Below are 144,179 nucleotides of genomic sequence, written 5' to 3'. Positions count from 1 at the left end.
ACATCAAGGCTAGGGGTCCGAGGGGCCAGAGAAGGCCAGAACAGAGTCTTAGATGACAAGGCTAGGATCAAGGCCAGAATCAAGGAAGCAAGGTCAGTAGTAGCAGAGGTCAAGTTCCAAAGGTCAGTCCGAGAGTAGTCAGTCAAGGCAGAGATCAGGTTCCAGCCAGCAGACAGACCTCAGGCAGAGGTCAATGCAGGCGGTGGTCAGATGCGGTCAGTGGTCAGGCAGAGGTCAATGCAGGTGGCAGTCAGATGAGGCAGTGAACAGGCCAGAGGTCAATGCAGGTGGTGGTCAGGTCCCAGAAAGAAGACATATGTGGTCAGCGACCGAACAAGCCGAAGGGCAACTAACCCAAGGAAGGGAGAAGTTGCTAAGGCGACCCCTGAGTGCCAGGAGTCACCTTATATACTGATCTGGGGCTGACGTCATGTAGGAGAGCCGGCAGTCCTTTCGCACCATGGGCCCTTTAAGAGGAGGGCAGGAGCACGCACACGCACACGCGCCTAAGCCCCTGCCCCAGGAGAATTGACGGTGGCGTCAATTGCCACAAAGGAAAGGCCTGCAGAGGAAGAGCCAGCCGGAGGCGCCTGGAGGCCCTCCGAAACGCCTCCCCCGTCCTGCCCAGAGCAGGGCTAGCTCCGGGATGGTGCGGGGGGAGAGGTAAGGCGGGCCAGTCACAGGTCCTGCGACCGGCCGTCGCAACAGCACTTTCATAAGCTCTTTACACAGCTGCAAGTACAGATATCTGGTGAACCCAGGAATCTGGAACTCCCCTACCAGATTAGTAAAGGATTTAAAGTTGTCATCTTCCTTGAGTTGACCAAGACATCTCAAACCAGCGTTGTCCCTTCACTCCATATCGGGGGAGAATGTACACTGAGATAATTGAGGGTTTTGCATTAATGGTGTCATATATGTTCTAGCCTTATCCAGGGATGGAATATGTTGTTTTACCATCTTCCTCACCCTCAAAGTGTGATCCGTAATTGGATGTTCTCCAAGAATGGGCCTGAGTGTATTAGAGGAGAAGGGCATGTGCATCAAGGATGTTAGGCCGCAACCCCTTGCCCCTTCCCTTTCTAACATAGACCAAGGTTGCCCAGATCCATGCTCAGCCAAGTACACAAATGGACCAAGCGGCATGCCCAAAAATACCATTGAAATTCTGGGAGTCCTAAATCCCCCACATCGCTATGCTTTACTAATGCTTTATATTTCAATCTTGGGAGTCTACCTCTGCAAAGAAAACTGGTCACTTCCCCTTTGAGAAATCGAAAGACTGTTGGCATAACACAAAGGAGATGCAGAAAACCATATATATTAACCTAGGAAGTATAGCCATTTTTATTACTTGGACTCTACCAATCAGAGATATAGGAAGAGAGGTCCAGCCTCCCAAATCTGTTTTTATTTTTGAGAGCAACAGAGCATAATTATCCAGGTTCAAGTTTGAGAAATTCCTGAAAATCCAAATGCCATATATTTAAAGCCATTCTGAGCTTTGTGAAACTGCTCCACTCTCCTGGGATTTCCCCTTGCACAATCCACCTTCATAAACTCAGACTTTAAATAGTTAATTTGTAGCTTGATAGGGAACCATAATAATCTACAGGGAGGGAGCTAGATAAATGAAATATAGAAGGGCATCATCTGCATCCCCCTGCCAATGCTGAAGGGGTCCGATGACACCTCCCCAGAAAAACTCATGCCATAGGGACCACCCGGACCAGTGTATATAACATCCATATCTAGGCTGTAAAAATGTCAGGGAAATTAAAATATTTTAGAATCGTAAATAAATATGGCCACAAAACACGGTCAAATGCTTTGTCTGCGTCCATGGATAGTTGGCCCCTGCAATTTTCTTTTTTGTAGCCAGGTGTATAATATTGAAGAGGCATCTTTTGTTATGTGTTGATATTCGCCCCTTTGTAAAGCAGGTTTGGTCTGAATTAATTATAGTTGGCAGAATGTCTTCCAGCTGGAAGACATTGGAGGACCTTGGCCAAAGACTTCACATTGGTATTTATTAATGAAATCAAGAACACTTCAGGGGATCCTTAGATATTTTGTAGATTACAACGATGAGAGCCTCTGTCAAATTACCCACATTAGCCTCAGGGGTTCTAATGTGATTAAACAATTCACTTAAGTGTGGGACCAATAGATCTACAAACATTTATAGAACTCAGTGGGGAAGCCGTCCGGGCACTTCCCTTCAGGCATGGCCTTCATGGTACTGGTCAACTCATCTCTAGTGATAGATCCTGCCAGGGCTTCTGCATTTTCTAAAGAAAGATGAGGCAATCCCAGAGGCTCCAAAAAGAAATAACATCTATCTCTGCAGATACGAGTTGCGCCTTATAAAAACTGGAAAAATGGGATGCAGACAGCTTATTTATATCCACGGGCATGTGTTTAATATTTCCTGATACTGTAAATTACTGAGCTGTCCTGCCTCTTCTGGATCACTTTAGCTAGTAAAGAGCCTGGCTTCCCCCATGTTCATTGTATTTTTGTTTTGAAAAGTTTAACGATTTTTCAACATTTGTGATCTGCAGCTGTTGCAGTTCATCCCTCACTAGGGTCAACTTCTTCAACGTTTTTGTGGAACTCGATTTATGTATGTGTTCCAATGATGTGATATGAGTTTCCAACTCTTTTTGCCTTGCTTTTTTCTGGCGATTAAGGAAACTAACCTGTGATATTATATCGCTTCTGATCATAGCTTTAAAAGCTTCCGTCTTAAAGAGGGATTGTACTCCAGGGTGGGTAGTGGGGATCAAAGTCCAGGATAGCCTCTCATACTTTATCCCTAAACATCTGCCCATCCAACAAAAAAGTATTTAGTCTCCAGCATCTGAAAGACTCAGACATCTGGTAGAGATTAAAAGGCATAGATATTGCATGATGATCTGATATTGTGCAAGAGAGAATGTCTGTGTCTAAAACTGTATCTCCCAAGGGGCTATTGTATAGAAAATAGTTTAGCCGACTATAGGTCTGATATCTAGGGGAGAAAAAAGTATGATCTCTATAGTTTGAATTTTTTTCCCTCTAAATATCCACTAGATTGTACAGCTATGTACAGGTTATTGAAGCCTCGCTTTGAGTCATGACAGGGACCTGCCTTTCAAGATCTGTCCACTTGGGGATCCACACACACATTACCGTCTCCCCATACACACAACCTGATAGTTTATTATAGAATTCAGATTGTCCGCTGTTAGGACCATACACCGCTACAAACGTTACTCCCTGTCTGAAAAGGCTGCCCTCTAAAATAACATAACGGCCTTCTGGTTCACAACTGGAGTGGTGCACCTGTAAGGGGAGGTTTTTCTGATTTAAAATACACATTCCCCTTCTATGATGCTGCATATACCTGGCCCACAAAGGACTTCTTAAGTTTCTTGGTTTCCCTGGCCACAAGATGCATTTTTTGCAAGAACACTATTGATGCCTTTTAGTTATTAAGGAATTGTAGGATTCTAGACCTTTTCACTGGTGAGAAAATTCCCCGAAATTCAAGGACATTATATTGTCAGTGATCATCACTGACCACTGTGAGAAAGCATATAAAATATAATATTGTATTAGAACCAAACCATATGCTGGATATAATCAGTACAGAATATAACAGAAGCAAATGGATATCATCAACTAACAGCATCTATTGCCTGTCTTAAACTTTAACTTCACCTAGAGAATCGCCACTGCCATTAGCAATGGTAACATGGAATAGACTTAGTTTTTGGGTACTTGCCAGGTTCTTGTGGCCTGGATTGGCCACTGTTGGAAGCAGGATGCTGGGCTTGATGGACCCTTGGTCTGACCCAGTATGGCATGTTCTTAACAACATTCTCCCCTCCCAACCTCTCTTTCCATCCATTCCCTCGTACACAACTTATGAGCTTTTTAATTCACAACCTCTCCAGATAATCACTCCCTCCCTCCCTCCCTCAAACACTCCCAAACCCCTCCTTGCAGCAACCATACCAACCCTCCCCTCTCCTTCATCAGAAAGAAATTTAAGCTCTAGTTAAGCCTATTCAGAATTCCCAGTTCCAATCGAACTAAGGGGGTCATTTTCTCTCAGTATCGCATGCGAAAAGGGACTTTTCGCACGCGATAGCTTGATAGGGGCGGAGTTGGGGCGGAGTCAGGACCGAAAGAGGAGGAGTCAAGGCAGCATCGGGGAGGACATGACGGTAACTTCGCTGGCGGCGATAAGGTAAGACCCGTTATCGCCGCCAGTAGCACGCCCAATAGCGCCACCTTTCACGCTGCTTTTGGGTGCGAAAGCCGACGATAACACCATGGTGGTGCGATCACTGCCGGCTTTCGCAGACCCGCCCGCTTCACCCCCCGCCCCCCGTTACTGCGGGATTCACAAACCTGTGCGATATTAGAAAATCGAGGCCTAAGTTAGCAGTGATATTGCTTAAACCATGGAGCCGCTTCCATAGGCAGAAACTGATGGTGGTCTATCACCAGGGACCATGAAGATGCTTGGATGTTTCCCATCCCAGACCAGAGCAAATAAAATGTTCACTGTTGGCACAGTTTGAAAATCACAACTCTGCACAGACACAAGGCAGAGATCTGGAGAACACCTGTGTATCTCTCCATGTGGCCTGCATGTAGTTAATGCCATCATGCTGTAATTAAGTTTACCCACAGAGAGGAGTGCTAATTTCCCATCTCGTTTCGCATGGATAATAGAGCCAGCCATGCAGGAAGCACCCAATATAGTGTAAATATCAAAATCACAGAACATATAGAAAGACATGGTTTAATGGAACAAAGTCAGCATGGCTTTACCCATGGCAAGTCTTGCCTCTAAAATCTGCTTCACTTTTTTGAAGGAGTTAATAAACATGTAGATAAAGGTGAACCGGTAAATGTAGTATATTTGGATTTTCAGAAGGCGTTTGACAAAGTTCCTCAAGAGAGGCTTCTAGGAAAAGTAAAACGTCATGGGATAGGTGGCTATGTCCTTTCGTGGATCGCAAACTGGCTAAAAGACAGGAAACAGAGAGTAAGATTAAATGGACAATTTTCTCAGTGGAGGGGAGTGGGCAGTGGAGTGCCTCAGGGATCTGTATTGGGACCTGTACTTTTCAATATATTTATAAATGATCTGGAAAGAAATACGACAAGTGAGGTAATCAAATTTGCAGATGATACAAATTTGCAGATGATACAAACTTGCAGATGATACAAAATTGTTCAGAGTAGTTAAATCACAAGCAGGCCCGACAGTCAGCTATGGGCATTTTAGTGTAACTATTTTCTGGCCCTGCGACATTGATTTTGTGCAAGCATTTTTTTGCGGCATCTACCATCTCCAATATAGTGACTTTAGAGCCAACAGTTACTTTTAATTTTGCAGGGTAGAGCAATGCATAGGAAGACATTTTTACCTCGTGGAACTCCGCTCTCCATTTCTGCACAACCTGCAAAAAGTCATGAAAGATGAAGATCCTTTTCGAGTTATACGTGAGGTCCTTCTTCAGCTGTGCCTTTGCCAGAATTTAGGCTTCGTCAACATAATTATGAAATTGAACCATCACTGCTCAAGGCCTTCCCACGGGTGTGGGAGGGGATGCCAGTGCCCGATGAGCCCTTTCAATCTTTATTAGGCCTCTTCGTTTCAAGTTCCAGGGTCTCCGGTAGCCATTTTGAAAAACCACCATGGGGTTCTTTCCCCTCCACCAACTCAGGTAGACCGACTATCCTGATGTTTTTGCTTTGGCTTCTTTTCTCCAAATCGTCAAGTTTTTCAGTTAGTGTGGAATATTTTTTCTCCAACAGGTCCACTTTAGCACAAGTTTGAGAGAGGGACATCTCTACCTCCTCCATTCTGCCCAGTGCTTCAGTTATTTGTGCTGTGTTGTCTTGGATGGAGGATACTAGCATGGCTGCTTTCTCCACCATCACCACACCAATTTTGGGTTTATGTCTGCTGAAAGGCGGAGGGTAGTGGTTGTTGGTGATTCACTTCCGAGGGCACAGAGGCATCCATCTGCCAACCAGACATAGGAAGTGTACTGTCTGCCGGGTGCCAAACTCCAAGACATTACAGAGAGATTGCTGAGAATCTTCAAGCCTACTGACCATTATCTGGTGCTGCTCATCCATGTTGGAATGAATGATACTGTGAAGTACCACACAGATGTATCAAAAGTGACTTCATGGCTCTTGGAGGCTGCATAAGTGGTGTCGACGTGAGCATTTTGCCTTCCTGGATCATGAGATGATATTTCAAGGATTGCTGAGCAGAGATGGGATCCACTTGTTGAAGAAGGGGTGCAGCGTCTTTCAACACAGAATGGCAAACCTACTGAGGAGGGCTTTAAACTAGAATCATTGGGGATGGGTGAACAAATCCCTAAGGTAAGTAAAACATTAAATACTCATATAGACATGGGAAATGGGAGAAAATAGACAATATTTGGAAAGCTATGTATACTAATATTCATAGAAGTCCCAGATCTAGAGGCAGTCATGGAAGAAGCTGATTGAGATATAGAAGCTGTCACACAGACCTGAAACATGGAAAACCATTACTGGGATATAGTTATACCTGGCTACAATCTATTCAGGAAGGACTGGATAGGAAGGAAGGAAGGAAGGAGGTATGGCATTATATATAAAGAACAGTATTAAAGCAACAGCAGTGCTGGGCTTACAAGGTAAGGAGGAGGCACTGTGGGTTAATCTGAAAAAAGGGAGTGGAACACCTATTTATATTAATGTAATATACAATCCTCCATCACAGACAGAGGAGATGGATAGCGAATTAATGGAGGATATTCACAGGATTGCTGTGAAAGGAGAGGTGCTGCTGCTAGGGGATTTTAATCTTCCAGATGTTGATTGGAACATCCCAACTGCAGTATCTTCTAGAAGCAGGGAGATCCTGTATTCTCTGCAAGAAGAACTGTTCTGTCAACTGGTAATGAAACCCATATTTATTTATTTATTTTAAAACATTTCTATACCGTCTTTCACAACAGGAATTGACCATATGGGACAGGTGATACTGGACCTGGTTCTTACAAACAGGGACAGTACCTCTGATGTTGTAGTGGATTATCATCTGGGAACCAGTGACCACCGGATGCTGTGCTCCAATATTAGGATGCAAAAGATGACGGTTTATTCTAAGGTGAGGGTCCTAGAGTTCAGGAAAATCAATTTTCTCAAAATGGCGGAGTACCTCAAGGAGTCGTTAGCTGAATGGAAAAATCAAGGGAGAGTAGAAGGGCGGTGAGTAAAACTAAAAAGAGATATCATAAGGGCAACTAATATTTTTGTTAGGAAAGTAAATAAAGGGAAGAGGATAAAGAGGCCGTTATGGTTTTCTAAAGAAGTATCTGAAAAGGTAAGGGAGAAAAGGTTAGCATTCATAAACTATAAGAAAGTAGAAAAGGTGATAGATATATGGAGGGTTAGTCATCCGTCGGCTAGGAGTTATTCATTTTTCTCAAGTCCCCATAATTCCTATTCCAGAATCAATTACTTATTAGTGGATAAAACTATAGCTTCCTTTTCTGTAGATTCCAAGATAGGTTCAGTAATACGGTCTGACCATGCTCCTGTGTGGTGGGACATGATGAACAATAAACATCAGGTATGACGTAGATTCTGGAGACTCAATGATAGTTTATTGACAAGTAAGCAAAATGAACATCAGATATGCTCTTTTATTGTAAAATATATGCAGAATAATGTCAATGATGAGGTGACCCCGGGAGTCTTCTGGAATTGTCTTAAAGTGGTGGTTAGAGGCAGGACGACTGGATTGGCATCCTATTTGATAAGAGAGAGACAAAGGAAGTGATTATTTTTGATGCATAAATTGAAGGATTATGAATTAGAGCATAAACAGACACTGAATAGAAAATTTATGGGGAAAATTGATGACTTAAGACACCAAATTTCTATGCTAAATGTGGAAAAATTAGCACATCGATTGGACTTAGCCAAACAATGTTATTATGAACATGGTAACCATGCGGGAAGGTTGTTAGCCCACAGATTGAAAGCAAAAATTTCTCAATCTCAGATAGTTCAGACTAAAGATAGAGATGGGGCTCTACTGATGGATAGCGAGGCCATTAGACATAGGTTCAATTGTTTTTATGAGGATCTATATACTAATGAAGTACTGGCTTCTGAGGAGGACACAGATAATTATTTGAAGGATATCCCACTGCCATGCTTAAGTACAAATGTGGAAGAGAGTTTGGGCAAACCTATTACCACAATTGAGGTGTTATGGGCTATTAAGGATTTGAAATGGGGTAAGACCCCAGGTCTTGATGGATATATTCCATTAGTTTATAAGAAATATAAAGATCTGTTGCTAGTACCCCTAGTAAATATGTTTAATTACCTTAGGAAGGGGGGGGGACACACTTTTGCCACATATGAATGTAGCGGGCATAACCATCCTGCCAAAAGCTGGGAAGGATCATACATTGTGTGGTTATTTTCAGCCTATTTCTCTCATTAACACAGACTTGAAATTATTGGCAAAAATTATAGCACAAAAGCTGCAGACATTTATTCTGATTACTATCCACCCTGATCAGGCAGGTTTCATGCCTAGGTGCATGGCAGCAGATAATACGAGAAGGGTTATTGATCTTACACATCTGGCACAGAGTTCTGATATTCCTTCTGTGCTATTTGCCATAGACACAGAGGAAGCATTTGACAAGGTTCACTGTCCTTTTGTGCTTGAGAGAAAGTGAACCCTTGAATCACGGCACAACCTCAGAGCAAGGCTGCAAGGTAGTCATCATGAGATACGAGCATATCCAGTCATGGGCTGGACTTGGAATGTAGCTTGGACTTGGAACATAGCTTGGACTTGGAATGTAGGCACACTCAGACCTCCGCTGAACCTGTATGCACAGAGTGAGACCTAACAACGCAATGCTGATCTCTAGGGTAGCCCTCCAGTCACTCGATAGCCCTTTCTGACTTGTCACTTGGAACAGTGAATGCGTCAGTACAGACGAAGGCTGAAGACAAGATATGGCATGACAAGGAACATGGACAAAGACACTGAAGGCTTGGCACTTGAATGAAGGCTTGGCACTTGGACAAAGGCTCTGGAGACAAGGAGCATGGATGAAGACACTGAAGGCTTGGCACTTAGAATAAAGGCTCTGGAGATGAGGGACATGGACAAAGGCTCTGGTTCAGGTAAGAGTTCAGTTTCCACAGGCACTGCACCTCAGTGTGCCCTACACAGTCCACGTGGGCTGGTCGCGGAACACGCTGTCCCGCTGCACGCCCTACACAAGCTGCCACAGGTTGGTTGCAGACCTGACCACTCAGGACAAGACAGGCTCAGGACTGAGACTCGGATGAGGACAGGAGCCGGGACATGGCTTGGAACGAGGAACATGGAGATCTGCTAGCTGGACAAGCTTCACAAGCCCTGGAACTAGGAACATGACTAGGAACTTGGAACTCTAAAAACAAGGATGGACTCCAGGGACTTGATCCAGCGAAGACAGACTTGGAGACAGGTCTTGGTTCAGGAAGCGCCCTACACAGCCCCCATGGGCTGTCACAGACCACAACGCTGGCACGCCTGCAGGAAGGACAAGAGAAGATCTAGAAGGCAGACCTTGGAATGAAGATAGGAAATTCAGGAACTTGACTGAAGATTTAGAAGACTAGGCAAGGACTCCAAAGACTTGGTCGCGGTACTGACAAGAGAACAGGAACATGGAACAGGCAACATGAAGGCGCGCCGATGAAGAACAAGGAAACTAGGAACAAGAAGAACAGGAACATCCAACGAAGAACATGAAGACCATCAGAGCAGAGGCGTGACCACAGAAGACCTTGAAGGACCGAGAAGCATGGACTACCATGAAAGTCCATTGAGAAGGCCCTGAGGAGGAAGGACGAGAGAGGATCTAGAAGGCAGATATTGGAATGAAGACATGGACATCAAGAACTTGATTGAAGACTTGGACGAGGCACTGACGAAAGAACAGGAACATGGAATGTAGAACATGGAGGAGCTCCCACGAAGAACAAGGGGACCAGGAACAAGAAGAACATGAAGAACATCACAGCAGAGCAGTGACCATGGAAGACCTTGCAGGATGGAGAAGCATGGACCACCATGAAAGTCCCTTACAAGGCCCCGAGGAACTGGCAGAGAGCCCTTTTATAGGGCTGCTACACTGACGAGGCAGAACGTCATCAAAGATGGCTGCGGGGCTTTTCCCGCCACAGGCCCTTTAAATTAACAGTAGAGGCATGAGCGCCTAGAGGACGCAGGTGTCAGGTGCAGGAGTTGGTTGGCAGCATTCAGGCTGTGAAGATAGCGTCAGCGGCCCCAGCCGCAGAAAAAGATATTGGCAGCAGCTCCCAGGAGATACAATGTCAGTGGCCTGAGCCGCGATGAGCTGGAGGTGTCGGCATCGGCAGCACTCGGGAAGCGAAGAAGCAGTTGACAGCAGCATCAGTGCCACATGTGAGCAGTGGCACAGCAGTGTTGGGGCTCCAGGCTGCAACGAAGATGAAGAGGGTGCAACTCCCTGCCACACAGCAGCAGGAGTCAGTGGCACTTGGACCGCAGCTTCACCAGCAGCAATGGGGATGTGAAGTGGAGCCACTCACAGGCCTGTCCCACGAGAGAGTGCAACACCTTACTTATTTAAATTAATGGAAAAAGTGGGTGTGGAAGGCTTTTTCTTGGATGGGTACGAGAATTATATAGAAACCGGCAGCGTGTATAAAGATAAATGAGAGGGATATTCTGAAAACTTTTCAGTTAAGAGGGGACGAGACAGGGCTACCCTTTATCACCGTTGTTTGCTTTGAGTATTGAATCTTTTGCTGTTAAAATTAGACTACTTTCCGTATAATAGGGATACTGGCTGGACAGGATCAATTTAAGATCTCTTTATATGCTGATGATATCTTGTTTACATTATCCCATCCTGAGCAGTCACTGGCTTTAGTGTCCACTGAAATGGAGCTTTTTGGACGAGTATCTGTTTTAAAGTTAATAAAGAAAAATCTGAAACGTTAAGGTTATATTTGACATATTCTCAGACTTGCTCTCTGAAAACCAAGTTCCCTTTCAGACTGGGCAAATCACTTTACCCTCTGTTGCCTCTGGTACTAAATTAGATTGTAAGCCCTGTGGGGATAGGGAAATATCTATAGTACTTGAATGTAATCCACTTTGATGTGAACTTTGAAGTGCCGAAAAGTGGAATATAAAAATATAAATAAATAAATGAACGTGTGTGATATTTAGAAGTTTATGTGGGCCCTGTTTATGGTGATCTGTTTCAGCTGAATTATGAGCCTTTACTTAATTCTTTATTTCAAGAACTGGATAAGTAGGATACATTTATGCTATTCTGGATGGGGAGAATGGCTGCAGTAAAGATGACTCTTCTTCCAAAATTGTTACCTGTTTCAAACATTATCATGTGTCATCTTGGTAGGAATCTAAAAAAAAATTACAGAAGCATGTTTTTGCTTTTATTTGGAAACGAAGACCCCCATGCACTGCAAAACATGTCTTATATATGTTTAAAATGGAGTGGGGGAGGGGGTGTTCCTATCATAGCTAAATATTATGTTGCTTCACAATTAAAGCTGTGGTGGAATGTCATAATCAAATTCGGGGTAAACAGTGGGTGAGAACTGAAGAATATATGTCAGGGGTGCCAATATTATTGGCACTTTTCTGGGGTGCCAGACAAAAGAATTTACTAGTGGGTAATATGTCCTCATGCACAAATTGTACACTACAACTTTGGGTAAAATGGAAAGGGTATTGGTTGGAGATAGATTTTTTTTCATTCTACTTCTTTCACTGCTACTGCAGAGCTGGTCCTTGCAGTGCTGAAGCCGCCTTCGCGCACCTGCTTCTGCCTTGGCCATCTTTGCGGCAGGAGTGCTGCTGACGCCTCCAGTTCCTCGTTGCCCAGGTGCCGCCAACGCCTCCAGCCCTCTTATGCAGCTAGGAGCTGCCGACATTATCTTCACGACCTGAATGCCATCGACCATCTCATGCACCTGATGCCGCATCCTCTAAGCTGTCTTTATGTTTAACGATTTTATTGCATTTTCCAGGATAACGCAGATATCATTACAGCATGTTGAACACAGTGGTCCTTATGCATTCAATAACATCTAAGGGTACATCTAAGGGTACATAACATCTAAGGGTACATCTAAGGGTACATCTAAGGGTACATCTAAGGGTACATAACATCATACCATTGAACTGAAACCCGCATTCCTTTTCCTCCCCCCACCCCTTATCCGATTAGAAACACACTATGACGTGAACATTAGAGTCGTCAAGACCAATCTATGGGCCAACCAATAAAATTGAGTCCTTCAGTCATTCAAAATCAAGCTGCGTGCTTTATGGGGCAAAGCTTGAATATAGGGATCCCAAGTCTGCAGAAACTTGCGTCGTTGGCGTGGAGAGATTCTCCATTTGCATCAGGTGATGCAGATGATTCCGCCAGGTCCAAAAGGAAGGTGCCACAGATTCCGTCCAATGACGTCCTGCCTCATCAGTCCAGCAGCTGTATAAAAGGGCTCTCTGCCAGTTCATTGGGGCCTTTGTAAGGGACTCTCATGGTAGTCCACGCTTCTCTGTCCTGCAAGGTCTTCCGTGATCTTGCCTCTGCTGTGATGGTCTTCATTTCTTCGTTGGATGTTCCTAGTCTTCATGTTCTTCTTATTCCTGGTCTCCTTGTTCTTCATGGGAGCTCCTCCATGTTCTGCATTCCATGTTCCTGGTCTTTCATCAGTGCTTCGTCCAAGTCTTCAATCAAGTTCCTGATGTCCATGTCTTCAATCCAAGGTCTGCTTTCTAGCTCCTCTCTTGACCTTCCTCCAGGCGTGTCAGTGTCGTCGTCCATGATCAGCCCATGGGGGGCTGTGTAGGGTGCTTCCTGGCACACGGCCTGTCTCCAAGTCTGTCTTTACTGGATCAAGTCCTCAGAGTCCACCCTGGATCAAGTCCTCAGAGTCCACCCTGCCTCATCAGTCCAGCAGCTGTATAAAAGGGCTCTCTGCCAGTTCCTTGGGGCCTTTGTAAGGGACTCTCATGGTAGTCCACGCTTCTCTGTCCTGCAAGGTTTTCCGTGATCTTGCCTCTGCTGTGATGGTCTTCATTTCTTCGTTGGATGTTCCTAGTCTTCATGTTCTTCTTATTCCTGGTCTTCTTGTTCTTCATGGGAGCTCCTCCATGTTCTGCATTCCATGTTCTTGGTCTTTCATCAGTGCTTCGTCCAAGTCTTCAATCAAGTTCCTGATGTCCATGTCTTCAATCCAAGGTCTGCTTTCTAGATCCTCTCTCGACCTTCCTCCAGGCGTGTCAGTATCGTCGTCCATGATCAGCCCATGGGGGGCTGTGTAGGGTGCTTCCTGGCACATGGCCTGTCTCCAAGTCTGTCTTTACTGGATCAAGTCCTCAGAGTCCATCCTTGTTTTAAAGTTCCCAGTTTCAAGTCAAGTTCCAAGTCATGTTTCGAGTTCCTAGTCATGTTCCTAGTTCCAGGGCTCGTGGAGCTTGTCCAGTCAGCATATCTTCATGTTTCCTTGTTCCAAGCCATGTTCCGCGTTCCAAGGGATGTCCTGGCTCTTGTCCTCATCCGAGTCTCAGTTCTCAACCTGTCTTGCTCCCGGTATGGTCCACGACCAACCTGTGGCAGGTTGTATAGGGCACGCAGCAGGATAGTGTGGTCCGCGACCATCCCATGGCGGGCTGTGTAGGGCACTCTGATGTGCAGTGCCCATGGAAGCTGAGCTCTAACCTGAACTTGAGCCTTTGTCCATGTTCCTGGTCTCCAGATCCTTTGTCCATGTTCCTTGTTTCCTGGGCCTTCATCCATGTTCTTTGGATTCAAATCTTCTCCAAGTTCCTAATCGTTGTTCAAATGCCAAGCCTTCAGTATCTTCGTCCACATTCCTTGTCATGCCATATCCTGTCCTCAGTCTTCAACTGTCCTGATGCACTCGCTGTTCCAAGCTGCAGGACCAAAAGGGCTATCGAGTGGCCAGAGGGCTACCCTAGAAACCAGGTTCAGTGGAGGTCTGAGTGTGCCTCGTTCCAAGTCTAAGTTTCGTTCCAAGTCCAAGCTATGTTCCAAGTCCCACTCGTGCCTGGATACGCTCGCCTCCCACGTTGTGTATCTTGGAGCTCCACTCTGAGGTCGTGCTGTGATCCAAGGGCTCACTCTCTCTCGAGCAAACAACCAAACCCCATGCTCACAACACACGATAGGCTGCCATAATAGGTTTGTCTGGGGCAGAACGGAATGCCTGCTTCCAGAGTCAAACCACACAGGAAAGCAAATGAAACATCAGATCAGTTACAGGCTTTGATGGGCTCCTAGTTCTGACCTTTTCTGCTGAAGATGACTTGTCCTTCCATTCTCACCCTAAAGCCAACTTTCAACCTATAAAACTGAAACAAACTAGCACTGCAGTGGTGGTGTCATCACCTGTGCATGGATTTTCATGCAATTGAAACATAGTGTAACTAGAGGTTAAAATATGAAAATAAGGGGCTAAAGATTTTTTTTTTTTTTTTTTTTTACTGACCCGAGTCCTGGGGATGAAAGAAAGCATTGCTGGGATGTGGCACGCTTTTTCCATTTCTCTCACTGAGTATGTTACTGCATGGGGAAGATGTGCAGGCAGCTGCCAGAGCTCTTTCCCTCCTTCCTGCCCTGGGAGGGAGGAGCAGAGCTACTGAGATTTTACTTTCATTTTTGCAAAAGCAGCCCCCACCATTTTGAGAGAGGAGCAGCACCTGCAGAGAGATGGGGGCCACAGCTCAGAGAAGGAGCTCAGAGCAGCTCCTCTTTCACAGAGTCCAAGTGCCATTTTTACTGAGGGAAGGTATACGCACATTTAAGATTGAATGGGGTATGTGTGTGTGTGTGTGTGTGTGTGTGTGCAAATCTTACAGTGGTTAAATGCAAATTTGAAGAAGTTTGCCCAGGTAAGAGACAGGACAGGATCAGATAAACATAAATTTTAGCCAAGGTCACGGAATATTTTCTTGGCATTTGTTAGAAAAGGTGTGAAAGGCTAAAGAATTCTGGAAGAGTGAGAGGTATCACTTTTGCAAAAAAATTAGTCTCTTACCTATGAGCTACAGTGGTATCTTAGCCCATAATCATCATTTGGAAATAAAATACCTTTTAACTTCCTGGAAGGAATATTGTTCTGGGATATTGTCATTATCTCCCGTAAAATCCCAGATAAAATAAATGTGCTGTCTTAAAAGGCAAGGGAAGAATTCACTTTTTCTTTAAATAAGCACTCCTAATCTTAAAGCTGAGTTATCCCTAATAATTATAAAAATTAAGTACACCTGAAATTTTAAATTCAGGAAAGGAGGATTTATGTGAAAGCGTTTTGTTTTTTTTTATACCACAGCAGTGAACAAAAACCGAAAACACAGAGGGGTAGATTTTATAATTTTGCGCGAGCGCGAACAAAAGTACGCTGGATTTTATAAGATACGCGTGCTGCCTGTTCCCTCTGAGGCCGCTCCGAAATCGGAGCGGCCTCAGAGGGAACTTTCCTTCTGCCTCCCCTCACCTTCCCCTCCCTTCCCCTACCTAACCCACCCCCCGGCCCTATCTAAACCCCCCCCCTACCTTTGTTGGCAGATTTACGCCTGTGGAAAGCAAGCGTAAATCTGTGCGTGCCAGCGGGCTGCTGGCGCGCCATCACCCGACCCGGGGGCTGGTCCGGAGGCCTCAACCATGCCCCCAGGCCGGCGCCACACCCCCGGGCCCACCCCCGAAACGCCGTGTCACTCGCGGCACGCCCCCCCCAACACGCCCCCGACACGCCCCTCCATGCAAGCCCCGGGACTTAAGCGCATCCCGGGGCTTGCGCGCGCCACCGAGCCTATGCAAAATAGGCTCGGCGCGCGCAAGGGGGGTTTGGGGTAGGTTTTCGGGGGGGAGGTACGCGCATACCCCTTTGAAATTCTACCCCAGAGAGGGAGAAAATAGCGATCTTTGTCTTTTATACATCTTCGGTATAAAAAGGATCAAAGGTATTCTAGATTAAATACTTGTATGTCTACAGAAGGAAAAAGTGCAGGATAATTTACAGTGGCAGGACATAAAGGTCTCCTCACCATCCAAAGCTACACTTGTATATACTGTATAGGTTACAAATTTAAGACTTTACTAACAACCTTGAACTAAGACAGTTTAAACATACAGAGTGAAAGGAAATTTTCTATGTGTTTGAGTCAGCATTTCCAATAAGTGCAAAAACCTCCCTCTTTGTCTTAATAGAAATAGGGATACTTAATTATCATTTATTTTTTGAAGTCATAGCTAGTGTTAAGAGACACCAAGGCGGCAAGACAACACTTAGTATACACTTTAATTTCCCTGACCGGAAGACTTTATCATGTTAGCGTAATCAGGAATCCTGTTTTTCATTTATTTAAAGTACAGCATAGGGGAAGATCAGCACATTTTGATAAGAGTTCCTAAGATAGCACCTACCAGTGCCTCTCAGCTAATCAAGCAACGAACACAAACAACGCCCCCTATCATCAAACCCCAGACTTGGTGAGAGGACGAAGAACCAGCACACCTTAACACTAACGCGTCACACTTAAGTTACTCAAATAAGGATATAGATAAGTGTACGCTGACAACTCGGCCACCAGAAAGTCTAGCTAGACCAGCAGCCGTTTATATCTTCAAAGAGTTTAAAGAAAAAGAAAAGATATTCACAAACAGAAAAGGCAATAGTGAACATCACAAACAGAGAGTGAAAGAGAAAGAAAGAAGGAGATTAAAGAAACAAAATCAGTTAGAGACAGAAAAAAGTAAAAGGAGACAACAGGAGAAAGAGAGACACAAATAGTGACTAACTTATACTGTTGTGTTCCGCGGCCGGCCATGACTGCGGTCCCCTACCTTGCCCGCAGCAGCGACCCGCCACGGCAGATTCTGAAGAAACCCCTGAGCCTGTGCCCGTTGCCCCGGCGCGGGTCCCCAGGATGGCCGCCGGGTGGGGAGCCATCCCTGCTCCTCCCTCGCGGCATCCGACATTCTTTCCTCCGCAGAGGAAATCCAAGATGGCCGCCACCATCTTTCATCGCGAGGCTGCGCCTCCTCTCTAGATTGAAAGGGGCCAGGCCCCTTTAACTACTTACAGCTGTTTTCAATGAGCCCGAGTAGAGGAAGTATAAAGGGAGGCTTCCTCTGCTCATTCTTTGACTTGGCAACGTCTCTTGTAGCGCTGTTTAAGTCTGCTTGCTTCGGTGAGTCTTCTTGAGCTTTGGATCCTTGTTCCTGGTTCCTGTCTCGTCTTGGTGTTCCTGGTTCCTGACTTCGGATTGGCTAGCAGTGATTCCTGGTGTGTGACTTCGGACTGGCAAGCGGCGATCCCTTGGCGTGTGACCTCAGACTGGTAAGTGACGACCCTCTGGCACTTGACTTGGACTTCTTCTGGACCACCATCTCCAAGGGCCCACCTAAGACCCAGCAGCCCGGGTCCCTACGGGCTCCTCCCGGGGGGACCGCGGGCTTCCAGGGGTGAAGCTCCAGTTAGCCCTTGCTCCGAACTCTCGACTCCTTGACCTCTCATACGTCCACCTAAGTCCCAGCGGCCCAGGCCCCTACGGGCTCCTCCTGGGGGGACCGTGGGCTTCCAGTGGCGAAGACACAGTTCCTCTCCTTGACGTCACGACTCTTCGTCTGCCTCCACAGTCGCCTCAGTCTCCAGTGCTGAGGGTCAGCTGGTCACGTCTTCTGTTCTGCCTCGCCACCCGATGGGAGAACCTACGGATCCACTTCCTAAGGTATACCATCCTCCCGTCGGTCCAAGGGTTCACAAGCCTGAGCATAACATATACTTACCGGAGAAATATTTTAGTAATTTTTTCAAAGTATCATTCATCAGCTGGTTCCAGTAACAACATCTGAAAAAGAGTTTACACAAAGAATCAGCTTCTTTAAACAACTATTGATTTAAAGCTCCATCTTTAATAATCTATTCTTAAAGGAGAGGACTTATCTGATAGTTTTCTTGGTTTATATTCAGAACCGGCTCTATTAGTTCCTGGAGCTAAGAAAAATAAGAAAAGAGTTCTTATTAGTTATCATTTATATGAACATCTATTATCCTGTTTTGTTGTTAAAATATCCTGGTGGATACAACACTGATAATTCCTACTTGAAAATAAAATGCATCAGTTTTTAAGTAACTTGAATGCTCTAAAGGTTTTCATCTGTTTACATTTAAATTTTGCTTTTGTAATTTGGGTTCTGCCTTCCCCCTCTACCCCTGAAGGAAGGGCTGGGTGGGTTTTGGACCCATTTTTCCATTCTGAGGGAGACCCAGCTGGAAGGAGAATTCCCTTTCTGCCCTCCCCTTCTTGGTTCCTTCATTGGGTGACTCCTCTAATAAAACATCTGAAATCCCATTTCCATTGTCGCAGCTCAGCCTCTGTAGCAGGAGAGGATGGGGGGAAGTCACTACATTACACCGAAAGGACAGGGGGCTTAGAATACAATGATTCCATGACCAGGATGGGACAATCTGTCCCCTTCAGTACAAGGGGAGGAGGATCATTTTTTCAAAATTATATTAAGGTTAAAAAAAAAAAATATGAAGAATGGGTATCAAAATGGTAGCCGGTAAGCACAAGAGGGCCGACGTAGTATCATGCGCTCATGCTAGCGCACAGCTTAACCAGCGACTGAGCGTGCGTTTTGGAGGCGCTGGGTTAACACCCGATGCAGTAAGGAGATTAGCGCATCCAAAACATACATCCAAATTCATATGTAGCTAACAGCACTCATCATATGTAAATGCCATGTAGATGAGGCTGTTGGCTACTACCCTCAATGCAAAAAATCGCCAAGCGCCCAACACACACTTTTTAACACGGAAAATCTAATGCCAGCCCCGGAGCTGGCATTAGGTCTTGCCAGACGTCAAGGGCTCACTGAAAAAACAAAAAAAAATCCTTCTTTCTGTTGTTCCTCGTTGTCGCAATACTAAGTAGGAGGAACCATAGAAAGCAGCAAATTGAGAAAAAAAAAAAAAAGTCTTGATGGCGGCCAGCTTAGGAAAACGGATGCTCGGTTTACCAGCCTCCGCTTTCCTAACCTGTGGCTGTGCGCACGGCCACGACTCCTGGGTGCCTGATGCCAAGGACGCGCTAGGGACGCACAGTTGATCCCTAGCGCATCCTTTATAGCACGGCACCTCGTTATCATACTGCACCAGGTACCCAGGAGATGTGGCGATGCACACGTTAAAAAAAAACAACAAAAAACACAGAGCGCCCGGTTTGGACGCATGTTTTTGCTCGCAGCTTACTGCATAGGCCCCCAAGATGGGCAGGTTGAGGGGCTCTCTGTGTTGCCCAAGCCAGTCTGGCTCATGAGGGCTGAAAGCGATGCTGCAGGAAGCAAAGGAGATTCCCCAATCAATACAACCTCAAAATTCATTTTGTGGAAGACGGGAGCCCAATGGTAGGCTTTCCTCAATCAACTTGGCTTCTGTTAAACCAATTAGCTTTATTTTTTTTAAAAAACGAATCCATTTTAAAAAGGCAGTTGCCAAGATGCACATATACCGTACTTGTTCATTTTTTTTTACACGCCAACAGAAATAAGGATAGGGGCAAACCCGGGAGGTGGGTGATTTGTCATGCCCCCCTTCCTGTGCTCATGACTGCGCTTCTCAGGGGGACATGCAGGAAAATGTTTAACTGGATTAGAAGGATGGAAAAATTTGGTAAAGATAATGTCATTTGTGAACCTGGGCAACAAGCAAATTCTAACTATACGGTACGCTTTCTATAACTAGTAATTATTCAGAAAGAAATACAAAATTAGATGTTCCTGAACATAGCATGGGTAGCAGAATAACCTCTGGCATTACCCCAACTGGTGAGGGATATGTACAACTTTCTTGTGGCTTCGCTGTTGCCAGCTCATTCTTTCATGACTCAAAATGAATGCGCTGCCCTGTGTTCCACTCTGATCTGTCCTTAATACCTACATCATTTCAAGCAATAAACAATTTCCTAGGCTCATTGCTTACAACAGAAGCAGATGGTCAAGAGCACCTCCTGAAATTGAATATTGTAATGAATTTAGGATGGAATGGAAAGAACACGTGATTCTGCTCCGGCAATGAAACTCTCGCAACAGAATGCAATCTTTCCAAACAGGCGGCTTAAAGTTAAGAGATCACGAGGTTCTGGGATTTTATGAACAAGGCAAGTCTCTATTTCCATTGATTAGGATTAAAAAAAAAGTATCTACCAAACACAAGTTAAGGTCACCCCTCACACCCATAAATACTGCTGCCATGTGATTCGCAGATTTAACATGTAGTGAGCGGGATCGCAGAAGCACTATTCCAAGAATAAGACTTCACCATAGGTGTTACTAACATGCAGGCCGATTCAGTAAAGTTCGCGGGAGAGTGGGCGAGCGCCCGCTCTCCCGGCGCGCGTACAGGCCACTCTCCTGTGCGCGCGATTCACTAAAACAAAATATTAAAATTAGGGCTCGCGGTAAAAAGAGGCACTAGGGACACTAGCGCCTCTTTTTTGACAGGAGCGGCGGCTGTCAGCGAGTTTGACAGCTGACGCTCAATTTTGCCGACGTCGGTTCTCAAACCCGCTGACAGCCACGGGTTCGGAAACCGGACGCCGGCAAAATTGAGCGTCCGGTTTTCAAGCTGCGGGCCGATTTTAAATTTTTATTTTTTTAATTATTTTTTACTTTGGGACCTCCAACTTAATATCGGAGGCAGAAATTAACGCCTACCTCTGGGTAGGCGCTAATTTCTGAAAGCAAAATGTGCGGCTTGGCTGCACATTTTACTTTCTGTATCGCGCGGGAATGACTAATAGGGCCATCAACGTGCATTTGCATGTTGCGGGTGTTATTAGTTTCGGGGGGGGGGGGTTAGACGTGCTTTCGACGCGTTTTCAATATGCTATTACCCCTTACTGAATAAGGGGTAAAGCTAGCACGTCGAAAACGCGCGTCCAAACACGGGTTAACAGTGCGCTCCGGCGGAGCACACTGTACTGTATCGGCCTGATGGTTCTTTAGCACAGCTCAGGTAAGCCCTTGGGGGAAGGTGCATTAACAGTGGGCAGGGCTCACAAAGCACATGTTCTAGTTAGGTTTGATCTTTGTTGGGGAAAAACACCTTCAAACTGAAACACCCCCCCCCCCCCCCCAAACCAAAAAAAACAATATAGGGCAAGATATTTATGTTGTAGGACAAGTGAAGGTGACTCTCCCAAGGTCACACACAGAGCGTCACTGTTAAAAAGATCTGGACACCCTCTTCTGGCACCTAGATCAATGCTCTCACCATGCCTCCCTCCCCTCAAGGCAATCTAAACTCAAATGAAACATGGGGTGAGGCAGCCCTCTGGGAGGATCAGCTCCTTAGCTTGAGACTTCAGTGCTAATTGTCTTGATGTGAGTGCCTTCAATAAATCAAGCATTCCAATCTTGCCCTCTTCAGCCTAACCAATGTCTGTCAATATGCTTCCTATTAATTAATTGCTAAATTACAAGGGAATGCCAGTGCAAGGGTATAGTCCATGAACATTAGGACAAAATTAGCTCACCATTACTGTCATGAATACCAAAGAGATGAGTAACGAGAAGTCTCTTATGTTTCACAGATAGTATTAAGCAAGGCTGAAAAATGTTTCTGAAAACTTGGGTTCTAGTCAAAATCTTTAGGAGCAGGGTAAAATGTGGTTTTTTTTGCTTTTATTCTTTGTCTACATCTTTTGCTTGTTTTTATATTTTCTTTTCTTGTTTTGCCTATTTTTTGTTTAACCTTTTGTCTTCCTTCTGTTTCTCTCTCTTTCCCTTCCTTTCAGCCTCCTCAGCTCTTTCCCTAGCCTGGGCCGGCCACAGCAGACCTCCATCCTTAAAAAGATATTTGTTGAGCCCTGCTATACTAAGGACATTACAAGAGCAGATCACCGATTACGCTGCGGCCCCTGGTGAAGGACGTTGTCCGAAACTCGGCCATGTTGGGAACATTAAGCAGCGAAGTACAGTTTTTGGACTAAAAAGCTTTTTCATTACGACGCAATCAAATACGGCGAGATGTGGACGCAGCAGCATTTTGCAATTTAAATGTTGGCGGTAGTACAAGTTTTTTCTATGATACAAATAAAACAAGAAAAAGATTTTTATTGGTGGCACTAATTACACATATTCACAGGGCGCTTGGTGGTATGTTTATGATTATAAAAGTGATACTGTTTCGGTAACCGGGATGGTACCTTAAAATAGTATATATATAAAACTACGACCGTCCTCTCAAATTTATTATAAAAATATTGAGTAGATTGCTCCCACCATTTATTCAATAGAGGGAGTAGGTTTTTTGTTTATGGTGTAGTTATTAACCTACGGAGTGGCAAGTTTTCATGTTTTAAGTATGTTATATGGCCTATGCGTAGTCAGGTGCCAATAAGACTGACCCACTTCAGGAAAGGAGAGGAGAAAGCAGTGAGTCAAAAAATATCACAGTGTGCTATGGCCTGAGCCAGCCATACAGCTGTTTGCATCTGTCTGCACGCTGCTCTCTGTGCTCTTTCCTGCATGGTTAATTCTGAAATCCTTTGTGTTTCCAAGCACCATCAACACAGCGTAAACACCGCAGGTAGGGACCAAGAGAAGAGAGCTACCAGCACCCTGTGCAGGGGCATGCAGTTGCTTAGAACAATACGAAAAACATCAACAACATTTGATCCCAACGAAAACGACACAAAAAAAAAACAACCCACAATTGTTTCGTTAGCGGGGAACCCTCCCCCACAAAGAAAATGGTGGTAAACAAAACGCAGACCCAAATGGAAGTGCTTCTCCTGCACGGCCCTTTTCCTGGACCTGTCACAGCTGCGTGCACAGTTTAACTGGTGTCCCGGAGCACTGCAGTACATTCAAGAGCAAATCTCATCAAATTCCGGATGCGCTGCGTAGAAGCGGATTTCAGACCTGTTTCCCGGGGACCAGCTTAACAAATATTTATTAACAGCAATGTCCTGAAAAACTGGGCACGGAATGAGGATGCCTGCTGGCAGGGCTGCCTTTCATCCCCTATCCTTGGACTAAGAGTCACGCACTGGAACATCTGGCTGGGAACACTCTCCATCTTCGTTTTCTTCTCTGTGAGCCACCAACAGCAGTAGCGCACCTGGTGCGGAACGCAGCTGCTCCGACATCCGCGAGCCCCTCCAGAGGAAGAAACGCACAACGGGGAACCCGAAAGCGCTCTGGAGACACAAAACCCTTTCTCAAACTCGGCTTTCTGCTAGAAAGGTGATATATTATTAAGAGACAGCGTTATGGAAGGATCTGAAAAGTAATTCCGGGCAATTATTTTATATTAAAATGCATCTGAGATGGGATCCGAGGTAAAACACATGTGATGTATTTGGAGTAAGCCCTTGCTTGGCACGCAGGATACGAAGGATGTGCTAATGAGTCTAGGTAAAGCTGTGAACATGTTGACAGACACCACTGTCTAATTTATTCCACTGGGTAATACAAATCCTGGCACCATTGCACATGTCATCACAGTCACTTTTAACGATTATAACTCTGCTAATCCATTTATAATTCATTTTGAAGAATGCTTTTTTTTTTTTTTTTTTACTTTAACTTGCATTCTGCATTTCATTTTCTGAAAAGGGCTACAGACACGGTGGCAAACTCGGTTGATCCCCTGTGAGTCAATAATAATCCAGTGTGCACAGGGCCAGGCAAGGCCCAAGGCTGTCCATGACTGCATCTAACTCGTCAAGAGTTCCTTGATAATTCTGCAAAATGTCTGTATCTTGTTCTAGGAAACCCAACAAAATTGTTGGGTTGAGGCAATGCCTTTGTAATATAAGTGAATGTTCATAGTTAGTAACACAGTTTTTATTGTTTGTAACTTTACACATACACTTTAAGAACATAAGAGCATAAGAATTGCCATGCTGGGTCCACTGAGCCCGGCATCCTGTCTCCAACGGTGGCCAATCCACATGTGCCGGCAGATCCCAAAGAGTAGACCATTTCATATTGTTGATTTCCAGGGATTGTGATGAGATCATTGCTTTCTAAATATGTACACCCTGGAGGAGAGGAGGAGCAGGGGTGATATGATACAGACCTTCAGATACCTGAAAGGTTTTAATGATCCATGGTCTTCAACAAACCTTTTCCATTGGAAACAATTCAGTAGAACCAGGGGTCATGATTTGAAACTCCAGGGAGGAAGACTTAGAACCAATGTCAGGAAATATTTCTTCACTGAGAGGGTGGTGGATGCCTGGAACGCCCTTCCGGAGGAAGTGGTGAAGACTAAAACTGTGAAGGATTTCAAAGGGACATGGGATAAATACTGTGGATCCCTAAAAGGCTAAAGGATGGGAATAAATAAAAAAGTTAAACCGGCACAGAACGGCAGTTACTACCTTTAAGAGAAACAAGGGGGTAACCTTCACGGAGCAGCAGTTACTATCTTGGGAAGCTTGCAGGGCAGACTAGATGGACCATTTTGGTCTTTTTCTGCCGTCATTACTATGTTACTATCAGGCCGATACAGTAAAGTTCACGGGAGAGCGGGTGAGCGCCCGCTCTCCCGGCGCGCGCACAGGATTCAGTAAACCAAAATATTTAAATTAGGGCCCGCGATAAAAAGAGGCGCTAGGGAGACTAGCGCCTCCCTAGCGCCTCTTTTTGGACAGGAGCGGCGGATGTCAGCGAGTTTGACAGCCAACGCTCAATTTTGCCGGCATCGGTTCTCGAGCCCGCTGACAGCCACGGGTTCGCAAACCGGATGCCAGCAAAATTGAGCGTCCGGTTTTCAACCCGCAAGCCGTGGGCTGATTTTAAATTATTTTTTTTTTTTAACTTTTGGGACCTCCGACTTAATATCGCCATGATATTAAGTCGGAGGGTGCACAGAAAATCAGTTTTTACTGCTTTTCTGTACACTTTCCCAGTGCTGGCAGAAATTAACGCCTACCTTTGGGTAGGCGCTAATTTCTTAAAGTAAAATGTGTGGCTTGGCTGCACATTTTACTTAATGTATCGCGCGGGAATGACTAATAGGGCCATCAACATGCATTTGCATGTTGTGGGCGCTATTAGTCTCGGAGGGGGGGGGGGGGGTTGGATGCACGTTTTCGACACGCTATTACCCCTTACTGAATAAGGGGTAAAGCTAGCATGTTGAAAACGCGCGTCCAAATGCCGATTAATAGTGCACTCAACCGGAGCGCACTGTACTGTATAGGCCTGTATGTTACTATGATAAGTGGTCGCTTTCCCATATCCACCTGCCTAATAATGGTTTAAGGACTTTTCCTCCAGGAATTTGTACAAACTCTTTTTAAACCCAGCTCTGCTAGATGCCTTTACCACATCCTCCGGCATCAAATTCCACAGCTTGATTGTGTATTGACTGAAAAAATACTTTCTCCAATTAGTTTTAAATCTTCGACTTGCTAATTTCATGGAGTGTCCCCTAGTCTTACTACAATTTGGAAGAGCAAATGACCATCCCTTATTTACCTGTTGCATAGCACTCATGAGTTTTCAAACCTCTATCATATTCCCTCTCAGTTGTCTGTTCGCCAAGCTGAAGAGCCCTTATACAGATATCTGCTCTGCTCAGTTAGCATATTGTTCTTTTATCTGAAAAATGTAAGTGAACTAACTGTTCTTTCGATTAATGAACTTTGTTCTATTTAAGGTTATATGGTGTTGACCATGTATACAGCATAGTAAAAGGTAAGTATATATATACCAGTCACCATAGCAATACAGTAAATGATTAATGCAGGCCACAGCTGTATCATAGGTCTTATAATTTAAGTCCAATAATTCAGCAGCAGCACTACTGCTGTTTGATTCTTGAATCAGAGTCCTGCTGCTCTGTGGGCCCTCAGGGGCTGGGGATGCCTCCAGGTGATGGACTCCCAGCTGTCATCAGGCAGGAGTGACTCCTAGTGGCCAGGCTAGGGTGCATGCAGGCCCAGGTTCCAGAGGAGGCAGCAGCCTGTGATCCCTTCCCATGAATTGTTGTTGTGATTACTGGACCAGATAAGACAGTGAAAAGGTTAAAAATGAGGAGCTGTGAATGAAGGCTCCTAGCACTGTATGTAACCCCAATAGAGGCTGAATCCAATCAAACTGTAAAGCCCAATAACAGCAGGAGGGCATAGCCAGGGCAAAAAAAAAAAAATCACCTACATTGTAACCTTGTAATCCACACACAAAGAAAAAACGAAGAGTATTCATATCCAAAAATACAAAAGATTACCAAATACAAAGTTAAGCTTAGGCAGCCCCAACATATTTGCCCAATTTAATAAACTTGATTAAAGAAGAGCCCAAAATTTACTGCAGAATAATCTTTTCTAAATTCCTTGCAGGGACAAAAAAAAAATTTGTAAAAGATGAAAAGTATTGACTAACGTTGCTCTTTTCTAAACCCTAAGCCAATTTCGTAAAGACAAAGCAGGAGTTTTCAGTATCAAAAATGGAAGAAGTAAACTGATTTTTTTTTTCTTTTCTTGCTCCTGTTAGCAGGCAAAGTAAGATTTTATCTATTTTTACTAATGTTTCCCCATGTGGCAAGCACTCTCTCCTGATCTGGGGTGACAGAGAGCATATATTGTCCTGCAGAAGAAAAACTCAAGAGCTGAAATAACAGAGCACTCGCAGACTGCTACAAAATTAAAACCAAGACAACAAGAAAACCCAGTTCTGGCAAAGATCACAGGGAAAATAAAACACACACAGTTTCTTTCTCACTGATAACACAAACCTGCTGAATTCTGTGATATGCGTGTGGCCAGAAATAGCAAACTGCTCATGGTCAGAAATATCACAATGTACGGGTTGCTGGTAAAATGAAGAGTTATTAGGTCCTTACTAGTGTGATGATATTACAATTTTAAGCATTACGTACCAGTCAGACTGGCTCACTCCATGACGGGCCTCCTAAGAATCAGCAACTTTGGAAGGCAGCTCAGGTTAATCCTGGGCCGCCAAATATAATATGGGCCCTGGGTAAGCTGGGAACGTGATTCTCCCCCCCCCCCCCCCCCTTTTTCTTTTGTTTGTCAATTTAGATTTAAAAAAAACATCTCCCCCTTCCTGCAGCTCCTCATGCCTGCTCGCTAGGACAAATGATCACTATCGAACCCGCTTGGCTGCGCCACACAAGGACCCCTTTCCAAATCCGGCTCCTGTTTATGTTTGGACATCCCCCACGCTCTTCTTCCCGGCCTGTAGAACTTCTCCTGCCCTTCACTCTATCGTTTGTTTGGGTTTTTTTTATTGTTGATTGCATTTTGTTGTTTCTTTCGGTCTTCCTCGTATTTTGTCACAGCGAGTGGGGTACCTGAGCAGGAATGTAAACTTTGATTTGGTGTTTCTTGGGGTTGTATTGTGCGGTAGGGTCTGGGCAGGGTCCTGTGGTCAAGGGGCCTACAGGTCCAGTGACCTAGGGGTAGTGTTAATTTTCTGGGCTGTGGCGGATGACCTACCAGGAGTTTTTTCTGCAGATTATATATAATGAGTATGTGGTTTGGCTCAGGTACCTGACTGTATTAAAGCCATGGCCTTTGACCTCCCAAACTTGCGTTTATATAGAGTTATTTATGTGTGTGAGAGATGGGGTGTGGGGGTGAGAGGTGACTCCTGGGGGTCTTCATATTATGTTTCATTAGTGGAATTCTGGAACCAATCCACCTGGCCAGCTCCAGAACTGCACCTAATTCGGTCCTATGAACAGCGACTTTCAGCAAGTCCCTGCCGCCGAACGTCGGCACTGGTAAAACAAGCAAAATCCCAAAATGCAAATGGAAAGGGAAGTTAAAAAGAATGGGAATGTCGCACGGCATCGCGGAAGAGTCTGGACTCAGCGGGCAGTTCTCCGCCATTCACGATGAAAAATGAGCACATTCCTCAAAGTTGAACAGATGTGCCAGGGCGCTCAGCGGGTGTGATCGGTGGGGGAGTTACTGCGTTTTTTTTACCACCCCCTGGCCCCTTCCACAGGCCCAAGCTTCCAAAAAAAAAAAAAGGTTCCTTAAGCAGCCAAACTGCAAAAATCATCCATTAAGACATCAAGCTGTAGGATGACCAATACAAATGAACTTTAAACTCCTGAAGGTGCCATTTCCAACTAAATGTTTACCCTATAGTTAAATCCCGGCCAGTAGCTAAGAACTTTGAATTTTAACCTGTCAGTGCAGTGCTGGTTTATAGCCCAATAGTGCTTCCATATAAGAGAAATAAGATACGCGAATTAACAGAGGAGTGGCAATGAGAGAGGAACTCCTCCTGTACTAATGTGCTCCTGATGGCAAGGAAAGGAAGAAAAAAAAACGAGAGAGAGAGAGAGAGAGAGAAGGGGCATATTTTAACATCTTGTAGAGTATTTGTAAACATCGTTAATCATGGATTAACAGATGGTAATGCTAATTGCACCTGTGGAAGTAACAAGACCTCAAGGTTGATTACATTTACAAACTGTGATTACCACTTTGGGATGGCTGGGGGATTGCACACACTACACCCCGAGGTGCCATCGCTTCAGGCAGGGCGGGTGGTGAGATGGTTCAACAATGCCTTCCATCAGCACCTCTGTATAAAGCTGTCATGTGACAGAGTCAGAAAGAGTCCAAACACTGAAATCTACATTTTACCACCAATAAAACCATAAAATAACTGAGATACCAGGCCACCAGAAACTCTTAGTGAGGATGCCATAGCATCTACTATTATTATTAATTGTTTGACCATTACCAGATGCACACAGCTCTGTACAGAGACACACAGTGGAGAGTCTTTACTCCTTATTTATTTAAAATCTTTATAGCCCACCCTTCCTACATTCAGGGTGGACAGACGAGATGCACAACAAAAATCAAGGAAGAGTCTTTGAGTTAGGGCAGCAAAGGAATAACTGAGAAGATTTGCATGCTCCCTTCTGTTACTGAAACCAGACTCGGAAGTTGAGCAAACAAATAGTAGTGCCAGCATGAATTAAAACGCATCCTCTGCAGCTCTCCCAGATGATGTGCTTGACTGGAGGTGATTTCTAGGGACGCCCCAGATAGTGCTCAATGTCACCATTAAAGGGAGCTCTTGTTTGACACCAGGCACGATTAATGGGTTGACGATGCCGCTCTGTTATGTTTCACAGACTGGCGTGGTATCACAGATTTTAAAATGAAAGAAAAATCAGTGTAAATGATCCATGTTATGGCAGTATTAAGAAGCTCCAGGTCTTGTTTCACCATACCTACAGGAGCTGAATGTAATCTGCTTTGAAGTGCTGAAAAGTAAAATATAAATAAAGAACATAAGATTCACTTAGGGGTGAATTTTAAAAGGGTTGCTGGCGTAAAAAGGCCCATATACATGCATAAATAATGCGCGTGCGCGAGCCAAAATGAAGGAGGCAGAGTCGGGGCAGGTCATGGGCGTTCCGGGACGGGGCCAATTTTAAACCCGCAGCGCACGTGGAGGTGTTACCAGTGCCAATTTACCTCTGCTCTTTATCAGGGTGAGAGGGTCTGGGAGTGCAGGCTGAAGAACCAGAGGGGGTCTGGATGATCTACAGCTACACTGGGCAAAATGGTGGACTCAGTGATCAAATTGGTTGTTTCCTTCACACGCGCATGTTTTAAAATACGCTCACTTTTGCATGTAAAACCCGACAAGTACAATGGACAGATAACGCTATTAATGTTTCCTCGCGTGACCACTTAAAATTAGAAGCAAACATATGCGCGGTAGGTGTATTTTAAATGATACGTGTGCATTTGCGTGCCCGTTTTTACAATTCTAGCGCGTGTATGCTCATGTTCACATAAGTGCGTATGTGGGTGCATGCATGCTCATTTTAAAGTTACCATCACCTATGACTTGGGTTCTTATCATGATCTCTGACTGTGATCTGATAGGTCTGGCCCCAGGTGAAATCGCAGATTACAAATGATTCTTGCAACTGAAGCTTGTGACCATTCGAACCATCTCCAGCTGTACCAGACAACAAAGCACTCCAATTCTCATCCTGTCCTTGTGCTACTGTGCCAGTTTGCCGTCCCATCTCCTAAGCAGAGGCCCTTAAACATAACTTGGCTTGTTTTTTTGCAAAGTAAAGAACCATCACATTCATTTCTTGCAGGGCCTGGGACTCCCGGGCTTGATAATCAGACCCCATATTAATCTATGTTTCATTTAGTTTAAATAATGCTCATGTATATCATAACAAGTGAACTGCATGGGGATATTATTTCTACAATAAAATAACAACTGGAGAGAGTGTGGGATGTGCCTTTCCCCTCCATCTTCAAGATGTCAACAGTAAACCAGCTCAACCCAACAAAGAAGAGCTTATATTAACTTTGGTTAGTTAACGTTTAACCAGATGCATGCCATTTCGATTGGAATATATAACATACCCAGTGTTACCAGGCTGGGAAGTTATTCCAGGCATGCGGAGGTCCAGTCCAGCAGCAGACACCTCTTGCTATAACGCTCCAGCAGTAGCAGCTGGGGCGTGAACACAGGCTCGGTTCAAGAAGTCCCCGACTCTTTACTGCTGAGTGCACATCATACAGGATAAGCCACAAGTGGCACACATGGGCTCTGCTCTCTGTTTTACTGAAGCGGTCAGAGGCTGTGCTAACAACATGGAAAGCAACTCCATCCCAGAAATTATAGGTAACTTTGCCTAGTACTGGTGGAGGGCTATGAAAGTCTGAACACCACAACATGGTCATATTTCATTAAGCACAACCGTTTCTGAGCATTCTGCGGTTCGGCGCACACACAAGCAGACAAGGCTTTTAAAAAACTATTCAAGAATCTAATGTCAAGTGAGAGAAAGCCGAAAACGTGTGCATAAGAAGGCACAGCAGAAGAGGCCTCCAGAGTCAATACCGCCATTATCTCTGGGCAATTCTTAAAGTAATCCAATGAAAGGCAGCACAGCTGCAAAGGATCCCAGCTTCACTAGGACCAGCGACGCTACCTGAGCAATGCACTGTACTGTAAGCCAGTCACATGGGGGAGAGGGAGGAATAATTCTCAAATGTTTTGCATACTTTCTAGCTGTGGGCTTTGCACCAATTTCTAAAAGAAAAGTCCGGGTGTAGCACATGTGTGCAGTCATTTGAACCCACTCTTTCTGCTGGAAAAGAATGCAGAATGTGTCTACAGTTCCTCCCCCTACCAAAACACGGCCCAGGGAACAACGTGCAAACTTTTATGCACATTATGAGGATGACTTTCAAAACTGCTCACGTGCGCCCATTTACACGTGTACGTATACGGCTGCACATATATGCTAGTGTATTTTATAACCTGCATGGAAATGATACGTGCAGGCTATAAAAAATGAGTACATATGCGCTCAAATGCTCATGTATGTAAAAACCACGAGTTGCACAAGTTTGGACTTCTCCGGCTAAGTAGCTGCACATAGCTGGATAAGTCCAAAAAGCGCTACTTAGAGAAGTAGCGCTTTTCAGACTTATCCGGCTAGGTAGGCCTGCTGCTACTTAGCTAGATAAGTGCTGCTACTTATTCGGATAAGTTCAAATCTGTCTGTCCAAGTAGCGGGAGAGTCACTACTTAGCTGAAAAAGTTGGAATTTAGCCGGATAAGCATGCACAAATCATAAACACGTGTTTTTGTACTTCCAGTTTGAAAAGGATACACGTGTAGAGATTAATCATGTTAATTTGACATTTTTATCCCCCATAAGTTGGCTTTTACACACACACATTTTATACCACGTGCGTGGCAACGAAATATCCAGTTTTACCAATTGGTTTACCAGTTCACCCAGTCCATCTGCAACGCATGAAGACCCTCCTGGCTCTGCAGCCTGAAGTCCCCTGATTGCACCCAGACTCCCTTCCCAGACATTTTTTTTCACTTTAACGAAGTTTACGATCGCTTACATCAGATACTGAGAAGGAAAAGACGTACGTGCGTCGCTTTGGCAGGTTTTAAAATAGAAACTTATGCACGTAAATGCTGGCCCCGCAAGTTACTCGTGGACTCCCGATTTACATGTGTAAGCTGCAGTTTTGAAAATTTCATGTAGTCGCGTGTGTATTAATTTTTACACATATGTTGTTTGAAAATTCACCTGTAAGGGAGAACAATTTTTCAGACAGCTGATTAACATGGAGAAACTTCCTCTTATCTAATTAAGCTGGAGTAGCAGCCTAGTGATTAGGGCATCGGGCTACAAACACAGGGAAACCAGGATTCAAATGCCACTGCTGCTCCTTGTGAGCTTGGGCAAGTCACTTCACCCTCCATCGCCTCAGGTACAGACAGATTTGTGAGCCCCCTGGGGAATAGGGAAATACCTCCAGTACCTGAATGTGATCTGCTTGGAAGTGCTGAAAAGCGGAATATAAATAAATATCCAAATTAATTTTAAATCAGAATTCCTGCTGTGGACGATGACGTCATCACAATCAGCTCCATCTTATGGAATCCTAGTGTGATGTCATCATTGCAAGGCTTAGGGACACCACGGCAGAACAGCTGCAATCGGTGAAGGAAAAGTCAGGGGTCTGAGGTTTTAAGCAGAGGCTCACTTTGCCCATCCCTGGCACACCTTTTGGTTTTTGGCAACCAACACTCTTGGGTTTGAAGCGACAAGCCGATTTAGTAAGCAACTGTCAGAAACCCTTTCCTTCCTGAGGGAAGTCTCTTCTGTGACAATCCCCCAGCATCACTCTGGTGGCTGGCAGGAACCACTCCTGTAGCCATCTTCCTCCCCAAGGATCCCTATCAGAACTGGGCAAGAAAGGCAAACTGGTCTCCATTCTAGTATGCAATGCTATCACAGCCTGAGCCCCAGGGCCAGCATGTGCGAGACTCTTTGGAACAAGATCTATCCTTTCCCCATAGTCTTCTACTAGACTGAGCCTTGTGCAAATGCCCCGTACTCCAGCAGCCAGGAAAAAAAGACAAATGCTTTTCTTTGATTCTCTTGCTGTTATCCAGGATGTTTTTTGGGTTTTTTTTAAACAAAATTTCATGTTTGATTTACAAGTGTCTAAACACGGGACATGGGCACCCCCTAATGGATAGTGAAAGGTTACAGCTCCTTTTATTTCCCTTCACAAAATGGAAACCCGTCCTGGAAGGGGACTTGCGCTGCTTGGGAAATTGCTTACCAGCTGCTATGAAAATGTTGATTTATTCCAGGGACAAGAAAGCTAAAAAAAAAACCCCTCTGTTACCACGAATCCCCTGATACAGTGACCACCACCCTTTCTTTCCTGGTTGGAGATCTGAGGAGGGTTTTTTCCTACCTCCCTTATAATGAAGCAAGGTCTGCATTCGGATGGAGTTTAGCCTGGCTCTTGGGGGCTGGTCAGATGTTTCTGCTGCTTTTAAGGCTGCAGGGTTTAAGTCTCGAGCCATAGACTCACGTTTCCAAGATCTACAAGGAGCTCAGAAAAGATGAAGAGCCCACTCCATCAACCAACCAAAGGGGCAAAACCAGTAGCTGCTCGCACCCTGCGAGGGAATCCAGTTTTTATGGATCTGTGTCCATTACATTCTGGGGTTGCTCTCCCTTTGGGAGAGAACATTTACTTCGGCAAGATGTTGAAAAATACAATTTTCCCTATCTAGAGCCACCAACCTCACACTGGTAAGCTGACTTGCCCTGGAGGTGGGGGGGCCCCCGACAGCTGCTGCACACAGATGTTCATCCAATCCTGGCCTATACTCAGAACATAGTACCACCGATTCTCCGACCGTGTTTCCAGTACACAGGATGAAGCATACATCTCATATCTGCACAAAACCAATGCTAGTCAGTGGAAACAAAACAAAACAGTTGTATCATAAAAGTTCTTTCTGCATTAAATGAGAGGGCTTCATCCTGAGGAGGGAGCTTCACGTTGTATTGGCAACGCTAGATTTGACACTTGTGATTGCCCAGATGTTTTTCTTTGTGACTGTAAAATTAGTTTTTTGGGTTGTTTTTTTTACTACTAGCAGTGTCTGGTTCACCAGTCTAAGCAGCTAAGAAAGATTTCTGTAAGAAGGACCCTTTTCCATGTGAGCACCAGGCCATCTTTCTCTGCTCATTTTTGACCCATGGCTTTCGCTGACCTACCCCTGCTTCTGAAAAAAATAGCCAATTATAGCAACAGCATCCCACAGGATTCAATCCATTTCTCAGGCAAAAAAAATGCAAATACACTCAGCCTCACAACCTGATTTTAAAAAGTCTGTGCTGCTACCATCTGGGCGACATGGGCTAACTAGATCCCCAGTTTGGCCCCTGCACTGGGAGAAAGCTTACCCTGCATTGTACTCACAGTGACACCTATTGGTTCACCAAAGTCATGCATATGTGTCTCTTATAACCTCAAGGCACTGCTGTAGCACTTGGCCTGTAGAAAAAGCAGAGAATGTAAGAAGTAGCACATAGTGGTCCTCTGCTGGGAAAGTGAGAACTTGCAGTCTGAAGATAAATAGAAAACAAAATGCGAAATCATCAGATACTAAAATGTTTCTGTTCTCTCACAAGAAGAGTTGCTATTTATTGGCTGACTTAAAGCAATAGGAGTGGCAGGTACAGAGAAGGGTGACCAAAATGATAAGGGGAATGGAACAGCTCCCCTATGAGGAAAGACTAAAGAGGTTAGGACTTTTCAGCTTGGAGAAGAGACGACTGAGGGGGGATATGATAGAGGTGTTTAAAATCATGAGAGGTCTAGAACGGGTAGATGTGAATCGGTTATTTACTCTTTCGGATAATAGAAAGACTAGGGGGCACTCCATGAAGTTAGCATGGGGCACATTTAAAACTAATCGGAGAAAGTTCTTTTTCACTCAACGCACAATTAAACTCTGGAATTTGTTGCCAGAAGATGTGGTTAATGCAGTTAGTATAGCTGTGTTTAAAAAAGGATTGGATAAGTTCTTGGACGAGAAGTCCATTACCTGCTATTAATTAAGTTGACTTAGATAATAACCACCGCTATTACTAGCAACGGTAACATGGGAATAGACTTTTTTTGGGTACTTGCCAGGTTCTTATGGCCTGGATTGGCCACTGTTGGAAACAGGATGCTGGGCTTGATGGACCCTTGGTCTGACCCAGTATGGCATGTTCTTATGTTCTTAGGCCTGGGCCCGTCGGCAGGACATACCAGCTAGTTGATGCAATCAAGTTCCTGGGGAGGGAGGAAAGATACCGTCTGCTCTTGTGGTGACCCCTGCCAGCATGAGAGTCTCACCTGATGCTTCTTTCCAGGCCTCAGGCAGCAAGGATGCTTCTGTGGTCCATGCAGTCATCTGGAAAACGGCAAGTTGCATTTTGGAGTGAGAAAAAAAACTGGAGATACCATTAAAAAAAAAAAACCAACCCTCTGCCGTTATTGACTGATCTGCACCTGGAGTCTCTGCTACCTTACATTCAGGAAAAAAAGCTTACGGCATGGCTTTTTCAGCCAGGCCTTCTCCTAAGACCCACATCTTCTGCCCAATTTCCTGAACCCCCGACGAGGGACTGTGCTATGCACAACTGCATCTTGAAGCTATTCGCAAATGGGCTTTTTCCTTTGCTGGATCGCAGTGCTGCATTAATTGCAAATTCTGCTTTGACTGTAGGCTGTTCTAATGTCTCCATCCATTTAAAATTATCGTAATCTGCCTTTTCCCAAAGTTAGTCTCAGGTGGAATATCAAACGTTCATAAATAAAGAACTCACACATACACAGGGCACAACAAAAGGACTTTAATTAGCTCAAAGGTAAGTCTCTCTTAATTAGTGACTCAGAATGATTTAGCTGCTCATTTGAAAAAAAAAGTAGGTTAAACTGTTTGAAGCTTTTCCTAAAGGGACTTGGGACATCAAATAAGTAATTAAAGGTCCCTGGAGGGTGGAGTGATGATGTCATCCTGAGCGGTCGCTTCCAAGTCTTGCTCCCTAGGGAACAGCGACAAAAACAGAATTAAATGCTTTAAATTTGTAGTTTTGCCACAACAAAACTAATCTTAATGGACAACTGGGCGGTTAAACTGTCAGATGAGATGTTGGGCCGCTCCAGGAGGATGGGGGCAGATAAAACAATCAGTGCTGAAGGAGAAAAAATGGTGCAGGAAGCTGGGCCTGCTACTGAAGGTATGTCTGAGGCCACGCTGCGAGAGCTTTCACGAGTTGTAACAGAAGCCCTCGCTGATCAACTATAAAAAAAAATTCAGTCTTCGGTCGATGAATTAAAAGACAAAGTTGAGGCGTATGGCACTGCATTCACAGCTACACAAACTAAAGTGTCAGAGCAAGAGGATAGATTGGCAGTACTCGAAACCAGCCCAGCTGAACTGAGAGATAAAAACAAGATCCTCGAAGAAAAATCAGATGACCTTGAAAATAGGAGCGGCCGGAACAATTCGAAGAATTTGGGGGTTCCAGAATCAGTGTGCAGCGACACTCTGCTTACATTCTGTGAAAAAGTGGCCCCCTGAAACACTTAATTTGAGCTTGACGGAGAGAGCTATTCTTGTGGAGCGGGCGCATAGAATCTGAGCAGGAGGGCCAGACCAAGCTCAGCCTAGACCAGCGGTTCTCAACCGATGTGTCGCGACACCCTAGTGTGTCGCCAAGCACCGGCTGCTGTGTCGCGTGTTCCCGGTCTCTCCTGCTGCTCTTTCTTCCCTGCTGCCGTTGCCGCTGGGCTATCAGCACGTTCAAGCCCAGCGGGAACGGCAGCGGCGCTAAAAGAAGCTGTGGCACTTGTGGCTGGGCCTTTTCTTCTTCCCGCGCCCCCCCCCCCCGTGACCCGGAACAGGAAGTGATACGCGGTGCGCGGGAAGGAGAAAGAGCCGGCCTGTGCCGCGTGATAAAGTAGCAGCGGCAGCAGCAGCATCATCGCCCCCGGGCAATCGAAGCAGCCGGTAATCAAGAAAGGAGAGAGCAGCAGGAGCCTCCCGCAGCCGATGGAATTCTACTTTCTTGGCTTGCGGGGGCTGGAGGAGGAGGCTGCTGCAGCTACCATTTGTGCTGGGGGAGGGGCGGGGAAGAGGAAGTGAGAGAGAGAAAGAAGCAGCCAGCCTGCGTGTGATTGAGAGCATGTGTGTGAGTGAGAGAAACTGGTCAGAGAGCTGATGTGTGTGTATATGTGAGAGACAATGAAAGTGACTGCTCAAGGAGATGACTGATGTGTATGTGAGAGTGTGAGACAGTCAGGGAGGTGACTGATGTGTGTGTGTGTGTGAGAGAGAAAAAGCATTGAAGTGAGAAATCTGGGTATGTGAGAAAGCATGGACGTAAGAAGCCTGCTGTTGGGGGAGGGGGTGTGTGTGTGAAAAAAAGCATGGGAGTGAGAAGCCTGATTATGTGAGAGAGAGCATGGGAGTGGGAAGCCCGTGTGTGTGCATACATGAGAGCGAGAGACTGGTTGGTAAGGTGACGGGGTGTGTGAGAGAAAGAGACTGGTGTGTGTGAATATGAGAGAAAGAATGTGATTCAGGGAATGAGAAGCCTGTGCAGTGGAGAGCGAGCATGGAAATGAGACTGGTGTGTGTGTGTATGTATGTATGTATGTGTGTGTAACAGAGAGAAAGTGATTATGGGAATGAGAAGCCTGTGCATGTGAAGAGAGTGAGCATGGGAGTGAGAAACCTGGGTGTGTGTGAGACACAGCATGTGAGGGAGAAGCCTGTATATGTAAGACAGAACATGGAAGTGGGAAGCCTGTGTGTGTATGCATGAGAGAGATCAGGTGACTGGTGTGTGTGTGAGAAAGAAAGTGATTATGGGAATGAGAAACCTGTGCATGTGAAGAGAGTGAGCATGGGAGTGAGAAACCTGGGTGTGTGTGAGACACAGCATGTGAGGGAGAAGCCTGTATATGTAAGACAGAACATGGAAGTGGGAAGCCTGTGTGTGTATGCATGAGAGAGATCAGGTGACTGGTGTGTGTGTGTGTGTGAGAAAGAAAGTGATTATGGGAATGAGAAACCTGTGCATGTGACGAGAGTGAGCATGGGAGTGAGAAACCTGGGTGTGTGTGAGACACAGCATGGGAGTGAGAAGCCTGTATATCTGAAAGAACATGGGAGTGGGAAGCCTCTGTGTGTGTATGCATGAGAGAGATCAGGTGACTGGTGTGTGTGTGTGTGTGTGTGTGAGAGAGGGAAAGAAAGTGATTATGGGAATGAGAAGCCTGTGCATGTGGAGAGAACAAGCATGGGAGTGAGAGACTGGTGAGTGTGTGTGAGACAGAGAAAATGATTATGAGAGTGAGAAGCCCGTATATGTAAGTAGAACACGGGAGTGGGAAGCCTGTGTGTGTGTATGGCATGAGAGAAACTGTTCAGGAAGGTGACTGGTGTGTGTGTCAAAGACTGGGAGATGATTAGTGTGTGAGAGACAGAAACTGGTCATGGGGGCATGACTGGTATGGTGTGTGTGTGTGTGAGAGACATGGGCATTAAGGAAGAGGACCAGGAGTATAGAGTTTAGCCTCTACTGCTGCTTCTGCTGTGTGTTACGGCCTGCATGGAAGAGGAGTAGGAGAGCTGCTGGAGGGGGTAAGTAAAGGTGGCTTTTTAAGTTTATTTTTCTTGATTGACTGCCATTTTAATTATTTAATATTATGTGATGTGTCTGCTTTTTTTGAAATATTTTATTGGTGTTTGGAGAATTTTTTAATAGTTTTTATGAGTTTTTAATTGTTGGATGTTATTCTGTTCATAGCTGTTTAGAAACATTTATTCTGCTTATAAGTATAGTTTTACAATTATTTCTGTGTGGGGATCTATAGCTGCTTGCTAGTTCTGTTTTCCTAATAAGAGGTGTATTGGTTTTTAGGGCCTGATTTAATATTTATAGTGTTGTCTTTTCATAGATAGGGTTGCTCCTATTTGAGTGTATTCCATAATACAGGTGTAAATGTGTGCGGATTAGTTTATGTGCATTACTACAGATCCTGGGAGTATGTTAGGTCGGTTCTGTGTCTGTTACCGAGATGAGATATTTTACTAGCATGTAAGAGTTTTATCAGTCTTATTTGTTTTATTTTCTCAAGAGGACATGCATTGGTGGTAAACTGCTGTCTTTTCATAAGTAGGGCTATTGAGCCTGGAAGTAGAAGGAGTTTGAGTTGCTGTTACTGAGATGACACCAGAACCAGAATATCTTTTTTGTAGGGTGAGTTGTATGGGGAATGTCATAATTCTGCTTTACATCCATTATTGTGGGTCAGGGGGGTTCCCGTGGATGCAAACTGTACTTTTACATCTAGCCGCGTGACGATCATGGGTCAGTGTGTCACGCATGTGAGAACCATCTGTCAGGTGTGTCCCGACAGAAAAAAGGTTGAGAACCACTGGCCTAGACAAATCATCGTTAAACTTAACTTCACAGATAAAGTTAAGATATTGGCAGCAGACTGCAAAACGAGAGAGCTGCACCATGAGAACCCCAAGCTTCTTTTCCCTGCAAGAAAAAAGAGTTTACACCTTACTACACCACACTTTTCCATAAAGGAATTCAATTTTCTTTGCAATTCCCGGCCCATCTGAAGGTCGATCATAAAGGGAAGGCCCGTTTGTCTGCTAGTGGGCTAGAGGCCAAGGTTTATATAATCGATCAGCTGGGCTGAGGCGCACCGATCTTACCAAACCACCCTATTGCGCTCCTGATTTAGAAGTTGGAGAGAGTTAAAAGTTAAAAGGTATAAACAGAAATAGAAATGGAGTTATTACATGAAGTTGAAATTGGCGTTCTGTTATCACTGGCCCTCATCGTTTGTTTCGGGACTTTTTCTTTTTTAAGCTCCAATTGGATACGAAAATAGATGTGGTGCAAAAACAGGGTGCTCATGAGCTGAAATTCTGCCCAACTGTGTCCATATCGAGGCTATGATTATTCAGAAGTACCCAGCGGGTTGAGATGATTCTAAAAAGGCAGTAAGATTCAAAGGAGGGAATTGAATTCCACCAGGGGCACCAGAGGCTGGAAAAGATGAAGAAAGAAAAGTTATTTTACTAATAGAAGGAAATTCTTCAAGTGCAATACCCAAAACTTGAAAAAAATATTTCCTTCAAGGTAATCATAGGAAGTTCACCCAAAATCTTAGGAAAATTCAAAATCCTAAGGTTGTCAATGAGACAAATTCTCCAACAATTCAAGCCTATGAGATAACACTCCACTGTCTTGAATGCACGGGGATTGAACCCCCTGGATTTTAGCAATATCCTGCTGAACTGCAATAAGCCGTTGTGAATGCTCATTAATAGTCTTTTCATGCTGGTCCACCAAAGGATCTAATTTGGAGACCACAGAATCCACTTTAAGAACAGAGAAGGACAAAATATTTGAAAAGTTCTCCATTAATTCCCAAAGAGATTCAAGTGTGATAACCGCTGGTTTTCTGAGGCTTCTGAAAAGGTTCCCACAGAGTTGGGACCGCTGATGGAGAGGCAACATCAAAATTTCAAGTCCCCAACCCTCTTATTGCTACAACACCTTCAGAGGAAGAAGGAAAAGAAGTGGGACCAACCACAGCCGAGTCATCAGACACCACTGAAGCTGGAATAGAAGACGCTGTAACCTCATCAGCTCCCACCCACGCAAACGCCGGCACCAATGAATCTGTCGGCATCTCTGCAGCTGCAGCAGAAGAGACGTGTCGTTCAGACGGTGGAGGAATCAGTTCTTGGGGCCGAGGGAAACCTCGTCTCCAGGAAGCACCAACGCTCCATCGCCAGCAACTTCAACAGAGAACTCACCCCTGAGCAATACAGAATTCCTAGAAGACGCAAAGGATAGAATAGTCTATTGACCAGGTAACGAGGGTTCGGTGTGAAAAACCCTAGTTTTCTCCTTCCTTTTTGGAGCCATAGCAAATATAGGAGAACAAATAATGAAAGCAACAGAGCACAGCAAAGTAGCGGCTAGTGACTCATGGCCATATCGTTTCCCCTCATTTCTACTTTTATCTAGAACAATAAGCATGCAAGGACTGGTCTTGACACCTTGATAAATGAAAAAGGGAAGGGGGGATTGGATGTTCCAGACTTGTTTATATATAATGTGGCGTGTCTACTGCGATATGTTCAGGATTGGGCTGCTTGGTTTCATAGGAATCTTAACTTTGTTACGCTACCCTAGAGATTTAGTCTGTCGTCTACATCCTGCTGCCTTTTGCATCAAAACATTTGGGAAAGCATGGAGGTGGTGAAGAGAGAGGTCAAATAAAGCTTGCAATGTCTCCCTGTTTTTATCATTTGTGGGCAATAAGAATTTCCCCATGGGTCTTTGAGAACTCAGTGTTTCACTCCTGGGAAAGGAAGGGCTTATTTTGTCTTAGGCAACTTGTTGACTTGGAGGCGAACTCTCTACACATTTCAGCAGCTGCAAGAACAATGGGGTATACCTAAATCACATTTTATGCTTACTTGCAAATTAGACATTATAGCACTCAGCTATGAGGAGGTATCGCCAGCAATATCGCCTTCACTGATGATGAAGAAACTTCCTTTGAAACTGTGCCTAAATTCAATGCAATTCAAATTTGGATTATGTCTCTTAAAAAACAAATTATGGCCCCCTTACTTAAATAAGCTTGTGAATCAGTGGAGCGGGGACCTAGGTGTTCTATTAAAGGAAGCGGATCTGATACAAGTGTTTACTGCTGTTTATTGTTTACTGCTGTTTATTGTTTTCTCTCTTGTTTTCTCTATCCTTCCTACTGCCTTTTGGTTTACCCCCGCCCAGTTACATTCTCCTTGTTGAAATGTATTTTCCAAGCTTTCAGTTATTATGTGAACCGGTATGATGTCCCCACTAATACCGGTATATAAAAGTTTCTAAATAAATAAATAAATAGTTTGACACTTCCAGCGACCCTGAGAGAAATTCAGTTTAAATTGTTACACCAAATTTATGTCACTGGGAATAAAGGTGCGCGGATGCAGTTGTGGTGTTCTGATAAATGTTTAAAATATAGTTATCTTACAGACACATTAAGAACATGCCATACTGGGTCAGACCAAGGGTCCATCAAGCCTAGCATCCTGTTTCCAACAGTGGCCAATCCAGGCCATAAGAACCTGGCAAGTACCCAAAACCTAAGTCTATTCCATGTTACCATTGCTAATGGCAGTGGCTTCTCCTCTAAGAACTTTCCAATCCTTTTTTTAAACACCGCTATACTAACTGCACTAACCACATCCTCTGGCAACAAATTCCAGAGTTTAATTGTGCGTTGAGTAAAAAAAGAACTTTCTCCGATTAGTTTTAAATGTGCCCCATGCTAACTTCATGGAGTGCCCCCTAGTCTATTATTCAAAAGAGTAAATAACCGATTCACATCTACCCGTTCTAGACCTCTCATGATTTTAAACATCTCTATCATATCCCCCCTCAGTCGTCTCTTCTCACGGAATACTATAAATTGCGAGCTTTTCGGGGACAAATGTGGAATACTAGAAAAAAATATTGGGAAGTGATCCCTTGGGATGGAAAACATTTTTATTTACATGTGTTTGATCGTAATATTTCCCTGCCGAAAGGTGGAAAACACTCTATAGCTGTCTCCATTATATTGGCAAAAAAAAGGGGATCTTGACTTACTGGCACAATGATGAGATTCCTTCTTTTAGAGTGTGTGAAGAAGCTATGATACTTCATGCTGCTATGGCATTGTTAAGACGGAGAGTTGCTGGGCCATCAGTCACTGTTATATCTAAGGGGTTATTTTGTTTTATGGGAAACAATATCTAAGCTGGTTTAGGCTTGGATATTTAGTGGCAAAAACTCAGAGCCAACTAGGTCTTTTATATATAGTCAGATCTGGTGTGTATGTGATCTGTATGAAGCATGCAGTTATGAGGGGGTGGGTCTGTTTCTGAGGGGGGAATAAACACTAAAATAGAGTGAGAAATATTTCTGCATTGTGTAAGCAATGGTGTTTTACTACATATTTGTAATAATACTATTCAGAGATTACATTGATCCTTGTTTGTTTTGCTTGTTCTCACTCAAAAATTATATTAAAAAAAATAAGTAATTAAAGGCTCCCAATGGTGGCCCGAGGAACACTAGACAGAAAAACCCCTTGGTGATTAGCATATGAATATCTTCTGAATTCAATGTGCAGAGAACACACCTTCAAACCAGACCAGTTCCCAGTTCATCCCTAGTATCAGAGACACATGCACCATGGGATGAAAGTGGAGTATTTTATATGCTTTAAGCTGCTCCCCCATGTGCCCCTGGTAGCTGCCATGTTTAGAACAAAGGAACAGATGATTCCACATGGCATGGCATCTTATTGGGCCATGCATTGTGCCCACATATGATGCCATCTGTGACAGCACAGCCAAGATGGAGAGTGCGCGCCCTAACCTATTCCCCAACATGCAGATTTCATGCAGCCTTTGATGCATTTCTTTCTTATGTGTAATTTCTCTCATCCTCCCACAGGACTTGCCCGAGGGCGTGAAGACCGGCATGAGAGAGGTGACCAAGTGCCATTGCATGACAGCCTGAAAGGCAAGCTGAGAGAGCAGGGAGGCAGCACAGAGTTATTTGAAAAGAAAAAAAAATGACAGACAACTGAATTTAAGTGACAGAGCAGTACGAAGATGAGACAAGATCAGCAGGCCTCATAGAGGTGTCAGACTAGAAGGACTAACAGAACTGCTCAAGCCCAACTTAATAAATTACACCACCATGCTCAGCGCAGGTAGAAAATAATATTTAATCTTCCCTGGTGGGGTGGAGAGATAAAATCAATTACAGTTTCAGGGCTGGTCCCACAGCCTTCTCAGAACCTAACATTTCTTCATTTTGTTACCCAGAAATCACAGTCCTATATACACAGCGGTCTACGCACTATAAAACACTGTACACCGAAACACTCGCATAAACCTTAATGTAAAGAGATGTCCAGGTCCTCTTTCTCGTGGTGATCCGCACTCATCCTAGCAAGGATCAAATCCTCCCCATCCCTTCTTCCGATGCCCCAGTGGCCAAGTGCTGATTCCCTCAGCTGAGCAGTGCAGCATAGCTCTTCCATCCAGATACAGCCAAACATTTAACATCTGCTTTCTCTCAACTTGAATTGGTCCACCAGAGGTGTGCTAGAAACAGTGTCTTCCTCCTTCGTACAAAAGGCACCAATCAGTCCAGACTGCCATCACTTAAGCCCAATGTACTGCACGTCCTGAAGTTCACCCCGAGAACCAGGCCTCACTGCTTGACTCTCTGGCTGCAGATCTGATGCAGAAGTATCCCTGCATACAGTTCAAAGGAAATCTGGTTACAGAAACCTCCGCTTTGCGTTTTTATTTGGACGACCGTATGATTACTGCAAAGGATATGTATCAAATATTTGTGAACCCTTCACCTTTCCCCCCGCACAGGGGGCAATACTTTATTAATGCTATCACTATCAGGATTGGAAGCATATGTGCTACCTCCATATTAATAAGCACTCTGCAAACAGAGCAACAAATCTACCTCAGGTCAGACTGATTTCTGGCAATGTGCCAAGTAGCCTGCCTGGAGAGAGGGGATGAATGATACGACCGCCAGAAAGCCCTCAAGTCCCACCTTTCTGTGAGTTCGCTATTCTGTATATGTTTAAAAAAAAATCTTTACCTGCGGCCACGGAAACGTTCAAGGACTCCATCCCCATCTGCATCTCTCTTCCTGACGGGACAGTCAGCAGCGAGCGACACAAGCTTCTTATCTCAGGGGAGAGGCCACGGCCCTCATTTCCTGCCAATCATTTAAATAAGCACGTGTGAAAGCCACCAGCACAAGCAGAGGCTAAGCTTAAGACTCGCCCACAGTAATAGACTGAACCGTGCCAACTCTTCTTGCAGCTCCAATGGGGCTTCAGCATTTGCAAGACATGCAGGTTTGAGAGTCTGTAAGAAGCCACCCACCATACGCACAAGGTGACTCCTACCGGAATGGCTGCACCTTGGGATCTTGTTGCAGTGCAAAGTACAGTCCTCCAGCGGATTCTGCTGCATTTCAGAAGCCCTTGGCGTTAAATTTATGGCAGTGAAGGAAGGTTTCCCATGCTGTGAAATCAGTCCTTGGCCTGTCCTACACATCCCCAACACTAGATGGCAGTAAGACACTGTATGAAATGAGGTCACAGCACCAGAAGTGAGAGGGGAAGTCACCCAGAGCACAAAGCCACAGGGAGAGGGCACCAAAATAAAAAGATTGAAATGAATGCCCTGGCAGCCAGGAAGACTGTAGCTCACTTCCTACCATCTAGGTTGGGGAGCAAGAAGGAAATAGGACTGGGAATAAGAGTGGAAGGGGTGGAGGGAGATGGGATGAAAGTACTCTCGTCTGTCCTAGGCAATCGCTTAGTAATGGCTCTGGGTCAAGCATCATCTAACTGATTTGCAAGTCTAGGACAGTGGCACTAATGCAGAGATACAGACATTCATATGCCAAGCCTCTGGCAACATGAATCCCACACAACGACTACTGGGTCTCAGTGAATGGCATGTTTATTTGCTGAGTGTCTCCCAAATGTCACACAGAAAACGCACCCCTTCCTCACCCAATCTCAAGAAAACCATTAGATAATTCAGCATACCCAGAACTAACAGTGTAGGCTCCTCCCACAGAAATTCTGAGCAGCTGATAACAGGAACCTCGTCATCCCGTGTGTAAGATTTCCCAGTAGTTCCTATGACCTGCCAGTCCTGATTTATTTTAGCCTGAAAAAGGAAAGAAAGAGAAAAGGAAGAAAAGCTTACATCTATGCATACAGACAAGAGTTTAGCCTGAAGGCAGCCTGACAGTGCTGTGCTCTGCCGTGTGAAAGGACTCGGGTTCTATTCCCAGACTTAGCTTCTGGCAACTGTATTTAAAGATGTTATAATCACCCCCTGCAAGCTTTGCTTAAAACTTGTCATAAAGACATGCCTAGTGTACAGAGATATACAGAGAGGCCAATTAAACAAGAATGGCTCATCATGTTCCTTCTCTTTTTTTGCATGAGCTTCTTTCCAAGTTTTTGCACAATACCAGGGAATGCAAAACCTTGTGCAAAAGTTGGACAATGCTGCCCTCAGATGGCCAAACTCTGGAAAGTGGCTTGCAAATCAGTACTAGTTAAAAGCTCTTGGGGCACGGGTAGAATATGCAGCTAATAAACATTATTTTACTAATATGTTCCCTGGTTAGCTAAGATAAGAACAATCAGAATAGGCAGCCCTACAATTGTCTGCTCTACAGGCTCAGTTTAAACTAATTCTAAGTAAATGAAAGAATTTAAGGACCCTTATGATAAATTTTGCTCACTAGAGAGGAAAACCCCCAATGCATCTCATGGCTGCACTTACTTAAAAGCTCCAGCTGGGCTCCTACCTTCAAGAATTCCTGGAGACTGGATGTGCTGTAAACCTCCAGAACTTCCATAACTCCAGCACTAGCCTTGCTGACTACAGGAGTGAGGGGGCAGCTGTGAAGACACAACAGAAAAATTACAAACACAGAAGGAAGTACACTCCATGTCAAAGCACAATAAAACTAGGTGGCACCTGAGGAACGGAGCAGACAGTAGGTTTCACATAAGCAAAAGGTCACAGGAGATGGTGGAGGCCCAAAGTGTAATCAGGTTAAAAAAGGGATTAAACAAACATATGGAGAGTGAGTGGGTCAGAGGATACTAAACACAGTCAGGAATGTTACCCTGGGTTCAATGCAGTCCTGAACCATGATTGCCAAAAAAAAGGGCGGGTGTGTCGGGGGTGGACTTTACAGATGCCCTGCATATTACACACTTCTACCACCACCCACTTTACCTCTGTCAGAAACAGGATGCTAGGCAAGCAGAACTATGGTCCAACAAAATCTTGGCAATTCTTTATATTCATAAATTCTTATAAACATAAGAATTGACAAGAGTAATAACTCTTACATTCTTATCAGAGTTAAAAAAAAATGAATTATCTGCAGATTCATCACATCTTGAACATCCCATCACTTTGCTCTTCTGTGACCAAAGGAGAAATCAAACAATCCCATACCTGTTCTTTTGGCTAGTGATCACTTTATCTACTCCCAGAAAGTGAGCAGAACGGAGGACTGCTCCCATGTTCATGGGATCATAAAGGCCATCTAACACCAGCCACAGGCATTGCTGGTTTGGGCGCGTCTCATTCACAGCTTCAGAATCTGGAGTTACATCAAAGCTCACATAATGCAAAGGGCTGGCTTCCAAGCACATCCCCTGGTGGACACGACCCTCACAGAGGGAATCCAGCATTTGTTTGGAAACAAGCTGCACTGGTATGTTACAGGCTTCAGCTCTCTGACAAGCAGCTTCCACTTCTGGCCTCTGCCGGCTGCGAGTGGATTTCAGAAACAACTTCAGAAAAGTTCTTCTTGACTGCATGAGGGCCATGTAACAGGGAGCAATGCCAAACAAAATCTCAGAGTTTTTGCTCTTTTTGTCTGATCCCATTCCCTCCTTGCAACTGTTGTTCCTTCTCTTAACAAAATCATCATCCCTCAGGTACCTAAATTCTGAAATGTTTGCTCTGGGAGGTGGGCCCTGGTCCTTCCGAACATCCTTCATCAGCCTTTGGGCATTATTCTTAAGATAAAGTCCTGGAGCATTGCTGTTTTTTTTGGAGTGATATGACTGAGATGTTTTCGCATTGGTGGGACTATGCTCCCTCTTCAGATTCTGTCCATCCTCTGAAGTCTGAAATTGAGTGCTGTCGGTAGCCCTGGCATCTTTCTTAATCCATTTATCATCCAGTGACCTGGACTGAGATAGACAGTTTTCCTTAAAATGGAAGCTAACTGAGTGAAAAGAACATTTATCATTAAACGCAAGAAACGATCTAGTGGTCTTCCAGATAAAATATGGCCAATTCCATATAGTCTTCACTGTGCAGATCATCATGTCTTTGCCTTCTTTTCTCCACTTTTACTTCCCTATCAAAACGAATGTAAAATAAATTACTTGTAGTACTACATACCAATGACTGTGCATGTAATGGCTACTGCTAGATCAGAAAGAATTATTATATACTTACTTACCTCCTAGTCTGTTAAGCAACCCCCACATTGAGAATAACCAAAGCAAAATGCTGGAGATTTAGCAAACATTCCAACACAAACCTCAAACAACTAAAGAGGCTCTAAAGGCCAAGTCCTGCCCTTCATCAAAAGGCTTACCCTTCCCTACACCGTTCTTTGCGGCTTTAAGCTATGCCCTAAACGTATCCCTGCTGCTATTTCTATGCCTAACACTTCATTTGTGCCTTTGCACGGTGCAATCCAGAGGAGAAGCTTCACATAATTTTCCAAGAAGCATTTTCAAGCCTTCCCTTTCTCCCCTCACCCTCTGGAAGGTTTAACTATTGCGCAGGGTTGGGTCGCCGTCCCACAAGTACTAAATGCTCCACAGCGAGGAGAGGATACCACCCACGTGAGAGACACTACTTCCGCCACCCTCAACGAGATGGGAGATACTACTTCCGCTTTGTCAGGCAACCTCAACATGGGGGAAACTACTTCCGACTCGTCACGTGGGGAGCTACTGCTTCCGCCTTCCTGCTCCCGCGGCGCCACCTGCTGGTAGCACGGCCTCAGAGGCTGAGTTGGTGTTTGCGTTCTCCCTGCTCGGAGGGCGCCTGCTACTCATGCCGCATGCGTTGAGCTCGGGGTAGGGGTTTCAGTCTAGTGAGGCTGATGAGAAGCGGGTTTTACTTTACAGTCTGGAGTCAGCTATGAGTGCCTTAGCATGTTCTGTAGTTATGTATTATTTTCACTGGACTCTTTCTGACATCCTGCTGTACAATTTAAAGCAGTGGAGCGAATGCAGAAGGAAATAAAATCTTGTTTAAACGGAGTAGGATAGTGTTATGTGTGTAGCAAGGGGACCCCAGTTGTACGGAATGTTCACATTCTGTGCTAGACACATTCATGGTTCTTCATCCTGCCTTGTATTCTTTTCTGACTGTGCAGCTCCCACCTAGGTGCTTCTGATGTTCAGGCGCTACCTAATATTCTACTGGAAGACAAGGGTTTTATTTTAATCCGGGTAGGACATACATAGTAACATTCAGTCTGCCTAGCAAATTGCTCATGGTAGTAGTTGCCGTTCCTGCTCCCATGCCTTCTGTTCAGGGTAGTGGCTGCCAATCTGTGTAGCTACCCCATGCCCTCCATTTAGGGTAGTAGCTGTAGCTCCGTGCAGGTTACCCCCATGCTTTCTGTTAAGGGTAATAACTGCCAATCTGTGCAGATTACCCTCATGTACCCACCTTTCTTCATTTATAATATCTAGCAGTTAGAGATTCGCAATGACTATCCCATGCCCTTTTCAATTCATACCAGGGAATATTTTATAATCTATAATCATTTCTGTTTTGAAGGTATGCAAAAAAAAAAAAAAATCTTACACAGGAGTAAATCTTCAAGGCAGGTGGAAGCAAATATTCACCCCAGAATTGGACCAGAAATTCGTTTTACAGCGTAAGGTAAATGGCCTAACAGGTCGATACAGTAAAGTTCACGGGAGAGCAGGCGAGCACCCTCTCTTCCTGCGCGAGCAATACAGTAAAACAAAATTTTAAAATTAGGGCCGGCGCTAAAAAGAGGCGCTAGGGACACTAGCGCATCCCTAGCACCTCTTTTTGGACAGGAGTGGCAGCTGTCAGCAGGTTTGACAGCCAACGCTCAATTTTGCCGGCGTCGGTTCTCAAACCCGCTGACAGCCATGGGTTTGGAAACCGGACGCCGGCAAAATTGATCATCCGGTTTTCAACCCGCGAGCCACCAGCCGATTTTAAATTTTTTTTTTTGACTATTTTTAACTTTTGGGACCTCCGACTTAATATCGCCATGCTTTTCTGTGCACTTCCCTGGTGCCGGCAGAAATTAACGCATACCTTTGGGTAGGCGCTAATTTCTTAAAGTAAAATGTGCGGCTTGGCTGCACATTTTACTTACTGAATCGCGCGGGAATAACTAATAGGGCCATCAACGTGCATTTGCATGTTGTGGGCGCTATTAGTCTCGGGGGGGGGGGGGGGGGGGGGGGTTGGACACGCATTTTTGACCCGCTATTACCCCTTACTGAATAAGGGGTAAAGCTAGCGCGTCGAAAACGCGCATCCAAATGCGGCCCGTAACATAGCTGCAGATTTTCAGCTGTTTGCACAGCTCAGGAATTTGGCAGAATTGTGGTACCCTGCTGACTGCTTATGAGGGCATGCATAACCAGCTATTGGCCAAAATTTTCTGAAGTCTGGCACACCATCACGGTTAATGAATGCACCTTTTCTGTTTTCTTTTCTCACTGCCACTGGGAGGAGTGTAATATTGATTGATTATGAATCCTTGCCCAGCCTTGGTGTCTCTTCAGTCCAGTGCACACTTTGAAGTGATGGTGTCAGGGTGCTGGATTTACGACAGTAGCGACCTTACTATAATAGTTTACTTTCAAGAGGGCTGCAGGCACTGATGATAAATGGGAGAAATCTATTCCTTAAGGAAAGGGAGAACATTTAGGAAAAGTGATAGGAAGAATGTGAGGGAAACAAGAAAGGAGTGTCATCTCTTTCCCCCTACACGTGAGCCCCTTTCTCTCATCCCTGCTGCCCGAGTGGTGTGAATTCTGCCCATGTAGTCTCTCGGAGGAAGGACAACGCTCCTCTCTCACCCATTCTTGGACCTTTCAGATAGATCCCCCACACATCTCCTCCAAAACTGGCACTTAGCGGCCCTTCATTTGAATGTTTGCACTGCTGCTGCCTTTACCCGCGATTCCTCCTCCAGAATGGAAATGAAGCAGCACTAAGCATATGCCAATTCTGCCAGTTTAGCAACTTCCCACATCTGCCAGAAATCTCTGCCAGCCGTCCATCACCCTGGAAGTAATTGGACTAAATACATTTGTGACTTGGTTTCAAGGTCAGGTCAGTGCAGAATTCTGAAGCTGGGCAGTGGGCAGGTCTGAACACGAGAAATGAAACATTCCCCGCCCTGCAATGCCTACGGTAAATGGAAGCAAACCCTAAACCCCTCTTGTCAGCGTTACGATACCCCCCTCCAGCCTTGGTTTCTTTTTTCTGTTTATTATTTATTTATTTATTTAAAGTTTTTCTATACCGGCATTCGCGATGGGTATCGCATCATGTCGGTTTACAATTAACAAGTGAGGAGGTAACAAGAGGTCATAAATAACAATAAATAACAAATTATAAAGGTAGTAGTAATAGTAAACAATATACAAGTGAAAGTTAAGGGTTGCAGTTACAATAAAACAAGGGAGTAATATAACTTGGAACAGAGAAAAGAAGCAGGAGTTTTAAACTAAATACATATGATACATATATGCCTATCAATGCATTTGAGGTAATAACGAATTGCCCTAATGCTGTGGAGTTAATTGCTATATTAAGGTAAAGTCAGAGTGAATGGTCAAAGACTGATTAAGGTTCAGTTTAGGTCAGGAAATGCTTTCATAAAAAGCCACGTTTTGAGTCTTTTCCTGAAAGTGAATTATTAGAATGCATTCTACTTTTTGTTGTAAGGCAAATTTGTTAGCTGAACTGTAGTCTAACCTTTAAATTTGGTGTCTGTGAGGTCTCCCTTGCAATGAGGAGGAGAAGTCCATTAACGGCTATTAGTCAAGTTTACTTAGGGAATAGCCACTGCTATTAATTGCATCAGTAGCATGGGATCTTCTTAGTGTTTGGGTAATTGCCAGGTTCTTGTGACTTGGATTGGCCTCTGTTGGAAACAGGATGCTGGGCTTGATGGACCCTTGGTCTGACCCAGCATGGCAATTTCTTATGTTCTTAATGAGGAGGACTACCCTCATTTCCATGTGGCAGACACAATGTGGCCTCCACCACATTTTCCTCCATTCCACATTTATGTTCAATATGTTTATTAAAGTTTTAACAATGCAACAACAGAGTAAACATACAATAATATTAAGCGGAGAACTTGAGCATTATGGAACAAATGGAATACAGATTACAACCACCCATTCCTCCCACCCACCAGTCTGGAAAGACTAAGACACGCAATAATATCTAGAGCACAGATCTACTGAGTCTGTACAATACAATGGTGACTAACTCGCAAAGTAGAACTACCTTATCCATGTCCACAGAGATCTTCTTATCCCTGCTGGAAAACTTGTTGCAATTCAGGAGAATGTACTTGCTTGCTGAAAACCTGGAGACAGAAAGTCTCTGATATGAAAGTTTTTACGGGAACTCATTTTGGCAGAGAGAAATTCAAAAGTAAACAGTTTCACAAATAGGTTAAACCAGAGTGAGTGTTGAGGTTTAGCAGAACCAACCCATGAGGATAAAATAACTTTTCCTCCCACCAAGCCAGCCTTCATGAGAAAGGCACAACACCCCACATCATCAGTTGGAAGAGGAGGCTGAATAAGGCCAAAGAGCCACAAATGAGAGTTATGTGGAACATCTATTTTCAGGATAGAAACATAGAAATGACCTTTATTAAGATTTGTAGCAGTCCTGGAAGTAAATGGATTACAAAACAAAAGATGGGAAACCTAATCTTCAAGCAATACAAAAAAAGGAAAAAAAACAAACCCAAAAACCCCACTCTGGCCTAGAAATAGCCAAGTCTGTGCTCAGTTTAAAGTCTGTAATCTTATTTCAGCCAAAACCTGTTCTTAATGAATCATAGCAAACTGAATCTTAACAATGAAAGGACCCCCCCCCCCCCTTAGGGAATAGCCACTGCTATTAATTGCATCAGTAGCATGGGTTCTTCTTAGTGTTTGGGTAATTGCCAGGTTCTTGTGGCCTGGTTTGGCCTCTGTTGGAAACAGGATGCTGGGCTTGATGGACCCTTGGTCTGCCCCAGCATGGCAATTTCTTATGTTCTTATTTTTCCAGTCAACTAAAGGTTTCATTTTATACAGGACTCGGTAACTTAAATACAGAAAAGCTTTCAACCAGGGGTGGCCAACTCCGGACCTCAAGAGCCACAAAACAGGCCACCTTTTCAGGATATCCACAATGAACATGCATGAGATAGATCTGCATACAATCGTATCAGTGCATGCAAATCTATCTCATGCATATTCATTGTAGATATCCTACAAAAAACAGGCCTGTATGTGGCTGTCGAGGACCGGACTTGGCCACCCTTGCCAATCGACCCACAGCACTGGCTGTGTTCAGATGCTCAGTTGTGAGCACAGCGCTGTTGGATAGCATGTGTGCTTATGGAGGGAGGCAATGACATTAAAGAGTGGTTTTTTCCTGACTCAGTGCAACGTACTTCTCCTGGTCGCCCTCCGAATCATACGTCGCAGCATCTGACTTCAGCGACCTGCTTTCTGCCAGCAGAACCAGGCTTGGACTGGTCAACGGGCACCCCAGGCCTGTGCCAGGGGCAGCAAACATCTGGGGCAGCAAGGCTGGCTGAAGAATTGCTGCTGCCTTCCAGCCATGCCTTTCTTTATCCAGCTGCAGGGAACAGGAGGGGAGGGGTAAAAGGAGAATCATTTTGGGAAGGATAGACAGGGACGGAGGGGGGGGGGGGGGATCCACCCTATAAACTAAATACATTCTACAGACAAGCAAGTTTGGAAATGTTCATCAATACACGTCAGACTTTTCTAATTCCTGCTGCAGGAAACTGGGACTGCGCCTTAGATTTCCTGCTCCCTTTTTTCTAACCTTACGAGGGGGTGGGTGGGGAGAGTTGCAGGAGCACCAATGGTGCCTAGGAGAAAGCATAAATCAGTCACTGAGGAGAACAGCAAACACTTAATACTAGCCTTGACAAATACTGAAGAAAGAACTTGTTAGGGACATTACATTGATGTTGTGTTTTCGTTGGCTGGGTCTATGGTTCCGTCCTTCCATTTGACCGAAGTCAACGAGGGTCGGGCGCATTCTGGATTGTCTCATGCAAGTTTGACCTCTACTGGTCATAGGGTGGTACTGAAAGGGTCAGCTTCTACTGGGAAGTTTGGTTTGCTCCATCAGGAGAAAATAACTAGAGAAAGAAAATAAAATGATAAAGAAGAATCGACAGGATTTAAAAAAAACAAAACAAAGAAACATAAAGAACTACGTGTTTTTGGATGGCTGTGTCAAAACACTTCTTATAATCTCTCTGCCACCAATTGCATGAGCTCATCATAAGAATCTTGTCCAGGACCACTTGGAAAATGCAAGAATGAGGGTCTCCTCTGTCTCAGGATTTTAGCACAGCTGAAGAGTTAGGATTTTCTGTGGTTCTGATGACTTCAGAAGAACAAATCATGTACTATTTAATCCCAAAAAAAAAGGTGCAGAACGTAAAAGAAATAAAGAAATCCTAACCTGGAATATAAATAAATGATGGAAAACACATTGAATGGCCAGAGCATGGTTGAAAACAATGCTAGATAAAATGAGAGAATCCGAGTTTGATGCCCAGGCCAGATCTTCCATTCCCTGGGGTAGATATGGATGTTGAGGAGGAGGAGGCAGCGGCATTCCCAACCCACAGACAGGAGGGAGTCTTGGCGATTGCTTAGTGGTGACACTTGACAGCTGGATTCAGGATGCATCTGGTACCAGACTGTGAGCCCTGGCCAGGGGGTGGCTCTGCGTTTCATAACACAGGAGGGGAAAAAACAAAAAAAACAGAGGTAGTTGCAAATGAAGACTCACGGTGCCATAGGCCAGGTAGACCGGTTCTGACTGAACTGGAAGCTATGCCAAAATCTCTTCATAAATAAAAGCCTATGGCCCTTTATTGAGGTGCATAGTTCATACCCAAACATGGTCACAGGCAGAAGTGAGGAGTTTAGCAGTTACCCGAATAACCACAGCAGGTACAGCAAAGCGCAGTGAGGCTTGAAGCTTTCATTCAGTTCCTCTCTGGAGCATTCAGTACACAACTTTCAGCAAGTCTCTTAACCTCCTCCTGACCAAACAGACTGCTGACTTGTTGGAGAAGAGGTAACATAACCATGTGCTTGTACACTGTGGTATGCACCCATGGTATTAGACAATCCACCTGAGCAAGTAGTAGGTACGGCTTGACACACTCAGCACATAGAGGACAGAGCAGATGCTGCCATGCATTGCAAGGTCAAACAGTAACAAAGATCAAGAATGATGGTATTTGAAGAAGGGGGACCCATGTGGTCTCCAGAGCTCATACACTACATCATCTTTTTCATTGATTTTCTATATAGTTTAGTTTATTAGCATTTCTATACCATCACATCAGCAAGGCCTTCACAACGGTTTACAAATTATCACAAGCAAGAAAGTACGTTATTTTGTTAAAAATAGTAACAGCTAAAAACTAAATAAAAGCAGAAAAATTATATAAGTTATATAAATTAGCTGCTAGACTAAAAGGTATAGCGGAGTAAAAACGTTAAGCCTAAAACAAAGTATCATGTTAAGTAAAAGTATAAATATCACTGGGCAACAAATTTTCACAAAAGTCATGTTACAGAAATGAAATTAGTCAATTCTTATAAATTTCCATGTGCTAAACATGAATGTGACTGTGAAAATGCAAAATTGGCTCTAGTTTTTTTGTAATATGCAATAATAATTACATCTTGAATTGTATGCCAATAGTAGGAGACCTACGGTTAATACCGTTTGAAAAATGAAGTCATAGACTACGTCTTAGATTTCTTTGCTTGTCTCTTGTACACCTGTTCGGGAGCATCTCTGCAGAGTGTCCAGCAGTAGTCAGTCAGCATGAATATTTCAAATGCTCACCCTTTCTGACTGGGCTTCATATAGTACACTGCTGACATCAGCTTACTCAGCAGCAGCATGGCAGCAGAACTGCATTGCATCAGAAAATGATGTATTAAACTCTGGCTGATGTGTGCATGATGGTATTATGCAATATTACATCATTCTAGGCTTATTTACAGTCCTACTGGATAAATTTACATGACTAAACATAGAAAGTGAACTATATTAAATATCTTCAAAACGAGAGCCAATAAAAACTTTTCATGGTCATATTCGTGTTCAGCACATCAAGATACCACAGAGTAGGACCTTTTTAGGTCAGTAACCCTTTCATTGTTGCCCAGTGTAATATTGAAAACCTTTGAATTCAATTAATAATCCTAAAATAAGATAAAAAGGTAAAAGAACAAGATTAGGGAAAGGTATCCCAATGTTTTAGACTCCAATTTTTCTTTCTAAGACTGGTACATCAGACTAGAAGTCCAATTTCACTAGTAGAGTATTAGGCGCAAGGCACCTGGTTTTTGCTTTTCTTTCAGCCTAACCAAGTTATCCCCCTACAATACTCAGTACATAGCTCCCACCTGGTTCAATAAATGACTTTTTGGCTAGTCCTGGCCTTTTAAAAAAATGTTTATCCCCCTGTATTCCAACATCAAGTGTTGTCCTGTTTTAAAGAGATTAGTGGGGATTACCAGCACTGAACATATTGTGGAAGCCAAGACAACAGAATGGTCCAAAGCCTCATGTAGTACAGTAAGAGCTATGAGAGAGATGCTCTGATTCAGATCATGGCAGGCTGCTGCGCTGCATGCATAGTCCCTTTTGATCAAACCTGGATTTCACATTTTCTTTTACATCTCAAGTAATGTTGGCAGTATGGACAAGTCACTTGCATGGATGCTGCATGTAAGCAGAGATGACTGACCCAGAGGGACTTACAGGTGTTTGGTGCCTTGCTGGGAAAGCCTGGCCATTAATAAGAAGAAAATGCCTTGCTCTAAAGGTGCATTACTTCTACATGTATTATAAAATCTCTCACAAGGCTTTTAAGCCCCTCCCAAGGACCTTATAATCTTTTGTATTCTTCTCTCAGAAACGTTCCTCCACCTTTTATGCTTCCAGACCCAATTGGGAGCTGCCCCATCCCCATGTCAATTGCTGCATCACTTCTTCAGCATAGTCCTTCGCCCGTCATAGGAGAAGTTAGAGAGGCAAAGGCACCCTGAAAACATGAGATATGTTTTAGGCCTTGTAAATCTCTTCAGCCACAAAGGGAGGGACAGCCCTCTCGTCCAGGCCTACCTGTCAGTGCCCCCATTGCACGGGTCTGCCAACAAACTCCATATCTTGTGGATCCAGTTTTACAAGTCCGATGATGGAAGGGAGCTAAGAACCAGGATTGGGCCAGCTTGTCCCTATGGCAAACTCTATGGTGCCTTCATCTCTAGTCTCCAACCTTGCTTTTCAATCACAAAGGCCACTGTACTAATCTGCAGCGAGTGAGGTGGGAATGGCCCGCTAACTAAGAATTTTTTTTTTTTTTATAGCAGGTCATTTGCATAGCATGAAAATTGCATTTTGGGGCAATTTTTTGTAGTAAATATTATACAAAATCATAAGTACATAAGAATTGCCATAGTGGGTCAGACCAAAATGTCCATTACGATCCTGTTTCCAACAATGACCAATCCAGGCCACAAGTAACTGGCAAGATCGCAAGGGGTATATAGATTCCATGCTGTTAGCACAGGGATAAGCAGGAGATTCTGTAACTCCACCTTAATAATAGTTTATGGATTTTTCTTCCAGGAACTTGTCCACACCTTTTTTAAACCCAGCTACACTAACAGCTTTCACCACATCCTCTGGCACTGAATTCCAGAGTTTAATTATGCGTTAAGTAAAAAAATATTTTCTATTATTTGTCTTAAATGTATTACCTAGTAACTTCATTGTGTGTCCCCTCATCTTTATACTTTCTGAAAGGATAAACAACTCTAGTCATTATTTTATAAACCTCTATCATAGCTCCTCGCAGCAGTCTCTTCTTCAAGCTGAATTGTCCTAACCTCTTTAGCCTTTCTTCATAGGGAAATTGTTCCATTCTCTTTATCATTTTAGTTGCCCTTCTCTGTATCTTTTCAAATTCCTCTATATCTTTTTTTGAAATGCGGTAACCAGAACTGCACACAGTACTGAAGATGCAAAGGCAGACTAAAAATAAAAAGCAAACTTACCTAGGTTTCATGCAAAAGCATGGGCCTGCACATGCTGAGCCACAAACATCGAGAATGAGCTGATTTGTATAATCTTTCAGCTCACAATCTATTTTATATAAATTGTACCTGCATTAGCAACTCAAAATATTGCACATTACATGCACCAATAACATGTGTAATCGCATTAAATCAGCATTTTTCACACATCACCACATTTGCAAATGTAAACATATCAGCCTCATAGCAAGGTACGGTTTCCACTATACCCCAACCTAAGCCGAAGATGTAGAAATATGACCCAACCCATGGCCAAAACCTGGGGCACCTGCACATTGCTGCCACTGGCTCGGTCTCCAAATGCTCCTCACTAATCCTAGAATGTCATCATAGCACCAGCATTGGAAAGTATAATATCAAATACAGACAGCTTTTAACTGAACAAATCTTAGTGTAACTTAACACTGGTTCCCTGTAATTGAATCCATTTCATTCTGACTTGCTAACAGCAGCATGAACTGCCTCTGGCACAGAAATTTGCATTTAGTGCTATTTCTATCACCAGAGCTCAAAGAAGCATTTCAGGTTATCCAGCAAAGTTCATTTCACTCCTTTTCCTTAAATAAGAACTGCAAACTATGGGCCTCATCTACTAAGTAATGATAAGCCATTATCACATGAAACTCACATAGTGTGGCAAAATTGCACAATATTTTCACCTACAAATCACCCCCTATTGAAATGAATTGCTTTGCATGCATAAATTATTCTAATACATGTACAGCAGCTAACGCATAGGTAATCCTATGCAAATAAAGTAAACATGGCTTCCTGAAGCTGCATTATTTCCTAAAAAGTTATCTATGATTCAGGAGTTGTAGCTAACTTTTCCCTGGAGGCAGTGGAATGCTAACATGGATCCTGATGCCTCCAGCCTGTTTCTGAAAGGGCCTTGAGGCCCAGAAAACCCCTTCCCAATGTGCAAATTCCCCCCCTCCCTGCGGGGTCTCAGCAGACCCCCCATCCATTCCCCTTCCCACCACGTGTAGAGTCAGCTCAATTGTGAAAAAAAAAAACAAAGGTAAGAATTATGCATCAACGCCTTGCCCTCTACCTAAACATCTTTAAAAATGGCGCAGGCCATCCAGTGCTCCTACCATGTGACAGGGGTCGGCCAATGGCATGGATACCCTATCACATGGTAAGGGCAAAGGCCATTGGCGCCATTTTATTAGTGGCAGCCGACGGCCCGAGAGCGGGAGATTGCACCCGGGACCCCCACTGGACCACCAGGTACCTGTAAAATGTTTTTGGGGGGCTCGGGAGGGTGGGGGAATCTAAGGGATTAGTTTTAAAAGGTCGGGTGGCCCGCGATCGGGCCAGATGAAAAAAAAAAACCACGATGTGAATCGGAACCGGAATCAGAACTGATTCCGGTTCCGATTCACATCTCTACTTTTTAATAACTGCTGAGAAAAGAAAAATAAAGTAGTCAGCAACTAATTCTATCACAAAGGCAGGACGGTAAGTAATGGAGTCGCTGTTGAAAGAGAGAATAGTGAAATATCTACAGTCTGAACAATTGCTGGACCACAGGCAGCATGGATTCACCAGGGGAAGGTCCTGTCAGACAAATCTGATTGACTTTTTTGACTGGGTAACCAAGGAATTGGATCAAGGAAGAGAACTCGATGTCATCTACTTGGATTTCAGCAAAGCTTTTGATACAGTCCCGTACAGGAGGCTGGTGAATAAAATAAGAAGCTTAGGAGTGAGTGCCGAGGTGGTGGCCTGGATTGCAAACTGGTTGAAGGACAGAAGACAATGTATTATGGTAAATGGAACTTACTCTGAAGAGAGAGCGGTGTTAAGCGGAGTGCCGCAAGGATCGATGTTGGGACCGCTCCTGTTCAATATCTTTGTGAGCGACATTGCGGACGGGATAGAAGGTAAGGTTTGTCTTTTTGCGGACGACACTAAGATCTGCAACAGAGTGGACACGCCAGAAGGAGTGGAGAGAATGAAACGGGATTTAAGGAAGCTGGAAGAGTGGTCGAAGATATGGCAGCTGAGATTCAATGCCAAGAAGTGCAGAGTCATGCTTATGGGGAGTGGAAATCCGAATGAACTGTATTCGATGGGGGGGGGGGGGGGGGGGGGGGGGAGAAGGCTGATGTGCACAGAACAGGAGAGAGACCTTGGGGTGATAGTGTCTAATGATCTGAAGTCGGCGAAACAATGTGACAAGGCGATAGCTAAAGCCAGAAGAATGCTGGGCTGCATAGAGAGAGGAATATCGAGTAAGAAAAGGGAAGTGATTATCCCCTTGTACAGGTCCTTGGTGAGGCCTCACCTGGAGTACTGTGTTCAGTTCTGGAGACCGTATCTCCAAAGAGACAGAGACAAGATGGAGGCGGTCCAGAGAAGGGCGACCAGAAGGTGGAGGGTCTTCATTGAATGACTTATGAGGAGAGATTGAAGAATCTAAATATGTATACCCTGGAGGAAAGGAGAAGCAGAGGTGATATGATACAGACTTCAGGTTTTAATGATCCAAAGACAACGATAAACCTTTTCCGTTGGAAAAAAATCAGCAGAACCAGGGGTTACGATTTGAAACTCCAGGGAAGAAGACTCAGAACCAATGTCAGGAAGTATTTCTTCACGGAGAGGGTGGTGGATGCCTGGAATGCCCTTCCGGAGGAAGTGGTGAAGACCAGAACTGTGAAGGACTTCAAAGGGGCGTGGGATAAACATTGTGGATCCATAAAGTCTAGAGGACGTGAATGAAGAGTAGGTGGCTCGTGGGAATGACGGCTACTGCCTGGATATAATACCCTTATTCAATAAACATACTCACGGTTAATGCGACTCCAATGCTCTAAGCTTCAACGGCAAGAGGAAATGTAGAAAGATTTGCATTCACAAAAAGCAGGGAGTAACTTGCTTGTTACGGCAGTTACTACCCCAAACCAAATAAGCCTGATACTTCACTTTCAATACATATCCAGCATAGCTCTCTGCTTCAACGGCAAGGGAGAAAGTCCGATACTTCACACATATCCAGCATAGCTCTCTGCTTCAACAGCAGGGGGAATGAAGAAAAGTGGATCTATATACAGACAACAACCAACAAGGACTGAATTACATAGTCTGGGTAAACAAAAAAGCATGGGTGTAGCTTGCTTATTGCGGCAGTTACTACCCCTAATTAAGCTAGATATTCACTTAGATGTAGTTCCAACACTGCTCTCTACATTAATGGTGGGGGTGGAAGGGAAATAGAACCAAAAGGTTACTAAGAGCCAAGACTAACAGAAGTATGAGAAAAAAAAATAAAGTGCAAACCTTACTGGGCAGACTGGATGGGCCATTTGGTCTTCTTCTGCCATCATTTCTATGAATAATATGGGGCAACAGCTGGACTGAATAAGGCTGTCCTCAAGAAAACAGAAAGAGCCAGTTGGCAACCCCACATTTTATTGACTTATTATTTGGATTTATGGTGTGTGTCCCTGAGGGATTGATTTTACTTTACTCTCCCTCTCTCTTGGGCTTCGGCAGCGGTAAACAAACTCTTGCTTCACAGCTCCAGGGCCCTGCAACAGGACCAGGACACGAGGTTTTTCCTACACACATTCTTGGGGAATCAACCACAAAATCTCACTATGATCTAATCGGGATTTTGTAATATATATTTTGGCTCACTGTTCCCTTGTAAATTCTTTAATTGACCATGCTGTGCTCTAAAACTTCTTTGGGCAGGAATCACCTGAATGATCTCATTCAGCAGAATCACGATATACAAGTAGCTAGGGATGTGCATTCATTTTTAACGAATAAGGAATCCAAATCGAAAATGGCCATTTTGTTTTGTTTAATCTAAACTATACCACCATGATTTTAATCCCATTCATTTCAGAAAAAAAGCACATGCTGTTTTCCACAATAAATTACAAAGAAACCAAAGCCCCTGAAATGAAATTCAGTTGAAAAAAAAATGGGCAGAAATTAATGTAATGAACCAAACCAAAAATTTTGGCCACACACTTTCCTAATAAATAATGAATGTTAATGCCCCGAAAACAAAAAAAAAAAAAAAAAAAAAAAGAGATAGAAGAGAAAATCCTGTAACGTTTATTGTATATAAATCACACAGTGCTGAGTCTTTGAAGCCCTGGATTTATTTTAAAAGGAAGTAGTATGAGAGTTTTCCAACCCTCACAGGCCTCAAATTCACATTCTACAACTTTTTTTTTCATTAATCCCTTACAAAAGATGCCACACCCAGCTGATGAAAGGACTCCCGTTTAATTGACAAGGTAAAATGACAGCATTTTCTCTTCTTTAAGATAGGTTTCTCTTTAAAACAAAAACCTAACCCTTTCAGGTTACCTGCTGGAGAGTTTCCAGTGGTACTGCACTAATGTGTCATTTCTTATTCGCTGCGAATCTGCTGGACAAAGTTGTGCAGGTGGCTGCTGTTCCAGCCTCCAAAGCATTTACAAACTTTTTCAGCATAGCACGGTTTCAAGATTTGCTCAAAGGTAAAATGTCTTATGTATAAATAAAATGAATCGGGATCTGAAGCTCTTGTCTGTAATCCAAATGTTAATGGTCAAGAGGCAGTTTCTTTGTTCTAAGGCATGAAACCAAAAGCCGGGACAGAAGAGGAGAGTGAGGCAGGGACAGAACAGTAACAAAATAACAGGTCTATCCTGTAAAGTGCGGCCGCGTTTACCCTGCTCCTAAGCCGCGTTCTACTCACTTTCTGGCTGCGTTATCCCTTCCTGCGATCCCGAATCCCCTTTAACCTACTCCTACCGCGTCCTAAAATCCCCGGCCAACCCCTTCCGCACGCGGCATGTATATTGCATGCAAACGAGCGAATTAGCTATTCCCTAGCATCCCGTAACCCGCGCCCCGACTATCGCTATCTTTCCCTGCCGTTTTGTCGCGCGTTTAACCTGCTAACTTACCGCCTTACCCTTACCCCTGCAGTAGAGGCAAGGTAGGAGGCAAGCTTTCCCCCAGCCCCCGCTCACCTGCCCCGGCCGCGATCACGGGTGCCGGTCTCCGGGGCAGCCCCAGTCCTCTCCCCTCCTCCCGAAGCAAAAAAAAGCGAAAAAAACGTAAAAGCAAAAAGTAAGTCGCTTCGCCGCTTCACACTGTCAGTCTCTTCTTCCCTCCTCCCGGAGCAAGGCTGCTTTTCGCGCCTTGCTTCGGGAGGAGGGAAGAGACTGACAGTGTGAAGCGGCGAAGCCCCGATCGGACCTCTCTTGCCTCCCGCTGCACGACTTACTTTTTTTTCCAGCCGTCAGTCCCGGGGAAGATGGATGCCAGCACGGGGGGAAAGCGGCCCCTGTGCATGCAATTGGCCACTCAAGACGTGACGTCACAACGTTTGGCGTCACGTCTTGAGTGGCCAATTGCATGCACAGGGGCCGCTTTCCCCCCGTGCTGGCATCCATCTTCCCCGGGACGGACGGCTGGAAAAAAAAGTAAGTCGTGCAGCGGGAGGCAGGAGAGGTCCGATCGGGGCTTCGCCGCTTCACACTGTCAGTCTCTTCCCTCCTCCCGAAGCAAGGCGCGAAAAGCAGCCTTGCTCCGGGAGGAGGGAGAAGAGACTGACAGTGTGAAGCGGCGAAGCGACTTACTTTTTGCAGGCGTCCATCTTTGCGAGCAGCTGGAGGCAGGAGAGGTCCGCCGATGTCCGGAGTGGGGTGCAAAAGGTAAGTCGCTTCGCCGCTTCGTACTGCCAGTCCCTTCTCCCCTCCTCCCGGAGCAAGGCGGCTTTTCGCGCCCTGCTTCGGGAGGGGGGGGGGGGGGAACTGGCAGTCCCCATTTCCTGGTATCTGTCATTTCAAATGACATTTGAAATGACAGATACCAGCGTGGCGTGAAGCGTTAGGCCCGCGCACCCAGGATACTGTATAGGCGCTCTATCCAGTAAAATGGGTTGCGCGGGCCTAACGCTTCATGGACCCTTCTTAGACGCGGTTTACATTTGCATAAAATTATTGTTCAGGATAGAGCGGTAGGTGAGCTGCACTGTGCGTGCGGCAACCGGGGGTGCGCCGGGCACTAACGCAGCTCTTCCTACCGCTTGGTACTGGATAGACCTGTAAAGAAATACTGACAAAAACTCCCAGGTACAGAACAGAATGGTGCTACAGCTCTGGGGAAGAGAAGCACAGAGGACCCTTGGGTGTGGCGTGGGAGCGGTGGCATTGCAGCAGGAAGTAAACTGGACAGACTGGATGAGCTTCATGTGCTGTCAGATTCTCCATTTCCCTCCTAAACAGGTCTATCCTGTAAAGTGCGGCCGTGTTTACCCTGCTCCTAAGCCGCGTTTTACTCACTTTCCGGCCGCGTTATCCCTTCCTGCGATCCCAAATCCACTTTAACCTACTCCTACCGCTTCCTAAAATCCCCGGCCAACCCCTTCCGTACGCGGCATGGATATTGCATGCAAACGAGCGAATTAGCTATTCCCTAGCATCCCGTAACCCGCGCCCCGACTATCGCTATCTTTCCCTGCCGTTTTGTCACGCGTTTAACCTGCTAACTTACCGCCTACCCTGACCCCTGCGGTAGAGGCAGGGGTAAGGGTAGGTGGCAAGCTTTCCCCCAGCCCCGCTCACCTGCCCCGACCGCGATCATGGGTGCCGGTCTCCGGGGCAGCCCCAGTCCTCTCCCCTCCTCCCGAAGCAAAAAAAAAAAAAAGCGAAAAAAACCAGTCCCCCCTTCCCTCTTCCCGAAGCAGGGCGCGAAAAGCAGCCTTGCTCCCGGAGGAGGGGAGAACCTGACAGCGGCGAAGCAAAAAAAAGCGAAAAACCAAAAGCAAGTCGCTTCGCCTCTTCACTGTCAGTGTCTCTTCTTCCCTCCTCCCGGAGCAAGGCTGCTTTTCGCGCCCTGCTCCGGGAGGAGGGGAGAAGAGACACTGACAGCGGCAAAGCAACTTACTTTTGCATCCCCGATAGGACTTACCTTCTTAGATGGCCGGACGGCTGCAAAAAAAGTAAGTCCGATCGGGGATGCAAAAGTAAGTTGCTTCGCCGCCGTCAGTGTCTCTTCTCCCCTCCTCCCGGAGCAGAGCGCGAAAAGCAGCCTTGCTCCGGGAGGAGGGAAGAAGAGACACTGACAGTGAAGCGGCGAAGCGACTTGCTTTTGGTTTTTTGCTTTTTTTTTTTTTTTTGCTTCGCCGCTGTCAGGTTCTCCCCTCCTCCCGGAGCAAGGCTGCTTTTCGCGCCCTGCTTCGAGAGGAGGGGAGGGGGGACTAGCAGTCTCGACTTCCTGGTATCTGTCATTTCAAATGACATTTGAAATGACAGATACCAGCGTGGCGTGAAGCGTTAGGCCCGCGCACCCAGGATACTGTATAGGCGCTCTATCCAGTAAAATGGGTTGTGCGGGCCTAAGGCTTCACGGGCCATTCTTAGACGCGGTTTACATTTACATAAAATTATTGTTCAGGATCGAGTGGTAGGTGAGCTGCACTGCGTGCGGCAACCGCGGGTGCCCCGGGCACTAACGCAGCTCTTCTTACCGCTTGGTACTGGATAGACCTGAAAGTAACCAACAATCTGGCAAATCATTTTGCAGAATGGGGAAAGGCTGTATGCAAACTGCCGCCCTGCGCGAAAACTGAAATTTGCATCCGTCCTCCCGGCCTACAACGCCCTCTGTCAGTAGGTACAATACCCATTTCCCTCCCCTCACACTCGCTTCCTTCACCTCTACCTAGCAGCAGCACTGTACTGTATCGGCCCGTAAGCTACAGTTTCCGTATACTAAAAATAACTGAATAAACATGGCCTGGAAAGAGCACTGTGTATTATTTTAAAATGACTGAGGTGGTGTCAGACCTCTGGAACTTGGCGGGAGGGGACATTGTGGAGTAATTCCTACATTAAATTGATTCACTTTAGGGAAAGTCTTCCTGGTTTGTTTTTTTGGTCTGCCTTCCCTAGCTGGTTTTTTTGCTCATGGAGAAAATTGTTAAAATTAAGAGAAGCATGAGAAAGTGATATTTTACTGAGGTATAACTCTCGTCCTTCAAACCCTAAAAAAAAAAAAAAAAAAAAAAAAAAAAATAGATGTCAAGCAGCGGTGGATAGGGCCAGTATCTCGTCTCCCACAGGAAATTAACTGCAGCTAGCATAAATGTGCTTTACTGCAAAGCATAGCATTACTTACCAAGCAGAAAGGCTGCACAGACTCCCCTGACTTCCCGCCAGACTCGCTAATGCACACAGGCGCAATCTCATTCACTCGCCCAGAGGAGCAGGTGGCAGCCTCCACGTTCCCCATTGTTGAACGTCTAGGGACCTATTTTTAAAATGAGCTTCTGCTCAGACGCAGACCGGACCCGACTCCCTTTTTAAAACCAAGCTTTTGGGAGTCTCAAGCAAAACTCAAGCTCCAGGTTGCTCAGTGCTATCCAGTGGATTACCAAAGAGACTGACATGAAACACAGACACTAGACTTTTCCATCAGGTTCTGACCTATGGATCAACTGAGGGTTTTCATCCAGGCTTGGCAGGCAGCGATGGTGGAGTGGTAGGCACTGAGAACCAGAATACCCCGGGCTCGCATGCGGCGCTCACGCTTCCTAATTAGACTGCAGACTTCTTAGAAAAGGGACCATAAACCATAGGAATTACCTTGTACAGCACAGTGTATACGAATAGTGCTATATACATGTCAGCAGAGGTGGATAGTTAGCAATCTGTGCAACAGCAGAGGCTGCTCACCAGCCCACTAGGAAGGGCAAACCCGAAGCCACACTGACAAGATACCATGCTCTTAAGAAGCACTTGATAGCTTTGAATGGGCACTGTATCATACCAACCCACAAATCCCCATACTGGCCTTGGCAACCCAGATGGCAGAGTAATACTCTCCCCCCTCTTTTTGGTTAAGAGGAATCTAAAGGTTCTTTTGACAGGTGAAAGACTGCTCGTTATTTTGGATTTGATATATATTGAACGCTTTTTACTTCATTGCCGGCATCACATAGCATCGCTATGTGAATTAGAGAAAACCCATTTGTTTTGGTGTGAAATCATCAACGCTGATTATCAATGCGATATCTTCTACTGACTATTTCAAGTCCTGGTTGAATGAAATTTGCCCCTGAGGCAGCTCTGTGCAAGGGAGCGAAACTCGGCCAGAGTCAGGCGTTTTAATAAAGGGCTTGCTTTTATCCGATTCCTATTGTCGTCACTGTTACACAGCTCACTGGATCGGCTACCGCTTTGTTTTTTGGGTCCGTCCAGATTGCTAGTGGGACAGGAGCTGTTAAAAGGAAAATTGGTTCTTACCTGCTAATTTTCGTTCCTGTAGTACCAAGGATCAGTCCAGACTGCCGGGTTGTCTCCCTTCCAGCAGATGGAGAGAGAAAAAAAAAACCTGAAAGGCACCCCCTCTTACACTGGGGGTGCCTTTCAGTATAATCCATACCATAGCAGAATGAAAAATATCATAACCTTTAACATAAGAACCAATGGCTATATCAAACCACTTAAGAAAAAGAAACTGCATAATTTGTGGAACTTATGTACATGGAGGGAGCATGACTATAAGTAACATGAATGCTACCTCGTTGAGAATATTCTGCAAAATGAAAACGATACCGAGCGGACTCTCCAGACTCCATGGGTGGGAGTCTGGACTGAACCTTGGTACTACAGGAACGGAAAGTAGAAGGTAAGAACCAATTTTCCTTTCCCTGTATGTACCAGGATCAGTCCAGACCGCTAGGATGGACCCAAGCTACCCTAAATGGGGTGGGACCTGGAGAGTCCCGCTCGAAGAACACTGCTGCCGAAGCAGTGTTCATCCAGGTCCCGGATATCCAAACGGTAATGCCTCGCAAAGGTAAGTAAAGATTTCAGGTAGCTGCCCTGCAAATCTCCTGCGGCGAGATAAAGTGGCTTTCCGCCCAAAACGCCACCTGAGACCTGACTGAATGAGCCCTTAGACCATCCGGTACTGAATGCCCAAGACAGATGTAAGTCGAGGATACGGCGTCCTTCAACCACCTAGCAATGGTAGCCTTAGAAGCTTTCTGTCCCTTCTTAGGACCACACCATAAGACAAACAGGTGATCAGACAATCAAAAAGCATTGGTAACCTCCAGATAGCGAAGAAGAATCCGCTTCACATCAAACCTATGCAATTCACAGAGCCTGAGGCAAATCCCGATCCAAATGAGTAAACGCAGGTAACTCCACTATCTGATTCAAATGAAACCCCCGAGACTACCTTCAGCAGCAAGGAGGGTACTGTTCGAAGGGAAATTCCAGAGTCCGAAATCTGGAGAAAAGGGCTCCCGCCAGGACAACGCTAATAAGGCGCTATTAACTGTTCCATCTGTGAAATCAGCACGTCTCACTCAAGTAAGGGAGCGCGCGCTGTCTCTGGCCGGGCCCGTACTATGGAAATCAATGCCACTCGAAATAAGACTGCAGAGAAGTCTGTAACTATTCAAAGTAAGCCTAAAAACCTGGCTTTTTAGACAAGCTTTTATAAGGAGAATGAAGTAAAACAAACGAATGTAAAGTAAGCAGCAAGTAATCAGTTTTTAATTTCTTTCTACTATCTCCAAATACATATTAGAATGTTAACTTTAGACTTGAACCATACAGAAGTTTTCTAACCAACATTTCAACTAAATTCAATTTAGAGGTTTTGTTTTGTTTTTTTTTTTTTTTAATTATAACAAATGTTATAATTCTATGATGGCACATAGAATCCAACCCCGGGGGTGGGGGGGGGTTGGATTCCTGGTGGAGGTACTGCCTGCAGGTGGAGAACACGCTGACAGCCTTCCCCTGGGCACTCCCCAATAGTCCTTCACCACCAGGGAGACATCTGGCGCAGAGGCCATTGCAGGAGAGGCATCCGGACCGGCTCCCCGCAAGCAGAGCAAGAGGCACCCCGCAGCATGCCACAAGGTAAGGGTCAGCAATCCAAAACCAATCAGACACAAAAACACCCCCCTCCAGAGCCCCTGGAACCTGCAAGGCAAGAATTTAAAACTTCTGATTTTTTTTTTTTTTTTTTTTTTTTAACGCGGTCAACCATGGGGGGAAAACCGCACGTCCCTGGGACCACTAGCTCTGTGGACATCTCAGGGTGAGAGGGACCGGCCCACCAGTGAATTTCCCCACTTACCAGGCGATGGGGCTCTGGGAATATGGCTATTGGGGGGTCCCACCTCAGCCGAGCCTCTACCAAGGTGACTTGGGAGGAGCCACTTCTCAAACTCCAGCCAAAGTAACTTTTTTTTTTTTTTTTTTTAAATTAGCTTGATGTAGCCAAAGAACCTTCTGAAAGAACAAGCTTTCTGGTAAATTTTAAATCAAACCCCCCCACCTTTTTTTTTTTTTTTTTTAACAGGATCAGGACCACAGGTTCTGTCACCCTCGTCTGCTAGAGTCAGAGAAAATACTGAAGGATCGCAGGTGGCGCAGCAGTGTAAGAGGGGGGCTGCCTTTCAGTTTTTTTTCTCAGACTCCATCTGCTGGAAGGGAGACACAACCCAAGGGTCTGGACTGATCCTGGTACGTACAGGGAATCCCTGCTACCAGCCTGCAATCAGGACTAGCCGAGTGGTTACAGCAGCACGCTAGGAACCCTGGAAGCCAGGGTTTGCCTGCCACACAGTCGCTCCTCGTCACCCCGGCTAAGTGCCTTTACCCTCCCTTTGCAATAGGTACAACCAAGGCACGGTAACTTTCCAACGGGCGCAGGCCGATGCGTGTGCGGCTGCGGGCGCAGGTCAAGTGGCAGTTTTATCACATACACACAAATCATGTGGGCCCACGCGGCCATGCAAGGTCAGGTTTGAGGCGTGCAAGTGGGGGAATTTTAGAAGAGGTGTGCATCCCCTCCCCAGTTTCACCCAGGCTAGAGCTCATTCCTCCAAACCCTCCTGCTGCTTTAGCCTGCACTCCTTCAGTTATCCCACTCCGTAAACTTACGCGGCACTGGACCTGGCCGCATGCCCAGGCACCAATTGGTACTTGTGTACACATTTCTTGGCCCCCACACCCCACCCCTTTTTCTGCAATGCAAGATGGGTGTGCATCCCCCTTTATAAAAATCAGATGGGCACCCCCCCAAATCTCCTGATTTTGGTGTGCACATCTCAGACCGTAAGCCCTCTGGGGACACGGAAATACCTTCGATAGCTAAATGTAATCCACTTTGACGCTGAAAGGGGGAATAAATAAAACCATGGCCAGAAGGGGAGGCGAGACCTGTTAAAATAAATTTAACAAAAGCAAAAACGTACTCACGTTCCATAGCTGAACGTCCGCACCCTGGACTGCCTAACGTACTGATCCCAACTCTGGCACAGGAACAGCAGCTACACTCAAGACCTTATCAATGGCAGCTCAAAGTTGTTCTTTATAATGTTTTTCTGCAAGGCGGTTGATGACTGCAGTGTAGGTATTATTTTTGTTTGTATCTGTTTCTATCTTATTTTTCATAATACTTTCACATACATTTTATTTTTGTTATTTGCCTAGCACAACTGCAATGAAGGTGGATGATATAATACTTATATAAATAAACATACATCTGTAGGATACAGAATCTCCCTCCTCACCCCAGTCAGCAGCAGAGGGGTTGTTATTGCACTACCCTTTAGGGAGACAGTATCAAAACTCTACACGTCCCCTCAACCTCCTCCATGCTTCTTTTGCATTTTTTGAAGCATAGACCCATGCTTTGAAGGCCGTGGTTATTAATGACAGCTAAAGGAACACTTAATGTTCTGACAAGGAGTTCTCCAGGCCTTCGAGCCTTGGGAAGCAGATGGATCAGTCCCACTGCATTTACAGCCGGGCCTTCCAGGCAAGCAAGGCTTCCTCGTTCGGAGACCTTGGGCTGCGGCGAACACCATTACACGTATGGCAGTCAACTTTGGGAATGCGCTATATTCTGACAGTACCTGATTTTGTGGCGGGTCCTATGAATTCTTTTTTTTTTAACAGCATAGAAACAGAGCGCACACAGATGAGTTTAGGAATCGCAACAGCAGAGTAATAATGTATTGCATGCTGGACCAAAAAAAAAAAAAGAAACTGAACAGCACCAGCAGCCAAGCAGAGCAATAGGCCTGGCCTGTGGTCGGAGATGCAAAGGATTGCGTTGAGGGGGGTGGGGAGACCTAGGAATAAACAGAAGCAATAAAGCTGAGAGAGGGGAGTTATTGATCCTTTGAGCAATCTACCTAGTTCTGTCATTTTAGACCGAGAAAGTTAAACCACAATCTACAAATCACAGACAGGCTATGCTTTACAGCACATATATATATATATATATAATATAAAAAACTTAAGTGAACAGAATCAGGGAGAGCATCAAGTTTAAGACAATTTCAGGTCATGTCATGCACCTTTCAATATGATACATAAGACATTTATCTTATGAAGAGGACAGCACAAACCAGATAGTTATTTATTACTGTTACAGTACACAATTAAGACAGACATTTTTAAATCACATTGTTCACTTGGTTTGGGATTTCAGACCCGTCCCTAACTATTGTACTAGTGATGCTGTACCAAGTTCATTCAAAAGTGCAAATCAATTCAGTTAAGTGCAAAATGAAAAAAAAAAAAAAAAAAAAGGGAGGGCGTGGAGGTGCTCTCCCTGCTCGTAAAGACTCGAGGGCAGATGTAGGAAACAAATCCTGCTGACAGGAATATTTTCCTCTGCAAGACCCTGAACACGGTACGGCCCAGAGAACAAAGTTTCTGAGCAGGATTCCTGTCTTATGTGCTGGTCCAGGAATGGCTGAGACAAAAGCTGCCAGTCTGAGAAGACCATGCAAACACCCCTGCTGGATTCCCCCCCCACCCCCAAGGCAGTTACTGCCTGTTGCTTTGCAAGCCCCGGGCTCCCTTGGAACATTTGTGTGGTAATAAAAAAAAACAAAAACAAACCATCAGTGGAGGCTCACACTGCCCATGACAACACTATGCACCTGGCCAGAAAGACCCCCCCCCCCTCCCCCAAGCATCCAAGCTTTCCTCAGTGATCTAGCACAAAAGAAGCCGACACCAGACCCTCGGGAAGCATGCACGGGACTGGTCGTGGAGGCGCTCCAGAGCGAGTGTGCACAAGAGAGGTTTGCATGCTCTACTTCCAGAGACAGGGGTGGCACCTGAGGACCTAAGCAGGCCACCCCCGCAGAGCACTGTGGTGTGATAAGAACGCTCCTTGAAAAAAATGTTCCACAGGGACATTGTCAGCAAAATAAAATAAATAAAGGGGGGGATAAGGGAATGCATTAGGGATTTTAGGATTAAATTTAAAAAAAAAAAATAAAAAAAAATTATGCCAGCCTCTGAAAAGGCCCAGGACATCCTGAACTCCACTCATGTTTCTTCATGAAGAAGCTGCTGATTTCTCAAGCCCTCGTCCTGCCAGGAGTCACCTCTCAGCAGAGGAGCTTCCCATCAGAGCCAGAACTGACATAAGCCAAGCATGACTGGGCCAGCTCCAGGGGGAGAAATGACAAGCGAGCAGGGTCTGTGGCAAGGCAGGGGGAGGGTGGGGCAAACAGGCAGACTTGGAAGAACTGGGGGGGGGGGGGGGGGGCGCGCGGTATTGGAAGGTGGCAACAGTTGAGGTAACACTAGGGTGAGTCGCACAGGGTTCAGGGTGGCAGGGAGCAAGTCAAAGCCAGACAACTATAAGAGAAGAAGGACAGAGGCTACCTTCTGGGATTTTCACTTAAACATCAACCACCAAAAAAAAAAAAAAAAAAAAGAGAACCAAGGAAGGAGCTGGACAGATGAAATCTTTAGAGATAGTGAATATTTAGAAAAGGTACCAAACCAGGTTCCTTCCTCTGGCAAAGTTAGCCAGAAATCAGTGAGCCTAAAAGCGGCCTCTGCTAGCGCTTCGATTCTCCCTTAACTAAAATTTTAATTTTTTTTTTTATTTTTTTTTTTGAAGGGCTAACATGGCCCTACCTCACTGCTCTTGTCCACGCAAAGAGTCCATGGAACAGGAGGGACTCTTGTCAGAAAAACAAGGCACAAAGTGAGAGCCTGATCTCAGCCAGGTAGAGGTTAAGGGTCAAGCAGCAGGACCAGCCATGGAAAACTAGCACTGAGAAAGGACACAAAACTTTCTCCCTCTATGTTACAGTCTTAGTATCAGTGCATTGTAACTCAAGATACCCTCCCTGTCTGAACTGGAACTTAGCACTTGTGCTAATCCGGCTTTGGCACAAGCAACAGATGAATAAAACGAAGCAAACCATTTGAATTGGGTTTAAATTTATATTTTTCAAAAGGCAATCAGAACTGGAGTGAGCACATGAGGCCTGACCCAGGAATGGAGTGTACAGGAATCACTCTTCCTGCTGCCCCCTCCCTCTGTAGTTATGATCAGATCAGCAGTGGGGTTTCTACACTGGAGGAAAGGTGGCACTACGCTCTAGTGCTACGCACCCAACACAGGAGGCTGGGGTCGTTTCCAGGAGCTTTCTAAGGAGTACTCTCCCAGAGTTGGACACTGCCACAGGAGGGCTGCCTGATCTTGGTGGGTCACGCCTGATCACTTTTACTGATTAACAAACCCTTAAACCCCATCGCTACACTGTGAAAGCAGAGCACTCAAGATCAGGAGGGGTTTCCCCGAGGAGTTGTTGGCAGGCAAGAACCACCAAAAACCTGCCATGCGACTTACTCTTCCCTCTTGGATAAGAAGCCATCGTCAACTCCTCCCTGCCCCCCTTGCACTCTGCTCTAACTGTGTTTAAAAAAAAACACAAACAAAAAAAAAAAAGTGTAGATTTTTTTTTTTTTAACACAGTATAACTCAACAGATCTGACCTGAAACAGATCTAACAGACAGAGCAGACATCAGCAAACCAAAAGATCCCCTTTTCACAAAAAGGACATTAATCGCTTAACAGGCGGCATGCTAACGGGCCCTGTATAACAAATGCTGCGGTTTATGCAAAGGGGAAGAGCCGGATGCGTCCAGACTTCAGTCCTCCCTCCTGCCTTAATGGATACAGCGGGGAATATTCCTAACATCCTGCTGGAATTCCCGGAATATCACCAAAGGGACAACACCTGTACCGCGCCTGCCATAAATGGAGCAAACACAACAAAAAAAAAACAAACAAACCACAAGACAACAAGTGTGTAGAACAATAAAACGGGTAGCAGTAAATAAAAAAAAAAAAATAATTGAAACAAACACACCCCCTTAAACATAGTGAAATCCAGGACAGGACTAACATTAAGGCAAACCCGCACAGAAAGGAGGTGCAAAACAAAAAAAAAAAAGTCTACATGAAAAATTTCTTTGGAAGGTGCTGGGTTGTTCAGAATAAGACCGAAACAAACGAGTAGGTCACACGTGAGGAACAAAAAAAATTAATAAATAAAAAACCCCAAACAGGATTTTACATCTGGTGCGACGGTGCACACGGATAATGCCCCGGCCACTAAACCCAGTGGCTCAGGACTCTGCAGAACATCTCTTCGCAGCCAGGTAGCACTCACTAGGATAGGGCTGCGTTTTCAAAAGCAGCAGGGCTGGCAATCTAGAACGCTGCGCCAGCTCTGCAGCTCACCAATGACCCGCTTTGTTTTTTGTTGAAAGCAAGCAGACTTGCAAGCACAGGAGAAAATGGTTGCAGGAGTTCCAAAAATGCTACTTCCCGACATTAGTCTGGATTAAGGAGGGCACCGGCTGAGCCTTGAAATCCATTTTCCCTTCACGGTTAAGAAGGATTTGGGGCAAAAGTACCGATTTTTAAACTCAGAAAGAGGAGCCATTTTGATCTCGAAGGTCACAAAAGAAGACTCAGCCAAAAAAAAAAAAAGCCTTTTTTGTTGTTTGTTTTTCTGGGTTTTTTTTTTTTTTTCCTTTTAAAGCAAAAAGGACTAAGAGGGTACTTTGAAGTCAGGAGACACGGTAAAACGTCTGTCATCGTCTTGGCCAGCAGAACATAATGCATTAACAAACAAAACAAAAACTACAGACAAATAGAAAAAGAGCAAAGAAATTGTTCCACAGATCCCGTCCCAGTGGTGTTGTGGGACCGTTTAGTGTTAAAACATTCAGGGACAGAGACACATTTACGATGAAGGTGAAGGCCTGGGGAGGGGGGGGGGGGGAGGACAAGTCTCAGAAAACGATCTTCGGCTTTCAATTAAAATGTCATTTTCCATGGCAGATGATCTTCTCCTCGCCGCCTCTTCTGTTGCTATGAGAACTGCTCCGTGGGCCTCAACTGAATCTCGCCAATCTGCAATAGGGGACACCAGCGTTCATTTTAAAACATGGCCATAATTAGGACAGGTCCTGCCATTGGGCTATGAGGCGATTCTGACCCCGACAGTGGGTGCTCAGGATACTTTCTGAAGCATCCAGCTACCTTGGCTCTATTATTTCTCATCACCCCCTCCTCTTCCCCTCCATCCAGTTTCATATCATTTGTACGTCTCCTCGCCTTGCACCTATTTTTTTTGGCGGATGTCGCATTGACATGTGTGCAATACGCAGCACAAAACACTGCGGTGCATTTGAAAAGGAGTAGAGTTTTTTTTTTAAAACGGAGAATGTGGCTAGAATGAAAAAAAAAAACCAAAAAGGGATGAGGCTATGTTCAATGAAGTATAAAAATACACAGAATGAAATGTAAAGATCAAAGAACCTGCTCTAGCAATAATAAAAAAAACCCAAACCACACAACAGCTACAGTAACAGGCAGGCTAATTTTAAAAAAATGCTAACTAGTGCTTGGGCTTTAGATTAGTCAGATATCTTCAACACACATGCACATTAGATTATGAAGGCCACCTTTACGAAAGACCATAAATGGAAGCCAATAAAAATGTCCCAGAAAGGAACTGAATCAAGGCACACAAGAGGTTCTTTGTCAGACAGAAAGATTTTGGTTTCTAAGACAATCAGAAGCCACCGAATGACAACCATTTTTGGAATGCCTAAAAACGTGGCCACTAGCCACCGGCTGCCCACTTGCCTGTACGTGAGGCGGTGCACCGAGGACATACAACACAGAACTGGCTATGTCTTCCGTTTTCAGACACTGGGGAAAAAAAAAAAAAAAGTCACATCTGGCACACAAGGTTGGCAGGATTAACGTCATCACGGTTTAACAATGGGCTTATGTTTATGGTTTTAAAAGATTTTGATTCTTTTTAAAGTTGCTAGAGGTAGTATCTTCTGCATTAAAGTTTAAGGAGATAGGAATTGCTGGGCTGCAGCCAAACTAATTCTGTATTCTCCGTCACGGTACACAGTGGGCATAATTTTATAACTATCGGGCATAACAGCCGGCAAATACGAGCATAAAAGTTACACTGACTTTCAAAGTGGAGTTAAACCCATAAGTCTGCTTTGAAAAAGGATCCCACCAAGCCTACATGCACAGTTACACCTGCTATTTGGTGCATGCAGTTTTGCAGAGAGAATTTACTTCAAAACCAAAAAGGTCAGTCCCAACCCCACCACGACTCTCCCCTTGTTTTTCGTACGTGTGCAAACGTACGAGCAGACAGCGTGCACTCAACTGCACGAGCTCAAATCCAGAGAGAAGTTTCCCGCTGATGCCATTAAAAAAAAAAAAAAAAAAAAAAAAAGCAGAAGCATACATGTATTCAGACTTGCAACAAATGCTGTGGCATGCATAAAAAAAAAAAAAAAAGCAAAGACATTGCTGGTCCTTACTCTGATGCTTTCGTAGGTAGCAGCTGCTTTTTCTGGGTCGTTATCGTGAAGTTTGAAAGCAAAGTTTGTTTCTACTAGTCCTGGAGATATACTCTGGAACAGAAAACACCAAAAACAACTAATAAGATCCTAAGCCCCCACCCCCAACATTTCATAAAATGGGCTTTCGCTAGCATCTGGAAGTGACTATCCAGAAGGCTAATTTCTCAGGAATTACCTCTGGCACGAACCCAGAACGGGGCTTGCAGGAGGGCCTATGGCAGAGCACGTGTGCTAAGATTATCCCAGCTAACATAGGCCATATCCAGTGGGGGGAGGCCTTAAGAGAACACCTAGACATAAAAAATAAATACATGCTACCTTTACTTCCATGTCCAAGAGAAAACTCCACAGACCTGCCCATGTGGCCTCTCATACCAGCCTATGCTGTTACTGAAGTACCACCTGGTCATGTGCCTTGCGGCATGTTTAATAAATCTGCCATAAGAACTCCAGATTTTAAATTGGTGGCACCAGTCCCCAAGTACCTAGACAGTTTAGCCCAAACTTCTTGCAGAACATGGATCGGAAATCCCATGTCTGTGCTGAAACAACAGAGGTACCCCTGAAGCTATCCATATACAGTTACCTTAACCAAAAACAATCTTAAAATGAATGCCATGGCTCTTATTTGCCTTGCCACTGTCTTCTGCCTAGATTAGCAGGGATGCTTTCATGTGTATCTGCATAGTGCTGTGCAGATCTAGCTGTGCCATATAATATAACTGGCAGCACTGTGTGACTAGGAGCGTCAGATGGAGGCATGTTCTTACACTGCACGTGGGGGGTCAATACAAAATACCTGCCCTTCTGGTCCCTAACTAGGTCTAGATTTCAGGGCAACCATAAAATATGCAAATCAAGCCAGTGACTACAAATCTCTCCCATTCTATTCTATTTTTTGTACTTGCATAACATCTTATTCACTAAAATGGGCACACAAAGTGGGTTTACATAAAAAAAACAAAACAAAAAACACGGCATGTGAAACTGTATGATGTACTGTAACCATACAACACTCTCTCCCAATCAATATAATAAAAGCCTCACCATATCAATACAAAACACAGCATGATAAATATAAAACCACCAGCAATTACAATATAAGCAAAAGTATTCAACATCATCATCATGCATGTTCACTGTGGATCTCTCGACAACCTCTTGTTTGGATGGAGGGCTGAGCACAGGAGTTGAAATCCCCTAGCTTGCAGGGCTACCACACAGGAGGAGAAGGACAGAGGAAGATCACGTACCGTGGCTCTTATGTGCGATTTGGCTTCTCTCAGCTCCTGCCTCAGTCCCTCTGTCAATGCTGTGATGGCATACTTGGTGGCGGTGTAGAAGTGCATGATCGATGTGGGGAGCACTCTGTGGCCACTCATGCTGCAGACAAAAACCCATCAACAAGAGAGAGAGAGAGAGAGACACAGCTTGAGCCACTGGGACAGCAACTGACGCGTTAAGAAAAATAAAAATACAGGCAGCAGATTAAGTCTAAAACAAAAAAAAAACAACAAAAAGATAACCCACACCTCATATCTAAAAAGCGTACAAGATGAACAGACCAGGAGTATTCTCCCGCATGGAAATTAGGAGGCAAAAAATAATCAAAATCTGGTTTGTATTAAGCCATGAAATTGGGAAGAGGGGTGGGGGGGGGAAGAAAAGAGGCTTTCCAGTAATCTTCTTCCACAATACATTTATTCTTAGAGCTGGTTTCTGGAAGCTTCCTTTCTTCCAAAGTAACCAAAATGGAAAATAATCCTCTGCCCCAAAACTGCAGCAGTAATCATGCGTCCACTAAAAGGTGCGGTGGTTTTAACTCTGTTCTGTTGTGGGCATTTGTCCTGGATGGCAGGCACCTGCCACCCTCTGCACTGCCATCTTTCACATTACTAATGTTTGGAGCCAAAATACTCCCAAGTCTGGACAGCACGCGGGTTTCTCAGCCTCGCTCGAGATCTCAACGTCACAGGACCCACCTCAGTGCCCATTGTAAGCGTGATAAAGTGAACAAAAGCATGATGGACCGGGGGCAGCTAACATGGCCTCAAAAGTTAAAAAGGTGCAAGAGTTTTAGGAAATTCTTTTCATGGCTGAATAAAAAGGCATGAATGACCTGTAAAGAATCTGCTTTTCTCAGAGGACAGCAGGATGTTAAGTCCTCACACATGGGTGACATCATCAGAGGGAGCCCTGATGCGGAAAACTTATGTCAAAGTTTCTAGAACTTTGACTAGGCACACTGAGCATGCCCAGCTTGCCCTAATCTATGCATGGTCCCTCTTCAGTCTCTCTTTTTCACAGAGATGTAAGCATCACTTTGGCCGTTTTTTGGCTTTGTGGAAAACTTCATTTTTCTCACGGGTTTTTTCTCATTGTCCCATCGCTGTGTCCCTCTTCGGCAATTTGGGTACGTTTCCTTGGCAGCAGTGCATTGGTGCCCACCAGTCGACACCCTGCCACCATAGTCTTCTGTTAGTGCTCTTTTGTTTCATCCCTCATGGCCACATCTGGTTTTCAGTGATGCCCCCCGGTGCCTGAGGATCATGTCCATTGCGGATCTGCATGAGATATATGTCCTCTGCCTAGGGGAATATCGCATGACATCCAGGGTTGCCACTTATGAGCCTAGATGACCACGAAGGGACGTTGACTTTGACTCAACAAGATGGAGCCGATGGCTTGGACTTCTAAGGACAAGGAGCTACATTGATGGACACGGAGCCATAGACATCAGCGGGACAGTCTATTCCATAGATGTCGCTGGCGGACAGGGGCGCCGGAGACAGACCATAGTCAAGTCTCCTCCAGGCAGAGGATGTCATGTCCTTTGTCATTGGCCTTGGCACTGGGGAAGGACCAAGCCAAGCACTGAGAGAAGCATCAGCACCGGTCTCCATCGATGCATGGTGCCAGACACAGGGATGCACCAGTTTTTTCCACGATGCCCCCAAAGCAACCCCATGGTGAGGAGTGTCAAGCCTTCATCGGTGCCAGGAGTCTGCAATGGTCTCCCCCGGTCCTCATGCCAGTCACTGATCCACCTCGAGGGTCCGAGGAAGATGTGGCTACCACTCCTTGCTCCCAGTCTGGTCTTGGCATTGGCAACATTCAAGGAGCTGGAACGTCAGGTCCAGCTAGCAGTGGACTAGGCACAGGGCTTCGGTCCTGTGGCGCCAACAGCACCGGACCCGGTCCAGACTGTCCTTATACCATTTCTGGAGAAACTCAGCATGCTCATCCGTGCGTTACTGACCTAGTTGGCATTGGTTCCTGGGACAGCATCAGTGCCCGATGGGACACAGAGGCTTCTCCTTACTGATATGGTGGTTGTCGCTGGTTCCTCAGAGAAAGAATCTCCACTGAGTCTAGCAGAGTCGCCGAGACCTGACGCCCCCCCCCCCCCCCAATCCAGTTTTACTGGTGCCTGCACCTCTGGACATAGGCCAAGCACCTAAGGACCCATCCCCTGTAGCTTTCAATGAGGATGAGGAACCCTATGACCCCTGTTTAAGGTGTAGAACCCAACTCTCCTGCCTGTTTGGGTTCAAGCTGTCTCCCCCTCTGTCACCAACAGCACCGGTGTTGTGTCTGTCGGTCCCCTTTTGTTTTGGGGAGCAGCCTGTAGCTAGGGATTCACCAATATGTGAGGACTACCATCCTGCTTGTCCTGTGAGAAAGCAATGTTGCTTACCTGTAACAGGTGTTCTCAGAGGACAGCAGGATGTTAGTCCTCACGAAACCCACCCACCCACCATCCCGTGGAGTTGGGTTTCTCCTATTTTATTTTAATCATAATTCTATATTACAAGACTGATATAGGGCATGCTGGACATACTCAAGTGTGCCAAATCAAAGCTATAGAAACTTTGACATAGTTTTGCCACACAGGGGCTCTAAACGATGTGACCCATGTGTGAGGACTAACATCCTGCTGTCCTCAGAGAACACCTGTTACAGGTAAGCAACTCTGCTTTCTCCAGGGGCAAGGTGGCTACCAAAACAATGCACCACAGAATCTGTTCACTTATAGCTGCAGCGCTGATGGCTTTAAGATTATAAAATAGCCACAAGCCACCGTCCTTTGAAGGGCCTCTAAATCTTTGGCGTTAGATCTAATGCATCTTCGCCATCCTGACTCCAGGAATAGAGGTAAACAAGGAAAGGACAAAAAGGCGAGAAACTGGGAGCTTTGGGCTCATTCGAATGATGTTGAGGGGCACATGGAGGAACATCCACAGGAGCAAAATGTCCATCGATCTAAGTGGCTCTGTCTCTGAGCCGGCTCCCATAGCTATTTCCAGCTTGAGAAACAAACATGGTACAGGCCGAACGTTTCCAAAATATTGGGCTGTGCAGGCGACGTGAGCATTTAAACCAAAAATACTACTCTCATAATTCCGTAGGTTTACAATTTTTTCTTCTTCCAGCCACCCACCTTTATGGTTTTCTCTTTCCCCCTCTCGAGAAACTACACTGCACCACTATCATTCCTCCCTCCCCCTCTCTGTCCAAGCTGCCCTCACGCCCTTCTCTGAGCGTTACCCTCCACTCCAGGCTAAATCAGTATCATTGGTTCCCATCAAATTCCACTATCCCTCCCCTCCCCACAGATACACTCATCTTTAAGAAGTGTATGGGGGAAGGGGATAAAACAGACCATTGCTGGAAAAGTTAAAAGGCAATGCCAGCAAGTCAGACGTCGCACAGATGATTTATCGGCATCCGCTCTGAAAAGTCAGACACAGCAAGAAGGGATGAAGACACGCATGACATCTCTATTCTTTTATATGTAAAATTAAACCTGGCAGTGGGAATGTGACGCATGCAGATGGAAAGGCTCAGAGTGCAGCTGCTCCTACCTGTTGATGTTAATAATGTGACCGTCGTCAACGTTCCTTTCCTTCATGGACCGATAAGCTTCCCGGGTGCAAATACTTACAGCCAGAACGTTAACCTGTGAGCAGAAGATAAAAACAAGAGACCACAGTAACAGCAGCTGGAAGACCAGAGCAGAACACACAGATTTTGTTTAAAAAAAAAAAAAAAAAAAGTTGTTTTTTTTTAAATGGTGTTTGTTTTGCTTCGCCCAGCACTGTTCAAGCTCCACTTCCGTCAGCTGCCGCCAGATGTGCTCATGGAGGCTTGCCAGGCACAGACACACGGAGACGCCCGCAGTCGCAAGGGCTTTCCGATGCACTTCCCTTAGGGCGACAACACACCCCATAGCACATGGCAGGATCCTTTGAAATATACACTGCTGCTGTAGGTTATTTGCCTGCTTGAGGCACAGTTGACACATCCTTCAGGATCATGTGATTCTGCTGCCCTTTAAGCTTGGATGGGTGAGGTTTAAAATGTTAATTTTTGTAGTGCATAGGAAGCCCTGCTTCTTCAGCAAGAAACGAGCCGAGCCAGCAGAGTTTAGATTCTCAGAGGATGAAAATGTTACCCCTTGGACCAGGTAAATATACCTGTCTAATTTCACCAGAGGGGTTTATTAACCTGCAGGAAAAAAAAAATTTGTGGTAGATCCTAGGGTACAGATTGTGTCGAGAGATGGGAAAACACAAGTGCATATTTGGTTTTCTTGAACATAAGCACATGTTTTCCCCATGCATATTTACCCTGAAAGAATTAGCAGCTTTAAGGTCCACAGCTACACAGGTAGTCTCCCTTTGAAATCTACTAAAAAGGTATATGGGTACAAATAACCTGCAGAGCTTGTACCTACACGAGCATGTGAAAGCTTCCCCTTTCTGCCTATGGGAAACGTGCTTAGTTTGCAGAGCCTAAAGTTCGTCACCACCTAGAGAATGGATTAGCCAAACCTAGGGGGAACCCAAGCATCCAAGCCTTTCACCCACTCAAATCAGCCATCTGAGAAATGGCTAAAGTCAGTGCACTGTTTCACTATTATCCACACAGAGAGATAGCGCTCCCAGGGGAGAGAAATAACCCGCACAGGATGTCATCTTCAACTTTCTGTGCATTATTTTTCATGGAAAAAAAAAAAAAAAAAAAAGAGTGCTCCCAGACAAAATGCCCCCGCGAGGACACTCTGAAAAGTGCACAACTCTCAAACGGCCTAGGACTTCCATAATCCATGACCAAGTTCTGAGCCTTTTAGGGGCAAAGTCATACCAGGCAAACAGCGGATGCTTTACAAGTTGCGGTTTCCCCACTGTCGGGCAGGATGAGAATTATCTAAGGGCTGCGGCACACAACTTCCAAGGCCAAAAAACACCCTTCCTGCAGAAGATGGGACCTAAGTGGTGTTAAAAGCGCGCACACATTACAACATAGTCAGACAATTCCCGTGAGGCTCTAATAAACCTATCAAAGCCTGGCGAGGTTCCAGGGTTATACACGAATGGATGAATCCTGTTGGGGAGGGGGGTAGGCAAGGAGGAGCCAGTCAGTGCAGATTGCTGTCAAAGCCCACAGCCTCCGAATGACCCAGTCTAACATGCAACCACTTCAAACGCCTTCTCCCTCCCAACAGATTGACCCAATTCCTACCGTAGCTACAACAAAACAGAGAGAAAAAAAAAAAGTGTAGAAAGTTGCAAAACCAAAAGACCGGATTACTTCCTCATCAAGGAAGGACCCAGCTACCCTTTCCAAGGTGTTTATGGAATCTTCCCTGCTACTCAGTCATTAACCACCAGAGCCTTTTATAGCACGTTAAATGCAGCAACATGATCTTGTTGTTAACCACCCACCAGGTCTCTAAGAGATCTTATCAGAGGACTAGCTTTTTTTTTTTTTTTTTTTTAATCAGCCTTTTCAGGCAGTCTGCCGTAGTTCCAAGTCCTGAATGATGTCACCCTTTCAGCCTAATCTCCCTCCTGTAACCCTTGATGCATGAAGTCAGAAGACTTTTATTCCGGCACATTAAGAAATCAAACTTCCATCTCACCATTGCTCTTTGCTCTTCCCTACCCTCCCTGTTTTGGTCATTCCTTTCCCCAAGAAGTCTTCTCAGAGGCGTATACAGAGTTAGAATACAAAAATTGCCAAGCAGTCAGCAGATACATACAAAAAATAAATAAATAAAAATAGACATTAACTCTGAAGTATTTTTCTAAAGAGGAACAAGAGATTGGAGTCCCACCCTGAAGAGATAAAAATACTGAATATTAGAAAGGAATGTGAAGAAATCTACAGCTACCTCCTCCAGGCATGACTGGGATCAAGCAATCAGACCCAAATTTAACCAGCTCTTAAGACTACAGTGATTCCCCCCACCCCACCCCCCCACTACTGCTTGCTTAGCCCTCAATAAACCTAAAATCTCCCACTGCCTTAATTAAAAGAAAACAAAACAAAAAAACTCCTAAAAACACACACACACACCACACTCTGCATGTCTTCTCTCTTCCTCAGAGGACATGGAGAATGAGCAGCCGCCTTCACTGAATCCCCTCTTCCTGTGCGTGAGAGTGCTGTCCAGTCACCCGTCTACTCTTTTTCAGGCAAATATGAAATATTTAAGTCCCAAGGGTTATTAAGAGGTTTCTTCTGCCTTTTCCCCCTCTTTTTTTTTGCAATTTTTTTGTTTTAATGTGACTTATTTTATTATATTGTTTTATTTATCGTGGTATATTTTTGTGACTATTAAAAAAAATTTTTTATTAAGATATATATTTAATTGTGATTTATGTATTTTTAAATTTTGTGAACAGGTATGTTTTTTTTTTGGAATATAAAAAATAAAAAATATAAAAACCCAGATTCCCTCCCCCTCCCCCATCATCTAAGTCTCTTGTTCGCTTGCCAGGCCTCGCCTTGAATTTCTGATATGTTCTTCAGAAAAGGTACAAACAGGTCAGTTTTCCTTCAGCTCTTCGGGGTTGCAGATTTAATACGGAAGGATCCTCTTTAAAATAAATACAAAAAAAAAACCTGAAAACTACCAGTTGAGGGGTCTCGAAACCTACCCTGTGGCAACCAGAAACATGCAGCTCATGGAAAAGCGTTCAGTAATCTATTCACCTAAAAATCGGCCACATTAGGCCGTACACAAATTGTTTTAAACAAACAACGAATCATTTCAGTTCACACTGGGGTAAATTTTCTATTTGCTCCAGTTTTCAAAGTGCAAATGCCTGCGTCGTTTCACACTGAAACGTTATCCTGGGAAGCAGCCTGCACACATTTACACTTTGCTATTTTGTGTGGGTACTTTCCTGCTTTCCACCCCTCCTCCGAGAAAGAAAACCCAAAAACAAACAAAACACACACTTTCTTCTGAAAATTCAAAGAGTTGTAAGTTCATGCAACCCCCTCCCCAGTGGGGCTCCCAACAGCGTGGCCCCCTTGTTGCAGGTCAAGTTACATGTGTGCAGAGGCTCTACATGCATATATTTAACCGCAATCGGGGAGGGCAGCTTTCACAAAAAGCCCAGGTTCATGGGTAAGGCCAAATTTTACCCAATGAAATAGCTTTCAAAATACATAAATAAATAAATTTAGCCTCATGTTTATACTTGGCACCAAAAACCATAAGGGTGCAAAGATGCCGAGCAGCAACGATAACTTGCTAAAATCAGCCTGCTCTGTGTGCACAAATAGCAGAAATTAAGCAGCAAGGTTTTCTGGCTGAAAATTCATCTAATCTGGCCATTTAAGATTGATTTGTGTGGCTTCGGGCTAGCCAAAAAACTGAGCCAGTCAGCACCGAATATCAGCAGTAACCAGCCAGGTCATAAACACAGTCCCGGGAACGCTTCCAGAGAGTCTCCCAGTTTTTACGGCTCATATACATTTATGCAGTTAAAATGTATCCGGTCTGATCAGGGGTCATTCTTATCTGGCTAAAATCACAAACCTAGCTGGTTAACTCTCAAAAATCCACCCCATAACCAAACAAAAAAACAAAACAAAACAAAAAAACCTGGAACTGAAGAATCAGGATACGGAAGCAAACCCGCTGTATTCGAAATAGTCAGGGACCCGAAGCCATGTCATTTTTAATAGGCTGCTTCAAAAGTTCTATTTGGCTAGAAAATGCACCACTTTTGTGCAAGTTCAGAATGATTTATTGAAATTTATTAAAATTGGCATTAGAGAGCACTAATGGCGATGGAAGCTCTATGCTAGGGCTCCATCTACGGCCCCCAGTGTAAACTCAAGACAAAGGAATCCACAACTGGTTAAAAATTGAGGGCCGGATTTTAAAAGCCCTACATGCATAGGTGGCCTTACGAGCACCAGGCCTATTTTTAAAGGTCCGGCCACGTGTGTAAGTCCCAGGGTTTCGGGAAAGAGGCAGGGGGATCTCGTGCTGGTGTATGCAACCTGCGCCTGCCCCGAGGCAGGCACAAAAAGAAGGATAACCAGTTTGAGGGGGGTTTAGGATAGAGCAAGTGGGCGGGAAGGTTAGGGGAAGGGATAGGAAGGTTAGATTAGGGGGTAGGGAAGTTCCCCCCCCAGGCCACCCCTAAATTGGAGCGGACTGGGAGGGATCTGCAGAGGGCCGCACGCGTCTGCGCGCGCAGGTTGCACAAATGCGCGCCCCTTTGCGCATGCCAACCCCCGATTTATAACATGCACGCGCATGTTATAAAATCGAGTGACTATGTGTGTGTGTGCCGGGTAACGCGCGCACATGGACACGTGTGCGCATTCTTTTAAAATTTACCCGAGAGTAGATTTAGGCGTATGAGAACAAGAAACACAACAAAAGATCAGCCCAAATCACGGCCTATTACAAGAATCGGGAGAGGCTAGTGAGCAGACAGCCGCATTGTGTGCTGAAGATGGCGTCTGAAGAGATACTGGTCTATGTTTCCGACCCAAAGGATCGGGAGTTTGGCGCAGCTAATTCGATATCGGAGTTGGCAAGAAGGTGGAAACTCTTCAAAATAAAGCGATACATCTGTCTTCTGGATCCTCTGAAAAACGACGTGAGAACAGCAGGTGTGCCGGAAAAAGCAAGGGGAGTCGCAGTTGATGACATTTTTAAACACAAGTTTCTTGAGTGCTTTGGCATCTGAAGAGGGAGCACTGGGGTTCGTCTCAGAGTCCACAGAACTCCCAAATCAATGAAGATACACTAGAAGGTAAGCCACGTGTGGAATTCCACTATTTTCACACCAAGGCGTAGATTCTGAAAAGGGCTAGAGAGCTAGGGCCTCTTCTGCTCCAGAAAAACACTCCAACAGCATTAATTATTTCCAGACTACAGTTTTTAAATTTCTAAAAAGCATGCGGCATACGTGGAAGTAAAAAAAAAAAAAGAAGGATGTCGCAGGAGAGGAAACAGATTTTATCTAATCCATGACGCAAAACCGCCTGGCACTCATTCTCTTCACCCGAAGATGCTAAAGTATTTCAGTGCGATGGAGAAAAGGAAGCAGAAAATCAAGAAGAAGAGCACAAGTCAGTGCAGTTTCCACCTCATCTAAACGGGGGAAAAGGGAGCGCTGAGAGCGGAGGGCACCAAATTTTGGGTTTGTTTTTTTTTTGCAGAGGGGAAGGAGGGGGGAATGGGAAGGGTACCCAGCCCCTTAATTTTGTTTTGCTCCCCTCCTATTTTGATGCTCATTTCACTTCTAATAAGAGAAACAAAACTGGAAAAAAAATAAAAATGTGCAGCACACATCCCAACCGACGATTGGCAGTACTGCTGCCAGGTGCCCTTCTCGTGCACCCGTTTACCACATCCCCGACGCGAGCGCATAGTCTCCAGCGAAAGGAGTCGCACCACAGGGCAGAAACGTCTCCCTCCCTCCCAACACACAGCTTCGTGGTGCGCTGGCTCCCATCATTAAATTATTACTGCAGCTACCATAGAGACAATAGAGACAAAGTAGCCTGCACTCCTTTTGTCTGCGCACTACCTGCCATATTTTGTCCTTAACAGGAAATCTGGTGAAGCAGCCCGATGTGTTGTAGCAGCTCATTGGAAGGGCGATATTGACTTCACTTTATCTATGCTTCTGCAGAAATTAGATAAAATGCAGGATTTGTATAAGTGGACAGCGCAGAAACATCGAAACCAGCCAAGGTTTTTGGCCATTTGGCAACCTTATCGGGAGTGGAGAAGTAACCCACATCTACTTCATCTTTAAAAGGGATTACCAATCGTGTTCTTAGGAGACCTGAGATACCTGGTTCATTTACGTGAACTGGGTGGTTCATAATTCATTCAGTTTGGACAGCCACGGACAGTAGACTGCATATTTCCCGCCTATGTTCTCGTTGATATGACAGGGTTGCTGAAATGTTTCATTTTTCTGTATCCCAGATTCTGTTCCTATTGTTATACTATGTATTTCACACATGTGCATAGATGTACTATGTTTACCTGGTTCTTTCCACATGGTGAATAAAATTTAAGTGACAAAAAAAAAAGTAGCCTGCACTGTGTTCATTCCTCCATGCTGCAACAACAACAAAAAAATTTAACACTAGGAGTACAAACCTTTGTTTTTCCTCGGGTCTGTGATATGTGAAGGAGATGGAACACCGCTGGTGTTCTCCCCAGTCAGCTTAGATCTAATATCGGAGTTGTATGAAAAAAAAAAAAAAAACCAAACAAACCCACAACAAACCTCGACTGGCAAGATAAACGTCATTCAGGGTTTTCAGCCGTCCGACAATACCGCAGCAGGTAGATGCCACTGTCCGGTTAATTATGAAATCCTTTATTCCATCAACACCAACAAGGGATGTGATAATAAAAAAAAACACACACAACATCACATAAAAATTACCACCAAATGCAAGCAGCAAACCAAAACTGCTACCCACAAGGGCCCATCTTAATACAGAGACAAAAAAAAAAAAAAAAAAAAATAGATAAAACTCCTCTCACAGCCAGGGAGGAAAAAAAAATGTAGATTGGGTTTTCTAAAAATACTCTCAGGAATCCATGGCAACCACCAAGCACATCCTCGAGGCATGCAGCTCAATAAAAACAAATCAAACTTTAAAAAAAAAAATTATATATAAAATTTCCAGTAAAATCCCAGAGTGGCAAGAGGGTATGGAAAATCCACCCCCGAGAGGTCATCAGTCTGCCACACCCAAGAACCCAGAGACCCTCATCCCACGTTAACTTTCAGGAGCCCGGCACGCCCCTAGCTGCTCACATTCTGGCCTCTTTCGAAGGACGTGCCGCTGGCTCTCAGGTATCTCTCTTTCCTCGCAGCAGAGTTTTAAAAGGCTGCGGCACAAGCCGGGGCTTAAGATGTCAAAAAAGACCAGCAGAAGAGAGCAAACCTCTAAGCACAGCCTCAAGCTCCACTCGCATGGAAAGGAGACAACGAGCAGCAAAATGTAGTCCCCGTTCTTGTATATTACAGCAAGTTCAACAGTTTGGGTTTGGTTTTTTTTTTTTTTTTTAAACCTAGGCATTTCACAGGGGATGCAATTCATTCTCAGCTGGTACATCAGGGATGCCCTTAGCGTCCTCAGGATCAGTCACAATGCCAGCGCTCTCACACCACTGAAGGCCATCACTATTACATATATTTTTTCATCAAGCATTTCTCAGGCTTAGAGCCCGACTCGCTAAGGGCTTTTTTTCCTATTCTGCGTGTCAATAGAGAGAAGATATTAATTAATTAAAATCAGACCTTTTCTGCAAGATATCAAAAGCAAACAGAAAAAATGAACCAAAGCACAGCCCTGTACAGGACACTAAACAAAAAAAAGATGAAGGCAATGTATTTCCTTAATTTCATAATACACACAAAACAAATAAGTAGGGGGAAAAAAAAAACAAAAAAAGAAGCTAGATTCCTAAAGTGTTAATTTGTTTATTAAGACTAAAAGCTCATTTTCGAGTGGGTCCTAGAGGCGTAGCGAGCCGAAGTGACTCTTCCATGGTTGGTCTGTCAGTGGCCTCCCCAGGACGGTCCAGTACCCTAAATCACTAGACCGGGCAAGAGGCTATCCTCCCAAGCAGTCCTGAGCACATCCACAGAATCCTCCATCAAAGATGGACCTGTCAGCTTTCAGGCACCAGAGGGTTTTAAAACAAAAGAACCCCCCCCCCAACCCCCCCCCACTCTTCCTAAGCAGGTGCTACTCACTTCAATCATGGTCCTCCAGCCCTCGGTTTTCCCAGTCAGCAGAGTCTCGGGGCGGGCCAGGCCGGCGTTGTTGATGCAGACGTCGACCCCCTGGAGCATGGTCTTGATGGCAGAGAACATGGATAGGATCTCCTCTTCATTGCATAGGTCACATTTGTACGGGATGATCGTTCCTGGGTAGCCAGCGCTCTGGCACTCCGCCGACAGTTTCTAAACAGATAAAAAAAAAAAAACACAACATGGGGGGGGGGGGGGGGGGAAGAGAGCAGAACATGTAAATAAATTAGGATTTGGACAGGCACCGAATGACATCCAGCTGGCATTACAGGAATAGGATACTGGATGTTTGCTCCTGGAAAAAATAAATAAATAAAAGTGACAGAGAAGTGGTTCACATGAAACTCCCAAATGGTTAAAAACCTAGGACAGCTTTTTCCTCAGGTCTTAAAACCATGGCAGCCTTACCATTTTGTTTTCCAGGAATCTCTGCCCTGCGGGTGAACAGAAACAACAGAAATGATGCAGTAATGGGGGAAGGAGGGGGAATAGTTTCCTATTACAAAGCTACTGCCCCGACTGACACGCACGCGCGCACAAGGGAATTCATATCCCTTTGGCCCATACTGCACGTTGGCTGAAATGAGATCCGAAACCATCGCGGACTTGTGTTGAGGAGCAACAATTATTTACCAGAATACTCTTCCTGCATCTATGCCGCCTTGGCGGAGAAGTCTCAGGGTAAGAAGTGCCGCAGGCTGCCCATCCGTCCCTGCTCCTCTACCTCCCACCACGCCTCTCTGAGTGGATAAAAAAAAATTGCAGGAGTTGTGGAATGGCACAAGGACTTCAGCTTTATAGGAGGACAATTTCCAAGCAGTCCTTCCCCCCCTCCCCCGTGGCACCTCAAGAATTAATCAGCCTGCACAGAGTCCATAGAGGAGAAGAGCCTGGGAATAGGAGCTTTAAAGTACTACTTCCAGGCCTTAAATCACATCTCCCCCATGAATGGTGCCGGCTGATAAGTCAACCAGCAGAAGAGCTGGCACATCTTTTTGGGTGGGGGTGGGAGGGAGGATTATACGCACTAACATCAGATCTTTCTCTGTGACACAGCTCATCATTCATGTAGCATATGCTTCTGCTCTGGCTTACAAAAAAAAGTTCACATGTCCTTTGCTTACACATTAAAACTTAAGCACAAAACAAGCTTCAAAAACAACAGAGTGGGAGACTTATCTGGCGACATTGTACGCAGGTTTCAAAGGGCAGTGAAAGTTCTTTTTTTTACTCTAAACAAACATCCAAGCCTCTTCCTTTCAAGATGCCTGCTGGGCCTTAAGATTTCATTGGAAATGGTGAAAGTGCCATTAATATTGCATCACCCAACCCCTGCTAATGCATTTGGATTTTGTCCGCGTTGGAATAAAAAAAAAAAAAAAAAAAGGTGCTCAGCTCTTCCGGATAATTACATCAGCAGGTGGTTGAGAGCTAAGCTTTTTTTGCATTTTTGCTCAGTCTTCCATTAAACCCACAGCAAGAGTCCAAACTCTTAATTTCTCTCTCCCCCCCTGTAATGGGGTTTACAAGCAGGTTTGACCGACCACGCTCTCAGTCTCCTACTCGTGCTCTGAGCAAAAAACAAAACAAACAAACAAAAACACACACAACTTTCTGCCCTCGACTGCAGCATCACCTGGAAAAAAAAAAAAAAGCTCAGTGGGGGGGTGGGGTGGCAGCACAGACTTGGGAGCAACATTAGAATAAATCTCTTCACAGAAACTGTGATGGCTGTAGAAATTACTTCCCAATGGAGGTGATGGGGGCAAAAAAAAAATATCAGTGCTGGGATAGGCACCGAGGATGAGGATCCTTCACAGGGAGGGGTACAATTAGGATAAAAGCGGAAATCGATGCAACAAGATGGGTAATATGGGCCTTGTAGAACCAGAATTACTGGATTTTAATTTTAGATTTCATTACGCACCTTTCCTAAGCCCCAGCCAAGAGGCGTAGAAATCTAACTCGCAGCCGATAGTGCAGATAATGACAGAGTAAATTCAAAGGTACAGGTTTACCTGAATTTCTACCCATGCTTAAAATCTCAGAGCAAGGGGCACTGCAGTCGCAAATCTTTGCGAGAGACTGCAGCCAAGATGAAGAGAATAATCAGCCTGCTGCTGTATTTGCAAGTCCAAAAAGAGTGGTCCATCAGAAGCCTTGATAGACGCTTTTAAAATTCCCTAAAAAGGAGAAGAAATTCAATTGGGTTCCTGTAATCCCGACTGAGAACCTCTAAGAATGAAAACCTTGAGCATCTACAGCTCCATTTGCACACAGTCAAGTCAAACCTAAGATGAAAAAAAAAAAAAAATGCAAATTACATGCTCCAACTAATTTTAGAAATACAGATTATGCCAAAGGGCGTCCTTAAGGCCGTTTTGCTATTAGACTTCAATAGCTGATGTAACTACAGATGATAAACAGTGATGCAAAAAAAAAAGGAAGAACCACAGTTCAGACAAATCACCTGATCCTTATCCTGGAAGGAATATCATGATCCCAGGAACGGTCTTAAATCCAGAAAGCGTGATCAAAGCCTGATGAAATCTGCAGGAACAGAGCTCCTAACATGCGAGGGTGCTTCTTCCCGCTCTCTACCATCGTAGCTTTCACATCAGCGACACAGCAGGCAGGACACAGAGCCGCAAGGTAACCAAGACTTCGTCACGGTCTCTCATTAGCATTTGTTATTAAAACTATAAATCTCAGGGTGACAACCAAATTAAGAGTCCATATAAAGCCTACAAATTGCACCAGCAATGATAAAAAAAAAAAAGTTTCATCAGCTTGAGGAGTGATAAAACGATTCTCCCCATCACTTCATGTAATGCATCCTAGAGATGGCTGCCACCTTGGATAGTGCCAGCAGGGAAACGCCATTTTAGCCACATTAAGTTACAAAATTGCATAAGCTTCTGTTCTCCCAAGTCAGCTCCCAGGACAAGCAGCTGCTACTGCCCTTAAAAATCAATAGATTGAAGTTATTACTGGAAACCTCAAATCCTGGTGGGTTGACCAGATCCAGCCTTGTAACACCCGTCGTTGCCACAGTTCCATGCAAACTTTGTGGCCTTCGTTCACACAGCTGTCAAGGCACCAAGCAACGCACAATCTGAAGACTTGTGCCGGAAACTAACACTGGTTAATGCAAATAAACCGGTGGCTGCAATAATACATATTTAAAAGAATATATGCACATCAGTTTTTATTAACCAATCTACTTTCCAAAGGGAAAGATGGCTTACGAGATCACCAGATGTCAAAGTTTCAGGACATGAGGACCCTGTCAGGGGTGTTCACAATCCATGTGAATCTGAATTGCGTGTCCTGGAAAGCAGGCACCTTTATTTCTGGGTAGAACTTCTTGTTTGAAGCATGCTCTCAAAAGTCACAATGCAGAAAAAAAAATACCCACAAACTATTATGTTCTATTTCCTTAAAGTGAATCTGAATGCATTACTGTTTGATAAAATGGAGTCCATGAAAGCAAGTCACAAGTTTTCTGTTCAGCTCTACCGAGCTGTTCCAGGAATTGCTCCTACCTCCTGCATGGGCCACCTCCACGAGAGGAAAAGTACTGAAGCAAAGCCAGTCTTGCAACTTTTGTTTTGTTTTATTTCACAGCCTAGCAGTCCCTTTGGAAATTACAGCAGTAGACCATGACAAGACCCAGGTGACATGCAGCCTTCTTATTCTTGGATTGCCTAAACCTGATTTTGGCGGTAGGCAGTCCAGAGAGCTAAAACAGGCTCCCTCGCTTGGGGCAAGGTGGAGGATCATCTCTGCTGAAGACGTCAGTGCACAATCAAGACTATCCATCAACCCCTATGGAATTTATAAAACTAGGCAATGAGCCGTCAAGAGCACAAGTTACAGGAAAATTTGAAAATGGAGGGAAAAGGTTTGCAGTGAAAATGAGTGCTGATTAAGCATGTTACAGACTAACAGCTACAGCCTCTGGGATAAACGCTGGCTGCCGGCATGGGCAAACAACAAAAGAAGAATCATTCAGCTTTACACTCGCAAGCAGATGATACGCAAAAGGCATTAAACATTCAATGCTCTGCAAGTCCCAAGTAAATCCAGACACTCCGGAGGTTGCAACATTTTGTTAGACTACACACACAAAAAAAAAAAAAGTCATTTTGGTAGAAGGCCATGCTAGCATAGCAGCCAATAGACATCGTAGGTCCCTTTCCGTAGGAATCTCAACTTGTAACCTACAGCTCAGAGAGAAACACTAGCGTTAAAATACACCCAGTTTCAGTAAAGACTTCAAAGCTCTGAGCTTCAAAGTGATGAATAAAGCGGCCCTTAATATCAACACAATGATTCTCAGTCGCAAGACCCAGTCACAGAAGACACCTTGCTCTTTGCGACTTGTGGGCTTCTTATGCCCGAAGAACGTGAAGATAATCGGCAACTCTGAAACAAGAGCTGAACCATTACAAATCTTCCTCGCCGCTAGCCTTCAGCTAGCAGCAACTGGGGGAACTACCACGCTGAAGTCCAAGTGCATAAGGATGTCAAAGGCTATGTTCAAGTACATGAACGTCCACCCGGCCCATCGTAGAGAACGGCAGTGAGAGCAATCATTAAAAAAAAAAAAAACTGAGAGCTTAAAACATGCTCTACTGAACCAGAACAAATGGGGCCCCGAAACAAAGACAGCAAATTCTATACAAGTGAAAACCGCCAAATGCTCTCCCTGTAGTACACATGTATTACTAGTCAAGGACTTTCTGGTTTCCTGCCTTTTTAAAAAAGGTGCTTTCTTAGGGCCACATCCTGCGTGTTGCCGAGGCCTAAAGGCAAGTCAGAAACCATAACTGGAGACTAAGCATGAGTGTGCTGGCGCTTTTGAGCTCACACACACACACACACGACAGTCTCGAGAGAGACTTCTTATGGTCGGTCCAGAAGGGCTTTCACAACCTACAAAGAAATCATTCAGAGGGGGCAGATCCAAGATGGCTGCACGGTAGCACAGCTCGGCATTTGCTCCGTGGAAGATTTGAATTACTTTTTCTTGCAAAAAAAAATTCTCTTTGATGGGAAGAAAGCGGAAACAGAGGGGGGAACCATACCCTGTGTTCCCCACGACGACACTCTTACCAGACCCATGGACGCACATGTCCTATGCAGAGACTTAGGAGCGGGACCTCAGCCGCTGGACAGTGGAGGAGGGGGAAGAGGAGCTCCCCTCTCTCCTTGGCTCACTATCTCCTCTCAGTCCCGCAGAAGGAACCCCGCTGCGGAGGGAAGCACTTCCGGAGCGGCAGGAGCGTTGCCGGACCAAGGAGCCATGGAGGTAGGGACCGCGGGAAGTGCAGCGACAGCAGAGAGCCCAATATCATCGGGGCAGACCGGCGAAGAAAGCAGCACAGTACTGGGAGAGACGGGAAGCGGTGTAGAAGTTATCCCCGAGACAGTTTCATTGACTGTGGTAAGACCCGCTGTCTTTTCGCTAGAGACAATATGGGAGTCTATAGTTGAAATGAAAGTTTCTATATTGCGACAGCTACAACCTACAAATATTAAGTTAAAAGAGTTGGAAGGGAAAGTTGAAGTTTTGACGTATACCAATATAAATTTGGAACAGCAAAATATATCAAATAAAGAACAAATAAAGGGACTCCAACAGGTGCAGACAACAATGATAAAAGATAAAAAGAACATGGCGGTGAAAATAGAGAATATGGAGAATCAAATAAAAAGCAAGAACTTAAGATTCATAAATTTCCCGCAAGTACCTTCGAACTCCCCCAGAGAGAGATGTTCAAGAAATATCTCCGGGAGGCTTTGCAAGTTGAGGAATCTCTTATGCCACCTGTTTCAAAGATCTTTTACCTACCAAGAGCAAGGAGCCCAATGGAGCAAAGAGAGGCTGTGATACCTGAAACCCCGAGAGGGGATTTGCCATTAAACATATCGGCGATATTGGAGATGTCAGATACAGAACAAGCATTACCTGCAACCCTAATTGTGACCCTGGCCCTAAAGCCAGCTAAGGAGTGGTTGCTTAAGTTATGTTTAAGACACAGAAATGTTGTATTTTTAGGTTGTAGAGTAAGAGTATTCCCAGATGTCTCGAGAGATACTCAAAAGAGGAGGAAAGACTTCCTTCTGAGACCGCAAGTATTGTCAGTTGGGGGGGGGGGGGGGGGGGGGGGGAGTTTTTTTCCTTAAATTCCCATGCAAATGCATAGTAAAGTATGCTAATAACACGCATATATTTTTTGAGCCCCCCCAACTGACAATTTCTAACAGGGAAAACTCCCGTTATGCCCGTAGGGAATAGTTTGGGTGCTGTGTGTTCCTCATAAAAGTAAAATAGTTCTCTGAACAGCTACTGTGGATTTGCTTTGTTAATTGAATTTTCTTGAGGTTGTGTTTTCCACCCCCTCATACTGTGGACTTTAAGTTAAGAGAATATTTAGTTAATTTCCTAGGACATTTTTCTTTTGATTGGTGGTATTGGATGTATTCTCTGTAATTTCCTTCAAGATGTTATCTTGTAAATCTGTTAAAATGCATAAAGAAAAAAAAATCATTCAGGCCGATACAGTAAAAAATGCGGGAGAGCAGGTACGCCGTGTTGAGCGCCCGCTCTCCTGGGCACATGATTCTGTATTTAGATGAGGTAGTGCGCCAATAAGGAGGCGCTAGGGACAATAGTGCATCCCTAGTGCCTCCTTATTAGCGGTAGAGGTGGCTGTCAGCGGGTTAGACAACCGACGCTGTATTTTACCGGCATCGGTTTTGGAACCCACTGCAGCCACGGGTTAGGAAAACGGGTGCCGGTAAAATTGAACGTCCGTTTTTCTAACCGCTGACCAGCGGGCAGAGTTTATTTTTTTTGGTTCCTCCGACTTAATATCACTAGGATATTAAGTCGGAGGGTGTACAGAAAAGCAGTATTTTCTGCTTTTCTGTACACTTTACCAGGATGCTCAGAAATTAAATACCTGTCAATTTCTGAGCGTAAAATGTGCGGCTTGGCAGCACATTTAACTTTCAGTATCCCGGGGATTAACTAGCAGGCTCATCAACATGCATTTGCATGTGATGAGTGCTATTAGTTTTTAGAGGGGGGGGGGGGGGGTTAGCTGCACGTTTGACGCGCTAAACCCTTTACTGTATAAGGGGTAATAGATGCGCGTCAAACATGTGGCCAATTGCAGGCTAAAACGGTGCGCTCGGGCGAACGTGCCTTACTGTATCCGCCTGTTAGTTAGTCCTGGAGCCCATCCCATTCTGCACTACGAATCTATTTCTTAAAAGCAGCTCTGCACTCCAGGTTAAGTGAACAATACTTGTATATAACCACCGCCCCCCAGAAAAACAAAATCTCTTCAGGTCAATTAGGCACATCAAGGCTTGTGACTTAACGCGGGCATATATTAACAGGATGCTGCAGAGTCCCTCTGTTGTACATTTAACATGCAAGCCAAAAAAAAAAAAAAAAGTACACATCTTGTATGCACGCACCCTCAAAGTATAGCAACACCATGGCCTGCCAGGGCGCTACTTGAAATTCGCATTACTTTTACCACTGTAACTTGTGACAGTTCGTTCCAGTGGATTGTTTTAATTCCAAGGGCTGTCTGTGACAAGGAGAGGGGGAGGGGAAGCCAGCCAAAATATCTGGCAGCTTTGTGCTATATCTTTACTTCATGCAGATTTAATATCTTCCTCTCTGCCCAGCAATTAAAAGGTCAGGTTTCACAGAGATGAGGGTACAGGAACTAAGCCTGTCCACAGGCCGCTTTGGGAAATGAGTCACTTCACCACCACCCCCGCAAAAAAAAAAAAAAAGAAGGGAGTTTGCTAGCCACTGGTATGTGCTATGTGCTAGCTTCCTCTTTGCTGCATGTTTTGATATTGCAGTCCCTGGGCAACACGGCATGCAAGACCTGTGAGCTCTCCAGGAATTTGCATCAATTGCTGGGTTTCCCGGAAAACAAAAGATCCAAGCCTCTGTCTTTAAAGGTTCCAATCCCTCTCCTTCAGGAAGTGTGAAAAGAAGGGGATGAGAGGGGCTGGAGAAGAGAGAGAGAGTAGTGTAATTGCTTTTTGCTCTACAGTGTCTGCTCCAACCTCACCCCCCCCCCCCCTTCTTCTTCAGGAATTCTGCAAGGAACAGGAGGAGAGGGGTGAGCTTGGAGCAGAAACTGGGAGGCAGCATGTGTGGAGAAAGTGGAGAAAGGCTGAAACGCACACAGCTCAGTCTGCAATTGTGATTCCAGGACTTTGTAAACACAATGGCAGTCTGAGGGTATATAAGACATGGCACTGTGGCTTGCAGGGTGATGTGAGCATACATTGCTAAGAGAGAGAAAGCAGTTATGCAGCCTCTCCTTCCTCCCCTACTTAACAGTAATCTCAGGGTGGCCACAACTGAAAAATTCCCAGGCACCCTATGACTTGTGTTCCAGAGAGAGGAGAACCCCTTAAAGCAGTAGAGGTTGGATCTCACAGTTTTAGGAGCATGTTCTTCAGAGCGGAGTGCAGTTTTTGCAGGCAGAGGAACTTGGAGGATGTGGTGTACAGAAAGTAAAGAAAAGAAATGCCTGGCTCCTGGTGAAGCTGTGTCTCTTAGGAGGACTCTGAAGTCCACAGTATAGTGTTCCTTCCCATCCCAATCAAAAAAGTTAGTAAAATTGAAGAAACTATTTTCTGGTAATTCTAGAACGAAAATTATTTGTTTGGTTCCGCCCTCTCACAAGGTACAATCTCTCAGTAAGAAATGAATAAGAATGTTTTTCTTGGGAAAAGTTTTAAGCTTTCAAATGCTGGAGATTTCTCCAAGTAGGTTAGCTGAAGCTGGAGTAAGATTTTATGATTTTTCTATTGAAGCAAGCATAATTATCATAAATGTAAGACAATACAATATAGTAAACGTTGGTAGAAGACCACCAAAATTAAATCATTCACAGGCCGATACAGTAAGGGCGCGTAAGAAAAAGTGCGGCAGTGCCGGGCACCCGCTCGTTTGCCGCGCGCACAGTTCGCATCGCATACCGCTCGATACAGTATTTAAATTAGACGCAAATGCAAGCCGCGACCAAAGCGCATCCATGAAGCACAATCCATTTTACTGTATAGAGCACTATACAGCATCCTGGGTGCGCTGGAACCTGTCATTTCAAATGACAGGTACCAGGAAGTGGATGGTTCTCCTAAACTCTGGCATCGGGGATTGCCAGTCCTCTCTCCCCCCCTCCCGAAGCAAGGCGCAGGGTGAAAATCGACTCGACATGTTATTAAAGCAAATAGAAATTGTAACAAAAGTAAAACTTACTGCATGCTTCCAGCAGCCCCAGTCCTCTCTCCCCTCCTCCCGAGGTGCCCACCGCGGCTCCCCTGCCTCCCGGGGGCAGCCGGCCATGCACTCATGCGCCTTCGCTGCTTGAGCGCCCAAATTGGACGTGCGTTCATGCACCTTCGCCGGCGGGGCTGCTGGAAGCCGCTTTCGCTGCCGGCTGCCCCCGGGAGGTAGGGGAGCCGCGGTGGGTGCCTCGGGAGGAGGGGAGAGAGGACTGGGGCTGCTGGAAGCATGCAGTAAAAAGTTTACTTTTGTTACAATTTCTATTTGCTTTAATAACATGTCCAGTCGATTTTCACCCTGCACCTTGCTTCGGGAGGGGGGGAGAGAGGACTGGCAATCCCCGATGCCCGAGCATAGGAGAACCAGGCCACACCATGTTACTCGCTTGCTCCAACCCACCCACTTATTTGACCAGAGCCTGCCTATTGCTGTCGCATCCCTCTAACGCCAGGGTAGGCGGTAAATTAGCGGGTTAAAGACGCGGCAAAACAGTTGGTTAAAAAGGCGATAATCCGGCCACACGTTACTGTACGGGAGGAATAGCTAATCCGATCGTTTACATATCATATACATGCCGCGGGCGGAAAGGGATACGCGTTGATTTAGAGAAGCGGTAAAGATTGGCAAAAACGGATAGTGAATCGCGGGTTAGACTTACGCGGCCAAATTGTGGGTACAAAGCGGGTTAGAAACAGGGTAACCGCGGCCGCGCTTTACTGTATAGGCCTGTCAGTTTGCCCATTTGGTTGTCTTCTACTTTGGTTAGATGAGTACATAAATTCCCAACCCTGAACTCCCACCTCCCCACATGTCTTTTACCCTAATTTTCTACCCCAAATCAGTTAAAGTGCAGGCCTTCATCACTTGTACTGACAAAAGTCTAAAATAGCAAAACGAAATCCAACATCCTGCTGCCCTTCCATTTCTTATTGCCAAATTTTCTAATATACAAATCTTCAAAACCACTGTCCAACATCTGCTTTCCCCATGCTCAATTGACTTTTTTTTTTTTAAACCATGGTCATGTCATACAGGTTTCCTTTCCACATTTTATTGCCAAGTTTTCTAATAATTCACACAGATGCCAACGTTAGTGAAGCCATGGTCCAAAACATCAGAGCTTCCCACGTTCATTTTGGGGTTTTAACCAGGATCTCTCTGTGTGACTTACCCCAATACCTTCTTGCAAGCCCGATGCAGTCATAGCAACACTATTAAAGCCTAACTGCCACTCCATGCAGGATACTCCAGTACCTTGTTGGAAGCCTATTGCAGTCCTATCATGCTGTTAAAGGTCACAACCGCCGCTCTATGCAGGTTGCCCCTTTGCAAACCCCCCCCCTCCTCCCCCCATGACGTGTGGAGCCACTAAGTCATGCTTCCGCTATCCCTTCAACTTTTCCAACTAACAGAGCAACACAGTAAATGAGGGCAGATTAAGATCAAAGTGGCCCATTCAGTCTGCCCAGTTGAGATTCATCTACTTTGGGTAGATGCACATATAAAATTCACATATTAAGTCTAACATCAACTCTGCCCTCCCTCATGTCATTTACCTAACCTTTCAAACAACCTTTCCCCACTGCCCTGCATATCTGTCCCAAGCATGCCCAACATGTGTAACAGTGATAGTCTCCATCTCCTCTGCTAATAGGCCATGATCCACAATGTTTAGCCCATAACCTTTTGAAGTCCATTACTATTTGAGTTTCCATCACAAAATATTTCCTGGTGTTGTTCCCAACTCTACCCTACTTGGAGCTTCATATCATGACCCCTAGTTCTACAACTTCCTTTCCAAAGCTCCAAAGAAAGCCAAGACTGGGATAAGCTATAGAAACAGAAGGTGACTGGAGAGAATGGGAACCTCAAAAGTCAGAGAGAAGAATGTTTTCAGATCCTTAAACTCTGTAATCAGACAATGATCTGAAAACACGGAGTAAAGCAAAATCTGAACTGCGCGTGCTGGAATTATATCTCCAAAGCCAAACGTTCAGCACAGCATTCTGTAATCTGTGCCCACGTTAATTGTGCCTGTGGAGCAACTTGTGAATAGTTTTATGAAACTAAGTCAGACCTGTTTCAGAATCGCACTTTGGCGAGCCCACAAATATCCCAAGGTCTTGATTAACAAATCAGGTGTTGCCATAAATAGGATTTGGTCACCCTTGCCTTGGAACGATTTCATGCCCTAGTTCACTAGACAATCTGATAGACCATCCATTCAAGAATCCCTCCCGATTTCTTATCCCTGAGCACCGATTACACTATGGTGAAGATGAAGGACAGCAGAGCCCACTGCACTTGATAGCCAAGTCATGACTGTTCAGCCAGTTTCTGCCCTGCTAAAGTGCAAAGCCTTTGTTGGAATGGCCATTTTAGAAGACACTTATGTAATCTTAGTGCTGCCAAGGTACCCACTTCAGGAGGGGTCATTTAGTACATGCAGCAATAATTTCATCTGGTAAAAATCAGGGACTACAAATGCCATCATGCACTGGAATGCAAGTTCAAAAACAGGACAAAAAAGCATCTCCCGCCCAGAACTGGGTTACTCGGTGTTTCTATAATCCCTACTAAAGCAGCGCCCTCCAACTGCAAATAGCCTGGCACAGAGGTTCCCATTCCTGCAGACAACGCTGCCCCAGAGATCTCTCAAAAGAAATGGGGGTCCCCATTCCCTTGAAAAAATTGTATCCTTCTTTGAGCACTTGCTGGAAAACCCATAAATACGAAAAGAAAAATAATCCAGCTGCACTCTTTTTCCCAACTGACATCATCCACACTGGCCTCTCTAGCAAAGAGGAAAAAAAAAGTTTGTTCCCCTCTCTATTTAAAAATGAATACAAATACTTTCTATTTTCATTGCTTCCATACTAAGTTATCATTGTTCCAAAAAAAAGAGTGTTCAATAATATTTCGATTTTGATAACACCTGCCAATATAGAAATTTAATATTTTGAAATCAAATTCAGACGATATCTGGGTAAATTTCTATAGATAGTCATTTAGTCTACCACTTCATCTTCTACATATATTCTTGCAATTTTGCTTTCCCTTGCCCCCATCCCTACATCATTACAGCCGCTCCCCTTTCAGGAATGGCGTCCCCCTTCCACCCTACGCCAGCTCCTGAGAAGTGTTGCTCAGAACTCGGATGCTTTTTTTTTTTTTTACTTTGTATTAAAAGTGAAGAGAAAATGTTTTAACATCGGTGAAGCAGAGGTGCCACTGACTTTTATGGAAGCATTGCCAAGATCGAATTTTGCAAAAAGAGCCTTGGAGGCTGAAGTACTCAACATTTTCCCTACAGACACACATGGAAAAACAGTTTAGTTTTAGTATATCATTCACGAACCACTAAGAACTAATTAGATTTACCCAGACACCAAATTATAGAATACAATTTAATTTCGAAGTACCATATTTCTTAGGTTCTTTCAGTAAAGAAGGATATGGTGGAACAGCGTTTTCCTACACTTGACCTTCTTTCAAGTCCACCCTGCCTTTTTGCACCCAAGCTTCAAGATATGGTGCCAAAAAAAAAAAAAAAAAATAGAAGACTTGCTCACCAGCCAGCTAAAGTAGAAGAGCAATTGCATCACACCAAGAATCAGTCTCATTACAAGCTTGCCTGGTGCAAGAGTATTTGGTACTCTAGGCAAACCTTCAATCATGCACACCCCACCCCCAACTTACTGGCAGCAGCTCCAGCACAGCGCTCCCTTCTAGGGCAGTACTGGCTTCCCCCTCTCTGGACCTTTGCAAGTGGGGTTTTGCCTCCCCCAAAATTTTGGCACTCTAGGAAACTGCCTGGTTTGCATAATGGAAGCACCAGCCCGGATTGAAAGCTGCCCAAGCAGGTCCATATTCTTACGCTGAAAAAATGTCCCCTACCCAATAACCTGGAACCCATCCCTCTACCCCTGCTAAGCTCCCCAAGAGTACTTACAAATACAGAGGGCAGCAAATTTACAGGATTTAACCATAAAGGTCATGTAAACCTCTACTGGACAACAAAAACATGGCCAGACAGTGAAATCCCTGCCTCCAAGCCGCTCAATAAAACAGGAACTGAAATGCAAAATCAGCCAGAAGAGCAAAGCAGTCAATCTCAAAAGGCCTCTCCGGTTTCTGAAGCCATTCTGAACACACTTTCAATAGCGTGTTATTTGATGTTATGAAAACTCCAGTAATTGTTGCAATGCAGATTAAAAAGACAATTCTCCCCCAAGTAAAAGAAATCTGGTTTTATAGCTCTTTTTATAGAAATGTTATCAGGGTTTCAGGCACACTACCAGGTCAATTAAAAAAAAAAAAAGACAGACAGAAGAGTGTTTTATACAAGGGAGGGAGGGGAACAGTTTTCTCAGGATCACACAGAGAATGAGTAGCAGCGATGGGATCTACCGTAGAACGCTAAAGACATGCACAGATTTGGATATCAAAACAAATGACAAAGGAAGAAAGATTTTTAGGTGGTAAAAAACAAGTCACATCCAGAGATTTAAAAATACATTCTCTATGTAGAGAAGTCATTTTTACTTCTACATACTACAAAAACCATGAATATATATGCAAACGAAAGAAAAAAAAAAAAAAAAAAGAAGATCAATATTTTGTAGCCAGCTGAAATAAATCACATTAAACTGCAGAAGGGCACCCCATGTCTTTCTGACCTTTAATGAATCAGAAATTTGCAGGCAAAACCCATAAAAGCTAAGTGCAAGGCTGCCTGCCAACAGCCACAGGGAAACACATTTCTAGGAAATAAGTGGTCTTAAGCAGCAAACAACCTTTTTAATCTACCACGGTGCATGTTATTTGACATGGGGTGTAAGGACAGAGAGGCATCCCCTGCCCCCATCACACGCTCCAGTCCACATCTACCAATAAAATAAAGATCAAACAAGGTGCAGGGTGCTATCTTTTTAACCAGACTAAGCCATGACATTTCTCCTGTCCATCCGAGCAGCGATGCTGATCACGCAATATGGTCTTCTTCATGTCATTAAGCTTAACAGAAACAGCTAGTTGACATACGAGATAACGATTAACTTGCCATTTGGTGTAACTTTTTTATAAAGTTACTGCTCCACTTCTAATTTTAGTTGCCAGAAGAGCAGATAGCTACCAGAAAAAAAATCTGTCTTCAAGGTAAGCAGACACAAGGAAAGAATATGAAGTGGTCAAAAGGTCAGACCTGCCAAAAACTCAAGGACCAAGTTAAGGTCCCACAGAAGCACCAGAAGTTGCAACTGGGGATGAAGATGCTTAACGCCCTGTAGAAAATGAGACATCAGGATGAGAAGACAAAAGGTTTTCCATAGACTCTTCCTCTACAAGTTGCACTTGAACTTTCAAGCAAGTCATCTTGGATCCATTGATTTTGGAATTTTTACATCCTGAACGGTTGAGTATCTCGCTCAGAACACCAAACCTCAAAGACCCTCCAAGCTCTAACATAGGCTAGAGAAGTAGAAAATCTCCAGGCCCAAAGAAGAGTGGAAATTACCGTAGACGAAAAACCCACTTCAACAACTGAGCCCTTTCAATGGCCAAACCATAAGACAGAATCGACCCAGATTCTTGTGCAGAATGCGCCCCTGGATGTAAGAGATCCAGCCGAAACAGTAGCCCGAGGGGACTGCCCACCAGAAGTCTGAGGATCAGTATACCACAGCCTTTGAGCCCAATCCGGGGGCCACTAAAAGGAGGGTATTGGCTAGACTTAGTCTTCTGAACCAGCCTGCCTATCAGAAGCCAGAGTGGAAATGCATAGAGAAGGGTGCTACGTGGCCACTCCTGAACAAGAGCACCGATGCCCATCGCTTTTGGGTCCTGACTATGTCTGAAGACGTGTGGATACTTTGTGTTGTTGAAGGTCACCAACAGGTCTAGATCTAGTAGGCCCCAGCTGTTCACCAGGTGCAGAAAGGCCTCATCTGCCAGCTCCCATTCACCTGGGTCCAAGTTTCTCATGCTGAGGAAATCGGCTCAGATACCGTCCTTTCTGGCAATGTGAGAGGCGGATATGCTTAGGAGATGTTGCTCCACCCATTCCATGAGCGCATCTATCTTCTCAGATACCTGTTGATTCTTGGTTCCACACGGATGATTAATGTAAGCCACCATTGTCAGACATTATCAGGACCGCCCGAGCCTCTAGGCACGCCAACCGAACTGCTTGTGCCTCTAGTCTATTGATGTTTCACTACCACTCTGCTGCATTCCAGCACCCTTATACTACGAACTCCTGACTATGAGCCCCCACCCTTGGAGTCTGCACCTGTCATGAGTACCAACCAATCCAGCGTCATCAGGGAAATACCCTTCCTGAGATGGTCAGTGTGTAACCACCAGTCCAACTAGGATCTCTACTCAGAAGGAGGAGCCGCACTGCATAGTTTTGCGACTGCGGACTCCATTGGGAGAGCAAGACGTGCCGAACTGGGTGCATATGTGCCTTTGCACAGGGAACCACTTCAAATGTGGCAGCCAACTACCCCGAAACCTGTAGATAAGACCACATGGTCGGACGAACAGAGTTCCTCAGGGATCAAACTCACCCAGCATCAACATGTGGATCCGAGACTCCAGCAGAAACACTCTGCCCTGCCTTGTAGTAAGTCAAACCCAGAGATACGCCAGGGTCTGAAATGGCTGCAAATTGCTCTTGGCCAGATTCACCACCCAGCCTAGTTCTTGTAGCAAGGAAACCACCCCACAGGAAGCCCAAAGACTCTCCTCCAATGTCTTGGCTCAAATCCACAAGTCATCCAGATAGGGTGAACTAGAATGCCGTCCTTGTGAAGGGCCACCAAAACTACAACTACCATGATCTTGGAAAAGGTCCTGGGCACTGTGGCTAGACCGAAAGGCAAGGCCTGAAACTGGTAATGACGATCCAAGATAGCAAATCAGAGGAACCACAGATACTCCTGCCGGGTGGGAACATGCAGATACGCCTCCATCAGATCCAGAGACATGAGGTACTCCCCTGATTGAGCAGCCATTATGAAAGAGTGCAACTCGTAGATGACTGATGCCCTTGAGATTCAGTATGGGCTGAAACAACCCTTCCTTCTTGGGGTACAACAAAGTAAATGGAATATCAGCCCATATTTCACTACAATTCGAGATCAGATTCAACAGCCATTATAATGTCACTTCCACATCTTCTGAGGAGAGTTGTATGGAGAGACCATGAAGGCATCCGGAGGAATGCGAAGAAATTCTAGAGCATACCGGTTCCGAATCACATCGAAAACCCATTGATCCGAAGAAATCTGTATAAATCCGGGGTAAGCGACCACTATCTCCTACACCACCTGGTAAGCCCGCAAACCTTCCTTGGGAAGACCAGATAACTCCACCTCCGGAGTCTGCATCCTTTTCAAGGACCTTGGGGGTGAGAGAACTAAGACCTGCAGAAGGGACGGGATCTCTGAGAAGAATCTCCCTATAAGGTCAAAAATGCCGGTAGTCTGGAGAGCGTACAGTCGCCCGAAAAGACCAGGGAACTGGTTTCTTGTCCTCTAGCAAAAAAGAGGAACCTGGGTCTCTCCCCATTTACTTGCCATTTTTTCCCCAATTCACTGCCAAACAAAAGGGAGCTTTTGAAGGACAGCTTAGTAAGGTTGGACTTTGAAATAGTATCTACAGACCAGTTTTGCAGCCACAGCCGTCGCCTGCTGCAATAACTGAAGCAGCTCCTCTGGTGGCTATGCATACCAAATCACAGCCAGTATCAGCCAAGAAGGTGGCCCCCGATTCTATCATAGTTCCAAGATAAGAATCTGATGGTGCTGGCTCCTAACAAAGGTAGCCTGAGCTACCAAGGCACAACAAGAAGCAATTTGCAAGTTCAATGTCACTGCCTCAAAAGACTTGCTTTAGAATAGACTCAGTCCTCATACCCTGCTGCACCTCTCTCTACCGGGATGGTGGTACATTTAATGACAGAATATACAAAGGCATCAACTTAAGGGAAATGCAACTGTTCTCTGGCCTGCAGATCCAAAAGGGTAAGAACACAAGAAATTGCTATGCTGGGTCAGACCAAGGGTCTGGTTTGGTCTCTGTTGGAAACAGGATTCTGGGCTTGATGGACCCTTGGTCTGACCCAGCATGGCAATTTCTCATGTTCTTAACCTTTCAAGTACCCAAACACTAAGAAAACCCCAAGCTACTGATGCCAGTAATAGCAGAGGCCATTCCCTAAGTCAACTTGATTAACAGCAGTTAATGGACTCCTCCAAGGACTTATCCAAACCTTTTTTAAACCCAGCTACACTAACTGCACTATCCACATCCTCTGGCAACAAATTCCAGAGCTTAATTGTGCGTTGAGTGAAAAAGAATTTGCTCCGATTTGTCTTAAATGTGCTACTTGCTAACTTCACGGAGTTCCCCCTAGTCCTCCTATTATTCAGAAGCGTAAATAACCGATTCACATCTAACTCGTTCAAGATCGCTCATGATTTTAAAGACCTCTATCATATCCCCCCCCTCAGCTGTGTCTTCTCCAAGCTGAACAGCCCTAACCTCCTTCAGCTTTCCTCATAGGGGAGCTGTTCCATCCCCTTTTTCATTTTGGTTGCCCTTCTCTATCACAATTATATCTCTTTTTTGAGATGCAGCGACCAGATATGAACACAGTATTCAACGTGTGGTCTCACCATGGAGCGATACAGAGGCATTATGACATTTTCCGTTTTATTAACCATTCCCTTCCTAATATTCCTAACATTGTTTGCTTTTTTGACTTCTGCAGCACACAGAGGCAACAATTTCAAAATATTATCCACTATGATGCCTAGATCTTTTTCTGGGTGGTAGCTCCTAATATGGAACCTAACATCGTGTAACTACAGCAAGGGTTATTTTTCCCTATATGCAACACCTTGCACTTGTCCACATTAAATTTCATCTGACATTTGGATGCCCAATCTTCCAGTCTCGCTAGGTCCTCCTGCAATGTATCACAATCCACTTGTGATTTAACTACTCTGAATAATGTATCATCCACAAAGTTGATAACCTCACTCATCATATTCCTTTCCAGATCATTTATATATATATTGAAAAGCACCGGTCCAAGTACAGATCTCTGTTAACCCTTTTCCACTGAGAAAATTGACCATTTAATCCTATTCTCTGTTTCCTGTCTTTTAACCAGTCTGTAATTCACGAAAGGACCTTGCTTCCTAGCCCATGACTTTTTAGTTTTCTTAGAAGCCTCTCATTAGGGTCTTTGTCAAATGCCTTCTGAAAATCCAGATACACTACATCAACCGGTTCACTTTTAAAAAAATGAAGATTTGTAAATCCATGTTGACTGTGTTCCATTAAACCATGTCTTTCTATATGCTCTGTGATTTTGATCTTTAGAATAGTTTCCACTATTTTCCAGGCATTGAAGTCAGGCTCACTGGTCTATATAGTTTCCCGGATCGCCCCTAGAGCCCTTTTTAAATAATCGGGGTTATATTGGCCACCCTCCAGTCTTTCAGGGACAATGGATGATTTTAATGATAGGTTACAAATTTTTAACTAATAGATCTGAAATTTCATTTTTTAGTTTCTTCAGAACCTTAGGATGCATACCATACGGTCCAGGTGATTTGCTACTCTTTAGTTTGTCAATCTGGCCTACTACATCTTCCAGCTTCACAGTGATTTGGTTCACTTCATCTGACTCATCACCCTTGAAAACCATCTCCGGAACTGGTATCTCCCCAACATCCTCATTAATAAACACAGAAGCAAGAATTCATTTAGTCTTGCTGCAATGGCCTTATCTTCCCTAAGAGCCCCTTTAACCCCTCGGTCATCTAATGGCCCAACCAACTCCCTCACAGGTTTCTTGCTTAGGATATATTGTAATAGTTTTGCCTTCCTTCCACCTTTCTTAATGCATGGAATACATCTGGACTGCGCATCTAGGATTGTATTTTTCCAACAATGTTCGTGCCTGTTGAACACTTAACCTTTGCAGCTGCACCTTTCAGTTTTTTTCTAACTAATTTTCCTCATTTTATCAAAGTTTCCCTTTTGAAAATGTAGTGTTAGAGCTGTAGATTTACTTATTGTCCCCCTTTACAGTTATTAGTTTAAATTTGATCATGTTATGATCACTATTGCCAAGTGGCCTCACCAAATCCTGCGTTTCACTAAGAATTAAATGTAAAATAGCTCCTTCTCTCGTTGGTTCCTGAACCAATTGCTCCACGAAGCAGTCATTTATTACATGCAGGAACTTTATGCTAAGATGCATACTCCTTTAAAAGACACCTCTGGTGCACTCCATTCCAGATCAATCAACTCCTGAATTGCAACCAAGAGAGGAAAAGAACAAGAAACCTTGTGTAGGGTAACTAAAATAGGATCCTTCTTCTGTGTCCCCAAGGAGTCAGGCCCAGCCACTCTGAGGAGCTTCAGCATCCGAGATATCAAACCCGGCAACTCATCTCTCTGAAAAAAACGGAGAATAGTTTGATGTGGCTCCAAATCTGGGGAAATGAATCCTTCCTCACCAATTAAGCCATCCCCCCCCCCCATTACCATTGGTATCATCCTGATCCACCTGCATGCGAGTTCGGTCAGACCGCACTGCACTTGACCGTGGAGACAGGCGGAGGAGCACATGGAGCTACCTTAGTAGGTACTGCCACTTCAGAAGACCAGCCCTGTAGAAATGTCTGCAATCCCTAGAAGAATTCAACCCAGGAAAAGGGCGGATCCATTCCAGTTCCATAGGCTTGAACCTGACATCCTGTGAGCCAGTGTCCCCTGAGGACTCAACCCATGGATCAAAGGAGGGGACACCCCAGCCTTGTCTCCCTAGTTCCCACTCCAGGAGAAGGAAGCAAAATCTCCCTGAGCATCCAGGCAGCGCTGACAAAGGCTTAAAGAAAGCTTCGGCTGAAAGGCACTTATGTTTCTTCACCGCAGGCTCCATGCTGTTAAGCGTACAGACTGATGAAGGTTTGTGCCTAGCTTAATCATGCATATGAGGGTGCCCTTTTATTTTATTTAAAAGGTTAGAGTCAATGTTTCTGAACCATGAAATAAGAAGGTTTCTGGATGTGTATAGAAGGAAGCAGGCCAAAGTGCTGCAGCTGGAAGGGCTCTTTATCCTTGCTCTCCCTGGTTAATGCCTGATAAAGTATCAGGGTAGGAGAGAGATATTTTTTTTTTCCCTGAGCCCTCCCAACTCGTGACGTTCCTTGGTAATAAGGTGTCCAATACTCCACCTAGAATGACAAACTAGGGGACCATACATTCAAGCATTATTTGAGGAAATGGTGCTATTTTGTCATATTTTCCTAAAATTAGCCAATTTTATGGTGCATGGCATCGAGAGACTTTCCCTCGCTAAGATGATCCGGACAGGGGATCCTTCAGAAAACGATCCGTGCCGCCTGGAGTGAAGGCTCGATAACAACGGTGCGTCGCAGATGCTTCATGAACGTTTCTCCCTCCTGCTCTCAATTTGTCTGCACAGATCCTCCGAGGAGTTGAATGTGTTTAAGTCTGGGACTAGAGGCATTCAGGCATGATAGAGTCTGACTCAACAAGGCAATGATGCTTTAAACTTCAGTGGATGTGGCACAAGATAAGTTTTATCAAGAACCTTGTAATTACACTCCCAGCCACCTACTCAGAACGGACCCTCTGGCTAGCACCCCTTTCTGTACAGAGGCTGCTGCGTATTTCTGGTTTTCTGTTATCTTTGCTATTTCTGAACAGCACAGGACAGAGTTCCCTGGGATGTAGGTGTGTTTTTACCAATGGACACTTAAAAGAATACTACTTCTGTCCATAACATGCAAAACAACTTTCAGAGTTGTTTTCTGCAACCGTAGTCCAGATTTCTTTGATGATTTGCTTGAGAAAAAAAGAACTGTGTGTAAGGTTTGGCAGCTTGCAGAATTACCCTACAAGCCGTCACACACCCCCCGACGCTGCTGGATACACGCTGGGCCCCCTCTCCACAATTAACACTGCCGATCACCATCCACGTGGCAAGTTGCCGCCAGAACCGCCACCTCCAGCATGTCCTCCTGTGCCCAACATCCATACCTTTAAAGGGCCCATGGCGAGAAAAAGTCACGGCAGCTCTTGATGTCACCACTTCTAGCCTATAACAGGGCCTGACGCCTCTGCCTTGCCTCGGCAATGGCTCTCCTGCCTAGCAGTGAACATTGCTGGTCCTGCATGGTCTACCAGCTTTGCCGGGTCCAGTCCAACCTTGTCCAGCCTAGTCTTCCTTTCTTGTCCTGTCCAGTCTCTTCAGCGAGTCTTCGCCCGCCCTTGGCCCAATTCTCCAGATCTCGACCTCTTGCCTGGACCTGACTATTCTTGCTAGCTGCCGGCACCAACCTCGCTCTGTCTCTGACTCTAGTTACTGCCATCACACTAGGGACCCGCCTAAGTCCTGCTGGCCACCAGAACCAAAGGTCTCAACCTGCAGAGGAGGCAACTGGTAAAAAGGGCTCACATACACACACACACACACAATATACCCTTTACAGGATGGTTTAGTAAACACGGCTCAGGAGTACACAGTCTGCAGTCTGGCTCCAAGAATATGCAATACCCTGACCATAGCTAACCTTGGCAATGTACCATGCAGCTATGAATTTTACATTTGATCAGAGGCTCCCATGAGAGCACGAAGCATTACCTGGTTAAAATGAAGCTTCATCCTCTTCTGTGGACAATATTCCACTGCGAAGCAAGCAGGCAGGCAGAGAAAAGCAGAACACAGGAAACTACTTCTACTAAAAGGACCTTTACTGGAGATCTGTAAGCTTTGCCATTTATAAAATAGTGAAAAAAAAAGAAGATGAAAAATTCAGAGTCTATGACTCTAAAACATAGTGCTATATATTATTACAAGAAGAAAATGGCTGGGTTTTTTTTTTTAAAAAGTTATTTTCTGCTGGTCCTGTGCATCCAGCTGCCTTTTGACCCCCTGCAAAGCTCCTCAGAAATGCACAAGGCTGCCAGCTGGCTCCATTTTTTTGTGTTTTTTTTGGCAGGTTGATCCAGTTCTGGTTTTATCATTTCCCTTCAGGCAGGGAGATGCAGCCCTGCTTTCTTATTAAAAACAACCCTTTCCCGACCCCACGCATCTTTCATTCATATTTTATCAGCGTTCAAAGATCAGAAAGCTCCCCCCAACACTATTAATCTTAAGAGGTGCTACCTTGCTGATAGATGTAACGCATGAATACAGCGTGCAGAGCTGTTAAAAATGCATTTCATTCAAACAATCAAGACCCACTGCAAAGTAGCAGTTTCACCTTAAAAAAAAAAAAAAAATCTAGGTATTTGATCTGCACTGGGTATTCTTAGAAGACAGAATATTCTAGGGGTGTGCATTTGGCGGCCATTCGTTCATTCATTTTGCAGTTATGCGTGTACCTCAAAGTACGCACAAAACTGTGAAGCGAATGAACGAACGGTCTTGTGGAGAGAGAGGGGAAAAAAAAAAAAAAAGCGTTTGGCCATGAGTTTATCTCCTCTCCCCCTTCGGGCGCAGACGTCATCAGCAAAGACCAAGCCCTGGCGTCACGTGATTCACCACATAGTTCAAAAGGGACTGCCCCGAGCCTTTGCTGATGACGTCAGCACTTGGCAAACATCGTGAGCCGCACCTAATGTTAATTTTAAAACGTTTACCGGGCTGGATTAAAAAAATAAAATAAATAAGTCAATGACAGGCCCAATTTGGCCTGCTGGCCATAGTCTGCCAACCCTTGCTCTATAGTAATAAAAAAAAAGCCTTCCAGTCATGTATTCAGTTTACCGGCTGCACAACAGCTTCATGTATTTAAGCAAGCAAACAATCTGAATTCATCAGGAAAGAAAGGCCTGTGCTATCCTAGCCCCCTCATCTCCCTGACAGTGTAAAAGGCCAGCCCTTCTGAAAGGGTTGTACGAAAAAATTGAAGTTTATGCCATGGGTGCAAGGCTGGGCCTCTAGGCAGGAGCCCCGAAGATGCGGTTTTCAGGGGGGAAAAAATCTGTACTGGTGGGCACAATATGTCAGAGAGAATAGCGAGGCGCAGAGCATCTCGTTTGTGATTATATATTGGTAATTTTTTATTATGAATGTTTATTTTGTTAGCCACTTAGATTAGTAGATACACGGGCAATAAATTTCTTTAAATAGAAAACTAAATACCAGATAATGCTTAGTATATCGATTAAACTCCTTCCCAACATGCTAATCTCACCATTCTCACACGTTTCCTCACTCATTAAAGTCTGGCTGTGTTTTAACTTTTAACCCCCAGCCCAATCCACACACCCCCCCTCCCCTTTCTCCACAGGACAACACAATCTTTCAGAAACCACTGACATGGTATTCAGAGCAGCTATGGGCAGAGCCTTGCATACCTCCTCTAGGGACCATGAAACCATCCAAACAGGCCAAATCCAATTTAATCTGAAAGGAATTTAAATTCAAGCACTAGACGGGTTTACCTGAGAGACGCGCTAAAGGTTTCACACTCACATAATACACAAACTAAAGTGCAGTATCTCAAAGGGAAGAACACACCACAGCATTAAAAAGTATGGCCTGGTGGCAGAGCTGTACAGGGCCTGGGATCAATACCTGGGGTCCAGCTTCTGCTTCCTAGGTCCACCGGGGCTGGGGATGTTGCAGAGGTAGCACTCATAGCCCCTGGAGGGGAGGTTCAGTCACTTCTCAACAGGGACAACCAGAAGGCCACATTATCCACCTGGCTCCAGGGTTGAACACATTTTTTTGTGCACTTAAGTTCACTCTCACTTTAAGGGGGGGGCGGGGAGTAGGGAGCACAAGCAGTGAGCGCACACATTAACTGGGGACTTGCATGAGAGGAGCATTAATCAAGCCATCAGCTAGGACGCCCTCATGCAGCGAGGTGCATCAGCTTTACTCACGTTTTCTTGGCGCTGGAAGTTTAACTCCTGGTGAAAGGCAAAGGATCTGGAGCTCATGCTAGTCCATGGGACTATACCTGGTGTTTTATGATGCACGGGTGCCATAAGAGGCTTTACTCACAAATCCTGTTTTTATGCACACTAAGCAAGTCTTTCTGCACTCATTTTGGGGTTAGCATGAGGTTTTAACTTGCGAAGCATTAGGTCACATTAGCTTACTACATCAGGAATTAATTCTTTTTTTTAGCACATCTTATTGTTTACGGGCCTGAGGGCGCTATGCTCTTTGCCGTCATCCCCCCCACCAGCCAAGAACACTCACTGAGATGGCTGGGCAGAGCTGGGAGAGAGGCTATACAAAAAAGAGAAGACCACCATTTCCAGCTTGTTACCAATGAAAGTTCCTACTGACCCAGGAGCCTAGAGGAAGAGGAAGCTGCTGCAATATTTTGGGGATGTCTAGCTCTGCGTTAGCTGCCATTCCTTCCCATTTATAACCTGTTCCCTTCTTCACGGGTTAAGACTTGGATTCTGGAAGAGCTTTATAATTTGTTTGTATTGTTTTATTTATTTATACGGTTTTTATATACCGGTGTTTAGTTGAAGGATCATCAAATTGGTTTACCAAATATGCAATTTAAAAATTCACAATACATACATCAATACAATAAGTAATAACTTATCTAAAACTATAAAATTAAAAGAACTTAACAATGAAAAAAAACAAAATATAACTCATCTATGCTTGCAGCTTCTACATTCAGAATTTTCTGAATCTCTCTCTCGGCTTGGGCTAGTATTGAAAACCTGATTAACTAGTGTGTTGCATCATTATTACTTTTTATCATTTTTTATTATGGTGTTTCTTTGTATGCTTTGTTTGTACCCCTTTTGAGAGGATGGCTGAAGTGGTAATCAAGTCGACATGAATAGATAAAAATGAATTCTCTGTGGGGGCCATTGGTACCTTCCAGGGCCCAGTCCGTGCTCTAACAGGGGCTACAGGTAATGCAGAGCAGGCACCAGCTCTCCAGCGAGTCAAACAATGCACTTACCCGCCAATACAATATTGGCATGCGTTAAACAGGCGCTCATGATTGAGCGCCCGCTCCATTAAGGCGCGCTGATCCACCTCTCCGGGGTGCCCAATGCAAATGGGCTGTCACGGTAAAAAGGAGGCGCTGGGGGGGGAAACTGTGCGCCCCTGGTGCTTCCTCGGCAGTGGGAGCCTGGGAGAGGTGGCTCTCAGCCAGTTAGGAAAATGGACGCTCACTTTTAGATATTAAGTCTGAGGAAGTGCAGAAAAGCAGTATTTTCTGCTTTTCTGTACACTTTTTGGGCTCCTCCAAAATTAATTTTGTCAAGAAAAAATGTGTGCAGTGGGCGCACATTATTTTTTTTTTTTGCATCAGGGAGTTATGGGTTGAGCCGTGCGTCGCTGCCAGCGCATGGAATTGCATCGGCCTGCTTGAGCTTAGCAGAGTGCACCCATCTTTTGTACTCAAACTTTACTCTCCACGCAGCATGGAGTTTTGCGCACACAAAAAAAAAAAAAAAAAAAAAGGAACATGGAAACTGAATGGTAATGAAGGCTTTAGTTATTACCCCTGCCCTTTCCAAAAGCAAAAAGGTGTGCAGGCTTAACATGTCTTTGTGCTGGAAATGTTACTCCTAATGAGCTGAGGAGTGAAAGGTTTCCAGCAGAAGTGTAAGCGTATGGCTCGATTGGGAGTTCGTGCTGCTGGATTTATATGCGCAGATCTTCAAATATGTTTATAGTTACCCCACAGGGCTACTCCCTCCTCTTTTCCCATTCAAAATGCCCTAGGGAAAGTGACAGCTACCTGGCAGGGGCTTAAGCCGTTGTGCGCTTCCCACCTTCTTGTCCCCTCACTGCCTTCCCCAGTGCTGGTCCCCACTGCACCTGTCCAGACATCCAACTGGAGAAGGTGGGAGAAAGAGAGAGACCGGCACCGGGCTGTCTCTACTACCAGGATCTGCTGTGTCTCTTCTCCCCACGCTTTCTTCCTCCAGCTGTGGGAGCTAACTTTTAAAAAGCGACTGAGGGTGCTAAACTCAACACAAGTCATCCCTCCCGGGGCACAGTGAAGATGTCTGCTCTTTAGTGACAGTGCTCCAGCAACCCCAGAGCTGGCATCTATGCCTCCGGCCCAAGTATGACATAAGAGTTGTCATACTGGGTCAGACCAAGGGTCCATCAACCCCAACATCCTGTTTCCAACAGAGGCCAATCCAAGTCACAAATACCTGGCAAGTACCCAAACCTTTTAAATCCAGCTACACTAACTGCTGTAACCACATCCTCTGGCAATGAATTCCAGAGCTTAACTATGCGCTGAGTGAAAAAGTATTTTGATTTGTTTTAAATGAACTACTTGCTAACTTCATGCAGTGCCCCCCTGGTCCTTATATTATTTGAGAGAGTAAATAAGCAATTTACATTAACTTGCTCAAGTCCTTTCATAATTTTGTAGACTGTCATATCCCCCCTCAGTCATTTTTTCTCCAAACTGAACAGCCCTAACTTCTTCAGCCTTTCCTCATAAATAAGGCAGCTGTTCCATGCCCCTTTTCAGTTTGGTCACCCTTCTCTGCACTGTCTCCAGTGCAGCTATATCCTTTTTGAGATGCGGCGACCAGAACTGTACACAGTATTCAAGGTGCGGTCTCACCATGGAGCGATAGAGGCATTATGACATCCAATGTTTTATTTTCCATTCCCTTCCTAATAATTTCTAACATTGTTTGCTTTTTTGATTGTCACAGCACACTGGACTGACGATTTCAATGTATTATCCACTATGACGTCTAGATCTCTTTCCTGGGTGGTAGCTCCTAAGATAGAACCTAACATTGTGTACTACAGCAAGAGTTATTTTTCCCTATGTGCATCACTTTGCATTTGTACACGTTACATTTCATCTGCCATTTGGAAGCTCAATCTTCCAGTCTTGCAAGATCCTCCTGTAATTCATCACAATCCGTTTGAGATTTAACTACTCTGCATAATTTTGTGTCACCGCAAATTTGATCACCTCACTCACTGTACCCCTTTTCAGATCATTTATAAAGATATTAAAAAGCACAGGTTCAAGTACAGATCCTTGAGGCACTCCACTGTTTACCTTTTTCCATTGAAAACATTTTAATCCTACTCTGTTTCCTGTCTTTTAACCAACTCGCAATCTACAAAAGGACATCACCTCCTTTCCCATGACTTTTTCTTAGAAGCCTCTCATGTGGGACTTTGTCAAATGCCTTCTGAAAATTATACACCATATCTACTGGTTCACCTTTATCCACATGTTTATTTGCTCCTTCAAAAAAAAAAAAAAATATGTAAATTTGTGAGGCAAGACTTCCCTTGGGTAAATCCATGCTGGCTGAGTCCCATTAAACCATGTCTTATCTAAATGTTTTGTGATTTTATTCTTTATAACAGTTTCCACAATTTTTCCCAGCACTGAAGTCAAGCTTACCGATCTATAGTTTCCCGGATCACCCTTGGATCCCTTTTTAAATATCCGGGTTACATTGGCCATCTTCAGTACATCGGATGATTTTAATGATAGGTTACAAATTTTTACTAATAGGTCTGAAATTTCATTTTTAGTTCTTTCAGAACCCTAGGGTGTATACCATCCGGTCCAGATTTACTCTCCTCAGTTTGTCAATCAGGCCTACCACATCTTCCAGGTTCACCATGATTTGGTTCAGTTGATCTGAATCATCGCCCATGAAAACCTTCTCCAGAACGGGTATCTCTCCAATATCCTCTTCAGTAAACACCAAAGCAAAGAAATCGTTTAATCTTTCCAAAATGGCCTTATCTTCTCTACGTGCCCCTTTAACCCGTTGATCATCCAAAGGTCCAACTGACTCCCTTGCAGGCTTTCTGCTTCGGACATATTTTAAAAAGTTTTTATTGTGAGTTTTTGCCTCTATGGCTAAACTTCTTTTCAAATTTTCTCTTAGCCTGTCTCATCAATGTCTTACAATTAACTTGCCAATGCTTATGCTTTATCCTATTTTCTTCTGATGAATCTTTTTTTCAATTTTTGAATGAAGATCTTTTAGCTAAAACTGCCTCTTTCAGCTCACCTTTTAACCATGCCAGTAAGTTTTGCCTTCCTTCCGTCTTTCTTAATGCATGGAATACATCTGGACTGTGCTTCTAGGATGTTTTGTTTTGGTTTTTTTTGTTTGGTTTTTGTTTTGTTTTGTTTTTTTTAACAGTGTCCACGCCTGTTGCACACCTTTTACCTTTGTAGCTGCACCTTTTGTTTTTTTTCTAACTATTTTTCTCATTTTGTCAAAGTTTCCCTTTTGAAAGTTTAGCGCTAGAGCTGTGGATTTACATACACTCCCCCTTACAGTCATTAATTCAAATGTGATCATATTATTTTCACTGTTGCCGAGCAGCCCCACCACAATTACCTCTCTCCCCAAATCCTGCGCTCCACTGAAAATTAGATCTAAAATTGCTCCTTGGTTCCTGAACCAATTGCTCCATAAAAAACTGTCTTTTATTCCATCCAGGAACTTTATCTCTCTAGCCTGCCCTGATGTTTCACTTACCCAGTCAATATTGGGGTAATTGAAATCTCCCATTATTACTACACTACCAGTTTGGTTAGCTTCCCTAATTTCTCTTAGCATTTCACCATTTTGACCAGGTGAACAGTAGTATACTCCTATCACTATTCTCTTCCCCAACACACAAGGGATTTCTACCCATAAAGATTCCATTTTACATTTCCTCTCTTCCCAGGAAATCATCTCCTCCCCCTTGCTGGTCAAGTTCCTTCTGTGGGCTCTGCTGGTCCCCTCTCCCGTTTCATTAAACAAGCACAGATCATGTTTTACATACACAAAATACTTTTATGTGCTTGTTGTCAGCACACGTCATTCCCCCCCATTAAAATGCTGTACAGCTTATGCAAAAGGTCGAGCATACATTTTAACTCAGGTTTGTATGCACATTTTTATGTGCACACACTTTAAAACTCTCGATATATTAACATATCCTTTGCTTACTGTATCAGGAGATAATACACCCACACACAAAAAAAAAAGTTAAGGAAGTGGGTGCTGCCTTTTTACCTCAGCTCCGATGGGCCTCCTGCACATGAACACACAAGTTTTTGGGATTTCTCCATTCCCCTCCATAGACATTACCTGAAAAGGAATCTCATCCTTGAAGCAGTACAGAAATACAGTGAGCAAGCTTTTCCTAAGCATTACCTTTCTCTCCCCCCGTTTTTAATAAAGGAGAGGGTGTGAGAGGATTCATGTTACCTCAGAACAAGCCTCAGGTAATGGCGATTCAGTCTAAGTCACTCAAGACTATTTATAGATTTCCTTGCAGTATTTTGAAATTTCACTGAGACACAAACTTCCTTGGAAATACTTTAATAGCCCAGATTGTTTGCCATGTACGCCGGCATATTTAGCCGATATGCATGGCTGTCACTTTCCAGATAACACCGGGGGGTGACAATGCCTCGACACAGGATGTCACATAGGCTTCCTTTCCAAACCGCCTCCCCAGTTACATGAATTGATCAAAGGGGGAGATAACCACAAAAAAAAAAAACATCAAATTTTCAGCACCAAAGCCACTAGTGCAGACCACAGCACCACCCTACCCTTAATAAGAACCCCCCGAGAAAACCCCAAGGCGTTTTGTGACCTGACCTTCCTGGTATTTTGTGCACATAAGTGCGGTAGTTTAAAAATAACGCGCTACGTTTTATCTGGTGTAAGACGCACAAGCAAAAGGTTTCTCGTGACTACTCGGAGGAAACCGCCTCCGTTTAACCTGCAAACGAGCGAACATGTGGCGGCTCATTTACAGCCCTGCCAGCAACTGAGGGCAGAAAGCCAGGGAGGGCTCCGGGCGCTGAGCGAGTCCCAGCGGCCGCCGCCGCCGGGACCCGGGCGCGTGCACTCGCCCGCCCGCCCGCCCGCACGTGCTGGGGAGCCGAAGAGCGCAGACGGGGGGAGGGGAGCAGTCTTTCGCTAGAAGGTGGCTGCGGGCCTCGAGGGCGCCCGAAAGAGGGGCAGTTTCACCTCCTTTCTTTGCTTTAAAACAAAAAAAAAAGGAGAGATGTAGACAAACGTGTGCAGCTTTAGGTGTTGGGGGGGGGGAGCTTCCTACGCTGGATCCATGTCCAAATCGTACGTTACCGTAGAAAGATGTGCGAGTAAAGGATAGAACTAGACACATTCGCGCACATCCGCATCTTTCTCTTCAGGCATGCACACAGTTACGAGAGCCATGTGGGCGAGCGCGAGGCGCCCCTCACCTCGATCTTCTCCACGCTCCGGGCGCAGCCCACCACCTTCATACCCTGCTGCACCAGCGCCCGGGCCACAGCGGCCCCGATCCCCACCGAAGCGCCGGTCACCAGCGCCACCCGGCCCTTCCAGCGCTCCATGGCCGGAGCTGGAGGCAGCTGCCCGCGCCGCTTCTCTCTGCGGGAACGAGCGAGGAAACGCGAGCCGAGCCCAGGCGGAGGCAGTTGCGGCGGGGCGGCTTTAATTTTCAGTTTCACGTCATCGCCCTACCCCTCCCTTCCTCCTCGGGAGGAAGGAGCCTGCGGAGCTAACGCCGTCCCCTTCCCGTTTGGTGCCCCGAGCTGGGCAGTTCTCAAGATCTGCTTTGTTTCGGACAGGAGGGTTTGAGGCGTAACAAATTGAGTTCCTCGAGAAACTGATAGGAGATTTTTTCTCTTTAAGAGAAGAAAATAAAGGGGTGGGGGCCGGCCAGCACATTTTATTAAGCAGGAGCAAGAAAAATGTGTATATACCGACTATGCAGAGATCTTTAATTTTTTATAAGTGCGAAGTTGCTGTGATAGTTTTTCATCAAATTAAAACGAGACCTTTGACCTGAATGTTTATTGACACTTGTCTTTCTGGCCAAACTTGCTAATGAAAGTTTAATGGTTAAATTACGCCCACCTACCCCCCCCCCCCCCTTTTTTTTTTTTTTTTTTACTTTTTACTGCTTGATGCCTTCTGATAACGGAATACAAAGTTCAGGAACCCTGAACTGAAATCATTGCACAACAAGGCTAAGAACTATTTCATAGTTTTGGTGAGCTCTGCTGGCAAACGTGTGCAATTTAATAGTCTTTAATTTAACACATACATTAGAAGTCCATGCGTGCAGCGCAAAACAAAATGTTTGATTACACATTGGGTTAGAATGAGCCTGCAGACATTTTAGAACTGTCTAGTGACCTAACAGAAAACAACTTTGGCCTTCTTGAGTGGGTACAATATCCTCCCTCTCTGGCCATATTCAAATGATTACTGGAGTAGGGAAACTAAAGAGATGTTAGGAATAATAGCTCTCAGAAGAAACCATAGGTTTTCAGTTTTTTATATATAAAGTTTCTTATGCCAAGAAAATAAAGGTTAACAAACAAAAAATTATATGTGTATGTGTATATATATATTTTATATATATATATATATATATATAGCAAGCTCTTTTTATTGGACTAGCTTAATACATTTTTTGACTTGCTTTTCATAGTTAACTCTCCCTTCCTCAGATCCAGACAGATAGGCCGATGCAATAAAGTGCAGCAGCCTAGCGCACAGCTTAACGAGTGGTTGGACATGTATCCATAACCCCCGATGCAATAAGGAGAACACATCCAAAATGTGCATCCAAAAAAGGCGTAGCTAATAGCACTCGGCCCAAGGCCACTTTTAACCCATAAAATTTTACGCCTGCCCAGTCTTCCTAACCTCAAGGCTCAACTTAAAAACAAAGCTTTTCTGCGGTTCCTCCTACTTTGAATCATTGCAATACTAAGTAGGAAGAACCACAGAAAGTAGCACCATGCAAAAAAAAAAAAGTCTTGATGTAAAAAAAAAAACAAAAAACAAACCGGGGGGGGGCGCACAAAATACACCCATAATACACACTCTGGGCCCTGTAGGTATATTGTGCGTGCCTACTGTGCCGGTAAAAGAGTTGCAGCAAGGAAAAACAGACGCTTGTAAATTGAACGTCCGTTTTCCCAACCCAAGCCACGTCTCCTGGGTGCCCAATGCCATGGACGCACAATTTTCCCTAGCAAACCCTTTTTAGCGCGGTAGCTCATTTACTTATTGCATCAGGTGCCCAGGAGAGGTGATTGTACACATGTTAAAAAAAACATGCGCCCACTTTGGATGCACATTTTTAGCGAGTCCAGCCTGAGAATGAGCAGATCAGAACAAGAGATGACACTGCCAGAAAATGCAAGTGAATCACAGAAACATGATGGCAGAAAAAGACCATTAAGGTTTATCCGGACTGCCCCTACACACTACCTAATTCAGCTTTATAATCCCTAGCCCTCCCTCAGAGATCCTCTGTGTTTATCTTATGCTTTCTTGTGTGTATATATTGAGGTTGATCCATACATCCACTACCCTCTCTGTAAAGGAATACGTTCTTTAGTTACTCCTGTCCCGAGTCTACCCCCTTTCACCCTCATCCTATGATGACCCCTCATTCTAGGGCCTCTTTTCCATTGAAAGAGGTTCACCTCCTGTGCATGGAAAGCTTGGGGGTATTTAAAAGTCTCTATCATACCTCTCCTATCTGGCCTTTCCTCTAAGGTATACATGTTCAGATCTTTAAGTATGACCCCACATTATTTACAACAAGGATCACCAACCATTTTAGTAGCCACCCTCTGGACTGTCTCCCTCTGGTTTATATCTTTTTTAAGGTGCAGGCTTCAGAACCGAACACAGTTTCCAAATTAGGTCTCACCAAGGAATTATACAGAGGCAATATGTCAAGGCAGTGGCTAAGACTAGAGGGAAGCTAGGCTGCACAGAGAGTAGCATAACCAGTGGGGCAACAGGAAGTAGTGATGCCCCTCTACAGGTCCTTGGTGAGGCCTCACCTGGAGTACCATGTTTAGTTCTGGAGACTATCTCGACAAGGATAGAGACAGGATGGAAGTGGCCCAGAGAAAGGCGACCAAAATAGTGTGGAGTCTGCATCAAAAGACTTATGAGATGAGACTGAAGGACCTGAATATGAAATCTCTGGAGGAGAGGAGGGACAAGGGGCCATGTGATAAAAGACTTTTAAATACCTGAAGGCTATTAATGTTGCACAAGAATCAAACCTTTTCCAATCGAAAGAAAGCTGTAGAACTAGAGGTCATGATATGAAGCTTCAAGGAAGTAGACCGAGGAGCAACATCAGGAAATGTTTCTACACTGAAAGGGTGGGAGATGCATGGGATGCTCTTGCGGAAGAGATGGGGAAGACAAGAACAGTCATAGAATTCAAAAAGGCAATGGGATAAACACAGAGGATCCCTAATTACTGAAGGATGGAAATTAAGAAAACAGATAACTTGTGTTAAATGAGGTAACATGCTTGGAGTGACAGTTACTTCCCTTAATGGAAGACATGGGGGTAACTCGTATGGACTGGCAGATGCTAACTGAGGCGAATTTCTGGGCAGACTGAATGGACCACCTGGTCTTTTTCTACTGTCATATACTACATTACTATGTTTTATATGGCTCCTTTTTTCTGCTAGCCATTGTTCTCCTTATGTACCCAAGCAGCTTCCTGGCTTTTGCCATCATCTTATCCGCCTTGATATCATAAGATATGGCCAACCTCAGATCCAGCTCGTGTTTTGTGCATAGAAAAATGTCATTCCCTATACTGAACTGTTCCCTTGAGGTTTTTTGTTGTTTTTTTTTACAGCCCAAATGCATGATTCTGCATTTTTTAGCATTAAATCCTAGCTACCAGACTCTAGACCCACCTCATGTTTTCCACACCTTCCTGGATCATTATTCTGTTGCAGATTTTAGTATCGTCCACAAAAAAAAAAGACAAAAGTCCCCAACATTCCTTCCACAATAACAATTATGAAAGTGTTGAAAAGGATCAATCCCTGCGGCACGTCACTAACAACGCCCCTTTCCTGAGAGTAAAATCCAGATACCACTAACTCTGTGTCACCTGCCACTCAACTAGTTCCTAATCCAGTCAGTCACTTTAGGGTCCATAGCAAGGGCACTCGGTTTATTTATAAGTCGCCTTTGCAGAACTGTGTGTCTCTTATTGAGATCCGAGTGCACCGCATCTAGCACGCTCCCCTGCTCTAACTCACCGCTCATATAAAATCATAAAATATTACAGTGGTAACATGAAGGGGGAAGTGGGATGGGGATTAATGTGTTAAGAGTGACAAAGAGGCAGTAGGATTATTTCTATTAAGGAGTTTAAAAAAAACCAACAAACAAACAAGTAATTCACATCAAAAGGATTCTTAATCCTAGTCTTGTGTGAACTATTACCAGGAAAGTCTTACAATGTGTTTACAGTGGGAAGTGAAGGTTGTAATATGGACTTTTTTTTATTTACACTGGATTATTTTTTCTGGCACAAAAACGAAACAGTATATACCAAAAAAAAAAATGGACTGTGGTTTCTCCGATACCCCTTTACTTTCGCAAGTGCAGTAAGATTTTTTTTTTTTACCCACATTGTTTTGGTTGGGTGTTGTCTATTATATTCAAATTCTGCCTTAAAACTCATCTCTGGGGGCCTCTTTTAAATCTTAAACCCTGGTTCTCCCTGATCGCAGCCCTGTTTATTTTAACCATTTTTCTATAATAATAAAGTTCTCGGCCTTGCCTGTCTTGACTAGAGAGAAGGAAAGGTCTCGTGTACAGGGCCGGCGCGTCCCGTTAGGCGAACTAGGCGACCGCCTCGGGTGCCGACCATTGGGGGGGTGGGGGGGGGGTGGCGCCGAAGAACAGTCACATGGGTCCGCGAGCGGAGCCCATCTCGCTCGCAGCAAAGAGGAGCAAAGCACTGGGTGCCGGAGTCCGCAAGGGACGGAGAGGTTGGGGGAGGAGAGGGTAACAATCGGCCGAGTTGCGCAGCGGCCCTGCTCATGGACACCTGCGGAGTGCTGCATACATCCTGCAGTATTCTAGAAATGATCAAGCAGTATTGGTAGTATTGCTAGATCCATGAGTACAAGTTGGCTTGTACTCATGGATCTAGCTTGCCTTCCTTTGATCCTTTTTCTTGTCTCTTTTCTTTTTGCTCTAGCGTTTTCCAATATTTTTACACATTTTTTTTTTGTTAGGATAAGAGGTGTGCACCCAGTTATTGTGCCCATCCTTTTTTATATATCCCTCTCCCAGGCCATGTTCTTCGGCTGTCTGCACCATCATATAGTTGTGCTCTGCTGTAGAAAATGGTTCTGATATAGATCTGGCACCCTGGCTTACTGGGCTTCATAAGCAGGCAGAGGGACAGATTTTCAAAGGGGTACGCGCGTACCCCCCGAAAACCTGCCCCAAGCTCCCCCTGCGCGCGCCGAGCCCATGTTGAATAGGCTCGGCGGCGCGCGCAAGCCCCGGGACGCGCGTAAGTCCCGGGGCTTTCCTGGGGGGGGGGGGCGTGTCACGGCGGCGCGTCACCTGGGGGTGAGGCTATGGGTGTGGTTCCGGCCCGGAGGCGTTTCGGGGGCATGGCCGAGGCCTCCAAAACCACTTCTGGGCCGGGGAATCGCGCGTCGGCCTGCCTCAGGCAGGCGTAACTTTTCGAACAAAGGTAGGGGGGGTTTAGATAGGGCCGGGGGGGTGGGTTAGGTAGGGGAAGGGAGAGGAAGGTGTGGGGGGGTGGAGAGAACGGAGGCAGGCTGCACGGCTCGGCACGCACAGGCTGCCGATTTTGCGCAGCCTTGCGCGCACACGACCCCAGATTTTAAAAGATACACGCGGCTACGTGCGGGCATAGTTTTTTAAAATCTACCTCAGAGCTTCTAAAATCTCTACAATATCTGCCCAAATGTGAAATAAAAAGAGGGCCCTTCATCATTTGCTTCAGCAGTTAACAGCAATACCTAAATAGGACCTTTCTTGTTTCCATTGCTGTTTTAAACAGTTAAACATCAGTTCCCTGTACGTACCCGGATCAGTCCAGACCATGGGTTGAGCCTCCTTTCCAGCAGGTGGAGCAGACCAACACTGAAAGGGTATCCTATATCAGGACAGAGCCTACCCAGTAGCCCCTCAGTATTTGTCTGTCTCCAGCAGGTGGAACAGCTCACCCTGTAGTTCCCTGTTAACTTCTTGTCCCTTCTGGGCGTTTTTTTCCTTCTGTGTGTCTATCGTGTTTGGTTAAAGGACCTTGCATCCCTCTACAGCACCTTAGTTTTTGTATTCCATTCAATCTCCCGTTTCCTTGTAGAGAATTTGACTAATTGCATACAATCAAAGGTTCTAGTGTCTAAAATTACTAGGGATGGGAAGAAGTAAAAATTTCATTTCGTTATTAGGGGGGATTTCCCCAATAATTTTATTTTGTTTAATGTTTATTTTGTTTAGTTTAAAAAAACAAAACGAAAAAACAAAAAAAAAACCCCAAAACCCAGAAACGAGGCCTCTGAAAAGATGCTGGGGCCAGAATCTTCCCCTCCTCCATTTCTGGGGGGAATCTGATGCTGAGGCCTAGGCCCACGCTGAAGCCTTGGCCATGAGTAGGCCTAGGCTTTGGTAGATCGCTGCAACCTCAGCCTAAGACCTACCCAAGGCCCAGGCTTCGAGGCCCAGTTTCAACCCTGGGGCCTAGGCCAACACCTAGGCCCAGGCCAGACACCAGGGCCCAGTCTAGAGACTAATTCCCAATGCCTGGGCCCAACACCTGAGCCTTGGCCTAGGCAAGGGCCCAGGCCTAGGCCCGATACTGGGGCCTGGTCCAGAGACCAGGTCCTGATGCCTAGACCTCGGCCTAGGCCAGGTCCTGAACCCAGATCCAATGCCAGAACTCAGTTTAGAGACCAGGCCCGATTCTAGGGCCCAACTCAGCAGAGTTGGGCCCTAGATGTATGGAAGTTCAATTAGTTGCCGTATGTCAAAATGGTGCTCTCTGCTGGGGAAGATACACCAGAGTTAATTAACTCCAGCACATCCCGAGCAGATGATGTAATTTCAAGAGTGAAGAAAGATGATGTCTGACGAAGACCTCCAAGGCCTGGATGCTGGGCTGGGCCTTGGCCGGACTCTGGGTCTCTACCCAGGAGTCTCTGGACCGAGCCTCAGCATCAGGCCTGGGCCCTGGCCAAGGCCCAAGCATTGGGATCCAGCTTCCAGGTGGGGTCCTGGTGTCAGGCCTGGGCCTTTCAAAGGTCTTGGTCGAGGCTCTGGCATCGGGCCAGGGCCAGGGCCAGGGCCAGGCTGAGACCCATACCTGGGAACTTTTGAATCCTGCTCACCCTGAGATTTCTCAAGATTAGCGGGGGGGGGGGGGGGGCATTTATCATCATCATTAATTATCATTCATATATTCATAATCATTGTTTTAATCACCAATTCACCACTATTATTAAATTCACTATTATTCAATCAATATAATCAGTATCAATTAATATTATTCATCAATTCATCAGGCAGACCAATGAAACCCTGCCCAACCCACCCACCCTGAGTTGAACGTGTGCTCTTACTGTGGTCTGTATATATAGTCATCGTGTTTGCCTTTATTAGTTCTCTCTCTCTCTCTCATAGGTGATATTCCAGCTTCAGGCCTAGGTCCAACGGGAGACTTTTTTTTTAATCGGTTTTCAAAATAAAATGAGATTCTGTTGAAATTTTGTAGAAATTTAACTTGTTTCATATTGAAAATGACCCGAAACAAAATAGGACTGATAACCACCGCAAGACCAGTGCAATGATATTAGGTACCCCAGGTGAACCTTCAACCTTAAATTCCACCCCCAAATTAACTTTCAGGACCTTAGTTCCTCCTACCTCCCTCCCCCCACCAAGGTTTTGTTAATTAAACTCAATAACCATGATCAAACCCACCCTCCCAGAATGATTCTGTAAAAACACTAAACTGGACATCAGACTTTGAAATATTAAACTTTGATTCATATGCATTTTATATATATTTCAGAAATCATATCACACTGATGAATGTATCATCTGTGATTTTTGGAGTAAACTGGAAATAAAAATTAATATATAAACATAAATTAAAAGAAATCCATACTACACTGGCTAAAGTTAATCTCTGAAATGGCTGGCTGGGTTGAACTAGAATGCTTTCCTTTACTACTCATTATATTTTAAAAAGTCAAATTCTGTTGTCACTTCAGGAACAGCAACACAGACCTCCTCCAATACCATACACTTTGCAGAATAATGCAAAACCCTGCAAAAGACACTCAGAACCTTATATAGCAAACCTACCATACCAAAACATTGCTATTGTTTTGCTAGGACTGCAGTTGCTTTTTGGCATCCCCAGAAGCTGCCGCCCTAGGCAACCATGTAGTTTACCTAATGGTTAAGCCAGCTCTGAACCACAGGGCATAATGTCTCTGGGAAAAAAAAAAACAACCGATAAATACAGACAGCAGAAAATTGCAGACAAAGCACTCTGTTTAAGTAAGAAAGTATTGGAAAATCAAGGATCAAATTAGAACACGGATTCAGCAAAACTGAACTGAGGAGTAATAAGCATTATCTCAAACATGGGCTGTTGTGCTCTAGTGATTTGATGGAATTCTTTAAAGAGACAAGGGCAACCAGAGCATCAAGGGTAATACATGATTATTCAGTATTTGTTTTAACTAGTAGCAAGAATTAATATATTTTCCATTTTCATGGAGGGATGATGAAATTCAATGATTATCAAATGCACTGAGCTTTCTGTATGCAGCTACTGTTATGCAAAGAGGACTAGCTGAAATACTGAAAATACCAATTTGCCCATTTTAAGCTGCCTTTCTTCTCTGGCTCAAGACACTGCACTTATTATATTGTTCTAGTTGTTTGGAATACTAGGTGTGTGAGGTTTGTTTGGTTTTTTTTAAATTATTATTATTATTATGGCGATACCCCTTTTTCAAATATTTCTGCTCCTGGGATCATTCTTTGGCTGCCTAGCATGCTATATCTCCAAATTCAGCTATATCATAATCTTACCAGTCTCATGCTCTACCTTCAGTCCTACATTTCTGTAACCCAGTGCAAGGCCAGCATGAAAAAGCAGAGGTTATACTGCTATGGGAGTCAGGACACCAGGAGTCAGTTCCCTCTGAAGATGGTATGGGGCTCTAAAAGCAAGAAGTTGACTTTTTCCACTTGAAGCTTCCTTATTTACTAACCCTGGGGCCGATGCAATATGAGCACGTAGAAAACAGACACTCATAGTGAGCACCCGTTTTCCTAACATACGCCCATCCATCTTTCCTGGGCACACGATTCAATACAGTAATGAGGTGCCATGCTAAAAAGGACGCACTAGGGATCAGTTGTGTGTCCCTAGTGCATCCTTGCCATCGGGCACCCAGGAGACGTGACTGTACGCGGGTTAGGAAAAAGGACACTCGTAAATTGGAGCATCCATTTTCCTAACCTGACTGTCGTCAAGGCTATTTTTTTCCCACATGCTGCTTCTGTGGTTCCCTCTACTTAGTATTGCGACGATATTAAGTAGGAGGAACCACAGAAAAGCAGCATTTTTTTGCTTTTCTGTGGAGCTTTGGGGGCACACTACAATACTTAATGCCAGCTTCGAGGCTGGCATTAATTTTTGCATGTTAAAATGTGCGCACTGGGCGCACAGTGATATTTTGCATTGGGGCTAATAGCCTCATCTATATGGCATTTACATGTGATTAGTGCTATTGACTATGTGTGTTTTGGACATGCTAATCCCATTATTGCATCGGGAATTATTCTAGCGCGTCCAAAACGCACGTCAAGCTGCGCGCTGGGCTGAGCACACTACATTGCATCAGCCCCTCTGGCTGCTGGCTCAGACAAGTCATTTTATATTCCTCTGCTTCTTTGCCCGAGTAGCTTAGAACTTCCAGTTCTTCTGTGATTTTTGCCTTCATGTCGATTGGCGAGAATCATTCCATGTGAACATCTCTGCTGCTGGAGGCTCCCGGACTAGCCCAGAGCTTCTCAAACCTGTCCTTGTCACCCCCACAGTTAGTTGGGTTTTTCAAGATAGCCATACTGAATATACATACAATTTACATTCATAGGAGACCCCATTTATGGAAATCTCTTATGCATATTCATTATGGCTATCCTGAAGACTCAAGGGGCTGTGGAGTCACCAGAATAGGTTTGGGAAGCCCTGGACTAGCAACAATGTGGTAGACAGTGAAAAAGCTTCCTCCCACTGCTTTACCAGGGACCCCAACTCTCTGCATTGATGGAGAGTCAGTCTCCAAGGATGAGATTGTTCTACTACACACAGAGCTACTTATATCCCAGCGGCCCCTTCATGTACCAGTAAACACCTACCCAGATTCTACAGGAAGAGCTTGCAACCAAGCAGGCTTCCATTTCATAATATAACAGAAAAAAAGAAGTTTGAAACTGTTTTGGGTTTTTTTTCCCCCATCTGACCACTTGCATAGTTTTCTATCTTCAGGCAGATAAACCTAGATCCAGGTTGACTTTCAATACAATAACTTAACACAAAAATCGGTGTCCACACTTCCAAATATTTTTACATTACTGCTGGTGTATGATGATTTTTGGCAGCCCCTAGGAAGCCTCGTTCAGAACGGTCTCAATTTACCTCCTACCTATGATGGATTCAGGATGCACGCAAGGTTCCTTCTCACATATTAGCTAGTGATGGATCAAGAAATCAGTCTTTATTATTAATCAGGTCATGGCTTGAGCAAGGCTGATGTCAGAGGGTGAAAGGAATTACTGAAAACCATTTTATGAATTCCATAGAGAATTTTATAATGCTTGCTTTGAATTGGTTCAAATTGGATGGTGCCAATTTGGCATTTGCGGTACAGATTGGAGATTTCTTCATTAAAGTTGTTTTTTTTTTTTTAAAGAAATCATAGATAAGCACCAACAAGTGATAAGCAGTGAAAAGTATGATTTTCTGTGTGTCTCATATATGTAAATGATGAAAATATAATTTGGGCTTCAGTTTTTAAGATTTTAAAAACACCTCTTATGGATGGAAAAGAACTAAAATTATTATTGGCTTGGTAAACCCTGGAAAAGCACCACTTCCCCCTAGTTTTCTCTCTTCCCTTCCTTTGACTGCCTTGCGATCCTTAACTCCTTGATGGGTCCCCATTCTCAGTTCCCCCCTCCTTCTGCAGCTCCTCTGCACTGCTGTTCCTAACTGCAACCTTTGGAGCTGGTGGCAAGTGGACAGAAGAGCAAGGGTGGGGAGTTGGAGCGGTAGGAAGGGAAGTGGGGGAGAGAGAGTGGTGGAGCTGGGAAAGAGTGGTAGCAATGGTGGTGGTTGGCAGGAGGAGAGTGCTGGGTGGGTGCACATGTGTTGATGCTGATGGGTGGGGGGGGGGGGGGGGGGAATGTTAATTTGATTTATGGCTGTAGCATTGTATATGATGGAAATGTAGGTAGCTGATTCAACCGGAAAAAGTACCCAGAAATTGTAACAAGCTGTGCCATGAAAACTCTGCTAAACACTGTTTTCTTTTAATGTTCAAAAACCCTAATTATTTTCTAGCTAAACACCTAAATTACAATTTAAACACCTAAAACTAGAAGATCTAAATATAACAAAAGAAGTAGGGGAAAGGATGCAAAGATATTGGCAGTGAGATTTCAGAATTACCAGCAGGAATAATTCCAGTTAGCCATTGCAACTGTTGTAATCTCAAGTTATTGACATACCAAAGTTTTTAATTAGCAGGCACTTAATTTTTTTTTTTAAATTATACAGGGAGATTCACTCGAAAGAGGCCCCAAATATTCTGTAATAATTCTTACTAGGACGAAGCAATCTGAACGAAACAACGTGCAATGTGCTCCTCATTATATGGAGCTTCGAAGAAGCAGGGATGTCCCCGCGTTGGAGCGATGAGGTAGGCGCCGGGAAGCCGTCGCAACGTTTAACCTCCGTTTGCGAAATGGAGCAACGTGTCACACATCGGCAAAGAGCGTGGCAGAAATTGAGTCCTTCTTCGGCAACAGGGTAATCTCAAAGGGGCTTTGGCCACCAAAGTCGCTGGATCTGGCACCACCAGACTTCTTCCTTTGGGGTAAGCTCAAAGGAAAAGTCTTATCGGAACAAGCCTCGCACTGTGGAAGGTTTGAAGGAAAACATCCAGTTGCTGCTATTCCCCCCCCCCCCCCCCCCCCCGATACGCTCGCAGGCACGTTCAGGAACAGAACATGGAGCGCCGCGTCAAAACGTGTCTGGCGGAAAACGGTGATCACTTCCAGCATCGCATGTAATGCAAAAGATTGCACATACGTCAAGGTATGTAGCGTATTTTTTTTTGGTTCAGATTGCTTCATCCTAATGGAAGTTACAACAGAATATTTGGGGCCTCTTTCGAGTGAATCTCCCTGTATCTTTGACTTTTATACATTTTACAATGCAAAGACTAGCAGGCCGATACAGTACAGTGCGCTCCGATGGAGCGCACTGTTAGCCGGCATTTGGACGCGTGTTTTCGACGCGCTAGCTTTACCCCTTATTCAATAAGGGGTAATAGCGCATCCAAAACGCGAGTCCAACCCCCCTGAACCTAATAGCGCCCGCAACATGCAAATGCACGTTGATGGCCCTATTAGGTATTCCCGCGCGATTCAGTAAGTAAAATGTGCAGCCAAGCTGCACATTTTACATTCAGAAATTAGCGCCTACCCAAAGGTAGGCGCTAATTTCTGAATGTAAAATGTGCCTTTCTGAATGTAAAAATTAGCGCCTACCTTAATTTCTCCGGCACCGGGAAAGTGCACAGAAAAGCAGTAAAACTGCTTTTCTGTGCACCCTCCGACTTAATATCATGGCGATATTAAGTTGGAGGTCCCGAAAGTTTAAAAAAGTAAAAAAAAAAAAAAAAAAAATTTTAAATAGGCCCACGGCTCAATTTTGCCGGCGTCTGGTTTCCGAACCCGTGGCTGTCAGTGGGCTCGAGAACCGACGCCGACAGAATTGAGCGTCGGCTGTCAAACCCATTGACAGCCGCTGCTCCTATCCGAAAAGAGGGGCTAGGGACGTGCTAGTGTCCCTAGCGCCTCTTTTTACCGCCGGGCCTAATTTAAATAAATTTCTTTACTGTATTGCGCGCACAGGAGAGCAGGCGCTCGCCCGCTCTCCCGCATTTTTTACTGTATCGGCCCGAAAGAAAAGTAGATCACACTGAAGTAAATAAACACCATCACTGATAGAACAAGTCCAGCAGTAATATTCATAGTATTGACTACCAAGAGTCCCATAATACTGGTGGGGGAGAAGAAAGAAATAACTTGTCTAAATGACCTAAATTAATCAGCCCTATTGAATTTATTAGCAAGAAAAGTCTCTAAAGCGGCTGAACTTATTCCCCGGAAGTCTCACCACACATTTACAGGGATGTTTTAGATAGAAAGTAGCTCCCAGTTCTATACTGTAGGATCAACTTCCTTCTTAGCTGGGTCTCGCCAGCTACATCAGGGAAAATTTTAATAGGCTGACCACAAAACAGCTCATTTTTGTATTTAAAATAGTTTGAGTTCCAGATCTCTGGTGAAAAAAAATGTAACTAACAACGTGGCTCTAGTTTTAATTACATCCTGGGGATCTTGAGGAAACAATGAAAAATCTGAACAATAGGCTCTAGCACATCAGACTTTCCTGCTACAGAATTAATAGAATTTTTTTTTAAATCAGGTAAATAACAATTATAAATTATAACAGCTTTCTGAGAATAAAATTAAAGAACTTCCACATAATAATTTTTAAGAAGCTCAGTTGCAGAAATACATCTAGTTTTAGGAAAGTTTAAAGAAACGTAGATTAAGGGCCTTTAAAGTATTTTCCCAAGATTAATTTTCCGACACAAAAACAAATTATCCTCAATAATAGAAGTCACAGATGCTTGGACAGTAGAAAGTGCAGATTGTAAACCCAGCAGATGTTGCTGAATCCTAGCCAGTCTGGACTCCACTTCAGAAATTTTAGTTAATTCCAACAGAAAAGGAACCAAATATTCAAGTGGACCCACAAGAGACGATGCAGTTCTAACCACCTGCCAGACATCCAGAAGGAGTTATTTGCATCGGCCCCCACAGCTAAGCCAAGCAGCTCTCCCTCCATGGGCATCTGGAGGAGCTTACCTGCTCCGGGTTGGATCCGGTAGAGGGCATTGGCTGATTAAACCCATGGTCTCTCATCCCCACAACATCAGGATTCGGGGTTTCAAAATCTGGGATGCAAGTTTCTAAGCTCATTAGGTAGTAGAGGAGCCTCCCTACTCATGTCTCACCCCTTCACCAGCTGGGCTTCAGTTAGGTAAAGGAGGAGGTACTGGATCCCCGGGACTCAAAAGTTTTTTCAAATACCTCCCTGCTCGAGTCAGACGTGACAGATTTTAACAAGTGTTTGTCCATAGGACATCTTACTGAGGTCGGAGCAGTGGGAGTAGAGGAAGATCTGCCTTTTCTTTTCTTGCCCGTATCTGCACAGGAATAAAGCAATTTCTCCCAAGGGATGCACGGCTCCGGTGATGCGCCCATGACGGCTTAAAATAGTCCCGGAACTCTGGTGATCTCAGAGCTCTCGGCAGGAACCGGTGGCTTCCGTGCCCGATCAGGGCTATTGCAGGGAAAGATGTCAGCGGCAGCGGCTCCTTCTACAAGCAATCCCCTCGCAGGCAGTTAATTTTACATTGCAAGTTTGTCTGTTTTATAAAGTCACTAGTGAGTAGTTACTTGGGTTTTAAGTGATGCGTTATAATGTTGGAAGTTGTGCTTATGATATGTTCTGGTGTAAATGGCTGCCAGCTATCATGTAGCAGCAGGGCCGGTGCTCACCTTTTTGCTGCCCCCCCCTGTGCGAACAATTACTGTGCTGCCCCTCCCCGCCCCAGCCCCCAGTTCATCTCCCTCCAGTAATCTAAACTTTAAAATCTGACATTCCTCCCTAGCCAGATCTACTCCCCCTCCCTCCTCTAGAACCCATGGCCAGTCAAGGGTATGAGCCAGTCACAGGCGAACTTTAAAGGCCCACCCACACACGTATGCACAATTAACAATTATGAATTTATAACAACAGATTTTTTATTAAAAAGGACATTCTGAGTATAGTCTTCTGAGGTAAAAATATAATTTACAACAACCTGTATATTATATTTACATGCATTGCTGTGGTGCCAACCAGAAAACCCTGCAAAAATACCCATATGGTATTAGGCCTATTGCAATGCATTTTGGATGTGGGCTTGAACCTCAGAAAGGCTTGAGTACTCCCAAACTAAATCAGCACTAACTGTCAGCCCTCAAACAATAAAAATCTTACCTATGAAAAAGTAATGCTGCAAATATAAACCAGCTTCTAAAATACCAAAACACTTCTTATTAGGAAAACAGAACAAGCCAGGCTGCTATAGGTCCCTGCACAGAAGCTACATGCTTGCAGAATATCTCTCCTTGGTCAAACATGCAGAACACAGACAGTCCATCACTAAATGAAAAGCCCATCACAGAATAAAAAAGTCCATAAAGTATAAATACAAATTTGCAGGCAAAAACTGAACTGGCAACCCCAACAAGGCACATGCTGAATACAGTGCAACAACAGAAACATCACCATTCATCATAAAAACAATAAAAATCAAGAAATAAAACAATCATAATAGTAAAACTGCATTAATAATGAAAATAAATATTTCAAGCCAGCTGAAGAATAAACATCCAATAATTACAAACTCATATAATTTTCTTTTTAATTTCCCAAACACCAGTAAAGTATTTCAAAAGAGCAGACATCAAATAACATTCAATACTTAAAACTAATAAGGATAAAAATAAAATATCCTGCTCTTCATACCTGGAAACATTTGGTTTCCAGTCACCTTGAGATTGTTGAGGATGAGTAGGGGAAGGAGGGCACACAAACTTTCTCCTTTCTCTCTCTTCTCATATATGCACACATAATTTCTTTCTTTCATACATACTCATCTCAAAGATGCACACAGTTCTTCTCTCCCATGGGCGCACACACACACACACATCTACACATGCTCCCTCTCACACATATATTCACACACACAGACAGATGCTCTTTCTCGCTCTCACACTCCCACACATTCATACTACCTCTCTCACATTTTCCTTCTGTCTCTCTCACACACGCATGCACTCCCTCTCTCATACATACACATATGTTCTCTCAAACACAGGGGTTTCACCTTCTTTTCTTCCACTTGCTCCCTCGGCAGCCTTGGGCCCACCTCTTCACTTTGGCCTCCATTGGATCGGGATACGGTGGCCTCCATTCCACTTTGGCTGCTGGTGAGATGGGGTCCTCTGGCAGCCCGCAGCCTCTTCTCTGCTTAGGCTACTAGTGGACGGGATGGGGGTCTACCGGATAACCCGTGGCCTCACTACCTCAGCTCTTTCCCTCACCACCTTAGCTCTTCTTCCCCTTTCCCCTCACTATCTTGCTCTTTTTCCCACTTTGCATCCCCTTCCCTTCCTCTAGATATTGCCTTCTCACACTACCTCATGTCTTCCCCCATCCCTGTCCCTCTAGAGATTCTTCTCCCCCTTAGTGAGCCATTATCTCGGGGTTTTTTTCCCCTCCTCATCCCTTCTCCCTTCCTCTACAGGCTCTGTCCTCCCCTCTTCTCACCCCTTCCTATGCTTTCCCCACTTTCTCCCTGCCGGCTCCCTCTTCCCTTCCCCCACCTTCTCACTCAGTCAATTCCAGCTTCTTAGCCCTCCCCAAGCTCTTCCTCCTCCCGCTCCCCGGTACAGTTTATTACAAACAGGATTCCTTTTCCCCTCCTTTCCCTGTGAGCAAACAGCAGGAGCAGCAAAGCAGCCGAAGTAAAGAAAAGGCTGACAGACTGCCCGCAGCATAGGAACCGCTAAAAGAGGCTCACCAGCTCAGCTTCAGTTATCGGATTGGGCAGAGGTAATCCAAACCCCTGCCCGATCAGGTGCATCAACCCCTAGATCTCCTGTGCCAGCCCGCAACAGGAGCAGCAGCATTTGAATAACATCATCTCCTGCAGCCGCGGGGCCAGTCTCACTAGAGGAGCAGCGATCTTGCAACTCTTCTCACGAGACTGGTCCTGCGGCAGCAGGACATGATGCCATTCAAATTTCGCTGCTTCTACCCGCTGGTATGGGAGATCTAGGAGTTGATGCACTGGCTTGGGTTATCGCTGCCCAATCTGATAACTAAATCTGAGCTGGCAAGCCTTAACGGCTCCTATGCTTTAGGCAGTCTGCCGGCCTTTTCTTTACTTCGCCTGCTGGCAGGGTGGAGTGCGCCAGGTGGTCCTGCAGCCTCTGTTCCATTTTGGCTGCGGGTGGCCCAGTCTGCCGCTCCCTCGGAGCCGCCACCCTGTGCAATTGCACAGTTTGCACGGTGAATTGCGCCGGCCCTGAGTAGCAGTGATTAAGAAATGTAAATAAGTAAAGCACAGCTTTGGGAATACTTCCCCACAGATTGGTAGAAGGGGTGTATATGGACATGGACTGAGGGGAAGAGGGCTTAGGATGGCAGGGAAAGGGGTTGCATGTAGAGAATACATGTGTGGGAGGGAGTTGTGTTGTGTTTGGCAGTGCAGTAATAATGGGAGATTTCAATTTCCCCAATATTGACTGGGTAAGTGAAACATCAGGAAATGCTAGAGAGATAAAGTTCCTGGATGGAATAAATGACTGCTTCATGGAGCAATTGGTTCAGGAGCCAACGAGAGAGGGAGCTATTTTAGATTTAATTCTTAGTGGAATACAGGATTTAGTGACAGAGATAATGGTGGTGGGGGCACTTGGCAATAGTGATCATAACATGATAAAATTTGAACTAATGACTGGAAGGGGGACAATATGTAAATCTACAGCTCTAACACTAAATTTTCAAAAGGGAAATTTTGATAAGCAGAAGAGCCTTCTTCTGAGCAGATTCCACCACTACGGACTGGTGGGGTAATTGAGACTTTTGAAACCCTGGGGCTTCCTGAACTAGGTATGTGGCGTCAGTCTTCCTGTTGACTGGGGCATAGTTGGTGTAAAAGATCAAGGAGAACTTCGTGGACCAGAATTGCCATTACCTCTTTAGGAGCATCCACGAATTGAAGCACCTCCAGCATTTTATGTCTGGCATCCTCCTCCACCTGTAATTTGAAAGGGATGGTTTCAGACATCTCCTTGATGAAACTAGCAAAGGAGAAGTCCTCTGGAGGGGAGCGGCGCCTCTCTTCCGGGGTGAAGGCTCTGACAAAAGGTCCTCAGAATCTTGTGAGTCAGAGGAATCGTCCCCCCATGGGTCATATGGAGGGTCCCCTTCACCCAGTGGTCCTTCAGATGGAGGCAGAAGTCCAAGTCCAGACGGATGTGAGGATGGCACTGATGGAAAATGATGAGGCATCGACAGTGGCACCAAGGTTGGCGGTGGCACCGATGGCATCGGTGTTTTCGACAGACATCGAGGGATAGCTAACCCCAATGGTCCAGGAATCGGCTCCAGCATCGGTGGTTACCGGAGAGGGGAGGAGCCACGGTCCACATCATCATCGTCTGAAGACACCAGAATTGGGATCGATGTCGGAGAAGGAATCGATGGCTGGAGAGACTCCGATGGTCTCGAATGGATGGGCACCGATGGAAGCACACTGATCAGTGTCCAAGCGCTCGAGGAGTGGAGCCAAAATAACAGGCACAGGATCGGGGGTCACCATGGGGACTGGCGCCAGTGATGACTGGAAGCCCCAAAGGGCTTTAAGTACTGCCTCTTGGATCATCCAGTCCAATTCCTCCTGGAAGGCTGGCATGGGTAACGCAATGCCTGGGGTTGGAGGCTAGCTAGGTGTTGCTGGAGGGTCCACAGGAATTTGTGGAGTCTCGGCTCCCAGCACTCATGTAGGTGGGGAACGCCTTGGGGTCCCAGGTCCAGAGGAGGATGGGGGCTCCTCTCCCTGGGACCTTTTAGATGGCAGCTTGGCTGAAGTCGATGCCGCTGCCTTGTCGGTGCCGGTGGCGGTGCTTCTTGCGATGCTCAGCCTGGTCTTTCTCCGGCATCGAGGATGAGGACGCTGAAGTCTTCGAGTGGAACGAAGCCGGTGATGGACAGTCACCAGTGTCTCGATGCTGTTGAGACGTCGATGGAGATGGGATCAAAGATGAAGAAATCTTCCGACTCGGTGTGGCTTTACCCAGAGTCGATGAAGACGAGTGCTTAGAGGCAAACAAGTGCTCCATCATCTCCAGGCGGAGCGGCGGCCTTTAGAGGTTATTTGAGCACAACTAGTACAATGCTGCACATCATGGGAAGGCCCGAGGCATAAAACGCATACGTTGTGAGGGTCCGTAAAGGACATAGTCCTCGGAACTTGGGGCACTTCCGAAACCCAGTTGCCATTGAAAAATGGGGCGGCGCTTGGTCGGTGGCCGTCGGGCACTGGTAAGAATACCGCCGGGAACCGATCACAAAAACATGGTAAACTTACCGGAACATTAGTGGAGGTTGGTAGTCGATGGGGGACCCCGGGACAGGGAAAAATTTTGAAATAAGTTCCGTGAGAAAAAAATTGTGAGAAATTCTCACAGAGCTCCTAAGAACCGCTAGGCAACTGCTGTGTGGAAAAAAAAGAGAGTGAAGGGGGACCCCTGATGGATACAGAGTTAGAGGCATGCTGGGCATGCTCAGTGTGCCAGTCAAAGTTCTAGAAACTTTGACAAAAGTGTTCCGTGATAGGGCTCCATCCAATGATGTCACCCATATGTGACTACCATCCTGCTTGTCTTGGAAGAATGGTATTTTCTTATGTTCACAGGAGTAGATTTTAAAAGGGTTACGAGCATAAGTTATGCGCCTAACCCTTTAAACCCCCCCCCTGCGAGCGCCGAGCCTCTTTTGCATAGGCTCGGCGACGCGCGTAAGTCCCGGGGCTTTGCTAGGGGGGCGTCTCGGGGGCGGCGCGATGTTCAGGGCGTTGTTCTGGCCCGGGGGCGTGGCCGAGGCCTCCGAAATCACTCCCGGGCCGGGGAATCTTGCGGCGGTGGCCGACAGGCAGGCGTAACTTTTGCAATAAAGGTGGGGGCGGAGGGGTGTAGATAGGGCTGGGGGGGTGGGTTAGGTAGGGGAAGGGAGGGGAAGGTGGGGGGAGGCCGAAGGAAAGTTCCCGCCGAGGCCGCTCCGATTTTGGAGCGGCCTCGGAGGGAACAGGCAGCGCGCGCAGGGCTCGGCGCGCACAAGGTGCACAAATGTGCACCCCCTTGCGCGCGCCGACCCCAGGCATACTTTTCTAAAATCTACCCCTTAGGTTTTTGTCGGTAGGGGACTGTTTGTGGAGGAGGTGTGAAAGGTATTTGAGGAATTATGTGTGAGATTGTGGGTGGGGGAGAGGTGTTTTTTTGGGAGGATGAAGGAGCATGTGTAGGAGGTGGAGGGTCAAACTGTGTGAATTGAGAACTTTGGGGAGGAGAACACATGTCTTTCCATAAAATACAGTAAAACATTTTTTCAAATTTTTAAATACCCATTTTCTATGGATTAATTTCCAAGAAATAACCTACTCTTCTGCTTACAATATTTTTGAAACAAATAACTCTTTTACTACTAGATTCTGATTAAGTGGTTGCGCTCCCCCCTGATGAAGCTGCTTGTGCGGTGAAACATCTAGGTCTACATGTTGGGGGTGAAAAAACCTATCTAAATACCATCGTTGTGGTAGAAGATCTACCTAATGACAACAGTGAGGTAGAAGACAGCCTTAGAAGACCTTGGTTTTTTATTTTGAAAACTTTGAATAATGTTGTTGTCATGAGACTCTGGGACACTATATACCTGAAGAAGTTGTGATATTATTAGCCTCTGTGATTGAATTTATTTGGAGAATTTATACCTTAGTAAAAGAGTTATTTGTTTAAAAAATATTGTAAGCAGAAGAGTGGGTTTATTTCTTGGATATTAATCCATAGAAAATGGGTATTTAAAAATGTGAAAAAATGTTTTAATGTATTTTATGGAAAGACGTGTGTTCTTGTTATGCTTGAATATTGTGTTATGTATAATAAAAAGAGAATGTAAAAAGTTTTTCTGGGTTCCTACAATAGTGATATTATGTGTGTAGTGGGTGGGGACGGGTTGTTTAAATATTTTTCTATTTTGGATTTATATATATGTAGGAGGATAGTTGAATGTGCGTACACTTGGGAGGGGGTTTGGAAAGCACCTGTTGGAGCCATTTTTCATCAGCTGCTTCAGTTATTGTTTTCGTCTCTGCCTGCACTGTTCTGAACCCAAGTGCTGAAAGAGAGAGGTGGGGTGGGTGAAGAGGGATTTTGGAGTGGAGAGGTGGTGAGCATTCAGAAACCTGCGTTTCCCACTGAAAGCACTGGGGATTTTTTTTTTTTTTTTTTGGAAGCTTGGTTCTCCAAAATACTGACTCCCATGGTTCTAGTTTGCAAACTCATCTGAAATATTCACATTTTCTTCCTGCAAGACAAATTTGGTAATTTTTTTTTTTTTTTTGAGAGATTGACAAATAGATGGGCAGACATTGATCCCTTCATGTACAGTTGTGCTCATACATTTACAGACCCCTGGCAGAATTTGTTAAGATGTGTAGCATGTTAAGAAAACATGCGTGATCAGACAAAACATGCCTATTATTTTTAAATGTGTTTCAAATTAAACTATTATACATCACAGAATAGCACAATCATTAAACAAACCATAGCAATAAGGCAAATAAATAAAACGGTCCTGTTCAAATGTTTGCAAATCTTTGACTGTTTCGTCTGATAATATACACTGAGGTTGACACATATAGGTTGAGATGGCAATGAAGGCTAGGTATCCACACTTGTGCCTTGTTTAATTGTAATTAGTGCCTATATATAAATAGTCAATGAGTTTCTTATTTCTTGAGAAATCCTTGTGCATTTCAACCAGGGCTGCACTGACTTTGGTGGTTACTGAAGCATGGGGAAAGCAAAAGAACTGTCAAAGGACCCAATCCCACCCACGGCCGAAGGAGGAGGTCTGTGCTGCCGCTGGTGAACCCGATCCCACCAGTGGCAGAAGTGTGTGTGTGTGTGTGTGAATAGAAGCCTGCCTGAGATGGGTGTGTGTGTGAATAGAAGCCTATCTGGGGGGGGGGGGGCAGCATGTACATGCAGGCATAGGAACCTTCCTGGGATGAGCAGGGTGTGTGTGTGTAAGAATGGGAGTATGTCTGAGATTTGGGTGGATGTGAATGGGAGCCTGCCTGGGGGGTGTGGGTGGAAATGGGAGCTTGTCTGGGGGGGTGTGTGTGAGAGACAGAGAAAATGGGAGCTGCCTGCATTGCGTGTGTGTGTATGAGAGAGAGAGAATGGGGGCTGCAGGTGGATTTCAACCTGCCAGCAGCTGAAATGAAGATGAGGGCCTAAGGCTGCTGGTACCATGTTTACTAATGAGGATGTTGGGGAGATACCAGTTCTGGAGATGGTTTTCAAGGGTGATGAGTCAAATGAACTAAACCAAATCACTGTCCCATGCTTTGCAAAGTTCTGCTACTGTCCTTGTCTCAATCACCTCCCAACGTGAGACTGTTCCATGGGTTCAGCACCTTTTCTATGAAGAAATTCTTCCTTAGATGACTCTCAGCTCTTGCCCCTTTCGCCTTCATCCTATCACTTCTCTTTCTACAGCTTCCTTTCCATTGTTACATAAACACTATTTCTGGCATGCAAATCAGCCTCATGTAATATTCCTTCCCACTTATTCCTCACTGCCCTCTGGGATTAACCTGCTACTCCAATCCCCATCTTTCCAGAAAATGTCAGTGCTGCACTTTGGCCTCTTCTGAGGTTCACTGATTCATGAAGCGATTAGATAACGGGCCACTTGCAGTCTTGAAAGAAAAAAATCAAAGCTCAGAGCCTGAAGCTCCATTTTTATGGCTCAATAATTCTAATACTGTGAATGGTTATTTTAGCATTGAAGAATCCTGTTTTGCCTCTCGCTGGTCTTGCAAATAGCTACATTGGGTTGAGAATACTATTCACTGCCTTATTGCAAGTTCTCAATTACACTGAAACATAGCTCTTCAAAATAATTTGCTTGGGGCAGCCTGGTGCCTCAGTAGTGCTGGCTGCAGCCCTCAGAAAGGTCTCGTTTCCATTCCTGAGCTGTCTGCTGGGGCTAGAGATGCAGTAGTCACAGGCCCCAGGGAGTGAGAGTTCCAGGCATTGTCCTACAGCAACACCTAGTGGCTGGATTTAGAATGAACATTCACTCTGTAGCCTCTATTCAAGGATGGTCACTATGATGGCTAGGCCAGACAGGAGGTGTTTAGATAATTCTTCACCTAACAAAATTAGTTTATGTATGTGACTGATAAATTATACTGATGTAGGAAATAGGATTGCTATTGCAAAATGCCATAGCATCATTCCATAAAATCCAAGGACATTTGAGAGATTTCACTCTGTTCAATATCCAGTAAAGTCATTTCCTTAAGCAATAACTGAATGTAAGCAGAAACAGGGCACATGTTAACACCATATAAAAGGTAGGCATTAAAGCCTTTGCCCAACCAAGCCTATGAAATGGGTAACATGTTGAGAATTGAGAAATGAAAATCCACAGAACAGGTTTGAGTCATTTCAACATAGCCAACTAAAGGAAGGTTGAAATGCTACATTAACAGTTTTTGTAAGCTTGCAAAAGAAAAAAAAAACATTAGAAGTTATCCACTCCACAATTTCAGCATGTGCTGTGTACCATTGTATTTATATTTAAATTTGACTCCCAATTATTGCTTTTTGTAATAATGTATGAAAGCTCCTGCAGCGGGAAGGTGGAAACAACCACACAGCAAAAAGAACCTCAGCTTAATTTGTTTAAATAAAAGTAATCCCTTTATAGATGAAAAAGAAGAGCATTCTCTGATTTGCAATTACTCAT

At 44.8% G+C, this 144,179-nt stretch overlaps 2 protein-coding genes across 5 annotated transcripts; both read right to left on the bottom strand.

Annotated features, from left to right (window-relative positions):
- Positions 1 to 43,827: 43,827 nt before the first annotated feature.
- On the bottom strand, positions 43,828 to 63,403 carry MRM1 (mitochondrial rRNA methyltransferase 1). 4 transcript variants are annotated; one of them, XM_029613164.1, is made up of 9 exons: positions 63,375 to 63,403; positions 53,955 to 54,135; positions 53,413 to 53,600; positions 52,245 to 52,326; positions 47,151 to 48,066; positions 46,489 to 46,582; positions 45,713 to 45,836; positions 44,749 to 44,868; positions 43,828 to 44,381 (listed from the first exon to the last, which is right to left on the bottom strand). In XM_029613164.1, exons 5-9 carry the CDS (start codon positions 48,032 to 48,034, stop codon positions 44,338 to 44,340), a joined length of 1,266 nt encoding a protein of 421 aa, XP_029469024.1. In that variant the 5' UTR covers positions 48,035 to 48,066; positions 52,245 to 52,326; positions 53,413 to 53,600; positions 53,955 to 54,135; positions 63,375 to 63,403; the 3' UTR covers positions 43,828 to 44,337. The 4 variants fall into 4 exon arrangements, with proteins under 4 accessions (XP_029469024.1, XP_029469025.1, XP_029469023.1 ...); XM_029613165.1 differs by lacking the exon at positions 53,413 to 53,600; XM_029613163.1 differs by lacking the exons at positions 52,245 to 52,326; positions 53,413 to 53,600; positions 53,955 to 54,135; positions 63,375 to 63,403 and adding an exon at positions 48,172 to 48,621.
- An 8,131-nt stretch (positions 63,404 to 71,534) lies between these two features.
- On the bottom strand, positions 71,535 to 120,951 carry DHRS11 (dehydrogenase/reductase 11). Its single transcript, XM_029612713.1, has 7 exons — positions 120,568 to 120,951; positions 89,905 to 90,114; positions 81,721 to 81,815; positions 78,109 to 78,238; positions 76,814 to 76,906; positions 76,107 to 76,172; positions 71,535 to 75,368 (listed from the first exon to the last, which is right to left on the bottom strand). The coding sequence occupies exons 1-7, from the start codon at positions 120,697 to 120,699 to the stop codon at positions 75,327 to 75,329; spliced, it is 768 nt and encodes a 255-aa protein (XP_029468573.1). The 5' UTR covers positions 120,700 to 120,951; the 3' UTR covers positions 71,535 to 75,326.
- Between the last annotated feature and the right edge of the window lie 23,228 nt (positions 120,952 to 144,179).

Source organism: Rhinatrema bivittatum, chromosome 8 (assembly GCF_901001135.1).
Source record: "Rhinatrema bivittatum chromosome 8, aRhiBiv1.1, whole genome shotgun sequence".
NCBI classification, from domain to species: Eukaryota; Metazoa; Chordata; class Amphibia; order Gymnophiona; family Rhinatrematidae; genus Rhinatrema; species Rhinatrema bivittatum.
The sequence above is the reverse complement of the archived record's forward strand: the minus strand, read 5'-3'. Positions and strand labels throughout refer to the sequence as shown.

Coding starts and splice junctions, on each gene's coding strand:
- DHRS11 (XM_029612713.1), bottom strand. CDS start 120,699: ATGGAGCGCTGGAAGGGCCGGGTGGCGCTGGTGACCGGCGCTTCGGTG. Junction 76,173..76,813: donor CTACCTACGAAAGCATCAGA/GTAAGGACCAGC, acceptor TTTTTTCCCCAG/TGTCTGAAAACGGAAGACAT. Junction 75,369..76,106: donor GTGCACCGCCTCACGTACAG/GCAAGTGGGCAG, acceptor CCCCTATTGCAG/ATTGGCGAGATTCAGTTGAG.
- MRM1 (XM_029613164.1), bottom strand. CDS start 48,034: ATGATGATCTGCACAGTGAAGACTATATGGAATTGGCCATATTTTATC. Junction 45,837..46,488: donor GTCTCCAGGAATTCTTGAAG/GTAGGAGCCCAG, acceptor TTCCTTTTTCAG/GCTAAAATAAATCAGGACTG. Junction 44,382..44,748: donor GAACGTTTCCGTGGCCGCAG/GTAAAGATTTTT, acceptor AACTGTATGCAG/GGATACTTCTGCATCAGATC.